The sequence below is a fragment of the Triturus cristatus genome, chromosome 2_2, assembly GCF_964204655.1.
Source record: "Triturus cristatus chromosome 2_2, aTriCri1.1, whole genome shotgun sequence".
Lineage (NCBI taxonomy): Eukaryota > Metazoa > Chordata > Amphibia > Caudata > Salamandridae > Triturus > Triturus cristatus.
The window spans coordinates 1,136,416,320-1,136,560,498 of record NC_140582.1 but is presented as its reverse complement, the minus strand read 5'-3'; the positions used below and the strand labels follow the sequence as shown (position 1 = coordinate 1,136,560,498).

Sequence of the window (144,179 nt, the reverse complement as noted above, 5' to 3'; positions counted from 1 at the left end):
GACTCATACACGTCTAGCAGGACTCTTGTGCGCAGCTTGCAACACAAATAACCATCAGTGGCCTTACAACCCTGGAAAACGGCACACACAGCCATCACCATATCATCAGCAAGGACAATTGGAGATCCTTCATATGGGGCAGAGGCAAAAAAACGCACAACATCAAGGATCTCATCATCATTGTGAGTGCACTGACATCAGCTCTCCATCCAAAAGGGATGTATGTCGTTACAACGCACACTTTTACAACACATGCACTTACAACGCATTTTTTACAACGCAACATCCACTACAACGCATTCCATTACATAGCATGACACTACAACGCATTTTTAAAAACTACCTTTACAACGCATTCCATTACATCGCATACTACCTTTACAACGCATACCATTACAACGCATAATATTAAATTGCAGTTAAGGTAAGTATTGGATAGTATAGGGGTAAAAATTACTATTCTAACTCCAGGGGGTGCAACAGTAGGGTAAGTGTTGGATAGTATAGGGGTAAAAATTACTATTCTAACTCCAGGGGGTGCAACAGTAGGGTAAGTGTTGGATAGTATAGGGGTAAAAATTGCTATTCTAACTCCAGGGGGTGCAACAGTAGGGTAAGTGTTGGATAGTATAGGGGTAAAAATTACTATTCTAACTCCAGGGGGTGCAACCGTAGGGAAAGTGTTGGATAGTATAGGGGTAAAAATTACTATTCTAACTCCAGGGGGTGCAACAGTAGGGTAAGTGTTGGATAGTATAGGGGTAAAAATTACTATTCTAACTCCAGGGGGTGCAACAGTAGGGTAAGTGTTGGATAGTATAGCGGTACAAATTACTATTCTAACTCCAGGGGGTGCAACAGTAGGGTAAGTGTTGGATAGTATAGGGGTAAAAATTACTATTCTAACTCCAGGGGGTGCAACAGTAGGGTAAGTGTTGGATAGTATAGGGGTAAAAATTGCTATTCTAACTCCAGGGGGTGCAACAGTAGGGTAAGTGTTGGATAGTATAGGGGTAAAAATTACTATTCTAACTCCAGGGGGTGCAACAGTAGGGTAAGTGTTGGATAGTACAGGGGTAAAAATTACTATTCTAACTCCAGGGGGTGCAACAGTAGGGAAAGTGTTGGATAGTATAGGGGTAAAAATTACTATTCTAACTCCAGGGGGTGCAACAGTAGGGTAAGTGTTGGATAGTGTAGTGTAATATTATGCGTTGTAATGGTATGCGTTGTAAAGGTAGTATGCGTTGTAATGGAATGCGTTGTAAAGGTAGTTTTTAAAAATGCGTTGTAGTGTCATGCTATGTAATGGAATGCGTTGTAGTGGATGTTGCGTTGTAAAAAATGCGTTGTAAGTGTAGTGCGTTGTAAAAGTTGCGTTGTAAACGTTGTTCCCCATCCAAAAGACATCCCACCCTTGCAAGGCAGAGCCAATCCCTTGCAACTTTCTACCACTGTAAGCTCATAGACATACACGCAAGCCTTGGCACACAGAGGCAGAACGCACTATTATACGTGGGACCAACCCCCCTCAGGTTTTGGACTTCCATCATCAGGAAATACAACACCCAGCACATGTGCAACATCCCCTGGGGATCTCCATCAGGCCCCTTCCCACACAACAACTCAACCACATCATTCCCCATCCTTGTAGCCACCGTCCAGCACGTCATGTATGTATCATTGGAGTTAGCCACATTCCATGGTAGATAGAGGCGTGCAGTGAACCAGGCCCTTCTTAGACAACGGACGGCAGGAACGCAGGCTCTCAAGGAACATCACCGTGCTTCCCTAGCCAGCACATGTCATCAGGAAGACAGTCAACGAGCAACTGACAAACTTCCTCCACGCAAAGAGCTCCAGGCAACCTGCACAAGACCATCTTCCACAGTAATCACCCCACTGCAACCGTCATCATTGCCACCAACACCGACAACTTTGCCCTGCTCAACAATGGTGAGGCCACACCCCTTGACCTCTCCACAGCATTATACACGATGTGCTCACACACTGTCAGTCAGCTCACACATCTCCAACACTGGTATGCAGAGGATGGACCAGGATGAAATCACCAAGTAGCTCACCAGCAAGGCCATGGGAGTGGGACTCAAGCCTTAAGCATGTAGTACAGTGGCGTCATCTGGCACATGGCCCAGGGCTCATCTCTCAGCGTGTCAATCTTCAATGTGTCCTCTCCACCATCACATGCGCACACAACCTCATCATCATCTCGTATGCCATTGACAGCCAGCTGCTCCTCACCCTCACCAAAGACACAGCCATTGCCAGTTCCAACCTTCAAGAAGGCATGAGGTCAGTTGATGAATGGCTGAACATCAGCCACCTGAGGCTGGACTTGGCCAGGGCTGAGGTAATCATCTGAGGATTGTCCCCTTACAGCTGGGTCAACTCCTTGTGTCCCACCCGCCAGGGCACTGCACCAGCACCCAGTGGCCATGCACGCAAGATGGTGTGCATCATGGACTCGTCGCTCACAATTGCCATGCAACTCACCAGCATCTGTACCTCATGCTGCAACACCCTCCGCATGATGCACATGATCACAGATAGATCCACTCCAAGGCAAGACAGACCATACCCCAGGTCCACGACACCAGCCGTGTCAACTACAGCCCCGCCCTCTACGGAGCAAAAACAGCCAAACTCCTGGAGAACTTGTCCACATCCAGGGTGCATCTGCACACCTCAGCTTCAACATCCCGCGCCCCAGCCACATCACCGTCCACCTGAGATAGCTGCAATGGATCACTGTCTGCTGCAGGATGACCTTCACACTCCTCACTCAGGAGGCAGTCCACAACCCCAGAACCTAAACCAACCTTGGACATCTGTCATCCAAGACCCCGTTGGGCCAACTCCGTGCATCCAACCTTGCCCTGGCCACCATTCTTCACATCCACCGAACTCCAGCATGCAGGAGATAGTTCTCCCACCTGGCCAAACATACCTGGGACTCCCTCCCCGGGAACCTCCACATGAGCCATGACCTCTATGCCTTAATGATACTCTTCCAAATAGGTCTGTCTGCACAGTATTGCAAGCACCCTCAGCAGCTTGAGGCCATCACGGGTGAGTATTGTGCTCCATGTCTGTATTGGATGATACATTGTGACCCATGTGTGTCCTGTACCGGACTCAGATCCCAGGGTATGGATGGCTGGAGTTAATTCAACACTCAGGCATAGTTTGACATTTCCCCACACGTATGTTGTGGACTCATGCAAAATGACTGCAACATCTAATTAAAGAAATTTAGTTTTATTCTTGGTGGGGGGGGGGTGTTTTGTGGGAAAAAATAGGTGCTATACAGTGTGCTAAGAATCCAATGAGGGAGGTGGAATCCTTGGCATTTGAAGTCATCAGAGTCCAGAACACACTGTTTGTCATCATTGGTCAGACTGTGACCAGCAAGTCCATGTGGCAGAGAATGTCAGTGAATGAGGTGATGCTGTTGCGCATGAAGGCCAGGTTCCAGGCCAGGTGACCTGGGAGATGTGGATGGTCCGCTGCCTCTCACGGTCTTTTCCGTGGACGACCCACCTTCCTCGCGGGACCCTCAGATGCAGGCCTTGACGATGCTTGGGACGCTCCGTCGGACGAATCCTCCTCCTCCTCCCTCCCTGTGGCTGGTGGTGGTCTTCGCCTGGTGGCACAGGGAGGGTTGCCCATGTTGTCGGCGATCCGACGGAGTCAACGGCTTATGTCCGTTTGCTCTGCCAGGAGCTCAGCCAGTCTTGCCTCCATCCGTCCTTGGTGTTCTTGTTGACTGGCGTGTTGCTCGGCCTGCTGGTTCTTAATCTCTGTGAGGGTCTCCATTACCTGGCTGATGGCCCTGGTGTCAAGCCGGTATGCGTCCATGATGTTGCGTATGTGTGACATACCGGTCCCTTCAGCTGGCTGGTCAGGTTCTCGCCTCCGCCTGCCTCCACTCCCACCACCCCTGCCCACACGAGCCTGGCCTGCCGTTGTGGGCACATCGGGTCCACGGGACCCCTGAGGGATGGCAGTTGCGGGGTTGTCTGCCTCCTCCTGGGTGCCCGGTGAACCTTGTCCCTCCAGGTCAGACTGGCTCAGTTGTTCAGTGCGGGCAGGGCTCCTGGGTGTCTCCTGGGATGTGGCAGGAATGGGGGTGGTGGTTGGCACAGATGTTCCTGAAGCAGGTGCTGCAGGGGCTTGGACACCAGAGGGTCCAGGTGGGTTGGGGTCATCCGCGGCGTGTTGAGAGGCGTCGCTGCCGGTGGGCTCATGTTCCTCCCGAGCCTGGGACTGTGATTCTTCACCCCCTTTGTTGGGGGGACATCCATCAGGTTGCCCTGTGTGTGAGAGAGAGACAATGTTAATGCTGTTTCATGCGACATCCATGTTTCATACATATTCAAGTTGGCACAGTTCCTCCAGGTAGTTGTATGTGCCTAGCATTCTCCTCAATGTTCACTTGTGGATGGGTATGTTGCGGGGGACAGATTGATATGTTCTCCTGAGTGTTTCACATGTAGATTTTTGGCTTGGATGCTTCTTTGGCTATGGATTGATCTTGTTGTGTCACATGTCCATTGTGAGAGTGGGTAAATCCATTGCCTGCCCCGGGGGTGTGTGCTTGTGTAAGGGGTGTGTGTGACAGGGCCTGCTGGTGGGTGTAGTGTGATTTGGCAGTGGGTCTCCCAGGTGATGTATCTGTTCCCCCATGGAGCATGCTGCCATGACAGTGAGTGTGAGTTCCTGTCCTAGATATCTGAGCTTGTTGTGTTGGTGTTTGAGTTTGCACTGGTCACAGGAGGGCCTTGTGCTGCCTACACCCAGGCCGAGTGTGATCTATCTTATGGGATGAGGGAAATTGTGTCTGATTTATGATTCAAACATGCGTTTTGTGCCACCCACCCTCCCAGCATACCAGACATCCATTCTTGGGTTGGTGCTTCATGTAGCATGGGACGTAACATGGCCTTGCTTTCTCAATGGGGCATACACATGTTATTGGCATTAGCGTAGTTTTTGACTGTGGTTCTGGCCGGTGATGGCTTGGGGGTAGTTGCGTGCATTTTGTGTAGTTGGGGTGTGGATGCCATTCCCCCCATGTTCCATGAGTTGTTTGTGTACTCACCAGGCTCTGGAAGTCCTTGAAGTCCGTGTACTCCCACCGGCGGAAGCAGATCGCACCACCTGGCTTGGCATTCATTCCTGGTCCTTCTGATGGGTGCAACAGCATTCACCCTCTCAACGATCCTCTGCCAAAGGCGTGATTTTTCGGCTATGCTGGTCTGTCTGACCAATGTTCCAAAGAGCTGTGGCTCGACTCTGATGACTTCATTGACAAGGATGTCCAGCTCCTCCCTTGTGAACTTTGGATTTTTGTCTGTGGGCATGGTGTGGGGTGAGGGTGTGGATGGTTGTGGGTGTGTGGGTGCGAATGTGAAGGTGTGTGTGGGAATGTGAAGAGGGGGTATGTGTGAAGGAGTTTGTGTGAAGGTGTATATGTTAAGGTGTATGGGTGCAGTTGTTGGGGTGTACTCTGTAGCTGCAGTGAGTCTGTTGCAAAGGTTCATGGTTTGTGTGTGTGGGCCCTTTTTATTGGTCCATTTGTGGGTGTGCCTGAGTTTGAAATTTTGGTGGGTGTGTTATAAGAGGTGGTTGTGAGTTTGGGCCTCTGTTTGCCTGTTTGGATGTGCCAGGTCAGTCATGTTGATGTTTTTTCTACTGTAGACGTGTTTTGTGGTGTTGTGCGAGTCGAATTGACCCTCCTTGCGCTGTTTTACAGTGTCCTGGTTCAGTATTAGTCGCTTTCGCGTATGTAAGGTGCGTACATACGCGATGTTGTTGTACCGTGCTCGCATACGCAATGTTGTTGTAAGGTCCGTACATACGTGATGCTGGGGGACGGGGCTGGGGTACGGTGCGTCCAAGTACGGGGCTGGGGAACGGTGCGTCCAAGTACGGGGCTGGGGTACGGTGCTGGGGTACGGTGTGTACAAGTATGGGGCTGGGGTACGGTGCGTACCAGTAAGGGGCTGGGGTACGGTGCGTCCAAGTACAGGGCTGGGGTACGGTGCTGGGGTACGGTGCGTACAAGTACGGGGCTGGGGTACGGTGCGTCCAAATACGGGGCTGGGGTATGGTGCGGACATGGGGGGGTACAGTGCTGACATACGGGGGATATGGTGCTGACATACGGGGGTACGTGCGGACATACGCGGGGGGAGGGGGGCTGTATGTCTCGTATCCCGGGCACAAGTTTTTCCCGGGATACGAGTGGTACAGAGTTCGCTACATACGGGACGTTTTACATACGCTTGTGTATTCAGAAGGCCGGTACGGATCGTACTTGTGTGCTCGGACTTCAGTTTTACGATCTGTACGTAAAACTGTCCGGGTACGTCTCGTAGACCTTTTCCCGATACGAATCGTATGTATTTTTCACGTACGAATCGTACTTCACCGGTGGGACGGGACTTGTACGATTCGTACGTAAAAATATACGGATACGAGTGGTACGGGAATTTTTTTTACCCGATTGGTATCGGCACCTCCGTGACTTTGCAATCAGATTTTGTAAATAGCCAAAAGTAATAAAGTTTCTCAAAATGTAAGAGTAAGTTACATGTGTAAGTCACCTTTGAGAATACTGCTCATTCACTCTTCCTAATCCTCCCCATTCTGGTCCCTAAATAATTCTTCATGAAACTTAAAGAAATTACTTTGTAACTTAGTTGGCAAGAAAACAAAGCTCTGTAACTAATAGGGTCTGCAGGTAAGCTCTCTCAGATCCTTTGACGTATTACAGTTTAGTGCAGTTATGCATCTTTTCAAATTGGTACCTCAGAGAGACGGATAAATCATGGCTGTATATGGATTGAGCATTTGTGGACAGAACCACATGGGACCTGGCGTCGAAACCCAAGCACGGGCATCCCCCATGAGCCTATATCAGAGATCCTACTAATAAAGCACCAACTGTCTAAAACACCCTAGTAAGACACTGAAACCTAACTAAGGGCTTGATTTATTGTCTTGGTGGATATGGTCCCGCTGTCACTTTTTCAACGGTTTCACAGCCCGCCTACTTTGCGGTTCTTGTGCTCAATTTAGATGTTGGTGGGTCCATGGACAAAAGACCGTCCTAGTGCCACCGACTCCGCCAGGATTTCTCTTCCGCATCGACAGTGCCATGGACAAAAGCGGCTGGCGTAGAGAGTCTGTTTCAGTCTTGAACCCATTTTCCATGTCCGTCCTTTGCTGCTGCAACGTTGTCGCCAGGATTAAAGGTAAGTTTTATGCATGTTGTAAAGTTTGTCGATGTGAATGGTGGTTCAGCTAGCACACATCTAAATCTGGCAAGTTGGACTCTGTTAGCTCGACTCTGTTAGCTCGACGGAGTACTTGTAACCGCCGCCACTGAGGGACGATGGGAGTCCCACCAAGATCTAAATTATTCTCTCTATACACTCTTCTCATTACAATTCTGCCTTTTCACCAGCACTTAAACCTGAGTCTTTTTATAAGTGGAACCGTAGGAGCTGCTGCACAGTATCAGATATGTTCCATAGTGCAAGATCTTAACTTTTGAAAGTGAGCTTTCCGCTCAGATGAATCAGAATATATAAAAATATAATTGAGGCTTTGACCTTCAGCCTTCACTCCTAGACTAGACAAAAGTGCCATATGATCCTGGAAGGAGTTGGAGGAGATCCAGTGGAAGTAATTGTTGTGGGCAGGGAGACTACAAGATAGCCTTTGAATGGTATTTGTGTCCACCGAAGAAAAGTAAATTTCATTCCACACAGGTGCTGTATGCCGGAAGGGTTATGGTCTATTGGGAAACTTCAAGCATATTTGGTGGGATTGTCCCAACACAAAATTGTTCTGGGCCGAGATACTGATAACCATGAGAAAGATTTTTGGGGGAGCCGATCTTCGAAGTGCATTTGTTCCACTGGGCTTCGACTCCCTACTTTTGAAACATCAAACTGGGTCAGATCGTTGCTTGATGAGGCATTGTCTGGGGTAGCATAAACCGTATTTTTTATCCTGGAGGAAGATGGCCCCCATATAGTTCACATTGGCACTTGAGACTGGAATATAATGGGGATGAAACTCTTATAAGAACACTGGCTACGCAATATTAAGTCTTTGAATTGACATTGAGCCCGCTCTGCCTAACCTGTCATAAGGTCTCCCAACTCTTTCATTCCGCCACCGACTACGAGTATTAAATCTTTTTACGTATTGGGGTTCGGATGGGGGGGTTGACCATTTCTGCTGAGCTTTGGTTGGCAAATTATTATGGAATGTCTACTGTAGAAGATAACCCTATCCACGCCTACGATGATTACCAGCTTCCATGGAGAGGATTTCTAGAAAGCTTTACGCGGTTTGTAGTACTTTTTCTTCAATATCAATTTTATTGAATTTTCTATCCATACATACATACAATCTGTCCTACCCAGACTTTGACAATCAGTCTGCAACCATCTACATTTTTTCCACAAGGATGCTGCGGGAATCCTCGAGTTATAAGTACCAGTATGTCTCCATGCAGTTTTTGGAGTTTGACCCTTCCGCCACCCCCTTGTACCCCTCTTCCCCTGCATCCCCCCCGACAAGTATTTATCAGTATGGATGTCCCACATTATTTTCAGGGGAGAAGCTTGGTCAGTAAGATTAGGGGGGTGTTGACTTCTCAACAATCATGGTGGCATGTACTGATAACATACATTATACGACAAGCAGGGCACAAGAGAGGGGCTTAATAGGCAGTGGAAAAGGATCGGAATGTGGATTGGTATGAGTACTATGTGAGATAAACACAATATTTTGTAAAATAATCAACATTTTTAGAGCTTTTAAAACGGAGATGAGAGAGAGGGTGTGTGTTTTATCAGTGTAGGCGAGCAAAAATACAAGGTGAAATCCGACACACACCTCATCATATCCGACTGAAAACACCTGTACACAACTATTCATCAGAAAATGCATTTATCAGGGAGGTGTAAAACCCCAAACCCCCCCACTGAAACTCCGCCCCTGATTATCTTCCCAAATTCGAATTCTCTAGTGAAGTTTAGAACCCGTTAATCCAACCTACACATAAGGGAGTCCAAAGACGTGAGTTTTCAGCTGTCTCAGGAGGTCACATTCCGTTGCACCTCCCCCACCTCGAGTATCTGTGCATGTCTAAGATGCATGTTTTTCCAAGCGTAGCTGCTGAATGAAGGCAGTGATGCAGCGCTGCACTCCCACAGCCTCGGTGGCAGACAAAACCACAGAGAGAGACAACGGACAAGGGCACTGAATGTCTCAAAAGCCCTCACAACCCTGATAAGGTCCTGTGAGCGCTCTCAAGACCAGTTTGAATTTCAAGAACACAGCGTACGAAGAAACGATGAATGCTATTTCAAGGAACAACATCGCAGAGAACAAACACCCTTCTAATTTACTGTCATTTGAAAGAGCTGCACTAACTCATGCACAATGCACATCCTTGAAAGTTCTCAGTCAATTGGAGTTTTTGCCCAGTAATGCGAAAAGCTTTTTACAATGCTAAGGAATTTCGGGGAAAAAATTGAAAGGTTATGCGTAGCCTTTAAATATATGCCTGAATGTTTTTGCAGTTTTTATTTATTCATTCACTTTTTTGTTTTATTTCTCCCTCTTCTTTAAAAATACTTTTCATTGCATATGAAGTTTAACTGTATTTGAATTATGGGTAGGTTCCAGATGGTCATTTGTTCTATAGAATACGGGATGTATGTCAGAAGGATACTGTACTTAAATTCCATGCCCTTGTATATCTATAGGTATAAAAAAACATTTTTTAATGCAATAGATATAATTAATTACATACATTGTTTAGCTTATTGAAAAATCAAATTAAATGAGGATTTAGATACTAATTCTTCAGACCCCCTAGATCTGATGGCAGACCAGCCGAATGCGTGAAGATGTTTGAGTACTTTACAATTTAATGTATGGAATGACTACCCCAATGCTGCAGATCAGGGTGCCATCAGAGAGGACACCTCAGGGATTATCCCTAAACCAAAAACAAGTCAGGCTCACGTGGGGCATTTCAGACCCATTTATCTTATAAACCAGGATTGCAAAATACATGCCAGAATTCTGGGTGACCGCCTCAGCAGAGCAACCCTTCACCCACTGATTCATGAAAGCAAGGACACGCGCCTTTCTAAAGCAAATTAAGTTTCTTTGGCCAGGAACACACAGCACACAGCCAGAGCAGATGCCCCGGAAAAAAAAATACAATTTCATATGGATCATGTGCAGCTCCACAAAATACCAATAAGTCATAAGAGGTATTATTACTAGAATATTACCGCCACTCATCGCAGCCCTCCCCGTTTAATACCCAGGCTCACGTGGGGCTTGCCTTGTTAATACACTGAATCATCAGGACACCACCCCATTAATACTCAGACTCATCAGAGCCCTGGGTAGATAATAGCCAGACTCACTCAGAGTGCTACCCCAGTTATGTTCAGACACAGTGTTCGGATAAGGTGCAAACTCACTCAGAGCTCAGCCCTTATTGTACCAAACCTCACCCACAGCAGTGCTTGGATCAGGTGCAAACTCACTCAGAGCTTAGCCCTTATTGTACAAAACCTCGCCCACAGCAGTGCTCGGCTCAGGTGCAAACTCACTCAGAGCTTAGCCCTTATTGTACAAAACCTCGCCCACAGCAGTGCTTGGATCAGGTGCAAACTCACTCAGAGCTTAGCCCTTATTGTACCAAACTTCGCCCACAGCAGTGCTAGGATCAGGTGCACACTCACTTAGTGCTTAACCCTTATTGTACCAAACCTAACCCACAGCAGTGCTCGGATCAGGTGCACACTCACTCAGAGCTTAGCCCTTATTGTACAAAGCCTCGCCCACAGCAGTGCTCGGATCAGGTGCACACTCACTCAGAGCTTAGCCCTTATTGTACAAAGCCTCGCCCACAGCAGTGCTTGGATCTGGTGCAAACTCACTCAGAGCTTAGCCCTTATTGTACAAAACCTCGCCCACAGCAGTGCTTGGATCAGGTGCAAACTCACTCAGAGCTTAGCCCTTATTGTACAAAACCTCGCCCACAGCAGTGCTCGGATCAGGTGCAAACTCACTCAGAGCTTAGCCCTTATTGTACCAAACCTCGCCCACAGCAGTGCTCGGATCAGGTGCAAACTCACTCAGTGCTTAACCCTTATTGTACCAAACCTAACCCACAGCAGTGCTCAGATCAGGTGCACACTCACTCAGAGCTTAGCCCTTATTGTACAAAGCCTCGCCCACAGCAGTGCTCGGATCAGGTGCACACTCACTCATTGCTTACCCCTTATTGTACCAAACCTCGCCCACAGCAGTGCTCGGATCAGGTGCACACTCACTCAGTGCTAAACCCTTATTGTACCAAACCTAGCCTACAGCAGTGCTCGGATCAGGTGCACACTCACTCAGAGCTTAGCCCTTATTGTACAAAACCTCGCCCACAGCAGTGCTTGGATCAGGTGCAAACTCACTCAGAGCTTAGCCCTTATTGTACCAAACTTCGCCCACAGCAGTGCTCGGATCAGGTGCACACTCACTTAGTGCTTAACCCTTATTGTACCAAACCTAACCCACAGCAGTGCTCGGATCAGGTGCACACTCACTCAGAGCTTAGCCCATATTGTACAAAGCCTCGCCCACAGCAGTGCTCAGATCAGGTGCACACTCACTCAGAGCTTAGCCCTTATTGTACAAAGCCTCGCTCACAGCAGTGCTCGGATCTGGTGCAAACTCACTCAGAGCTTAGCCCTTAGTGTACAAAACCTCGCCCACAGCAGTGCTTGGATCAGGTGCAAACTCACTCAGAGCTTAGCCCTTATTGTACAAAACCTCGCCCACAGCAGTGCTCGGATCAGGTGCAAACTCACTCAGAGCTTAGCCCTTATTGTACCAAACCTCGCCCACAGCAGTGCTCGGATCAGGTGCAAACTCACTCAGTGTTTAACCCTTATTGTACAAAGCCTCGCCCACAGCAGTGCTCGGATCTGGTGCAAACTCACTCAGAGCTTAGCCCTTATTGTACAAAACCTCGCCCACAGCAGTGCTCGGCTCAGGTGCAAACTCACTCAGAGCTTAATCCTTATTATACCAAACCTCGCCCACAGCAATGCTCCGATCAGGTGCACACTCACTCAGTGCTTACCCCTTATTGTACAAAACCTCGCCCACAGCAGTGCTTGGATCAGGTGCAAACTCACTCAGAGCTTAGCCCTTATTGTTCAAAACCTCACCCACAGCAGTGCTCGGATCAGGTGCAAACTCACTCAGAGCTTAGCCCTTATGGCTTATTGTACCAAAGCTCGCCCACAGCAGTGCTTGGATCAGGTGCTCACTCACTTAAAGTTTAGCCCTTATTGTACCAAACCTCGCCCACAGCAGTGCTAGGATCAGGTGCGCACTCACTCAGAGCTTAATCCTTATTATACCAAACCTCGCCCACAGCAGTGCCCGGATCAGGTGCACACTCACTCAGTGCTTACCCCTTATTGTACCAAACCTCGCCCACAGCAGTCCTCGGATCAGGTGCAAACTCACTCAGTGCTTAACCCTTATTGTACCAAACCTCGCCCACAGCAGTGCTCGGATCAGGTGCACACTCACTCAGTGCTTACCCCTTATTGTACCAAACCTCACCCACAGCTGTGCTAGGATCAGGTGCGCACTCACTCAGTGCTTACCCCTTATTGTACCAAACCTAACCCACAGCAGTGCTCGGATCAGGTGCACACTCACTCAGAGCTTAATCCTTATTATACCAAACCTCGCCCACAGCAGTGCTCCGATCAGGTGCACACTCACTCAGTGCTTACCCCTTATTGTACCAAACCTAACCCACAGCAGTGCTCGGATCAGGTGCACACTCACTCAGAGCTTAGCCCATATTGTACAAAGCCTCGCCCACAGCAGTGCTCAGATCAGGTGCACACTCACTCAGAGCTTAGCCCTTATTGTACAAAGCCTCGCCCACAGCAGTGCTCGGATCTGGTGCAAACTCACTCAGAGCTTAGCCCTTATTGTACAAAACCTCGCCCACAGCAGTGCTTGGATCAGGTGCAAACTCACTCAGAGCTTAGCCCTTATTGTACAAAACCTCGCCCACAGCAGTGCTCGGATCAGGTGCAAACTCACTCAGAGCTTAGCCCTTATTGTACCAAACCTCGCCCACAGCAGTGCTCGGATCAGGTGCAAACTCTCTCAGTGCTTAACCCTTATTGTACAAAGCCTCGCCCACAGCAGTGCTCGGATCTGGTGCAAACTCACTCAGAGCTTAGCCCTTATTGTACAAAACCTCGCCCACAGCAGTGCTCGGCTCAGGTGCAAACTCACTCAGAGCTTAATCCTTATTATACCAAACCTCGCCCACAGCAGTGCTCCGATCAGGTGCACACTCACTCAGTGCTTACCCCTTATTGTATAAAACCTCGCCCACAGCAGTGCTTGGATCAGGTGCAAACTCACTCAGAGCTTAGCCCTTATTGTTCAAAACCTCACCCACAGCAGTGCTCGGATCAGGTGCAAACTCACTCAGAACTTAGCCCTTATGGCTTATTGTACCAAAGCTCGCCCACAGCAGTGCTTGGATCAGGTGCAAACTCACTCAGAGCTTAGCCCTTATTGTTCAAAACCTCACCCACAGCAGTGCTCGGATCAGGTGCAAACTCACTCAGAACTTAGCCCTTATGGCTTATTGTACCAAAGCTCGCCCACAGCAGTGCTTGGATCAGGTGCTCACTCACTTAAAGTTTAGCCCTTATTGTACCAAACCTCGCCCAAAGCAGTGCTAGGATCAGGTGCGCACTCACTTAGAGCTTAATCCTTATTATACCAAACCTCGCCCACAGCAGTGCCCGGATCAGGTGCACACTCACTCAGTGCTTACCCCTTATTGTACCAAACCTCGCCCACAGCAGTCCTCGGATCAGGTGCAAACTCACTCAGTGCTTAACCCTTATTGTACCAAACCTCGCCCACAGCAGTGCTCGGATCAGGTGCACACTCACTCAGTGCTTACCCCTTATTGTACCAAACCTCACCCACAGCTGTGCTAGGATCAGGTGCGCACTCACTCAGAGCTTAATCCTTATTATACCAAGCCTCACCCACAGCAGTGCTTGGATCAGGTGCTCACTCACTCAGAGCTTAGCCCTTATTGCACTAAACCTCGCTCACCGCAGTGCTCGGATCAGGTGCACAAGCACTCAGAGCTTAACCCGTATGATACCAAACCTCGCCCACAGGAGTGCTCTGGATCAGATGCACACTCACTCATCGCTTACCGCTTATTGTACCAAAATCTCGCCCACAGCAGTGCTCGGATCAGGTGCAAACTCACTCATCACTTAGCCCTTATTGTACCAAACCTCGCCCACAGCAGGGCTCAGATCAGGTGCTCGCTCACTCAGAGCTTAGCCCTTATTGTACCAAACCTCACGCACAGTAGTGCTCGGATCAGGTGCGCACTCACTCAGAGCTTAATCCTTATTATACCAAGCCTCACCCACAGCAGTGCTTGGATCAGGTGCACACTCACTCAGAGCTTAGCCCTTATTGTACAAAGCCTCGCCCACAGCAGTGCTCGGATCAGGTGCACACTCACTCATTGCTTACCCCTTATTGTACCAAACCTCGCCCACAGCAGTGCTCGGATCAGGTGCACACTCACTCAGTGCTAAACCCTTATTGTACCAAACCTAGCCTACAGCAGTGCTCGGATCAGGTGCACACTCACTCAGAGCTTAGCCCTTATTGTACAAAACCTCGCCCATAGCAGTGCTCGGATCAGGTGCAAACTCACTCAGAGCTTAGCCCTTATTGTACCAAACTTCGCCCACAGCAGTGCTCGGATCAGGTGCACACTCACTTAGTGCTTAACCCTTATTGTACCAAACCTAGCCTACAGCAGTGCTCGGATCAGGTGCACACTCACTCAGAGCTTAGCCCTTATTGTACAAAACCTCGCCCACAGCAGTGCTCGGATCAGGTGCAAACTCACTCAGAGCTTAGCCCTTATTGTACAAAACCTCGCCCACAGCAGTGCTCGGATCAGGTGCAAACTCACTCAGAGCTTAGCCCTTATTGTACCAAACCTCGCCCACAGCAGTGCTCGGATCAGGTGCAAACTCACTCAGAGCTTAGCCCTTATTGTACCAAACCTCGCCCACAGCAGGGCTCAGATCAGGTGCTCACTCACTCAGAGCTTAGCCCTTATTGCACTAAACCTCGCTCACCGCAGTGCTCGGATCAGGTGCACAAGCACTCAGAGCTTAACCCGTATGAGACCAAACCTCGCCCACAGGAGTGCTCTGGATCAGATGCACACTCACTCATCGCTTACCGCTTATTGTACCAAAATCTCGCCCACAGCAGTGCTCGGATCAGGTGCAAACTCACTCATCGCTTAGCCCTTATTGTACCAAACCTCGCCCACAGCAGGGCTCAGATCAGGTGCTCGCTCACTCAGAGCTTAGCCCTTATTGTACCAAACCTCATGCACAGTAGTGCTCGGATCAGGTGCACACTCAAGCCTCGCACCTCAGCAGGGCTCGGATCAGTTGCTCGCTCACTCAGAGCTTAGCTCTTAATATACCAAACCTCATTTAATTCTCTGTCATTGTAATGCACAAGCTCATTTGGAGGGTTTACCCTGATAATTAAGAGTGGATGCAGTTTCTTGACTTTGTCGGGCTTTTGCCATGATGAAGTTCAGGCTGCCTGGCATTCCACAGGATGTCTGTGCACCAAGGGCAAGACATCCTACTGCAGGGAATTGTTCACTTCCGATGCTGTTCATCCCCATGAGGTAAGTGGTGTTGGGGGAGCGGGCGGGTGGTTCAGAGCACAACATGGCTGCAGTCAACCTGCTGCCCTTAGCGGCACTGAATGGTAGCAGGAGTGGTTTTGAGATACCACGGAGGACTGATAAAGATGGCCACCATCGTATCTACCTTTTTAGGTCTGCATTTGGAAAGGCCAAATTCACTGATAATGATATATCTAAACTCGCTCAGAGCTCTGCACCATATTCTCTCCGATGCTGTTCTTGCTAGTATAGAGGCTCACTGAGAACTCTGTTCTTAATGGAACTGCTGATGCTGGAGCTAACTTCTGACTTTTAAGAAATTTCAAAGGTATTTCAGGAATCGACGTGACAAATTGTGAAAGTCTATTAAATTCCACATATAAATTCAGATTAATACATGAGGGAAAGAAGTTTAATTGCATTTTGATTGATAGACCACTGTCTTTTTTGTTTCTCCACAAGGAAACATCCAAAAGGAGAAATCCCTTTCTTTACACTTCCTGCTTAGATATAATCTTGCCACGGGCAAGAGTAATTCTCACTATTTCCAGGATGAGAAATTACCTATGACTTTGTGATTATTTGCCAAGTTTTACAGGTAACTGCTCCTTGTAACACATTCAGCCTGTACCTGTGAGCAGACTTGCTCACATTCCATCATCGTGATTCACTGAATTATGAATGTGATTCTGTCCTGGTAAAGGGGCAATCATTTTGAAGATTGGGTCATTTGTTTATTAGAGCATTCTATTTTTACGTTCATATGTTTTTTCACTCTGTTTCACCCATGCTGATCTATGCATTAGGGTTTGTACATTTTTTTCTTCTTCCTTTACTCACCCATTTCCCACAGCCTATTTTCTAGGTTTGTGCCCAAAAATTAAATATAATCTGATACATAATCAGTCTGGAAATGGTGGCATAATGCTCAATGTTCTATCAGGCCCATCCATAACCACACAGGTAGATCGCGATTCAGTGCTGTTTATTGCACAGTGGCCAGCCTCACCGTTGGCAGTGCAAGAGGTCATTTAATCTCCTTTAGTGCACAGGGACTTTTTGTAAAAATAACAAACTGGTTAATTGTTACTATGCTTATAGAAACCAGGTTGCACCTTGGCGAAACAATTAGTGAATGCTAAAACGGAAGCCCGTAGGATTGAGCAGACCTTCGTCCCAGCATTTGCATACACAATGTGCCAGCAATGCGATCCCTGTCCCTCAAACGGATAAGGGTGACAATCCTACAAACAGTGGTACATTTTGATTTTCACATTGGAGAGTGCGTGCAGTGGTCCATAAGACATATGCAGCGTAAGCTGTCAAACACCGACAGCTCACACTCTGCGAACAGTTACCACCTGCCTGTGGCAAATTCTAACCATTCTATTCTTTTTGATCGCAAAAGCAGTTGCAGAGCATCTGTGCTAGTCACTGTGAATCACTAGGGCAACCACTGCCTTTGGTAATGGGCGTTGGGGCCACGCCCCTCACATTTTAGCCAATTTCAAGAATGTCTGTCAGGCTGAGCAAAGGTAAGCCTGACAGACACTTTTTAATTTCAAGTCAGGCAGCCAGGAGCTACACATGTGCTAAATGCGCAGGCTCCTGGCTGCCTGGCTGAACTTTACTGGGCTGAGGAAGTCACAGCTCCTGTGGGTGTGACATCTTCAGCCTGACAAAGCACCTTGAGGCCCTCCCGCTCGTGATGAGGAGGAGCATCATTGATTGCCTTGGACCTGGGTGTTTCAGTACTAAGCCTTGAAGTGCCCAGGGCTGAGTGTCAATCACTGACACCTCATCGCAGAGTGGGGTGGGGCCAGCAGTTTTACTCACCCCATCCCACTCTGTGACAAGAGAGGGACTGCTGCCTTCCCTTGTTGGCTGAGCTGAGGTCAGCCAATGAGGGAAGGCAGGAATCCCAACCCTACTGGGTCTTCTGAGGCAGAGATGCGCAGGATAAGTATGATTCTATTTTAAATGTTTGGGGCTTTCATGCACGCATGAATATATGAAAGTGAGTGTTGTGAATGGATGTGTGTGTGCATGTGTTAAGGCATGAGTGTGAGTGAGTGTTTATGTGTGCATTTGTGCCCCGACTGCCCTCCTCCCTGCTAATAGTAGAGGCCTCCATTGCACAAGGGGGGAATGGACCAGTCCCATAGCTGCCCTGTTCCCTTGTACTTTACAAGGGCTCATAATATGTATATTTTGATTTGTAATGGTAAGTGTAATCACAAAGCATTTTGTGATTGGTAAATTCAGACTTGGCATTCAGAAACTCAGTTGCACTGGCTTTGCAAATGTAAAGTCTTTGAACATGAAGCCTCCGCACTGCATTATACCTGATGCAGGTATAATGTAGTGAAGGGGTTTACAAAGGACGCACCTGCCTGGATGCGCCACTTGTAAATAGGGCGCAACATGGCGCATTTTTTATGCCACTGGTGCGTCACAACAAGTGACGCACCAGCAGCGCAAAAGTGTCACAAGGGCTCAGAAATAAGCCCCTGTAAGCGTAAGGAGACAGTTCTTTGCTGGTGCTCTGTGGCAGTAAAGCGGAAACATAAACAATGGAAAAGTCCTTGATTGCCCAGTAGCAAGCAAGGACTTCTAAAGGACACTGGCATAGACAAATTAAAAAGCAATGGGTGGAGTTTACCTCCAAAACCTTATACAACAGGTCGCTAAGAGTTCAGGCATCACCATCTAGGTTAATGTAAAAAGGAGAGTGAGAAATCCCTGCCTTGGCTGTTACCCAACCAAGAACTTGAGTTCTGGGCATACGGAGTAGTGGGGTACAGCTATTAGATGCAAGGTGTCTGGCTCCTCTTTTTTATTTGCAACAAGAAGCATTATGTAAGCATATGGTGTGTTGTAGCACATTTAATAATACTGTTCCAGCAGATACAATAGGTTAAAAAATATTTCTGTGCACTGTTTTCAAAACTACTCATTTTAGCCAGGTTTTATTAATGCAAAGGGTACCTACTAGTCAGCTTTGGATCTTAAAATCTGTCCTTTTCATTTCTCCTTAAAAAAAACTACTTTTAGTATTATTTTCCCCTTCACATTAATGTCCAACATAGACACATTACATTTTAATGATCAAGGATTGGTTGATGATCTACCACTGTACTGTGAGTAGGCCAGCGTAATTTGGGTCATTTCGGTAATATCACTCTTCCTACACGAAATATACCAAATGTATTCCATTAAACTACAGTGTTGAATTATGTGCTGTAATTCTCACCTGGGGCTTCAGCAGGTGTGAGATGCAAGATCTGAAGCAAGGTCTCAACTACCCACACCCACCCGTGCAAGCCCACCAGTGTCAAAGCCAACACAGTGGAAATGGGGGAAGAAGGGAAACAAAACAAGGAAAGAAAAAGGGAGACACATCACCAATGCACTTTAAGTATGTATATTCTCATTGAGTTGTCTTTATGTGGTTCCTGTAGTGAAGATAAGGTTATAAGTATCACCATGTGCATGTATCCTGGTGATAACACTTACAAACAATTAGTGTGATACTACCAGATATTTAACTACCTTTGTAAGGTCCCTCTTCCTCTTAGGTATATATGACAGGGATCAGAATCAGTTGTTTTATCTATGAGGAAGATTAAATCATTAGGTATTTTCTTAGAACAACGGGCAGTATAGTTAAGGATGTAAATGGTATAACTAACCTAAGAAACGATTAGCATGGAATCCAATTGAAGCCCAACTTATTCATATCCATTTTAAAATCAGAAAAAAACATATCCTCCCAAAACGGATATGGTTAAAGAAAAAAGAAAAATTTACACAAAAATGTGCAGGGCTAAGGTACAATGAAAGATCAGACCCTTAATTAACCAGGAGACTAATTTATATTTATGTTGTTTTTACAGCTATCAAGCAGTGTCAGCAAGGAAGCAGAATCTCTATGCAACGTGGAGACATACATCAGATAAGTACATTACATGCTATTCAAATCAGATCAAATGTTACCGCCTTAGGACCGTGTATTCTTTGTGAATTATTTTGCTGTTTTCTATTTTATATTTCAGTAGCCCTTGTGAAGGTCTCTGTAATGTCGCATGTGACTGGGCCCACGCTGTGAATGAATACGCTGCACACAGTGGTAACCTTAGTGGGTAGCTAGGAACTAACTCCCGCCCAGAGCCCTGGGCTTTTTATTAATTCACTCATGTGGTCTCAACACCGTCGAGCCCACTCACATAACCTTTATTCTAGGGGGTGTGTTTGAAGACAGACCTTCCCCCTATCGTAGCGAGAGGCGTGGGCTGCCCCATCGTCTCTCGCGATACCACATTCCTCCCCCACCAGGAAACAACAACGAAAAACCATAACACCATAAACATTCACTTCCAGTCCTGACCGTTAGCTATCGGTCGAGTTACAATAAAATGAAACAGTCTGTCAGGGGGTCCCCACCTGCCATGAGCCGGGGGAGGACTTTAATCCCTGTTCGTTTCCGCCCCGACTGCAGGACGGACATGGTCCCTTTAAGACAGACCGGACAGTCCTGGAGGAGGGAACCCCGCCTCTGACGTCTCCGGCCGTCCTCCAATCAGATGCCTCATTGCCGTTCAAAGGACGACGTCAGGGAGAACACAGCGCGACGCAGCCAGGAGAGGAGACGCCGTCCAGAGCAGATACGGAAGTACTTCTGAGCCAGGAATCGGAGGAAGTCAGAGCCTTGCCGCCACCGGAGGAGAGAGACGGTCCCGAGGATTCGGCGTCCCAGGAGAAGAAAAAGCCGGGAGGCCAACGAGACCACGCTCCGCCCCGCCACACTTCTGGAGAAGTGTGGCACCACAAGGTACGAGCCAGATTACGGGGACTCGTTTTCCCACCGGGAGGGAACAAGTAGGGGTGGGTGACGGTGGTTACGGGACAGTCGGGTGGGATTTTCAGCATAGGAGAAAGCTCACCTCCCCTACAGGGATACGCTGTTGCACGGTGAAGGTTCCCTGGTGACCCCGTCACTTCCCCGCCTCCTCCTTTTCACGATCAGTATTCCCAACATTGGATATAACCCCCAACTTCTCTTTCCTTTCTACCCGAGAGACACCTCTGGATCCCTGTCAACCTCAAGTCGGAAACGTCCCGGGCTGAGAAGGAGAACGACCAGACCAGACGACTAAGAGCTCCCCGAGAACTCCGGCTTCATCACAGACTGTTCCTTGGGCGAACGCTTGCTTTCTTTCTTTCTTTCTTTGAGCTGGAACTACGTTAATAAAAGTCCAGATCCTTTGAACCCACTGCAGATCCTGGTCTTTATGTTGTCTTGAAGTGCGACCCTCCATCACTTCTTACAAGTGGCGAGCCAGATAGGAGATAACAACGACCATCCTCTGACACAAGATGGAAAACCTCATTCAACAAATGAAGGAAGGCCAGGATAAACTGGAGTGGGCAATCGGACAAACCTCCACTCAAGCTGAAGCCGACCGCACAGCCTTTACCACTGCCATACAGACTCAGGCCGCTAGCCTCTTGAAGCTGGCAGAGGGTCAGAACCAACTCATGGCAGCGCTAGGACAAGGGAGAACAAGTGCCCCTCTCCCAGGAACGGTTGTCCCTCTACAGAAGTTCACTCAAGGGAAGGATCCTTTGGTTTTCTTTTTGAACTTCGAAAGGGCCGCTAGGGCCAGCGGTTGGCCCGGTGAGAGGTGGCCTTTCTATCTTGCCCCTCTATTAACAGGGGAGGCGCAAGCCGCGTATCAGATAGTTAACAAGGACGGTACTTCCGGTTCTGCTCTGGTAAAACAGTATATACTCGACCGCCTAGGGGTAGATGAAGAGACACATCGACTTAAGTTCCGTCAAGAACGCGGCTCCCCAGGAGACCTTCCAAAGACTCTGTTCTTTAAATTAAAGGCAGCCGCTGACCTGTGGCTCAAACCCCAGGAGGGTAATATGGAAGAGGTGATGAATAAAATTTACCTCGAACAGTTTGTGGAAGCATTACCTTATGGGACACAACGGTGGTTAAAACAGCATGCTGGCAACGTTTGAACATGCTGTTGAGATGGCTACATCTTATGCGAGGGCCCAGGGACGACCCCCTATAAGAGAACCCGAGAGAACCACTAAGACCAACCCGGGTAAACCGGAAAAGAAATATATGAAGCCTCCTTTAGAGCCTTACCGACCACGCCCCCTCAAACCGGACGTCCAACCCAACTCCGGTCCTCAATGCTATGACTGTGGGGAGTGGGGACATATATCAAGGTATTGCCGAAAAAGAAAAGAAAAGGAAGAAGAACCTATGGACGTGAGCTACGCCCCCTATTCTCTTCTATACGCCCAAGAAACAGGCCCCATCTTCTATGTGAGTTTGAATATATATGGGAAAGTGGTTCGCGCTTTACTTGATTCAGGATGCAGGCATTCGGTGGTTAGAAAAGAATTGGTCCCCCCCTCATGCCTTATAGCGGGGAAACAGGTTCACATAAAATGCGTACATGGGGATGTAAGGGAATATCCCATAGCTAAGATCGCCATCTGCACTGCCGCAGGCACCCGAACCGAAGTAGTCGTTGGGGTTTTACCTACTCTACCAGAACCCGTGATCATAGGTACCGACAATCCGGGCTTCGTCACTCTCATGTCTGATGCCTTGCAGGGCACTTCCCATACCAACCTTCTTGCTTCCGAACCATGGGCTAGGGATACCCATTTTAGGACTGCTCAACTAAACGACTCTTCGCTTACTAATGCTTGGCATATTGCTCGTTCAGGTCAGGACCCGATAACAGTCACCTATCCCACATTTATTGAAAAAAACGGGTTGTTATATAGGGTAGCCAAACCCGATGCAGTGCCCCAACTCCTGGTACCCGTTGCCTTTAGGGACCAAATACTTTTCTTTGCACATGCGCACTTACTGGCAGGACATTCAGGGGTAGAAAAAACCGGGCAGGCCATTTTGCAACACTTCTTTTGGCCAGGGATCTATGCACAAATACAACGGTACTGTCAAGAATGTCAGATCTGTCAACGAAGAAACCCCTATGTTCCACCTCCGGTACCTTTGAACCCATTACCGATCATAGGTAAACCTTTTGATAGGATAGGCATGGACCTTATAGGTCCCTTACCGAAATCAGCTAGGGGCCACCTGTATGCATTGGTCTTAGTAGACTATGCAACTCGATACCCTGAGGCCTTTCCCCTCCGGGCGGCTACATCGACAGCAATCGCCCAAAAACTCGTCGAGGTCTTCGCTAGGATGGGCTTTCCTCGCGAAATCATTACCGACCAAGGAACACCTTTTGTCTCACGCTTAATGACCCAGGTCTGTAAACAACTCCAAATCACCCACATAAAAACCTCTGTCTACCATCCCCAGACGGACGGGTTGGTCGAACGCTATAATGGGAGCTTAAAACTCACCCTGAAGAAACTCCTATCTGGGGATGGTAAAAACTGGGACCAACTGCTGCCATTGGCTCTGTTTGTACTTCGGAGCCAAAAACAAGCCAGCCTAGGCACCTCTCCTTTTGAATTATTGTTTGGTAGAACTCCAAGAACCCTCTTGGAAATTGCCAAAGAAAGATGGGAAAAGGAAGGAGTACACGAAGCAGAAACCTTGCTAGATTACACCCGACAACTCCAAACCAGGTTGCATAAACTAAGGACTATGGCACATGAGCACCTAGCCATAGCCCAGGTCAAGCAAAAAACGTTTTATGACCGGGGCAAGAAATGGAGGGAGTTGGATGTTGGGGAACGGGCCTTGGTGTTGCTGCCCTCGTCCACTCATAAACTGAGGAAAGAATGGAAGGGCCCTTTTAAGATTATTAGGAAGATAGGTAGAACTACATACATCCTACAAATTCAAGGTAACAAGACACAGATGTGCCATATCAATTTGTTAAAAAAATAACTGGGAACACCTCCTCAACCGGTCAATACTCTTACAGTAGCCGAGCATACCGTGTATGACACCCCTATTAACTCTGACCTAACAAGCGGACAGCGTGAGGAAGTACTATCAGTTCTTCTCAAGTATGCGGATGTCTTCTCAGATCAACCAGGGAAGACCAACATAGTAATACATTCCATCCCTACATCTCCCGGGACGGTGGTCAAACAAAAGCCCTACCGTATCCCCGAAGCTAGGAGACAGGCCTTCCAAGAAGAGGTTAATCAAATGTTGCGCTCTGGGGGGATAGTACCCTCCCACAGCAACTGGTGTTCTCCGGTTGTCCTCGTCCCCAAACCGGACGGCAGCATTCGATTTTGTATCGACTTCAGAGCCGTGAACAGGGTGTCTAAACAAGACGCATACCCCCTTCCTCGGGTAGACGAGTTACTAGAACGCCTTGGGGAGGCTCGTTATATCACCACTATCGACCTCACCAAGGGGTATTGGCAGATTCCCCTCAACCCTGCAGATCAAGAGAAAACCGCTTTTTCTACCCCCTCTGGCCATTATCAGTTTACAGTCCTTCCATTTGGGCTACACGGTGCTCCGGCAACATTTCAAAGAGCCATGGATAAGGTATTGTCTTCTCATACTCACTATTCTTCCGCTTACTTGGACGATATTGTCGTCTACAGTAAAACATGGGAGGAACATTTGATACATTTGGAAAAGATACTCTGTAGTTTAAGGACAACAGGCTTTCATATCAATGCGAAAAAAACTAGAATAGCCTACAGGAAGGTGAAGTATCTAGGATATGTCTTGGGAGATGGTAGGATAGAACCCCAGACCGAAAAAATGAAGGCTATCCTTGAAGTTTCCTATCCCAAGACCAAAAGAGATCTGCGAGCTTTCCTGGGCTTAGTGGGCTATTATAGGAGGTTCATTGCTCAGTTTGCCGACTTAGCTGGCCCTCTCACTGACCTCTTAAAGAAAACCCAGTCGTCCCCTAGACTACCTGCCCCTACTCCCAGGGAAACCCGTGCCTTTGAGTCTCTAAAGACCGTCCTCACTACTGCACCCGTGTTGATTTCCCCGGATTTCTCTAAACCCTTCATCCTCCAGACGGATGCCTCAGGAGTGGGTATAGGGGCAGTCCTGTCACAGGTGGATCCAGGGGGGTCGGAGAGGCCGATCCTCTTCATCAGTCGTAAATTGTTCCCCAGGGAGGCGGCTTACTCCACTATCGAGAAAGAGTGCTTGGCACTACGTTGGGGAGTGGACAAACTCAGATATTACCTGGAGGGCCGACCGTTTGTTTTGTATACGGACCATGCCCCACTGACGTGGCTACAAAGGAACCGGGGTCACAATGATCGCATTCTCCTATGGTTCTTGGCTCTCCAACCCTTTCAGATTGAGGTTCGGCATCGGAAAGGTCTGGAGCAGGGGAATGCGGATTTCTTGTCCCGCTTCCCCGTTTCCCCCGATCGGGGAAATCCCGGGGGAGGGATGTGTCAGGGGGTCCCCACCTGCCATGAGCCGGGGGAGGACTTTAATCCCTGTTCGTTTCCGCCCCGACTGCAGGACGGACATGGTCCCTTTAAGACAGACCGGACAGTCCTGGAGGAGGGAACCCCGCCTCTGACGTCTCCGGCCGTCCTCCAATCAGATGCCTCATTGCCGTTCAAAGGACGACGTCAGGGAGAACACAGCGCGACGCAGCCAGGAGAGGAGACGCCGTCCAGAGCAGATACGGAAGTACTTCTGAGCCAGGAATCGGAGGAAGTCAGAGCCTTGCCGCCACCGGAGGAGAGAGACGGTCCCGAGGATTCGGCGTCCCAGGAGAAGAAAAAGCCGGGAGGCCAACGAGACCACGCTCCGCCCGCCACACTTCTGGAGAAGTGTGGCACCACAAGGTACGAGCCAGATTACGGGGACTCGTATTCCCACCGGGAGGGAACAAGTAGGGGTGGGTGACGGTGGTTACGGGACAGTCGGGTGGGATTTTCAGCATAGGAGAAAGCTCACCTCCCCTACACGGATACGCTGTTGCACGGTGAAGGTTCCCTGGTGACCCCGTCACTTCCCCGCCTCCTCCTTTTCACGATCAGTATTCCCAACATTGGATATAACCCCCAACTTCTCTTTCCTTTCTACCCGAGAGACACCTCTGGATCCCTGTCAACCTCAAGTCGGAAACGTCCCGGGCTGAGAAGGAGAACGACCAGACCAGACGACTAAGAGCTCCCCGAGAACTCCGGCTTCGTCACAGACTGTTCCTTGGGCGAACGCTTGCTTTCTTTCTTTCTTTCTTTGAGCTGGAACTACGTTAATAAAAGTCCAGATCCTTTGAACCCACTGCAGATCCTGGTCTTTATGTTGTCTTGAAGTGCGACCCTCCATCACTTCTTACACAGTCTTACTTGGGAGTTGGCAGCAACTGCTCACCCTGGCTGCGATCCGACATTTGATCGCCGACTAGCCACTAGTCACATAGTCCTTATACTTCTGGGAGAGCTTGGGGCAGGGCCGGAGGTGATTCCGACTTTGACTGGTCAGCTGAACTGTGGACGGAACCTCCACTCTGCTCTCCTTCCGAATCCTGGACTGATGGCGGTGAAGGCTGCAGGTAGGGGGGTAACTGGTGGGGCTTGATTGTCCCTTTTCAGCCCTTCTGCTCCTCGGACTTACAGGTCTCCTTTGGGGCGTCTCTCCTCGATCCGGGGTGTCCGCTGGGGCGCACTCTTCGGCTGGAGGGACCTTTTTAAAGAATGACACATTGCGGGTAACAATCTCGGAACCCCTCCGAGCGGTCAACATGGTACCCTTGACGGAGATGAAAGTCCATGGATTCCGTTCGAACGGAGTCCGGAACTTTCCTCCGGGGTGTCGATCCTGCACAAGTACCTGGTCACCTGCGGCGATGGGGCTCTCTATGGCGCGTCTCCTCTGGGAGGCCGCTTCGTTAGTCTTTGCTTGCCTGAGGTTCGTTCCCATGTAGAGTGGTGGGGAATGGTGTCAGTGACTGTTCAGCCAAAACACAGGCGGCTCGGGGATATACCAGTGGTGCAGTGAGGGGTGAGTCGGTATTCACGGAGAAACTGATACACAGCTCGCTCTAGGTTGAGTCCTTCGGACAATGCGATCTGTATGGTTTTATTCAAAGTTCGCATCAGGCGCTCTACTTCGCCGTTGGCCTGGGGCCACCGAGGCGTGATTTTGCGGTGCTTTATCCGATGGGATGCCAGGTACTCGGCGACCTCCATGCTGGTCAACGGTGGTCCGTTGTCAGTCCGTAGTTCCCCAAACAGCCCGTGAGTGGCTATCACCTTTTCGAGTTTAGGGATGACTTCTGCTGCGGACGTGGAGGAAACAAACTCTACCTCAGGGTACCTAGAGAAGTCGTCAACTATTACCAGCATATGTCGTCTGCCTGGAAGGCTGCCGAAATCTGCACTGACTCTCTCCCATGGGCTGTTGGGGTTTGCTTCGGTGACCACCGGTGCTGGTCTGCTTGGAAGACTCGTGGTGAGACATGCATGGCAGTGTTGTATGAGTGACTCAATTTGGCGGTCTAGGCCTGGAAACCACACTTTGCCCCGAAGTCGGTTCTTGGACTTGACGATCCCTTGATGCGCTCCATGGGCAAGGAGTGTTGCTTGCTTGGTGAGGCTCGCCGGCAAGACTAACCGCGGGCCACGCAGGAGACACCCTTCAGCTGACACCGACAGCTCGTGGCGGACCTGGTGTAGCGACTTTAGCGTGGCTTGAGCTGTTGCCGTGCGCATGGGCGACGGGTTTTGGAGCAGCTGCCAGTCTCCGGAGCCGACTGCTTGTATCGCCATTTGGAGGCAGTCGTCATCCTGGGTGGCTGTTATGACTTCCTGCAGTGACATCGGGAGGGGTCGGGACCGCTCGACTACCATCTGCACATAGTCTTCTGTGTCAGCTGCCTCCTCGGCTTCAGGGGGGGTGACTGGCCGAGCATGCCGTGACAGGAAGTCGGCAGGGTTCCGCGTGCCGGGACGGTATTCTACCTTCAGCTGGAACTCTTGTAGTTGCAGTATCCACTTCTCAATCCGTGGAGGGGGCCGGGATGACGATCCTAGGAATAGCGGAATTAGCGGCTTGTGATCCGTTATGACCGTGAATGGGTGGCCGTATAGATAGATGTGGAAATGGCAGCACCCCCACAGGATAGCTATGTCCTCTCTTTCAATTTGTGAGTAGCGCTGTTCAGTAGGCGTTAGGGTTCTACTCGCATAGGCCACTGGCACCCAGTCCCCGCAGCTCTGGCGTTGCGCTAACACGGCTCCTAGCCCAGTGGGACTAGCGTCGACGACCAGTTGGGAGTCATGGCGCGGATCAAAGTATACGAGGGTTGTGTCGGCAGACAGCGCAGATTTGGTCTGCTGGAACGCTTGCTCCTGTGTTGGGCCCCAGGTCCAGTAGGCAGTGGTCTTGGTGAGCTCTCGCAATGGGCCCGTCAGATCGGACAAGTTCTTGATGAACCGGCCACAATACGTGACCATTCCCAGAAAGCTGCGGACTCCGGTCACTGGCGCTTCCTGAACGTCCTTGACTTTGACGGGATCCGGCCCGATACCTCTGTCTGAAAATCGGTAGCCAAAAAAACGTATGTCCCTGCGTAGAACTCGCATTTCTCTCTGTGGAGTGTTAGGCCGCGGTCTCTCAGGCGTGTGAACACTGCGTTGAGGCAGACGATGTGTTCTTCTAGGGAGGGGGCAATGACCAGGATGTCATCGCTCACATTGATTTCTGCCCCTGCCCCTGCAGGCCAGTTTTGATTATATTTTGGAACACTTCGGTCGCGCTGGAAATCCCAAAGTTAAGGCGTTTGTAGCGCCACAGGCCGGCGAGGGTGGAGAAAGTTGTGATCGGACGCGAGTATGGGTGGAGTGGGACTTGATGATACCCCGACCGAAGGTCCATCTTCGAAAACCACTTTGACCCTGCAAGCTCGCCTATGATGTCATCCACCGTGGGCGTCAAGTGGCGTTCTCGTTTGATGGTGAGGTTCGGGATCCGCATGTCAATGCATATGCGGACAGCGTCCGGCTGCTTTGGTTTCTTCGCGACCACGATGGGGGACACCCATGGGGTGGGGCCACTCACCCGTTCAATGATTCCTGCCGGTTCCAGCATGCGGAGTTCCGATTCTACTTTCGGTCGGAGGTGGAACGCAATCCTCCTGTGTCTGAGAGCCACCAGGGCTACTGACTTGTCTATGTGTAGACGGACTGCTGGGTCTTTGAGGCACCCGATCCCGTCGAAGAGGGGTGCAAACTCAGACATCAACTTGTCCAGATCATGCGCTTGCACCGCAAAAGCGAACTGGATGAGGCGCAGTTCTAGGGCTGTGCGACAGCCGAGGAGGAATCCTGACCCTTCTCTGGACACTTAGACTTTGGCTGGCTGACAGAATTCGTTGTGCGTACACCTGGACGTTTGTGTTGCGGAGCGCCAGCGGGTTGGGAAGCAGCCTGTAGGCACCGATGCCCATGAGGTTGATCGTGGCGCCGGTGTCGATGAGCGTCGTCACTGTCCTTGCACGTTCACAGTGCACATGGGTGCGGCTTGCGGAAACACCGAGAGGGCATGTAGCATGTGCACCATGTGCACCATGGCGGCCTCATCATCGTCCATGTCTCCGCTCGATGAATCACCAGGGGCAGGCTCCAGTGCGCGCACTGGCCAAGCTGGGCCTCGCGACCGCCTTGAGGGTCTTGAGCGACAGACTTTGGAAAAATGGTTGACTTTTCCACAGGCACTGCATGTCTTTCCTTGAGCTGGGCACGCGCCATCGTGAGGGAGCGGGCCTCCATACCATCCACAGAGACGGAGTTTCGGATTCTGTCCGGGTCCCTGAGCTGGTGGTTTTCTGGGTCTTTGTCGTGGGCCTCGCGGATTGGGTTGAATAGCACAGACTGGTTCCTCTTTGATAGCTGCCGGAGCTTTCAGCTCCATATGGGCCGCCCTGGTCTTGGACAGTTCTTTGGAGCGTCCTATGGTCAGTATGTCCTTCATTGGCATGTTGTGCTCTTCAAGGACGCAGTTTTGAGGAGGCGCACCCTTGGATGCACCTCATCGTCCTCATCAGGCAGGGTGCACGTGCTTGCTAGCTCCTTGAACGGTGCGTAGAATACGTCGACCGATTCTTCTGGGAGCTGTTTCACTTGGCGGAGAAGGAACCGTTCGTGGTCTGGGTTGGCATACGGCTCGAAGTGGCAGCGTTGGCATCTCGCAGCGTGGCGTAGGTCTTCGGGGGTCCGGCCTCGTGGACGGTCTTCGCAATTTTATGGATGTCTGCGCCTCCCAGGTGAAGGAGCATGGACCGCTATCGTCGCTCTTTGATTTCTGCAGCCTCAAAGAATGTCTCCAGCCGTTCTACCCATTCCTTCCAACGATCAGCTTGGGAAGGCGGTGGACCTGTGACAGCAAAAGGCTCCAGGGGTGGGATGGTGGTCATGGCGGCACCGCAGTGAGTGACTCCTGGGGCACAGAAAGGCTAAACTGTGGCGTCTGTGCGCCACCAGAGCGCCGACGGTAGGAGGAAGCTTGTACGAACGCCAGGCTGAGCGGCAGGAGGTGGCAGCTAGGGCCTCGATGGGGCATGCACCCCACAGGCGGCTGGGTCTGTCCCACAGCCGGGGCACGCAGGCGTAGGATGTGCAGCAGTTTCTATGCCAGAGCGGTGATGGGGTCCCAAGGTGAGGTGGCGTGGCACCATGTGGTACTGCTGGGCAGGAGTGCTTCGAGGGGTTGGCTCCCTTGAGGTGTTTGGCAAAACCACTCTTGTATTTAACGGTGGAGGTTGGTGGCCATAAATGCAGGGAGCTCAGCACCAGCGCTTGCAGCGCGTAACACACGCAGGGTCACTTGCGGGTGAAATCGGGCGAAAGTTCAAAGAGGGGCGCGTGTCAACCAGCGGTCAGAGGGGGCAGCAGAGAGCACGCGAGCACTCACCGCGTCCAAGGCGCCTCGCGGGGCACTGGCATACGTGCTCTCGCCTCTCCGTACGCACGTCGCTGCAGGCGGCCTCCGATGGTGCAGCGGGGCCGCTGCGAGGCTTCAGCAGCAGACAGGGCTCCAGGCGAAATTCGCGTGGAGCGCGCAACATCAGCGGGAGGGACTGCATGGCCACAGGTGCGTATGCAGTGGCAGCAGACAGGCGGCACGGCGGGTCAGAGGTACACCACCTCATCGCCAGTGTTATGTCGCGTGTGACTGGGCCCACGCTGTGAATGAATATGCTGCACACAGTGGTAACCTTAGTGGGTAGCTAGGAACTAACTCCTGCCCAGAACCCTGGGCTTTTTATTAATTCACTCACGTGGTCTCAACACCGTCGAGCCCACTCACATAACCTTTATTCTGGGGGGGGTGTTTGATGACAGACCTTCCCCCTATCGTAGCGAGAGGCGTGGGCTGCCCCATCGTCTCTCGCGATACTACAGCCCCCACGGCATCAGATGAGAAGCTGAGATGCAGAAAGTGGAGCCCAACGAGGGAACGCTGCAAAGACTGTCAGGAGCAGCATGAAGGTCCCTGCAGTGCCAGACGAGCAACAGAGAAGTAGGGAGTGGAGCCCGACGAGGGGACCACGATGAGCGCCCGATCAACCAGGAAGTTAGTCAGGTAAATGATTAGAGGGACAGGACGGAAGACCCACATGCGTCGACTAGAACGCAAAGTGCTTTTCCGCCCTGCTCAGCTTCCTTCCTGCCGTGCTCCGCCCCTCGCACACATGCGATCGGGAGCGGAGCAGGCCTGACATGTGCCATTTGCAGCAAAAGTTCACCGTAAGCATACAGGAATAAGGTGAACAACCAGAATGCGAGTGGCTGTTGCTCACACCACTTGTGTTTTTTGAGCATTTTGGTTTACAATGAAATGTGTCGAAAATTGACAAGAGGACGCTTTTTACACTGAAATATATTGCTAAGTAACAGATTTGCATTTCTAGAAATTTCACCTAATTACACATAAGAACAATTACACAAATTTCGCACATCTTTAATTGTGAACAGGTTCAATAATGAAATATAATGCATGTTGAAACAAGCATTAGCAAAGCCAATGGGTCTGATGTTGGCTGCCAACCTTTTAGTAATTCTTGATTTGCTTTGTCCTGGTTTTTACATTTTACAAACCTTTATTGCTCTGGAAACTGTTGAGCACTTGTCAAATCTAATAAAAAAAGACATTGGCTAAAGAAAATATTTTTGTCTCAAAATTGTACACATACACATAATATTCACAGTCACGGAAGGGAACTACTTTGTGTGTGGATGTGCCCCTTCTGAAAGGGCCACATGCCATTACTCATAGTGGAGTTAGTCAGTGGCTTAATTGGGCTGACACATTGCCCCTTGATGCATGCTGGAGTGGGTGGAAGAAAAATGTGAATGATACAATCACAAACTAATGGATAAAATCTGGTTGAAACCCGCAATAAGTAATTATGGTATACATGCTTTTAGTAAAATCAAAAGGTCATTGATAGCACAGACCTACAAAGGCCAATTAGTCTGACTGCCTCTTGCCTGTGGAATAGAAGGTAATAAAGAAAAAGGGAATGAAGAAGAGAAGAAAGAAAAGAAAGAAGTCAAAAAAGGAAGGAAGGGAGTCAAAAAAGATAGGAAGGCATGCAAAAAAGAAGGATGGAAGGCAAAAGAAAGAAGGCAAACAAAGAAAGAAGGAAAAAAGGAAAATGGGAAAAAGGAAGGGAGGTAAAATGGAAGAAAGGAGGAAGGAACGCAAAAAGCTATGAAACAAAGGAAACAAAAATGGAAAGAAGACAAAAAAGGAATAAAGGAAAGAAAGAAAGAAAAAAGACAACAAAAGAAGGAAAGAGAGGAAAGGAAAGTAGGAAAGAAAAAGAAAAGAAGGCAAGAAAGAAAAAAGGAAAGAAGGCAAAAAGAAAGCAAGAAAGAAAGGAGTAATTAAAGAAGTCAAGAAAAAGGAAAGAAGAAAGGAAATAAGATAAAAGGGAAAGAAGAAAGGCAAGAAAGAAGGAACGAATGAAAGAATGAAAGAAAAACAAACAAAAAACAAGACAGAAAGAACAAAAATAAAATAGAAATAAATAAAAAAGAGGGGAAGAAAGAGAGAAGAAGTAAGGAAAGAAAGAAAGAAGGCAAAAAGGAAAGGAGGCAAAAAAAGAAGAATAGAAAAATAGAAATAAGAAAAGAAAAAGGAGAGAAGGCAAAAAAACAAAGGAAAGAAAAAAGAAGATAACAAAAATGAAGAAGAGAAAGAAAGAACGAAAGAAAGAAAGAAAGAAAGAAAGAAAGAAAGAAAGAAAGAAAGAAAGAAAGAAAGAAAGAAAGAAAGAAAGAAAGAAAGAAGGAAAAGGGCAAGAAATTAAGAAAAAGGAAACAAAGAAAGCGGAAAAGCCAAAAGGAAAGAAGGCAAAAAGAAACAAAGAAGGAAAGACAGGAGGCAAAAATGAAGGAAAGAAAAAAATGAAGAAAAAGAAGGAAAGACTAAAGGAAAGAAAGGAAAGGCGAAAAGGGAAAGAGGATGGAATGAAAGAACGAAAGAACAAACCAAAGAAAGATGGAAAAAGTATAAAATATTGAATACTAAAACATAAATGACATCTCAGCTATCTTTTTTTTTTTTCATTTCAAAAGAATTTTATTATTTTAAAAGCGCAAATATGACACATAAGATATAAACCAAAGTGATACAATTGATATCAGACAATAAGATAATAAATACATTAATATAAAATTAATTGGTAGGAGAGCAATTCATTGTCATTCATTAATCTGCAGACATCAGATAAATAAATAGTTAAGGAGGGAAAACCCAAAATGATGTCTGGCAAAGATATATATCAAAAGTATCACCTGCAGATGGCAAATTAGGGAGAAGAGAAAAGAGAAGAAAGGAAGAAAGAAAAGACGGAAAGAATAGGAAAGAGAAAAGGAAAGAAAAGGAGAGACAGAGAGAAGGAAAGGAAGAAGAGAGGATTTCCAGAGGAATCACCCAACACACAAGACAACACTAACCAGACAAATCAAAGGGATATTGTTCCACCACCCCTTCAGAGGCCAACTTCATGTATGAATCTAGGGCTTCCCATACACCAGAGGAAATAGAAGGAGAAAGATGAGCATGATCCACTGACGTATGAGCACTTCGTAGAAAGGAAACCCAGGCCCACCAAGTATGGTAAGAGACAGACGAAAAGGATTTCCACTCCATGAGAATTATCTTGACTGCAATAGTTAACAAGAGGTCCAGCAACTGGAGCTCCATGGGATCTAAAGGCGGAGGGACTGGGGCCGCCAACGGACCTAAGAGAATTAATGGAAGAGACAGTTGGAATTTGATGTTAAAGATGAGCATAAGGTGTTTGTGAACTAAATCCCAAAAGGGTTGGAGAAGGGAACAATCAAGGAACATATGTTGAAAATCGCCTGGTAGAAGCCCACAACTCCAGCATAAATTGTCATCTTTGAGATTAAGTGAATACAGACGACTGGGAGTCCAATGAAGAAGATTAATAGAGAAATACTTAGACTGCGTTAGAGAGGGGGCAATTTTGTTACGAAGAGAAAATTTACCAATATCTTGCCAGGTATCAGAAGAGATATGGGCAGTAACAGTATGATCAAAATGATGTAACCATTTTTGCTGTGTGACAGTATGGGAAGGGAGTGTAGAGGACGATAAAAATTTATAAATCCGAGACGCAACATGACCAGTCCTGATCCAAAGCTGAAAGAGCGTAATCAGCGGGTAAGAAGGATGAAGGTGTACTTTAGCAAGTGCAACCTTAATCTTAAGAAAAGTATAAAAATCTAAATTAGATAAAGAAAAATGTTGAGCAAGGGATGAGAAAGGGGAAGGATCATTGTTGGAATCATAGAGATGTTTAACAAGTGAGACACCTTTCCCAGCCCAGTAAGACATCAACTCAGGGTCAATATTAATTTTGATTTTAGAATTGCGCCAAATAGACGACCATCTAGTTTTATGTATTGGAACTGCTACCCTCTTATCAACCTTACGAACCGCAACAATAGTGTCTAAAATAATAGAGCGAGAGAATGGAATAGAAAGGGTGTTTGTGGTCAAAAAAGATGCAGTCGGAAGAGGGGAGGCCAGTTCCTGTTCTATTGTCAACCAAGCTGGAGCATGAATAGATGGGGAAGAAAACCAAAGGGCACCCTGGGACGCCAGAAAAGCAGTTTGATATTTCCCCCAATCAGGAAAATTACAGCCCCCCATATCATAAGATTTCCGTAAAAATTTATAAGCAATCCTAGCCCTTCTCTCATTCCATAAAAATTTAGAAGTGAGCAGATCAAGTTCATGGAAGAAGGAATCAGAAAGCCTTACTGGAAGCATAGAGGAAACAAAATTAATAATAGGAGTGATCATCATTTTTAGAGTCTGCATACGGCCCCACCAAGAAATATGCTTCGGAGACCAATTGTCTAAAAGACGTCTCACCTTAAGAATAGTTTGGGATTCATTATAAGAAGCCGTAGCATATAGGGTGGAACAAAAATAGATACCCAGATACTTTAAGTGTTGGGATTGCCATTTAAAGCCCGCCGAGCCCATATGAGAGGAGAAGCAGTAAGCATTTAAAGGAAACATCTCTGTCTTATCTTTGTTCAGAGTGTATCCTGAAACTTTTGAAAAAAGAGCAATCGTGTCCGAAATAGCAGGGATGGCCAGAGCAATATCATCAGAAAAAATGAGAACATCATCTGCATATGCCGCAGTTTTTATCTGATGAGACCCAAAAGAGAACCCTTTAATATCTGGATGCGAGTCAATCATTCTGAGGAGAGGATCAATGGACAACAAAAATAGGAGAGGGGACAGAGGACAACCTTGTCTAGTGCCCTGACACAGGTTAAAAAAGGAAGACGTAGCACCGTTCACCCGTATATTAGCTCTAGGTCGGGAGTAAAGAGACATAACCATACGAATAAAGGAATCACCAAGATTATGTGCACATAGAACCGCTCGTAGAAAAGGCCAAGAGACCTTATCAAAGGCCTTTTCAGCATCAAGGGCCAATGCTGCCGCCGGAAGATTAGATCGTTTAGCGGCGCCAAGAATATGACAAAAAGTACGTATATTATCCCGTGCAAGACGTCCCTTTACGAAACCTGTTTGGGAGGGATGAACCAAGTGAGGAATAAAGGACTCTAATCGTTTAGCTAAAATTTTAGCAAAGATCTTGGCTTCCATGTTAAGGAGGGATATGGGACGAAAATTTTTGGGATCTGCGTGATCCTTCCCTTCTTTGGGGATAACTACAATAGTAGCATCCGCCGCAGAACCAGACACAGAGCCATCCTTAATAAACGCATCAAAAACGGCTTGGAGTTTCGGGACAATCACGGGAATAAAGGTTTTATAAAACGCAATAGGATATCCATCAGGACCAGGAGCTTTACCAGACCGAGTAGCTTTAATCGCGGAAATGATTTCATCAGCAGTAATCGGGCAATTTAATGATTGATTATCTTCCTCCGAAACAACTTTCAAAGGAACCGACTTCAAGAACTCCTGACATTGTTCAAAAGAAGCTTGAGCCGACGGGGTATATAAATTGTTATAAAAATCGCGGAACACCTCAAGGATTTCTGTAGTTTGAAATTTTTTCCTACCAAGCTGGTCAGTAATAGAAGGAATTTGGAAAGTGTTACAAGAAGATTCCTGGAACTTTAAAGTGGCAGCAAGAATCTTGCCCGCACGATTTTTTAACAGCAGTCTCTTAGATTTCTGAGCCTGCAGGCCAATATGAGCTCTCTTAGTGACTATAGTATTGTATGAATATTTTAGATTTTTAATAGATTGGAGGCAGGACTTGTTCTGAGAGTGGCGGAAAAGGGATTCCTGACGTTTGATCTCATCTGCTAAGTCCGTGAGTTCCTTTTTAATGGCTGCGTTTCTCTTTGACATACATTTAATGACCTGACCACGAAAAGTACATTTAAAAGAGTCCCAGAGAACAACAGGGGAGCTGACTGACCCAACATTCTCAATAAAAAAAGTCTCAATGTCATTGGAAAACTCTCGCACCAAGGACTCATCATGTAAAATTTCTGTGTTGAGTCTCCACGAGCGAGCTCGTGCCCTAGGGACAAAGGAGGTAAGAGTGAATGTGACTGCGGCGTGGTCAGAAACTAAAATAGGGTGAATAAGCAGAGAAGAAGAAAATTGAACCAGAGAAGAATGAACCAAAAGATAGTCAATGCGTGAAAAGGACGAATGAGGGGAAGAAAAAAAGGAAAAGTCACTACCAGTGGGATTATGAAGACGCCATACATCCTGAAGATGGGTAAGAGAGCACATATTAATCATTTGTATGTGTGCTTTAGGGGGACGAAAGTTAAAGGCAGAATTCCTATCCAAGATAGGATCCATTGGCAAATTAAAGTCACCACCTACAATAAGATTACCAGAGTGAGGAGTATCCTCGAGCTTTTTGGTAATCGCATTCCAAAAGGCCGGGTCATCCTTATTGGGGGCATAAATATTCATGACAAATAAGTCAGCATTACCATCGGACAACTTAGATAGTAACCAACGCCCCTCCGTATCCTGTTCAGAGGAAACGATAGATAAGCCAGAGTGTCTAGAAACTAAGGTAATTACTCCATTCCTTTTACCACAAGCATCTGAACAAGCAACATCAAAGACCCACTCTTTCTTCAGAAACAACGCCTCCTTGGCAGAGAGCTTTGTCTCCTGAAAAAGGACGAGATCCGAAGAAAGAGATTTACAGTAATCCAAAATCTTTGACCTTTTGACTGGATGATTTAACCCCTTAACATTAAGGGAAAGTATATTTAGTCCAGACATAGAACCATTATCAGGAAAAAAAGATATTCCATATGTGGCAAATGAAGCGCAACAGCCAGGAGGGCTAACCAGCAGACATCAACAGCCAGCACAACACAGGGTGAGACCAAAGAGGAAATCCGAAGAGAAGAAAGGAAAGAAGAGGAAAAAGAAAGCAGGAGAGTACAGAGAAAGAGAGCGAGAAGAGCCAATCCGGCAGGTCTGAAAAAGACCAAATTCATACAAGGGGGGACATGGAAGAAAGAGAGAGGGACCAACAGGAGAAATAACAACAACAGCATAAAAAGCCCCAGAGCAGTGCATAACCGGTTATACATTTAAAAGGAGAGCACTATCTAAAAGCTAAGAACCGGAGATAATTATCACATATTAGAAGACAAAGCGAAATGAGAAACTGTAAAGGCAGCACATTTGACCAAATTAATGTATATATAACAACTAAAATAAATCATAGAGAACGGAAGGAGCAGAAAAGAGAGAAAAAGAAAGCACGATCAGGCATTAAGAGCTGGTGGAAAGAGAACTAAGAGAGAGCAATAATATTAGGTAGAACCAGACCAAAGCGGACTCCAACAAAAGAAAAAGGACCATAATGAAGATAAAAGAAGAAATACACTCTAAAGCATACTGTATGATATAATATGGGAAAAATACGTGAAATATAATAAAAAACGGTAAATAGCATCTTATCAATATAGCAATCAGTGAATCCCTCTGGCAATTAAATAAGAGGCCTAATACTATATATAAATATGTAAAGTCTATATACAATACTCATAGATGACTTGGCATGAATAAATAAGGCCATATACACGCAAACTGGTAGAATAAAAATGCTTGGCTAAGTAAGTAAACATGTAGATAAGAGAGGCATAAATCTATCAAGAACAAAGCATCTCTAAAACAAACTAACCTACTCGAAAAAAAAACAGTTAATGACACAATGTAATCAAATCACGCAATGAGAAAGTCAATAAAGGAGGTATCTATATGAAACAATATGGGAAAAATAAGTGAAACATAATAAAAAACGGTAGGTAGCATCTTATCATATAACAGTCAGAGAAACCCTTATGGCAGCTAGATAAGAGACCTAATACTATATATAAATATGTAAAATCTATATACAAACTTAAAGATCACTGGCCATGAATAAATAAAGCCATATACACACAACTGGCAAGATAAATATGCATGCCTAAGAAAATGAACATGTAGGTAAGAGGGGCATATGACTGCCAAGTACAAAGCATCTATAAAAAACTAACCTACTCGAAAGAAAAACAAATAGTAACACAATGTAAACAAATCATTCAATGAAAAAAACAATAAAGTAGGTATAACTAACAACTATATGAACGAACTATATTGACTCTAAGTATAGCCATAAATAAACACTTAATAAACATATATGAATAAAACACCTGGACAAACCAAGCAACAACACGATGAGAAAGCAAAGGAACAAGCAATAACCTACTCCATAAAGTACGAAATAACAAAAAACAAACATGAAGCAAAAGGAACGACCACAACAAAATACGATAAACAAAATTTCACCACAAAAATCGACGCACATACCGAAGACACACCCCTGGAAGGAAAAGGACCGTGACCTAATACGTCGAAAGACAAACTGGGGAGGCAATGGATAACAGGACGCTACGCGGACAGAAGTGAAGTCACGCCAACAAGAGAAGATACCACAAAAAATTGAAAAGTTTATACACTAAAACTAACAACACTAAAGACCAAAACGCCATAACGATACTAAGGGAGCACCAAGAGACGACAAAAATACGTCAAGACCAATGGACATAAAGACCACTACGCAGATCTAAAAGCAGCTAGACCTAATAGATCTGACAGAGACTAAAGACAATGCATTATGTATAGCCGCCTCAGGTGCCAGAAGAACCAGGAGCATGTGAAGCCCCCGTTTGAAGATCCATCTGTAGCTCCATTTGATTATCCAGAAACGAGGCCAAATCCGCAGGTTCGTCAAAAATTCTGACACGACCCTTGAAAGTAATGCGGAATTTTGAGGGACCAGCAAAGGAGAAGGGGATATTCATTTCAGACAAACGCTTCCGGAGATTAAGAAAGCCTTTCCTCCTCATCACCGTGTCTCTGGCAAAGTCTTGAGAAATTGAAATACGATGGCCATTCCAAGAGACAGCTCTAACCTTCCGCATATGCGCCAAAATCTGCTCTGTATGTTGGTGACGCAGCGGCTTAAAGATTATCGCTCTTGGTTGCGTAGCAGACTTGGGGCGAAAGGAGGGGACACGGTGTGCCCGTTCCAGTTCAAACTCTTTGTGGAAAGAAATTTGCAGTGTTGACGGAATCCATTGATAAAGAAACTCAATCATGGAAGATGCATCTTTCTCAACATCTTCAGGAAGACCAAAAATACGCAGATTGGATCTACGATTACGATCCTCTTGTTCAGTGAGGTCTTTCCTCAATGCTGCCATAGAACGTTCTATCTGCGTGAGAGATCTAGAGTGCTTTTGCATGGTATCCTCTGCGCCACTAATCCGTGCTTCTGTACCTGAGACACGAAGGGAAAGGGCCTTGAAATCATTCCTGATGGCTAACACCTCCACTTGCAGTAAATCTGTATTAGTCTTAGTAGACTGCGCAATCTCATAAACCTCATTAAGGCGCGTCAGAATGGACTCAAGAGTCGAATTAGTGTCTTTAGGAGCAGACTCAGGTGTTGGGGATACTTGTTTGGACCTCTTAAGAGATGTTTTTGATTCCTTAACGTCTTTGGCATTCGGTGAAGGGGCCATATTTTCAGCCAAAGGGCAGACCACCTCAGCAGAAACAAAGTACACCTCCTCAGATAGAGTGAGAACAAGGAATGCCAGGGGTTGTAAAACCCTCAATGTGTGAGAGGAAAAATGGGCAGGAAGGAATCATGCACTTGCATCAGAAAGAGCCGGGCAGAAAATATCTCAGACGATCCCAGTCAGAAAAAACACCTCACGAAAAAAAGCATGTGCTACAGGCGCCAGTAGTCAAGCACCGACTACGAAAACCACCAGGATCAAGCCAAGAACAAAAAAGCCTCACATAAGGAAGTGGCAGTGCGTTTGACGACGAGAAAAAAACCAGAAACCACAAAAAGTTCACACAGTGGGTCTCTCAGCAATAGGCGATAGAAAAAAAGAACAAAATAAGCTCAAGAAAAGTGAAAAAACGTCACCAGCTCCTGAATGCCACCATTCCTGACAGGATAGACCAGTAGCGTCGTCTTGTAGAAGCAAGAGAAAAACTCCCTCACAGAAGAAACAAAATGGCGGCCGCTCGTGAAAGCCTGAAGCGTCACTTAAAAATGCCGATAAATGAACTCTGGCCGCTCTTCACCACCAGAGACCTCCCTCGTAGCGTGCACGGCAGTTTCCCATGAAAGATAACATCTTCTGCGCAGAGCGGGGCAATATTGAGCATCAGCAATGCCTCCGTCGGCCCTCTCTCTTTACGGAGCTCAAGCGCGATCCGCCATCTCGCAGCGGCGCGCAAGCCACGCCCCCATCTCAGCTATCTTTAAATAAAAGTTGTACAATTGTGCTGCAAAGTAAACATGATAAAGTTTGTTTTTCATCCTAGGCAATGTTTATTAAACCACCATTGATATTATCGGGTCCGGGCACACAATATAGTATGCTGTGCAATAGCAGTAGTCAGAAAAAGAAAGGTCATTCAAAAGGTGTTTACAACACCATTGGTAAGAGACAAGAACTGATAAAGCTTGAATGTGCTCTGTGCCCACTTCAAAGGGGTCCTGCTACCACATCAGGGAATATTTTAGTAAAATCAAAAGCGCTTGGCTAACACCAGACCTAAAAAGCACAGATCTAGAGAGCCACATAAATAAACTCATCAGCATTTTCTGGCATATCATGGTTCAGTGACTTTATTGTCCTTGTTCATTTGTTGAAAGGCTTTGAAATGGCCACAGAATGAACCTCTTAGAGCCCAGCACTACAGAACAAAATTGCTTTGTTGCCTAATTGGGACCATTTGATATTCTAAATGATATTATGAACATAAACCCCTCAATTCCTAATCATACCTACTTGTTCTTTTGACTTTCTTTCATTCCAAGCTGAAATGATACTTGTTTGAATAACCATCTTGCAATTTGATTAACATGAGCGAGCAGAGGCGCACTTCAGGCTCAAGACAATATTAACTCTGAAAACTGAATACATATATTACACTGTTCCCAGAGCTAATATATACACAGTCTTCTTTAAAGTCACAATTCTTCCCTCCTCGCCTGCCTTTTATGCTGTTAAGGGTTTTACTCACATGATATGCTGAAAAAACAGTTCGGATTGAACCTCTTGTTTAGTACAATGTGTTCCTGAAACCGATAACAAACTCTGAAACGTTTATGGTAAGTTCTTTCCAGGAGTGTTTTCTGCCAGTGACGCCATTAGAGGAGTGACCTGCGTCAATGTCATTGGTGGGATACTGATGGCGCTGCTCACATGGGAAAGAAGAAAATGCCTTGAGTAATATCAAATTCCAAGAAAACCCCTTTAAAACACCGTGTAATAAGCAGACTTTGAACCTGCAGGAGAAGGCATGTGTCACAGAGCTGGAGAACGTGTGTTCATCATTACATCTATTTTCATGTTTATTTTTGGGAAGGGTTTAAGAATGCCTCTGCTAGCTTGCATATGCCAAATCCTTTTGAAGATGCAGAATTAAAGGTCTGCAGTGTGCCAAGTGGAATTGCTGACTTTGTGAGTTCTTGAGCTACCGGTGTTATGTTTCAGGAAGGTTTAGGAAGGTACATTCTGATCATCACAACGTCATAACATATCAAATAATTAACATTATCATGCACACTACTTAAAATTTCACATACTGAACCTCACAGAGTACACATTGCAAACAACTCATTTTTTTTTTAATTAAGATAGTCAATTTAAACAAAATAGAGAAATGTTTAATGTGTAAAATAGGCACTGAAATCATCAAAATCGATTAAGGGAAACTGACGATATGGATTTTTAAAGTAAGGGAAATAGAACCTAGAAAAATTCAAGCTCTACAGAAAAATTTAATTCCAGGCCAACCATGATGGAGAGGAGGTCAGATACACCAGTGGGGTGCCCTGGTAAAATGTTTTACCTTCAGACTAGGGCCCGAATTTACTAAGGTTTGGTGCAATGCAACACAGCAAGAGAACTTGCTGCACTGCGTCAGATGGGTAGCAGGAATGTACCGCATTTACTAATATATGGTGCATTCCTGTTCTTTCTCTGTGCTGGCGCATCATGTGCTGCCTAGCACCAATGCAGGCACCATTGCGCCGTGTTATCAGGTTGGTTGCATTACAGGCAGGATTGTTTTTGGGCAGGAAAGGGCACTTTCCTGCACAAAACCAATTCCTCATCAGCAAACTGGACAAACCCAAACAGAATCAATGACAGGCAGAAGGAGGAGGCAAGCTGCATTCTATTTTTGGATGAATTCACCAACCCTTCTTGATGAGTGACTTCCTCCACACTCATATACAAAAATAGAAAAATCAAAGGGCAGGGTGAGTGGCAGTAATGTAGACATCATTATCAGTATCAAAACTGTTTACTCAGAATCAGTTATCCATGAAGCCATACATACCTATGCATAATCAGTAAATGGCAGAATATTAAAAAATAAACAAGTGAGAGGATTAAACAGTAGAATCCTCGACTACTAAGGAGAGGGTGTGAACTTCATGTAAAAAAGGGGGAAGGGAAAACAATGGTGGTTGAAAAAGAATATGTCACCCACTAAAATACTAGCACTGAGGTACATGGAGTTCAATAGATTCAACTTTAGCTACCATGATGAAGACATTCACCACACTAAGGCTCATTGACCCTACAATGAAAATCCCATAATAGTACTTGCAGTCATACAGCTGAATTGTACCACCATCTTTACCGGTGTTACATTTTCATTTCTAAAGAGCAGATACAACCATCTGCCCATGAGATAAAAAAAATTTAATGGAGTCACTCTGATGTCTCTGAATAGGACCTGACAAATAAGGTATCTCCACAGAATAACAAAGATCTTTAATACATTTGATAATATATTTGAGCCTCATATGTTGGGCTCCACCATCTCTAACATGGAGATCTCTACCACCATCTGTAAAGAGAAAGACAAACTCAGATTCAGAATTTCAGCAGGTGATATTTGCCCCTACATTCACTTCTCAGTTGTCCTAGTTCTCTATGTAACTTGCGACTGAGCTTGGAAGTGAAACGATGGAGTCATAACAGCTATTTTCCACTAGCTGTAGTGAACCTAACGACCCATACTTCTAGCCGCAAGTTAAGGCATTTCCATTGTACACATTTTCAGCTGCTAAAACTGCACAGCCTCCAGATGTTGCATTGGAATATTTCCTCCCATGGAGAGATGTAAGCAGGGCATTCTGCGATTTCTGGATAGGGTCCTTCCAGCTCCCTGACACTGAAATGTGGATTCCCAAATAGTCAAAGCTTTTTAAAACTTCTAATCCTATCCAAACTAATCCACCGTCCTAGTATACATTTGGGGCACTGATCACTGAGCTGACATTTCTTTAGCAAGATTTAAACCCTGCCACAAACTTCACCTGGCTCTTTACCATTCTGGCCCAACACCTCCTCATGCAAATAAAGGATGGCAACAGGAGTGCTGTCCAACAATAGTGAATCAATTTAAAGAGCTCTCAAATGATCATCTAGGCTTTTGATGAATATGTTTAGAGTGCAGGAGCCATTCAGCTTTTGTAATGGAAATGTAATCAGTCAGATATCCACACAGGTCAAATCTGACTCTAGCCATCCTTTCATTTTGCATCAATCTAATGATATCAGATGGCGTGCGGGTGGGGCTGAGTTTAGAATTACTTTGTTAAAATTTACTTCAACCATATGAAATGAACTTGATGTAGTCATAATGATGTGATGTACAGAACTAAGGGGCATATTATAAGCACCTATCGCCGAAGGAACTTCACAAAGAGTGATGTTCCTGTGGCGATAGGGGCTTCACCTTATTTACAAGACAGCGTTAAACCACTTAACGTGGCTTAACAGCCTTGTTAATAAGGCACCCTTTCACACTATACTTAGCGTCAAAGGAGTGGGCAATGGGTGTTGGGGTGGGCGTTCCACCGCAACACCCATTTATTTTGACGTTTCCCCATATTTCCAAAGTTGGCGTGAATATGGGGCAGCGGGGAAATTAAGACCAAAGAAAACCTGGTCTTACCATGGCAAAAACGAGGAGGAATACAGCTTTTCTCCTCGTTTTGCTGTTACTATGTGTGCTGTGTTGTGCAGCACACATAGAAACAGCAAAGCGCCATTGATTGTTTAGGTGCAGGGACACTTTCCCGCACATAAACAATTATTTAACAAAATTATGCCTTGCAACTTCCATGTGCGCTGCATTAGGCAGCAAACATAGAAGTTTCAAAATGTAATTTCTGATTGTTTATGTGCAGGAAGGACACCTTCCTGCACATAAACAATAATTCCCCTCAACCTAGGCACTCTTATACTATGGTGCAAGGGTGCCTGCTTTAGCGCTAGACAGCTAAATTTGCGCTGCACCGTATTCTTGTAAAATATGGTGAAGCCCTGCATTCCACAAGTGGCGGAGCGCGTCATTAAGCCAAGAAGGCTAACGCTGTGCTCCCCCACTTTGTTGTGCCCCTATGTTTTCCTAGTATAGGTTCAACTAGGCCTCAACTCCATCTTGTTTCTTGGAACATCAATATTATTCATTGTGTGAATGGCAGAGCAAGACGGATTTTAGACGAATGAAAGAATTAGCAGGTAGAGCAATCAGCATGTGTTGGAAAACGAGGCAGTATCTGTGAGGCCTGCACAAACAACCTGACTACATTTGTCCTTCACTGGAACCAAACACTCATTTGTAGCACCTGACTCTCAGAGGGTAGCGTTGCAGAGCAGTCTGAGGCTTACTCAAGGGAGGTGGTTTGGGCTAGTAATTGCCATTTGCAGGTGCGCAGAAATAACACTCAATAATTGATTGTCCAGTCTGTACTTTGCTTTATAAAAGTAAGAGTACATTTATTAAACACACACTACTCAATACTATGCACCAATTTAAAAATATACATAAGCTGTTGGAATTACTTTGTGACATTGCTAAACATCTCCACCCCTCCCGCAGGGGGGTGGGGTCTAGTACCACCACTCCCATGTTTGCACATCATTTTGCCCCCTAAGGCAGTTAGTTGAACATAACCTGGAGCGAGGGCCCTGCGCACTGGCACCATTCCAGTGGCAAACCACCCCATTATCTCAACAAGCATTAAAAATTTGTAACCCTGCCTTGGTGACACATACCCTGACTGAGCATTTCCTACTGACCACGAAGCATACACCTCTACATCTTAAGGGCTAGCAGTCTGGGTTCTTCACCTAAGAGCAGCAGCAAGACTACATGTTTAAGCATCACTATAGAATGACAGTACTCATCACATTTGTGTATCATTAGAATGCATTGCAATTACAGCCCCTAAAGGCAACACAGATAAAATCACAGGATTAAGCATATACAGCCAGACAACCTAGCAGGCATGTCTGTCAACATGTCTTCAACATAATCCCACTTTGCTTCTGACATCACCTTACACAGGTACTTCCCATTACATATGTGACTTCCAGTCCCTCTAAAAGACAAAACGTTAGTAAATGCATTTCTAGTGCAATTACACCTCTTCACCTTCAGGGGATGCCCTTTGCCAGACATCCCCAGCTCAGTTCTTCATCCCTTGGTGCACTTCTCAAGACACCCCCAGCTGTAGAACAAAAGTTCGAGCCCAGGAGGTGTTAAAATGCTGGCTGAGCCCTTGATGGGTTATTCTTTTCAAGTCCCCATTAGACTTAGGGAGGGACTTCCATTTTCGTGCTGGGGGAGACTGCGCTTCTCCAGCAGCTCTCCCTGCACCTTGGCACACACCTCGTGGTGACCCCATCCGCCTGGGGCCACCACACGCAGGAAAACAGTGGTTTTCCCTTGCAGGCCGATCCAAGCCTGCAAGGCATTATGTGGCGAGGCTCTCCTGCCTAGTGAATATTATAACAGCGGCTCTCCCGCTGAGTCGGGGAGAGCCGTGATGTGTGCCCCTGGCCGCAGAGTTCCCTCATTGAAGGGTCCGGTCCCACCCGGACCCCCAGGTGAGTGTTTAGGCTCAGGGAGCCCACCCCCGGCCGCACTTTCTGTTTTTCGGGGCCCAGTCCCACCTGGGCCCCTCGCACCTCTTCTTTCTTCCTTTTGGGGTCCCAGTCCCACCCGGCACCCCCGCATGCCTTCACTATTGAGGCCAGCCCGGGGAGCCCACCCCCGGCTGCCCCCGCCGGTTCCCCATCCGGCCAGCACCCTCACGTGCTGCCGCAGGAGCCGGCAACGCAGTTCTGGTCTCCCTGCTCCGACAGGCAGACGTGCAGGACTTCGCTGGCTCCTCCGGACCTCGGGGGAGTGCGTGGCACTCCCCCGGCCTCCTCCTTCTCTTCGGGGCCTGGGGATGGGGCCCCGGGCCCCTGGACCATCTTCACGGGGAGCGCGCCGGCGCTCCCCTACTTGCCTCTTCTGCGGGGGCCTGGGTGGGCTCCTGGCACCCCGTGAACACCACTTCCTCCTCTTTGGGGCCCGTGGATGGGGTCCCGGGCCCCTCGGGCACATTTTCACTGGGAGCGCGAGAGCGCTCCCTGACTTTCATCTTCGCGGGGGGCGTGACGGTGCTCCCCCGCCTCCTCCTCCACACACGGGGGCCCGGAGTTGGGATCCCGGGCCACTCCCCCTTGCACATCTTCACGGGGAGCACGACGTCGCACCCCGGCTTCATGTTCGTTGGGGGCAGGGTGGGCTCCTGGCACCCCGCGGGGTACATTCACGGGGTGCGCGACGGCGCACCCCAACTTCATTTCTTTGGGGTGCCGCCCCCGGGACCTGACCCACCCGGGGACATCTTCTGGACTGGCGGCGGAGCCCCACGCGCTTCGTCGTCAGTCAAGGCAGAGGTCAAAGGTCGCCTACCTTCTGGGGGGCATTTCTCAGCCCCCCGGGGTCCGATCTTGGCCTCTTCTTGTTCCTGGTGGCGCACCCCAGCCACTGGGAGCACTTTCCTTCGCCCTCCTGGTCACACGGAGGGGGGATTCAGCAGGGAGCTGTCTTCACTGGCTCCCTGCGCTAGCCTTTCGCCTGGCTCTCCTCCTGGGCCTCTCTTCTCCCTGCGCGGAGGCCCCTGCTTCTGCGCACTGGTCCTGGTCTCTTCTCCTGGTGCTGTTCAGGGTCCTGGGACAGTCAGGGGGTTCCTCCTTCCAACTGCCCATTGCGCCAGGCTTCGGCACCTTCTGCCTAAGACAAGAATCTCCCCTGCGCAGCCCGCACACGACTGCACAACCATGTACACATGTGTCTGCATGTAACTAGCCCAGTGCCCCTTACTGAAGCTGCTGCGCAGTGGCCTAATCAAGCTAGGGGGATACCAGTAAATTCCACATGCAGTCTCTTTCATCACGAGTTCACTGGGGGTGAGTCCCAGCTTATGAGGCTCTCCCCCAGTAAAAGCTCAACAAATAGGTGCTCATAAAGCGAAAAATCCGGGCGTCCCAGTGTGTCAGAACCACCTTGTAACACACGGAGCGCCCAGCTGATTACTACAGGGAAGAAATAGCCACTCTACATGGGTATCCTTCCCGTAGTCAGCGATAACTAGTTATAAGTGTTTCTGACCAGATCTCCCTTACTCACCAGTTATTCGCTTAGGCCACCTACTCCTCCCATCCATGAAATGTCCACCCATGGCAGGGATCCCAGACTACCCTACTCTAGGTTAGATACCTCTCGGTCACTCACGGTCTACATGGACTCAGCTTAACTCGGCCCACCTTTGCCCTCGGGCATGCAACACTATGCCTACCACTTCTCGGGACAAGGGTACAGTGCCTCAGCACCGATGCAGTCTTCTGGGATAGGTTTACATCCCATCCCCTGGGTCACTAGCTGGTCTCCCTTCCGGAGTTTGTTCCAACCACTACCCTCTCTCCGTTTGGTCCTTGCACCCCAAAGATGCAACTTCTCTGGACCCTCACCCTCAGCCTGCCTCTGGGGTCATTCTGCTGCCACCACCCTTTCGGGATGACTGTCTTCCCTGAAGAAAGCACAGCTACTCATGCTTTTCCCACACAGAAAAGCTCATTTGGCCACTGGCCTGGTTCCCAGAATAGGACCTCAGACTGGCCTCCCTACCACACTGGCAGTGCCAGGGAGGAACACTGAGGGTGCCTCGTGAGACATCCTACAGCTCATTTTCCCTGTCAGTAGCTCCACATGGAAACTAGACCCCTTCCTTGTTCTCCACTGTGAGCACAGGGCCTATGCACCCTTCCCTCCGAGAGGCGCGCTCTCCTCCCGGAGTACCCTTAGAGAGCCTGTGGGCCCTGAGTTAGCTACACCCAGGCCCACCTCTCATGGCTCTCCCCGGTCTCTTTGCAGCACCTTGGGAGACCGTCCAGGGACCCACATGATCCCTGGATGGCCTGCACTACCCCTTCTGAAGAGCAGGGTCACTTAACTTAAGATAGGCCCCACCTGCCTTCAGGATAGTACTACCACACTCAGCCAGGGACCCTAAAGATCTCGGCTAGGCCTGCACCACCCTCCTCTGAAGCACAGGGTTCCTTCAGTTAAGATTGGCCCCACCTGTCTTCAGGGTGGTACTACCTCCATCAGCCAGGGACCTGGCTAGGCCTGCATCACCCCTTTGAGAAACACAGGGTTCCTTCACTTAAGATGGGCCCCGCCTGTGTCCAGGGTGGTACTACCTTGCAGAAGTCTGCCTTCTGCCTTGAGCTGGGGAACACCCTCCTGCTTCCGGTCCTGGGAAACAAGTCCCCTAGGACCTACCTGACTGGTCAATGGCCAGGCATCACCCCAGCCACCACCTCAGGCTCAACACACAAGCTCCAGGGTGACATCCTAGCCCGAGAAGTACCCCACCTTTGTGGTCACCCACCACCATGTGCCACCCCGGGTTAACTACCCACTGGACCCTGACACCTCAGGGTCCGCCACTAACCCTTCACCTGGAATCTGGGGAGAACATTACCCCCACTCAGATCTCCACTGGGTCAGTTACCTAGCCCACCTAGTGTACCTAGGGGCTACCACTATACACCCTCACTCGGAAACTACCCTCTGTTGGGGCCACCCCCTACCAGGGGCCACCCCTGGGTTGCTCACCTCCCCCACCAGATGACCTTGGGGTCCTGCCGGACCCACAACTCTACCACACCCTCCTCCCACCGTGGGAAAAGTTTCTTGGGGTCCCTCACCATGGGAACACCTGGGGTGTTACTACCCGGGCGAAAGAAACCTCCTGCCCTGCCCTTCCAGTTGTTTTGGCCTGCGCCAACGGCAAGAAAACTTTCAGCGGGGAAGGGTATCTGAGGCCCCTTCTGTGGAAACCCTCCCTGCCCTTAAAAGGCATGGGAACTTCCCAGGACCCTCTACCTCTCTTGTCCCCCATAAAGGTCAATCCAACCCCTACATCCCCATCTTTTGAGGAGCCACCCTCCTAATGCAGGTGTAGTGTATGTAGTGTTAGGATTCAAAGGTGTATGTTAGACCTGGTACCATTGGCGTGAGTCTCCCTTCCATTTTTTCTGATTGCTTCCTCTGTTTTTGATATTTTTTGCTGGTTTAGTTGCTTTGGGCATTGTGCCACTGCTATTCAGTGCCACAGTGCAAGTGCTCCCTATGTTAAATTTATGTATTGATTAGTGACTCCATGATTGGGATATTTGATTTACTGGTCAGACCCTAGTAGAGTGCACCATGTGTGCCCAGGGCTTGTAAATCAAATGCTGCTGGTGGGCTTGCAGCACTGGTTGTGCCACCAACAGAAGCAGCTTGTAAAGTGTGTCTCAGGCCTGCCATTGCAGAGCCTGTGTGCAGTCTCTGACTGCCATGTCGACTTGGCAAGTGCACCCACTTGCCAGTCCCTAAACCTTCCCTTATCTTCATATCAGACACCCCTAAGGTAGGCCCAAGGGCAGGGTGCATTGTAAATATAAGGTAGGACATGCCCTGGTGTGTGTGGCATGTCCTAATTGTGAATTACAGCCATTTTCGTTTTTCACTATTGCAAGGCTACCTGTTTCCCATAGGCTAGAATGGGCAGTTTGATTATAACATCCTATACTCCTAACTGACCCAGGGAACGTGGTGGAAATTCGAGTTTAGTATGCCTGAACTCAGAATGATAAAATACATCTTTAGTGAAGTTGGTTTTAACTTTCTGTGTTTGAAAATACCACTTTTAGATAGTATGTATTTTCTTGCCTAACTGTCCAAGCCTGCCTCTGCTAGGTTGTGTATTGTGTGTCTGGTTTTGTGAGTGACAGGGGCTGTGGGATTCCAGGAGAAAGGGTGAGTCAGCACAGGGCTGAATAGAGAGATCTGCATGTAGGTGGGTGGGAGGAGTTGCACCTGGGACCTGCATAGGGCTATGCCTTCCCTCCACAATGCTGGCTCCACCTCCTGTGGTGCGTCTGATTTCCCTGGTCTACACTGTGAAAGGAAATAAGGAGTCTTGTCAACAAAGTGCTCCAGGACTGACCAGAACTGGTTTGGACTAGGCCCGGGCCTTTATGCCTTCAGAGAACAAAGAGAATAGTAGTATAAATATGGGGACCCAGACCCCAAGACTTTAGATCACTTCTGGAACAACAAGACAAACCTCTGCCAAGGAGAAGAACTGAGGAAGCTGTAGGAGTTGGACTGCCCCCCTGCCAGTGTGCTGTGGTGTTGGGTTGGCCTGCAGTGGTGTCTTTATTGCCAAGGAGAGGAGAAGGAACTTTTTAAAGAACTATCATCATCTTGCAAAATATTTCTCCAAGGGCTTGAACTTGTGTTTGCCTCCTGCTGAAGTCTCAGGGACAAAAGACTTCACCACCAGCTCCCCTCTGAATTTCCTTGCTGGGAATTCTGTCTGCAGAAGCCTGCGTGTCGCTGGGACCTGGAAGCGCGACTCAACGAGAAGAAGCGAGTCGCAGCTGTTGAGGTCGCATCGCCGGAGAAGCGTGTTGCTGCCGCAAAGGTCACCGCCGCATCACCAGAGAAGCGTGTCTTCGTCAAAGCTGTTACACGACGCATCACCGGAGAAGCGTGACACTGCCGCAGAGGTCGCCGTCGCATCACCGGAGAAGCATGTCGCAGGGCCTGCCGCGGCTCCCAAGTTACAGAATCGCCGCATGGTACCGGGCGTGCACGCATCGTCTACACGTCGCACCAAGGGCGCCATCTTATCACATCGCGCCGGATTGTCGCATTACATCAAGGCGCCATCTTGCCCCATCGCAACCGAGCTGCAGTACGAGAATCTACGCATCACCTCTCTCAGGTAAGGATCAAGACGCATCCCCTACTCTGCGCAAGAATTGAGACGCGACGCATCGTCTCCCCGAAGCAAGGAACCAATGCATCTCCAACGCTGCGAGCCTATTGTTTATTTAACGTTACGCATCCAGGTACTTTTGTGAGAACTGTGTCGCATTTACCATCAACTTGAACTAAGTTACTTCTACCATCTTTATGTCAATTTTGAGCACAGTATTGTGGATTTTTGTTGTTTGTGGTCTTGTGCTAAGCCTATATAAAGAAAACTTATTTTTTATAAAACCTGTGTGGTGTTCATCTGTAGCGTTTTCACTGTATTACTGTATGTGTTCACAAATGCTTAACACACTGCCTCTGAGATAAGCCTGTCTGCTCGTGCCAAGCTACCAAGGGGGTGAGCAGGGGTTATCCAGTAGTGTAATCCCCTTTCCCTGACTTAGAAGCAAGGGTTCCTATTTGGTCAAAGGTACCTACCTCTGCCAACTAGAGACCCTCAGTTATAACATTGGTGGTCAGCAGTGAGGTTTTGAACCTGCATGTGTGACTCATATACAGTAATTGGTGTACACTACTAGTGAGTGCAGAGCAAACGCGACCACATACTTTTTTTTGGTAGAATTTTTCTTTTCCTTGGACTGTTATTTTTTCCTGAGAACTGCCAATTCTTACTGCCATGAGTAGACCAGCATCTGTTGCATCTATGGATCTAGATTTTGAGGAAGAGAGGTTGGAAACCTACACTTTGAAACAGCTCAAGCATCTCTGCAAGAAATTGAAAGTTGCTACACCAGGCATTTCCAAAAAGTATGACTACCAGAAGGCGCTGAGGGCCTGGGTAGAAGCAAGAAATGCCCCTGAGTTGGTGGTGGAGCCAGCTGGGGATGCAGATGGGCAACTGAATAGACCGGTGTTTCCAACCAGGGGAGGGGTACCGTCCCCACCTGGCAGTAGTATCTCTTCCAAAGACCTTTTCCCCAGAGAGTTGGAAGACAGGGAGAGAAATAGGGCACACATGCTGGAGATGGCTAAGCTTAAGATGGAGTGTCAGAGGGAAATTGAGAATAACAAGTTGTCCTTGGAGAGAGAGAGAATGAGAGAATTGAGCATGAGAGGATGTTGAGGGAGTTAGATATCAAGGCAAAGGGCTTAGAGATCGCTCCCTCTGGTGGCAGCGCACCATCTGTGCCTTCAGAAAGCAGAGTGTATATTCCCAAGGATGTCATCAAAGATTTTCACAAGCATGAGGATATTGGGCAGTGGTTTGCAGCCTATGAGATAGCAATGTTGGCCCACCGGGTCCCTGAGAAGGATTGGGGAGCTGGGTTGTGGGGCCGCTTTGTGAGTGAGGGGAGGGATACTTTGTTAGACCTGCCCAGTGAGAATAAGATGTCTTATGCCCACATGAAGGAAGCCCTGATGACAAGGTATGGTTTGACCTCAGAACTCTAGAGACAGAGGTTTAGGAGTTGCAAGAAGCTGGAGGGAACCACTTGGGTAGAATATGTGTCTTTCTTTTGCAGAGCTATGGATGGTTGGGTGAAGGGTAGCAAAGTAGATACTTTTGAAGCGCTCCATGATTTGTTTGCATGGGAGCACTTGTCTGGTAACTGTTTTCCAGAGCTACGCCAGCACCTTATTAATAGCAAGTTAACTAACCCTAGGAAGCTTACTGAGGAGGCGGACCGCTGGTTCAGAACCAGGGTCCACAAGGGTCATGTGGGAGATTCTGCCAAAGGTGGGCAGGGTTCCCAGCAGAAGAGTTGGGGGGACCAGGGTAAACAGAGGGAGTTCCAGAAAGGGCCCCAAAGTAATTCCCAAGGGAAAAAGTCAGAACCCCCGACAGGTAAACCTGTTCCCAGGGGGCCAGCTACATGCTTTCAGTGTAAGCAAGTGGGACACCGTTGGTATGATCCCCAGTGTCCCCAAAAGGGTCAGTGTGTGCCACCCCGTGCACCCCCGTCAGATGGCGAGTGTAGCCCTGGGAGGGAAGGTGATGGGTGCCCAGGGTGGGTGGGGTCCCGCAGAAATGTCCCTTGTCTCATTAGGAGACTTTGAGATGGTCCCTAAGACTCAGCAGCCTGATAACACTAAAAAATACAGGCAGTTGGTGACCATCAATGGCCATAGAGTGGAGGCTCTGAGAGACACCGGAGCCAGTGTGACAGCTGTCAGGTGTCACTTGGTGTCTGAAGAGCAGGTAGTCCCCAATGGATTTTACCCAGTTGTTTCCACTGACAACACAGAGAGCCCCTGCAAGGTGGCTCATGTTCCCTTTGAGTGGGGGCGGGTGTCTCTGGTACTCTTCAAGTAGCTGTAAAGCCAGCCATGCCTGTGGATTGTCTGATGGGCAATGATTTGGAAAGCTCCCCTTGGGATAAGGTGGAGAAGAAGGCTCATTTGGAGATGTTGGGTCTGCCTGAGTGGACGTGTGTAACCACTCAGTCTATGGCAGCCGGTAAGGGTGTTGAAGAGGTCCTGGAGCCTGAAAGTATGGCCCAGGAACCTCCCTTAAAGAGAAGAGGTAGGGGGCGTGGGAAACCAGGCCCCAATGTTCCCACGGTCCAGGAGGAGGCAGACTTTGAGGGGGATGCCCTGGAACATACAGGGGAACAGATTGCTAAACTGGGGATCTGCCTGAGCTGACCCATTGGCAGCAAGAAGGACGACCCTCCAGGGAGGAATTTTGTGCAGAACAGAAGAAGTGCCCTTTTCTTGTGGGTTTGCAGCAACAGGCCACAAACCAGGCAGCAGGTGATCAGTCTGGATCACATTGGATCTACTGGGAGAACGACCTCCTGTATACAGAGCCTAAGGTTGCTGAGCCTGTGTCAGCCTGTGTGCTGGTGGTACCCCAGCACTTCAGAGCCTTCCTACTGGGGTTGGCTCATGATGTACTTTTAGCTGGACATCTGGGGCAGGACAAGACCTTTGAAAGGCTTGTTACCCACTTTTATTGGCCCCAGATGCGGAAGAGTTCAGACACTCATTGTAGGACTTGTCAAACTTGCCAGGCAAGTGGGATAAGTGGAAGGAAGGAAAAGGCTCCTCTCCAACCTTTCCCTGTAGCCTTTGAACTGGTGGGCATTGACATTGTGGGGCCACTGGACCCCAAGACAGCCATGGGAAACAGGCTTATCCTGGTCTTGGTGGACCATGCTACCCGGTACCCGGAAGCCATCCCGCTCAGGACAGTGACGGCCCCCTTGGTGAGACGTGCACTGATGGGGATTTTCTCCTGTGTGGGGTTCCCCAGAGAGGTGGTGTCAGACCGTGATACCAACTTCATATCTGATTATGTGAAGTCCCTGTGGCAGGAGTGCAGTGTGACCTACAAGTTCACCACTCCTTACCACCCCCAAGGTAATGGGCTGGTTGAGAGATTCAATCAGACCCTTAAAGGCATGATTATGGGTCTTGAGGAACCAATGAGGCGTAAGTGGGACGTCCTCTTGCCATGCCTTCTTTTTGCTTACCGCGAGGTGCCACAAAAGTCCCTAGGGTTCAGTCCCTTTGAACTGTTGTATGGACACCCGGTAAGAGGACCTTTGAGTCTGGTCAAGGATGGCTGGGAGCAAGCTCCCAGGAAACCTCCCCAGGATGTATACAGTTACATGCTGGCTTTCAGGAGCCAGACTTGGCGATTCAGACAGCTCGCTCAGGCGAATCTGGAAGCCAGCCAGGAGGAAATGAAGCGGTGGTACGATCAGAATGCCACTCTGATTGAGCTTCAACCTGGACAGAAAGTTTGGGTCATGGCCCCTGTAGAGCCTTGTGTGCTCCAAGACAGGTGGACCGGTCCATTTGAGGTGGTGGAGCGTGAGTGATGTCACCTACCTGGTGAACTTGCGGTCTCCAAGGAACCCTTTGCGGGTCCTACATGTTAACCGCCTGAAGCCCCACTTAAAAAGGTCTGAAGTGGGCATGCTCCTAGCGACAGATGATGGAATGGAGGAGGAGACCTAGCCTCTTCCTGACCTCCTGTCTGCAACAGAGCAAGATGGGTCAGTGGATGGTGTCAGCCTCTCTGCCACACTGACCCCTGATCAGCAGCAAGATTGTCGCCAACTGATGGGACAATTTTCTGATTTGTTTTACCTGGTTCCTGGTGTCACTGAGTGGTGCGTCCATGATGTGGACACTGGGGACAGTCCTGCTGTGAAGCACACGGCTTACAGAGTGACTGACAAGGTCAGAGCTTACATCAAGGAGGAGGTCTCCAAGATGTTTGCCTTGGGGGTGATTGAGTCCTCAAACAGTCCTTGGGCCAGCCCAGAGGTCTTGGTCCCAAAGGCTGCCGCGCCTGGTGCCACACCCGAACTCCGGTTCTGTGTGGACTACCGAGGACTCAATTCAGTCACCAGGACTAACGTGCACCCCATCCCCAGAGCTGATGAGCTCATTGATCGGTTAGGGGCTGCCTGGTACCTCAGCACATTTGATTTGACGTCTGGGTACTGGCAGATCGCCTTGACTGATGGGGCCAAAGCGAGGTCAGCATTCTCCACACCAGATGGTTACTACCAATTCAGGGTTATGCCCTTTGGGATGAAGAATGCCCCTGCCACCTTTCAGAGATTGGTCAACCAGGTGTTGGCTGCACTGGAGGATTTCAGTGCCGCCTACCTGGATGACATTGCAGTGTTCAGCGCCAGTTGGGAAGAACATCTGCGCCACCTCTGGGAAGTGTTGATGGCACTGCGAAAGGCAGGCCTCACGATCAAGGCAAGTAAGTGCCAGATCGTGCAGGGTTCTGTGGTGTACTTGGGGCACCAGGTAGGGAGCGGCCAGGTGGTGCCCCTGCAACCCAAATTGATACCATCCTGGCATGGGAACCCCCAAAGACTCAGGCACAGGTGGGGGGCATATCTCAGCCCCCAGGGGTCCGATCTTGGTGATCTTGGCCTCTTCTTGCTCCTGGTGGCGCACCCCAGCCACTGGGAGCACTTTCCTTCACCCTCCTGGTCACACAGAGGGGGGATTCAGCAGGGAGCTGTCTTCACTGGCTCCCTGCACCAGCATTTCGCCTCGCTCTGCTCCTGGGCCTCTCTTCTCCCTTCGCAGAGGCCCCTGCTTCTGCGCACTGGTCCTGGTCTCTACTCCTGGTGCTGTTCAGGATCCTGGGACAGTCAGGGTGTTCCTCCCTCCAACTGCCCATTGTGCCAGGCTCCAGCACCTTCTGCCTCAGCAGACCACACCCCAGAGAGAGCTTCTCTTCCAGTGCAAACACTTTTCAAGAATTGGGGAGGGGACTGGCAGGAAGTCTCTGTTTGCACTATCACACAGCGACACATCACTTCTCTGCCCCTGCTCCCTCCTCCCTGCCCAGGCCTGTGGATTGGTTCAAGATGGCATCGTCCAGGGTCTCCTGACATATGGTCTCTGAAAAAGCCCCTTCCCCACAGTGCTGCCTTCTCCCTTGTGCAGGGTGGTGCCTGGCACCCAGTGACAGCTGCTAATGGATGAACCTATAGCTCCACCAATCTTCTCTTCCTTGGAGAGGGAGGCCTTAGCTCTTGGAAGAAAGGTCATCAATTCAGCCTGCTGAGGTCAGTCCCCAGCCAGGCCCTGGTTATGGCTGACTCAGAGAAATATGACATTTCTGGATGACCCAAAAGCAGTACAAATATGACTTTGGACTCTGCAGAATACTTCTTCTCACACCCGTTACAGTGGACTTTAGTGTGTGTCTGGAATTGGTAGGCCTTAGGAAAGTCACACTAGCCCATAGGCTCCACTTCCCCATAAGGGAATAATGAAGTAAAAAAAACAGAAAAACACGCTGACTTTCCCTGGCATGTTTCTTCCCAGCGTATAAAGCCTAGTCCATGTCACCACTCAATTCTGCATAAGTCCTGCCACACCATTCTCTTTGTATCTGCTCCTGGGCTGCCCACACCAAGAATCTCCCCTGCGCAGCCCGCACACGTGTGCACACGCGTGTACACATGTGTCTGCATGTAACTAGCCCGGTGCCCCTTACTCCAGCTGCTGCGCAGCGGCTTAGTCAAGCTAGGGGGACACCAGTAAAATCCACATGCAGTCTCTTTCATCATGAGTTCACTGGGGGTGAGTCCCAACTTATGAGGCTCTCCCCCAGTAAAAGCTCAACAAATAGGTGCTCAAAAAGCGAAAAATCCGGGCGGCCCAGTATGTCAGAACCACCTTCTAACAGCATGGTATAACAATAGTTAGGCCAAGAGTCTGATTAAGAGCTTTGGTCACCTGGAATGTCAGTAACTCTCGAATCTTGTGGTAGTTGTACAGTTGAAAGCAAAAGAAGTGAGAAACTGGTGAAATACATACATTTTGGTATTGTCTCTGATGCAGACCAAATTATTTCTAGAGAAATGTTATCTCCTTTAAATCTATCCAAAATGTAGAGTGGTGCAAAGACAAAGGGGACCACCTTCTAGATATTGTTTGAAAGTAACCTTTGTAGAACCTCATCAACAGCTGTGGTTCCATGGCCAGATCATTTAGCTATTGTGTGTTTTTTGGCCACTTTATCCTACTCTGGACTATGTTCCTAGACCACCAAATATATAAAAATCCCAGAACTGGAGGAAGCTTTCTAATGAAGAGCTATCTTCACATATAAACAATGTCCATTGCTAATGTCTATTGACCCTGTTTACTCAAGAAGTAAAACAACCAGTTAATTGTATTATTGAATGAGCTAGCTCCTTCTTAGATGAGACAACAGAAAAAGTCTGGGACTCAGAACAGCAGGTACAACAATGATCTAGCCAATTTACGCCTCACTTTCTGCTAATTAGAACAGACACGGTGTAGTAATTATTCAGTAGACACTAAACAAATGTAGCAAATGTTTAATTATGCCTTCAAAATAGTAATTAATAACATGTATGATGCTCAAACAATTTTTAAAGCTGTATGTCTGCAGTAATTTCTACCTTTTATTGTAGCTCAGGACCTACTTTGTACATCTTGGTGTAATCCAGTTCAAAATTAAAACTATCAAAGCACATCTTGCCACCCGGACTGTCTTATTGTCATCTATGGCAGATAATTCTATACCACTTCCAGTAAGCAACCACTAATTATCTCAATTTTTATTGCAGAATAATGATGAATTTGTGTCACTAGTAAAATAGAGGAAGCCTACTAAATCATCAACTGATATTCTGCCTGCTAAAAGATATACTTTTAAGATATCATAGGAATACATCAGGTATTATTAATGCCCCATTAATGTCAGCTGTTATTCCCAATAAGTGGAAAAAAGCACATGTCATCCCTCTTTAAAAAAAACAAAAAAAATCTTGACACAGAGAATCTCAATAACTATAGCCTGATCTCTCAGTTGCCATCTTACCAAAGTTCTTGAACATACGATTTACGACTATTGATTAGGGTATGTGAAGTGCTATAATCATCTACACCTCATGCAGGTCGGCTAACCTGGCTCCAGTTCTGTGGGCATTGTAGCAGCTGTTGTAGATGATCTCCGGATATGTGCAGATTGTATTAACCCTGCGGTTATGATTATGTATACTGACCAAAGCTGCCTACTCATCCTCCTGGACCTATCGGCAGCCTTTGACACGGTTGACCACAATCTACTCATCAAGGCTCTCCAAGATAGAGTAAGTGCGGATGAGGTGGTCCTGAAATTGTTTTCCTCCTTCTTGCACAACCGCTCCCAAAGGGTAAAAATCAAAACCTTTCTGTCCGACCTACACCCCGTCAGCAGAGGTGTCCCCCAAGGCTCAGTGTTCTCCCCTCAACTGTTCAACATATACATGGAACCCCTCACCACCTTTCTCTAAAAAGCCAACATTCCCTTCCATCTATACGCAGATGACACCCAGATCTACTTGGAAACCTCCTCCATTAATGACATTCTAAGACTCAAAACACCCTTAGAGAAGTTCCACACTGGCTATCAACAAACCACCTTAAACTCAATCAAGACAAAACTGAATTCCTCCTCATCTTCAACAAATAAGAAAACCCTCAAATCGTAGAGTGGCTAGAAGCAATCGATGCCCTCGACGTTAATCTCACTCTGGCTAATTCGGTAGAACCGAAACTGAACATGAACAAAAACATTAAGATCTCCGCGAAGAGTGCCTTCTTAAATCTGAAGCTCCTCAACAAAATCAAACCCTTCATCCCACCCAAAGACCTCAAACAAGCCACCCAATCACTGGTGCTATCCAGACTCGACTATGGGAACGCAATCCTCACCGGTATAGCTCGATCCCACCTAGCCCCCCTCAAAACAACTCTCAATGCAGCTGCCAGAATGGTCACCGGAGTTAAGAAATATGACCACCTATCACCCGCACTCAGAGAACTAAAATAGCTTCCAGTCGAAATGCGGGCCAGCTTTTGGTCTGCCTGCCTCACAAACAAAGCCTTGCACACAGGAAAACCGGAATACCTGGCCTCCAAACTCAAGAAAACCAGCCAGACAATAAACCTCAGGAGCTCCAACACCATGCTACTCATCCCCATGAAAACACGCAAACAAAAAACTGCTGCACGATCCTTCGCAGGAAGCGCACCAAAAATCTGGAACTCCATCCCAGCCGATATCAGGACTATCACTTCCTTTATAACATTTAAAAGACTTCTAAAAGACCTCTACCTCAACAGTGCCTTCCCGAACCGAGAGCAGCTGCCGAAACGCACAAGCTTGCACTCCGCAGCCCCTTGACAATGTTCCACTACAACCTACCTCTTCCTACAAACTGTAGCCACTCGATAATGCTCCACCTCAACCTACCTCTTCCGGCACCTTACAGCCCCTTGATAATGCTCCACTTCTACCTACCTCTTCCACCCTCCCCGATCCCCCCCTCATTCCCTCCTCCCGGAATTAGGTTGAGCCCAAGACAATGTGCGCTCATCGAGGCTATCTCAGGACTTCCCCACCTCAATGACGCTCAGCACACTGGGTTCTCTGAACATTGATGTTGGACTATGCCTTTCTTATGTGATTTCAGCGTAATTCTGTTGTAAAGTGCTCCGATACCCTCGGGTCTGGCCAGCGCTATATAAAACTTCTTAATAAATAATAAATAAATCTATTGAATCTTTCTTGCGTCTTTTGATACTGTGAACCATTCGCTCCATCTGAACCAATTAGAATCTTTTGACAGCCCCTGGCTCTATACATATTTAGTTAACAGAAAGGTCTAGGTTTTGATTTCTTCTGTTGAGTGGTGGCCGACATAGCTCGTGGGTGGAGGGATAGGTGGGTTGCGCGGGGGTGGGGTTGATCGCGCAGGGGATGGGGGATGGCACAATAAAAAAATATAAAAAATTACAGTAAACTTACTTTGAGTTTCTGCTCTTGCTCTCCTCGTGGAACTCAAGGAACAGGAAGCAGGCCCCACTGACCAATCACAACGCTGCAATGCAGTGTTGTGATTGGTAAGCACCCAGGCTCCCCTGACCAATTTGAGCGTCCTAGTGCGACGTTCAACCAGGAAATGAGACCCTGAGCTTGGTGTTTACGCAGGCTGTAATGCAACCTGCATGGAGAATGGGGAAAGTGTGTATGACTGGTTTGGGCGGCCCGAGAGGTCTGACCAAACAGTCATCACGCACTTAGGAGTGGGCAAACCACTCCACCCTTGCTCTGCTCCAAGAGAAGAGCAGGCCCACCCACTCGCCCGCCCGCAAAGCAGCACAGAGTATAAAATTATAATAACTAAGGTTATTATAATTTTATGTTTCTTCTTCCTCGCTCTGCTTAAAAGCAGATAGGGTGATGCTCCTCCGCCATAGGGAAAGAGCCACCACTAATCCTGTTGCTGTTCAACCTGTATGTGGTTCCATTTGCATTCTTGATTAACCAGTGTGGCAGCTAAAATTAAATGGTATAAAAACATAAATCTTGCTCCCATTCAGAACTTCTACATTCTGAGAACTCCCATTATGACCACCCTGTTCAGGTGAGAAACCTGATCCGGTAACCTGTGTTAAGAATTTCGGAGTAAAGTTTGACTTTGGCCTTACACCATTCAATCAAATCAACACAGAGCTCATTTCTTGCCTTTTGCAATCCTGTACTCTTATGCATTATCTTCCACCTTATGTTGGCACAAAATACAGATTTTGAATGTTTTTCATTGCTGCAAGATTGGACTACTGCAATTCTATGTATCTTGATTTCCCCGCCAAAGCAATTTATAAATTTATATTGTATATTACTTGCTCTCATCATACCACATTGGCTGCCTGTAAAGCTGCTTGTTCTCTTTCAATACCTCTGCTTAGTGAAAAAGCCTCTTTTTGATCCACTGCCATTTTCACTTATCCAACGTTTTCAACCAACATGTTCAACTGTATCAACCAAAATGGCATCTATGTTCAGCTAACTCCTTCTTAGTCATTGTACACAAGTTCAAGCATGTCTCTATTGGCGGTAGGGCCTTTCCATAGCTGCCACCAAGCACTGAAATGCTGTTCCACCTGTATTGAAGGGGATCACCTCTCTTCTTAAGTTTAGGAAGGCTTTGAAAAGTTAGGCCCATATTTGTCAAGGTTTTTCGTTGCCCTTGCACCACGCAAGCGGACGCAAATCTTAAATGAGATTTATCTAGCCACACAAGGCCACCTTATGTGACCCTGCGTGGCTTGATAAATCTAAAATAATGCGAGGCAGCAAAAATCGCTGACTTGCATTACTCTACAGGAGGGAGGTGAGCCATGGGTTGAGTATGGGTGTTACCATGCATCCACCCATACATTCTGGCACATTTCCAGACTTACCAACATTAGAAAAACCACATTCACTGTTGTAGGTGGGCAGGTGGCCTGGTAACCTACAATTCTGGATTCTGGGTTCAGGAGACAGTTTACCTTAAAGACTACAGGTGTGTGTGTGGGTATTACGCAAAAAATTTACACATTGCCTCTTGAATAAGCATTACTGCACTGCCTAACAACAAAATGGGTGAGCAGGGGTTATCTTGGGTGTGTAACTCCCTTACCCTGAGTAGAGTGGTGGGTTCTGCCTGGCTTAGGTACATACCCTAGCCAACCAAACTCAATTTCCAACTTTGGTGGCAGTGGTGGGATAAGACTTGCGTTCGCGCAGTACCACAGTGACTCACTTCTGCACTACAAACTCTGCACTTAGACCATTATGCAACCACATACTGTTTTATTGTTTCCTTTTTCCTTTTTCTCTTTAGGAGTTTTTGCACACTGGCAACCATCATGTCTCAACCTAGGGGGAAGACGCCCTACAGAGCAGGCAGTAAGCGTTCTCCTAGAGGTCTGTTCCCAGAGGAGCTGAAGGACAGGCAGAGAGCAAGGAAGCTTGAGTTGGAGCTAGCAAAACACAAATTGGAGATGAAGAAAGAGAAATTGGAAATAAAGGAAAAGGAAATGATTCTTGCTCACAAACTAAGAACGAGAAAGTTGGAGCTGAAGTTCAAAGCCATGAGGGTGGAGCCCAGCTCGGGTGGTGGCAGCAAAAATGTGATGTCTAGTGCTGAGGGAGAAGCACATGCACCCAGAGACTTGGTGCCCAGCTTCAAAGAGGAGGTTGACATACACCAGGAGGTTAATGTTTATGAGGTAGCTCCAGTGGTGCGCAGGGTCATTGAGGTGGATTGGGGAGCTGGCAGAGGGGTTCACATTCACAGTGGTGGGAGGGACACTCTACCGACTCTAAATGAGAGATGCAGGGAGAGGGGTTCCCCCTTGGTAGAAGCCTTGGTATGTGAGTATGGAGACCGCTCAGAAGAGTGTGGGTTGGGTTTCAGGAGGGGGATGTGAGGTACTTTTGTAAGGCACTTAATGGTGAGGTGAAGAGTAGTTTGGTTAAAGACGTGAGGGGCTGTGTGACTCAATTGTTGGAGAGCATATGTTCAGTCCCTGTTTTCCACAGCTATGCCAACACCAAGTGGAGTGTGAATTCTCTGACCCCAGGGAGCTTGCACTGGAAGCGGACCTTTTAGTGTATTCCAGAGGGTCTGAAGAAGCTTTTGGGAGTGATCCTGAAGGAGGTGATTCCGGTTTTCCCCAAACAGGTAAGGTTTGTATTGACCCAGATAGATCTCAGTGTAGTGGGAGGGGTCCCATGTCATGTCTCTGAGTATAGGGAGTGGGAATGGGCTGAGTCCTGGTGTTGAAGATTGCATTAATCTCTTAGCATGAGCTGAAAGCCATTTTGTACTTGGCAGCCATTTTTAGTTAGCTATGTGCTGGCCATTTGCTGTTTCCCTCTCCCAGAGTCTTGCACATGCTCAGATGTGCTTAGCTAGTAGAGTGCACCTGTTCCTAGTATAGAACTGTCAGGCTGTTCTAACTGATGTCAGCAACTTATTACTCCTCCTACTTGTTGACTGTACAGTTTCTGTATGACCATCTATGTGTATAACTCTTCTCATGTGTACTTGTACCGCCTTTTTTCAGCCCCTGTGTGGGTATATAATGCCCCTGTTCTCTGTACTCCTTAGAAAATGTCTCATACAGTGACTTGAGAATACTGTGTGACGCATTTTTTCCCTCTTTACAGGTTAAATAAAAAGATGTCTTTTATATTACAGCTTCTGTGCCAATCTCTTCTTTGTTGGTTTAAAAGGACCAGGTGTATCAGTGAAGCCCCAGAGAAGGTTTTGATTTCTACACCGGGGTGGCCGAAACCCAGTCCCAGAGCCTAGGCAGCTGTCCCAAGCGTCCCACCAGCTCTGTCTGGCAGCACCACTCCAAGTGGGAGGGTGCATGAGTCCAGAGAAAGGGGCGAGAGGAGTGAAAGTCCCTAGTAGGAGGACCAGTAGGTATGGGGTTGCCAGGTCTGAGGTCAGAACACACCAGGACTGACCCCGGTGAGGCTACTTCTGGCCTGGTTGTTCTTCATGCACTGTCAGGTGGACAGGAGGCAGGAGACCTGCACCAAGCAGACTCTCACACAACTCATGAGGAGTGTGTTTCTCTTAAGGGGGGGCATGTGTACTCCCCCGGAAGTCCTGGCATGCCAGGCGCAGGTCCAGCCTAAGGGTACAGACCCTGGGTTGGAGGGCCAAGTTCAGGTGCCCCACTTGACCTGGAGGAAGGGGCGATTGCTAGCAGTGCCCCTACCAGTTTGTCTACTGGGAGTACCGCTCTGGGTGGGAGGCTGTGGAGCCATATGAGGGGGCAGGGGGAAGGAAGCCTCACCCCTGAACCCTGTCCTGCCTAAGGGTACGGACCACAGGCTGGTGTACCAGTTGCAGTATTGCACCCCTGAACTGATGGGAGAATTGTGCAGGACCTCTGCCACAGGTGCCCTGACAATTCTGGATTCAGGGTGTACCACTCCAGGTGGAAGGGTGCAGTGTCCCAGGGAGGAGAACAGGGTGTGGGAGAGCCCACCACAGACTCCTATCCAGCCTCAGGTTATAGACCCTGGGCTAGTGGGCCAGTGTCAGGATGCCGTCCCTGACCTGGCATGAGGGAGAGTGGACAAAGGGTGCCAGGCACCTGGGGCTACCACCCTCTACTCTCTGACACCACAGGGGTTATAGAGCCCTGAGAGGCATGAGGCCTGGCTCTCATCACTGACAGAGGCCACTGTGGTTTGCAGTCAATCAATCAATCAATCAATCAATCAGGGGCTTCTAAAGCACCCTACTCAACCGTGAGGGTCTCAAGGCGCTGGGGGGTGGGGGGTGGGTGCAGCTCTGGGTCAGCCTGAAAAGCCAGGTCATGAGGCTCTTCCTGAAGGAGTGCAGGGTAGGGGAGCGTCTGATGTTGACTGGGAGCTCGTTCCAGGCCTTGGCTGCGACGTAGGAGAAGGCTCTTACACCTGCTCTGGTTCTGTGGATGCACGGGGTCTCTGCTATGGCGAGGTCGGTGGAGCGGAGGTTCCTTTGGGCACATGGAAAGAGATTCTTTCATTGAGGTCAATCAATCAATCAATCAATCAATCAATCAATCAATCAATCAGGGGAATTGTAAGCACACTACTCACCCGTGGGGGTCTCAAGGCGCTGGGAGTGGGGGATAAGCAGCTCCATTCAGTCAAAGAGCCAGAACTTGAGGGTCTCCCTGAAGATGTTCAGGGAGGGGGTGCGTTTGATGTCGATCAGGAGCTCATTACAGGTATTGGCCGCGATGGAGGAGAAAGCTCTTCCGGCTGTTCTGGCTCTGCGAATCCACGGGATTTTGGCGAGGGCGAGTTCGTTGGATCAGAGGTTTCACTTGGGTACGTGGAAGGAGATTCTCTCGTTGAGGTATTGGGGTCTGGTGTTGTGAAGGCATTTGTAGGCATGGGTGAGTTTCTTAAAGGTGATTCTCTTTTCTATGGGGAGCCAGTGGAGGTTCCACAGGTGTTGCGTGATGCGCTCGTATTGAGGGATGCCGAGGACGAGTCATGCGGTGTTCTGTATGGTCTGGAGTTTGCGGAGCAGAGACTTGTTGATCCGAGCACAGAGGGTGTTTCCGTAGTCCAGTCTGCTGGTTATGAGTGCGTGGGTGACGGTCTTCCTTGATTCGGGGGTATCCATTTGAAGGTCTTTCGGAGAATGCGGGGGGTGTTGAAGCAGCTGGAGGCGACGGCATTGACCTGTTGGGTCATGGAGAGGGAGGAGTTGAGTATGATGCCGAGATTACGGGCGTGGTCTGTGGGGGTGGGAGGGTTGACGAGGGAGGTGGGCCACCAGGTGTTGTCCCATTAAGAGGGGGAGGGTCCGAGCACGAGGACCTCTGTCTTCTCCAAGTTAGGATGCAACGTCCTTCATTCCTTCCTGGAAGTTGATCCTGGTGGTGATGGGGTCATTGGTGAGCGAAAGGATGAGCTGGGTGTCGTCGGCATAGGAAACTATGCTGAGTTCGTGCTGTCTGACGATGGTGGCGAGGGTGGCCATGTAGATGTTGAAGAGCGTGGGGCTGAGAGACAATCCTTGGGGTTCTATGCAGTTGATTTCTGTCGGTTCGGAGAGAAAGGGTGGCAATCTGATTCTTTGGGTTCTGCTGGTGAGGAAGGAGCGGATCCAGTCGAGGGCGGTTCTCTGTATTCCAGCGTTGTGGATTCTGGCAGTGAGTGTGTGGTGGGAGACGGTGTTGGACGCTGCAGAGAGGTCCTGGTGGACCGAGTTGCCTCTGCCAAGGGGACAGGAGTCACACTACGGGGGTGGACTGGGCCACACCACTGTGTTGGCCATGTGGATACTGTCTGCCTGCTGGGGCACATCTGTGAGCAAAGTAAGTTTTGGTGTTGCATATATAGGGTCTGCAGGTGAGGAGAAGGTTTCCCAATGGCTTAGCTTGTGAGCCCTCAGAGTATGGACAGAGGGATACAACTGGGGTCAGGAAGGCGTAGCACTGGAATGCACCCCTGCTGTTGTTGGCCCAATGTCCATGTTCTATCAAACCACTCAGGGAAGTCCATCAAGGTATTGGTTGGTATCTCCTGGCATTAGGCTGGTGGCTGGGATGTGTCAGACCTGTCCTTTTTGCAGGTTTATCCCTAAATGTTTTGCCTCCTATTTTTCTGACCCTGTTTTTGTTGGCTATAGGACTCTGGGCACTTTACCACTGCTGATCAGTGCTAAAGTGCATTTGCTCACTGTGTAAATTGTGTTCGGTTTATCCATGATTGGCACATGTGATTTACTGATAAGTACCTAGTCATGTGCACTGTGTGTGCCTGGGCCTGTAAATAAAATGCTACTAGTGGGCCTACAGTGCTGCTTGTGCCACCCACACGAGTAGCCCTGCAAATGTGTCTCAAAACTGCCACTGCAGTGTCTGCACGCACATTTTTAAACTGCCATGTTGACCTGGCAAGTGCAACCACTTGCCAGGCCCTACCCTTCCCTTTTCTTAAGCGTAAGACATCCCTCAGGTAGGCCTAAGACACCCTTATGGGCAGGGTGCAGTGTATGTGAGAGGTAGGACTTGTGCTGTTGTGTGTTACATGTCCTGATAGTGAAATATTGTGCATTTTGTTTTTTCACAGTTGAAAGGTTGTATGTCTTATAGGTTAACATGGGAGCTGCCTTGAAACATTTTACAAGTGCAACTATCCATTGGGACAAGATAGAAAACTGGAATTTAGGGAACTTTATATCACTTCTGGAAACAAGAGTACCCTGCCAAGAAGAAGAGCTGAAGAGCTGTGTGAGGAGTGCTACCTTTTCTGTGGTGTGAGGGGTGGGTTGGACTGCAATTGCTGCTTCTGTCTGTGGGCAGAGGAAAAGGACTGACTCTTTTTACCCTGCTGGAAGTCTCCAAAAGTAACCTGCCTGGCAGGAGAGTTGGGAGATCTGTGTGAGGAGCGCTGCTCCTTATGTGTGTGGGGTCGGTTGGCCTGCAGTTGCTGCTTGTGTCTGGGGCAGGAGAAGGATTGGATTTCCTTCACCAAGAAAGCACATGTTGAGCGCTTCTTTTTGTCGCACAAGCGTGTGGAGAGTGCTTCCCCTTTCAAGTAAGAGCACTCTAGTGCATGGTGAGCACTGTGTTGTTTGCACCCAGCGCGTGGGGAGCACTGTTTCTGCTCTCTGCCTCTCTATGTGACCAGCGTGTTTGGTGAGTGCTGCCTTGTTTTTGGCCTACAGAAGAAGTGTGTGGTGAGCACTTTTTGTTTTCTGCGGTGTCAGCAGAGGCCAAAAGAATAATGCATGGTGGTTGCAGCAACCGAGTCGTGTCCGATCCAAAAGGAGACTGCAACGGGGTCCCCCGGCGTTGCCGGATAACCGACTCAAGTGTGGTCTGTGCTTGGGCAAAGTAGAAAAGAAAACCATGAAGGGTATCCTGAGTTGCTGGAGCAACCCGCCGTGCAGGGCTGAAGAGGGAGCCTAGCCTGCCCTGCCTGCCCCAGCTCTGAGGAAGATGGGCGGAGTCATCAAGAGCGGCCGCCATGAGGGACAGTAGCTGCATACTCTACAGCAGCACTGACTGAAGACCCCGGGATCGAGGTCTAGCAAGGGCGCAGCCGTTGCCATGCATGAGAGCGGAGCAGGAGGTCAGAGACGTACCTCGGCTCCTACACTACATTTATCTAGCTGCATACCCTACCGCAGCACTGACTGAAGACCCCGGGATCAAGGTCTAGCGAGGGCGCAGCCGTTGCCATGCATGCGAGCGGAGCAGGAGGCCAGAGACATCCCTCTGCTCCCATGCCGCACTTGTCATCGTGGCCTGAAGATGCGAGCGCAAAGTCTACTGCTCTTCCCACATTTTCCCTGCAATTGTTTTCCCCCGTATCCCGTGGCATGTCCCTAACGGGAGGGAAACACATTCCTTGGGAGGGAGGGGGGCAAGCCAGCACGAGACCAACTTTCTGTGTGTGTAAAAAGCCGCTTTATTGAAACAGGTGCATATCACAATTTCATCACATTGGCAACAGCCTTCCAAAACTAAAACCTCACTATACATGAATTTCCTGACTCCTTGTTCCCCCCCACCCCTACGATCTCCACATCAGATCCCCCACCCCACAAAATACAACATAACATTCCATAACAATATTATTACACAATCGTACACAATCTAGCATTTACAAATCCTAACCTCCCCTGACCCTAATCCCTACCTGCCTTTATGCTACTGTAACTAACCAACCTCTAATCTAAACTTATCCTACCTGGTTACCCTTTCCCTGCTCCTGCTCACAAACTACCAACATATAACAAAAAACTACAGCCAATCCCGGCCAACTGTCAACCACCCCGCCACCCAGAAAAAGGCGGAAGTGTAGGCGAAGACGCCGCCTCCCCCCTTTTTCTGCCCCCCCAACAAATCCCCACCCCCTTTTGAACGCCTATGAATGCCCAGCAATCTGGCCAACACTTCTCTCAATTCCAATAAGTACAAGTCCATACCAGTCGGGATAGATGGAGCCCGTCATCTTTGAAAAAATCAGGCGTGTCATACCTAATATCCTTATGCACAATCCTACAAATCCCCGACTGTCGACAAAATCTCACCATTTCCGTATTCAGCTTACGCCAGGCTTTGTCCACCGCACCCGGGTTAACTGCCCCTCTCCAAACCCTGCGAGGGACAAATTCTGTCCAGACAATTGTACAACCAGCCCACTGAGCCTTAATCAAAGCCAAGTCCTGCTTCATACATCTCATAAGTGCCAGGCCCGTTTCCCTTACCATGTTGTTCTCCCCTAAATGAAGTACCAAAACATCAGGGCACCTACCAGCCACCAAAATCCCGTTGAGAACCTGCAGCAACTCCTTCCAACGCATACCACCCCTGCCCCGCCAGCACACAGAAAACAATTCTTTATTAAACCCCAAACTTTCCCCAAAATAGCTGGAGCGGGCCTGGAATTGTGCCCGCTTCACAAAGGAATGGCCGACAATCCAAATGGACATCTCCCTGGCGAGGGGACCCATCACCGAACCTGCAACGAAAAACATAAATGAACAACAAGAAAACAGGAACAACCGCGCTATAACCCCCCAGGTACGCTGTGCACATAACGCTGATAGCAGTCCGAAGACCACCTACCCAACCTCATAATGTCCCCTCGCCCCCAGCCTCTATTGTTGGCTTCTGACGCCGCTCCAATCTGAAATGAATGCGTCCCAAAATCTTTGCCTTCAATCCCCAGCCTACGCAGTGCTTTTCGCAGTACAGCTAAAAGCTGTGAAGCTTTAACACCTCGTCCGTCCCCATGCCTGAAGACCAAACCCCCAAATCCCCTGCGAAAGACCTCAACCTCAAACCCCACCGATAAGGGCAAGCCTGCGAAGCCACCCCCTTTTGCAACAAAACCCATTTTCCCCTTCCCCTCTGATCCGTCTTTGATTTTCTCAGCCATATGTTGACCCTATCTGAACTAAAAGACACCTCCCTCCAAGACAGCCCCTGATCAGCTTTGGTTCCTAAAAACTCAGAGACCCGAAAGGCCCCGAAAAACATCCAGGACATCAGTGTGGAAAAAAGTACCACTTCCACTTCGTCAAAACAAGTCCCAGGCAACACCGCAATCGCCCTCTCCAAAAGTTCCCACGACAAAGGATTCCGCACCCGGGTTGCGCGGCCGCATTCACGCGCCCAACCTTCCAAAATACGAGTCCCAAGTTCCCCCGCGGAGGGGGCGTAGCCTCACAATAATTTCCCGATGAAGGCAATCCCCGCCAGCTTACCCGCTATCGTGACCCTCGTATGACCCTTCTCAACCAAATCCAAGATAAACTGAATCACATCTTCTTGTCTAGCCACCAAAGAGTCCCGCCGCTGGGCGCCGGAATGCAAAAATTCCTCCCATGCTGTCCGATACGCTGCTTTCGTGGAACGAGCCAGGGAACCTAAAACCAGTTGCAACATCCTGTGTTGCCTACGTACCTCAAATGCTGCGGCATTCTGGTCGGGGTCCTGTCCGCGTCCTTGGCGAGCCCACGTAATCTCCCCCACTGCGAACGAGACAAAGCATCCGCAATGTCATGCTTCAAGCATCCCAACACAAAAACCCTCAACAATTTCAGGACCTGTTCATCTCGGGCAGACTGGCGATTCACAATGTGCACCACCGCCATGTTGTCAATTCTGAAGGTTATTTTCTTGTGCGCCAAGAGTTCGCCCCATAATGTGATTGCCACCACCAGAGGGAAAAACTCCAAGAAGGCTATGCTCCTGCCCCCTCCAACCACTCCTGGGGCCAGTGCTCGGCACACCACCTCCCTTGCCAGTACAAATCAAAACCCGTGCTCCCCGCCGCGTCCGAAAAAATCTGTACATCCCACAACATGTCTGCCTCCCTCATCAAGGGTATGCCATTGAAATGTTGCAAGAAAAACTGCCACATCCTCAAGTCCTCCCGCACCCCCACTGACAGACGTACATGATGATGCGGAGGCCTGTGCCCCGCCAGTGCCCTGCACAGTCGCCTACAGAAAGTCCTCCCTACCCTGACCACCGGACAGGCGAAATTGAAGTGACCCAGCAGTACTTGAATGTCTTTCACCGTGACCTTCTGTTTTGCCAACATTGTTGCCAGCAACCCCAACATTTGCTGCTTTTTGTCTGCCGGAAGGCGTGCCTCCATGAACTGTGAGTTCAATTCAATCCCTAAGAAGGACAGGGCCGTGCTGGGTCCCATAGTCTTCTCCGGTGCAAACAGCATGCCCAGTTCCCTCATGATCGCATTGAAACTGTCCAGAACCCTCTGGCAGTCCGCGGAGCCTGAAGTGCCAACAAAAAATAAGTCATCCAGGTAGTGCTTAACTCCTTGGTGACCCGTCCGTTCCGTAAATAACCATTGTAGGAACGTGCTGAAACACTCAAAAAGTGCACATGACATAGAACAGCCCATCGGCAACGCTTTGTCCACATACCAGTGACCGCCAAACTGGATGCCCAAAAGATCCCAGTCATCTGGGTGAACTGGAAGCAGCTCAAAAGCTGACTTTATGTCACACTTTGCCATCATTGCTGTTGCGCCCGCGGTCACCACCAGTGACATGGCTATGTCAACAGATGAATAGGACACCGTGGCCTCCCGCTCGTCAATGAAATCATTCACCGAACCTCCTTCAGGCCACGACAAATGTTGAATGAGACAAAACTGTCCCTGCTTTTTTTAGGCACCACTCCAATGGGTGACACAATCAGATTTGGTAAAGGCCACTCCTGAAAGGGACCCGCCATGCAGCCCTCACGCACTTCCTTATCGAGCTTGTCTTGCACTACCTGAGAGTGCTCTTTTGCTGATTTCAAATTGTCCGCCCACCTTCTCGCCCTTGGTCCATCGTACCCCAGTCTGAAGCCCTTCAGAAAACCCAATCGCAAACGCTCGGCAGCCTCCACATCCGGATACCCCTGCAGGGCTGCTTTCATCATTTCAGTGAGTGTAGTGTAATGCACACTTACCTTGAGAAGTAATTTATTGTAATGTGATCCCGTCTGCGTCTCCCCTCCACTGCTGCACTCTGGTTTCGAGGCTGCTGAAGAGGTGGTAGAGGATCCTCATCTTTAGAATCACTGTCTGCCAAAGTGATTGGTAGTTAGCTCCTGGTTGCTCTGTTATGCATAAAGCAAAATGCTGCCACAATTTTGCAGGCATCTCAGGAGCATACTGTTGTGCACCTTCACTTTTGTAAAGACATTGAAATCATGATTTCAGCGTGCCAAATGTTTGTTCGATCACTGCTCTGGTGCGTCGATGAGCCATGTAACGTCTTTCATTTTGGTTTGTTGGGGCTAGGTATGGGTTCAGTATCCAAGACCCTAACTCATACAGACTGTCACCTGGAATAAAACATACATAAGTATGAGCATGTCAAACCTGAGATTTGATGGTCACATTAAAATGTGTTACTATGCAGCATCACATTACCTAATAAATAGCCATCCTCAAACTCCCCTGTTTCCAAGCGTTGATGTATTCCGGTGAGCCTGAAGATGCCTGAATCATGGGTGCTCCCTGGGTATTTGACCATTGTTGAAATGGGGTTCTCTAGTTGGCAGAGGTAGGTACCTTTGTCCAAGTAGGGATCCTTCTTCCTAGTCAGGCTAAGGGGGATACACTCCTAAAATAACCCCTGCTCACCCCCATGGTAGCTCGGCACGAGCAGACAGGCTTATCTTAGAGGCAGTGTGTAAAGCATTTGTGAACACATACAGCAATACATTGAAAACAATACAAATGGACACCACACCAGTTTAGAAAAATAACTAATTTTATCTAAACCAAAACAAGACCAAAGTGACAAAAATCCACAATACAGTACGAAAAATATGATTCTTAAAAGGTAGAAACAGTTCTATTCCATGAAAATGTGGAATACGACACTTTTACACAAAGTACCTTGGTTTTGTGTCGAAAAATGCAAACAAAAAGGGTCACAGGGAAGGTGATGTGTTGTTCTTTACACTCAGGGAAGGTGATGCGTCGGTTCCGTGCTCCAAGGGAGGTGATGCTTCGGTTCCATACTGCTGCGCATGGGAGGTGATGCATTGGTTCCTTACCGGAGAAGAGGTGATGCATCGATTTCTTACTGTGTAGAGAGGTGATGCTTTGGTTTCTTACTGCGTTCCCCAACGATGCGACAGACTTGACACTTCAATGCGATGTGTGACAATCCGGTACAATGCGGTGGTTCTTCTCCAACTGGGTCTGCACCAGAATCGGTGATCTTGGACGTTGAAGATCGGTCCACAGAATTTTGATCATAACACGTTTCATCTCTTTCTGGCTGGCTTCCATATTCGCCTGAGTGAGTTGCCAGAAGCGCTTAGTCTGGTTCCTGAAGGCCAGCATGTAGCTATATACATCCTAGGGGGATTTACTGGGAGCTTTCTCCCAGCCTTCTTTATCCAGACTTAGAGGTCCTCTTACAGGATGCCCATACAGGAGCTCAAAGGGACTGAAACCTAGGGACTTCTGGGGTACTTCCCTGTAAGCAAACAACAGGCATAGTAAGAGGACGTCCCACTTACACCTCATGGGTTCACCAAGACCCATAATCATGCCCTTCAGGGTCCGGTTGAATCTCTCAACCAGCCCATTACCTTGGGGGTGGTAAGGAGTGGTGAACTTGTTGGTAACACCACACTCTTGCCACAGGGAGTTCATATACTTGGATATGAAGTTGGTATCCCGGTCAGACACCATCTCTCTGGGGAACCCCACATGGGAGAAAATCCCCATCAATGCACAACCCACCACGGGGGCTGTCACAGTCCGGAGAGGGATGGCTTACGGGTACCAGGTGGCATGGTCCACCAAGATCAGGATTAACCTGTTGCCCATAGCTGTCTTGGGATCCAGAGGCCCAACAGTGTCAATACCCACCCTCTCAAAGGGAGTGCTGACTACAGGGAAAGTTTGGAGAGGAGCCTTACGCTTCCTCCCTCTCTTACTACTTGCCTGGCAAGACCTACGGTATGTGTAAGAGTTCTTACGCATTTGGGGTCAGAAAAAGTGGGTGACAAGCCTTTCAAAGGTCTTGTCTTGGACCAAATGCCCTATCAAAGGCACATCATGAGCCAGCCCCAGTAGGAAGGCTATGAAGCGTTGGGGTACCACCAGCACATGGGCTGACCGAGGCTCAGCAACCTTAGGATCACTATACAGGAGACCATTCTCCCAGTAAATCCAATGTCAACCAGACTGATCACCTGCTGCCTGGTTTGCAGCCTGCTGCCGCACAAAACCAACAAGAGAACGGTATTTCTGCAGCTGCTGGCAGAATTCCTCCCTGGAGGGGCCCCCCTTCCTGCTGCCAATGGGTCAGCTCAGGCAGGTCCCCAAGTTCGGCCACTTGCTCCCCTGTAGGCTCCAGGGCATCCCCCTCAAGGTTTACCTCCTCCTGGACCGTGGGAACTTCGGGCTGGTTTCCAGTGCTCCCTGCCTCTTCTCTTTCTGGCAGTCACCTGGGCCACTCTTTCAAGCTCCAGGTCCTCTTGATTGCCCTTACCAGCTGCCATAGACTGAGTGGTTACCCACGCACACTTAGGCAGACCCAACATCTCTAAATGAGACTTCCGCTCCACCTTCTCCCAAGGGGAACTCTCCAAATCATTGCCTAACAGACAGTCAACAGGCACGGCTGGCCTCACAGCTACTTTTAAGGTACCTGAGACCCTCCCCCCACTTACAGGGAACCTTTGCCACTTTGCAGAGGCACTCCAAGTTGTCAGCTGCAACTACTGGGTAGAATGTGTTGGGGACCATCTGCTCTTCACACTAGCCGACAACTGACAGCTTTCACACTGGCTCCAGTGCCTCTAAAAGCTTCCACGCTATGGCTATTGATGGTAACCCACTGCCTGTGTTTTTTAGTGTTATGAGGCAGATGAGCTCTTGGGAGCATCTCACTGTCTCGTAAAGAGTCCAGGGTCATTTCTGTAGGCCCCCACCCCTCTTGGACACCCAACTCCTCCCCTAAGGCTACACTAGCCATCTTCCGGAGCGGTGCACCAGTGGGTGGAGTGGTAATCTTTTTGGGACACGTAGGATTCCCCTGGAAGTGACCCAACTGACCGCAACCATAACATGCGTGGGGACCCTTCTTTGTCTGCATACCTGCAGGGACCCATGGATTCTTTACAGTGGGAGGCTAGGAACCTTTCCCTTGGTTCCCTTGGGAATTACTTTGGGGCCCTTTTTGGAACTCCTTCTGTTTACCCTTGTCCCCCCACTCTTCTGCTGCGGACCCTGCCCGCCCTTGGCGGAGTCTCCCACACAACATTTTTAGACACTGGTACTGACCCAGTGGTCCGCCTCCACAGCAAGATCCTTGCAATCAAGTGCGGGCATAGCTGTGGAAAACAATTATCTGACAAGTACTCCCATGCAACAAAATCATAGAGCCCCTGAAAATCATTTAACTGGCTGCCCTTCACCCATCCATCCAGCGTTCTGCAGAAATAGGACACATACTCCACCCAAGTCTTTGACTCCAGCTTCTTACAGGCCATGAACTTCTGCCTGTATAGCTCTAGTGTCAACCCTTACCTCCTTCTCAAGGCTTTCTTCATGGGGCATTCAAAATCCCGGTCCTCAGTGGGTAATGCTAGCAACGTATTCTTCCCTTCAGTGTCAAAGCTGCTCCACAACCCTGCTCCCCAGTATCTCTCAGGATTCTTCTGTAGGACCTCATCGCTACCTCATAAGCCCTAAACCACTGACCAATGTCTTCCTGCTTCACAAAATCCTTAATAACCTCCTTGGGGATGTATACCTTCCCTCCTCCAGGCACTGATGGTGCGCTGCCACCATGAGGGTTGGACTCTATACTTTTTGCTTTTAGATCCAGTTCCCTCAAACCTCTTACATGCTCTAAGAGCATCTTTTTTTCTTCCAGGGCTAATTTCTCCCTCTGAAATGCCAACTCCTTATTCTCTTTTCCCAGCCTGAGCTGCATGAGCTCCAATTCATACATCCTGGTTATCTACCTGTCCTCCAGCTCTTCTGTTGGAGACAGCTCATTCGAACAGACACTGCTGCCCCCCTGGGAAGGTAACCTCCCCCTAGGCAGACCCAATAGCCCATCCTGCTGTCCATCTAAATTCTCCACCTCCTCCATAGTCATGCTCACTGTCATCCCTTGACTCCAACCAGGCCCTCAGTGCCTTTTGGAATTCCTCCTTTCTGGAGAGGCCGCTTACAGATATTTTAAACTTTTTGCAGATAGCTTTCAATTGTGGCACAGTGTAGGTTTCAACCAATCCTCTTCAAACTCAATATCCACAGATGCAAATGATTCTGGTTTACTCATGGTGTTGATTGGCAGTTCTTGGTTGCAAGAAAAAAAAATAGTCCCAAAGAAAAGGTTCCACCAATTGTATGTGGTTGCATGACGGTCTGCACTCTACTAGTAGTATACACCAATCACTGTATGTCAGACACAAATGCAAGTCCAGATCCTCACCGCTGACCACCAATGTTAGAAATGGGGGTCTCTAGTTGGCAGAGGTAGGTACCCTTGTCCAAGTACGGACCCTTCTTCCTAGTCAGGGAAGGGGGATACACTCCTAAAATAACCCCTGCTCATCCCCTTGGTAGCTTGGCACGAGCAGACCGGCTTATCTCAGAGGCAGTGTGTAAAGCATTTGTGAACACATACAGTAATACAGTGAAAGCACTACAAATGGGCACCACAACAGTTTAGAAAAATAAGTAATCTTTATCTAAACCAAAACAAGACCAAAGCGACACAAATCCACAATTCAGGACTAAAAATATGATTCTTAAAAGGTAGAAACAGTCCTGTTCCCACAAAATGTGAGATGCAACACTTTTACACAAACTACCTTGGATGCGTTGAAAAATGCAAGCAAAAAGGGTCACAGGGAAGGTGATGCGTCGGTTCCTTACACTCAGGGAAGGTGATGCGTCGGTTCCTTACACTCAGGAAAGGTGATGCATCAGTTGCTTGCTCCGGGGGAGGTAATGCGTGGAGTCCTTACTGCTGCGCAGGGGAGGTGATGCGTCGGTTTCTTACTGCGTCCCCCAACGATACGACAGACTTGATGTTTCGATGCGATGGTTGACGACCCGGTACGATGCGTCGGTTCTTCTCCGACCGGGCCTGAGTCAGAATCGGTGCGGTGATCTCAGACATTGGAGAATGGTGCTTAGGATTCGTCGCAAGGCAGACATTCTTCGGTGGCGGCGATGCACCGGAAAATTCTTCTCTCACCGCTGCGATGTGTCCGAAACAGGTAATGCGTTGATTTTCATAGTTCTTGCAGTTTCAAGTTTTCAGTCCCAAAACAACCTCCAGAGGTCCAGAACACTGGCAAACACCTCTCAGCAGGTCAGAACTCCCAGCAAAGGAGTTCGAGGGGACTGGGAGTGAAGTCTTTGTGTCCCTGAGACTTCAGAACAGGAGGCAAGCTCTATTTGAAGCCCTTGGAGATCTCCCTGAAGCAGGGTACACAGCAAACAGCAAAGTCCTTCTCCTTTCCTTGGCAGAAAGTAGTCACAGCAGGCCAACTCCAGACAGCAAACAGCACAGGGGCAGTATTCCTCCTAAGTTTCTCCAGCTCTTCTCCTTGGCAAAGGTTCCTCTTGCTTCCCAGAAGTGATCTAGAAGTCTGGGCTCCTCTTTTTATACAGTAAATCTCTTTGTTTTCTGGTGCAGAAAACCTCTTTGCCCAGCCAAACCAGTTATTTCCTTTCTGGCAAGAGGTGGAGACAGCATTGTGCTTGGCAGACCAGGCCCATTCAGGTGTGAATGAAATCTCCCCCCCCCTACTCTGAATGCAGCCCAGGTCTATTCAGCCCAGCCCTGACTCACCCTGGAAAGGCAGAACACACCTAACCCCACCCCCCAAGTGACAGTCTAAACAAAAATGCACATCCCCAGCCCCGGTCACTCCAAAGCCAGACAGTCAATACACACCCTAGCAGAGGCACACTGGATGGTTAGGCAAGAAAATACCTACTTTCTAAAAGTGGTATTTTCAAACCCAGAATGTAAAAATCACTCTCACCAAAAAATGCAGCTTCACATTCTGAGTTCAGGCATATCAAACTTTATTTTCCTATCTTGTTCCCATGAGCAGTAATGCTCATAATATGTTATGAGCGAACTCCCCATTCTCATCTATGGAGACAGATAGCCCTAAGATACTGAAAAACGAAATTTGTAGTATTGCACCATCAGGACATGCCACACACATCAGGGCATGTCCTATCTTTCACATACATGGCACCCTGCCCACAGGGGAACCTTGGACCTACCTTAGGGGTGACTAACATGTAAGAAAAAGGAAGGTTAGGGCTTGACAATTGGGTGCACTTGCCAGGTCGACATGGCAGTACCAAACTTCGCACAGACATGAGAGTGATATATCTGAGTTACATTTACAGGCTGCTAATGTGGGTGGCACAATCAGTGCTGCAGGCCCGCTAGCAGCATTTGAATTACATGCCCTGGACACACACAGTGCACTGTACAAGGGACTGACTAGTAAATCGAATATGCCAATCATGGAATCACCAATCCATAACACAATTTACAGGGAGCACTTGCACTCTGGCACTGGACAGCAGTGGCAAAGTGCCCAAAGCATCTAGACCAGCAAAAACGAAGTCCAACACACAGCAAAATACCAGGAGGTGAAGGCAAAAATACAGGGGAAACTCACTATATCTGTAATTACATTATGTACATCTCATGCAACTTGGATATTGAGGAAATTTGTATTTTTCCTATTCCGAAACAGGCATTCTATATGGGCTGTAGGACAAATCGGAACGTGTTCCATCTACACATCCAAAGACATGGCGGAATTTGGCCACCCTATAAAAGTTCAATTTTGTGCTTTGGATTCCCTCTGCATTACTGGGTAAGTATCTTACCTGTAAATGTTTAGTAGCATGGCATCTAAGAACTTCTGCAAAAACATGACAACCACATTGTGACACCCAACCAGCAACAGCAATCACACACAGGTAGCTGCCTGAGGCCAAAAGTGCAGCAAGCAAAACACCTACAGATGAGTGGGGATGGAAATGATGGACAGAATACTGCTTTCAAGATGTGGTTTCAGCAATTCAATCAAATTGAATATCACTGCACTACTTATCCTGTATTTATCCAATATTTCCTCCTCTGTAATCCTCTCCTTTCTCCTCCTCCTCCTCAGTTTAGACGCCAATAGCCGCATTCTCCTCACATTGACATAGAGAGCTGCCACTGTTTGAACCCCTGGTGCATTCTGGGCCTACTATTATAGTTTGCACATAGTTACCATCTGAAACGATGTAGTGCAAAATTAAATGTGCAACACATGCGTTTTTGCGACTTGTCGCTAATTGCAACAGTCTTGAACATAAGGTTTGTGAGTCGCAAATACCAATTCTGTATTTGTGATTTGTAAATATCGATTGCAAAAAATACTGATTTGGAAATTGGTCACATCGCTATTTTTCGTTAGTGACTGGCGTTCTCATATGACAAAATGACACTTTTTCTGTCACTAAACAGTTTACGAACAATTTGCGAGTCACAAATCGTTTGTACATCTAGCCCTTAGTGTGATATAAGGGAGATCTGTATTGCAAAGAGACTGATGTGTTTAAAACCCTGAGAGGGTGTATGATTGCACTATAGATAGAACTCACCCCACTTGTTTAAAAATACATCAAAGCGGGCAAATAACAACAGCATGCCAATTACACAAAAAGTTAGAAATGTTCTTAGAAACTGCTATGGATGTGGCTCAAACACATGTAAATGAATCACAGTTCATCACTAATCAGTATATTTATTTATTTATGTCATTTGTAAAGCGCCTGAATCACCCCAACGGGGTATCTCCGCGCTGCAACGGCCTAGGGGGATCAGAATAGTGCAGTTTTTAACAGCTTTCTGAAGGATGTGTAGTTGGTGCAGTGTCGAAGGTGGATAGACAGCAGGGGTGGGCGTAGTGGGCGTAGTGGGGCTACGTGGAGCAGCGCGTAGTGTGCCCAAATCTACGCACACTTGCGCGCTCCGCGTAGCCCCACTACGCGCCGCCCGCCTCCCGCCCACCCTCCTTTTAAAATAATGTCATGTATGATAAAATAATTAAATATAAAGACTTACCTGCAGCGCGGCGTCTCCGGGGCTCCCTCTTCCTCGTTCACAACTTCTTGTCACAGATGCGCATGCGGGGATGCCTGCGCATGCGCATTTCTCGCAAGAAATGCGCATGCGCGGGTGTATGCGCAATGGTCTTTTGTGACAAGAAGTTGTGAACGAGGAAGAGGGAGCCCCGGAGACGCCGCGCTGCAGGTAAGTCTATATATTTAATTTTTTTATCATACATGACATTATTTTAAAAGGAGGGCGGGCGGGTGGCGAGCGGCAGGCAGCTCCGCTTCGCCCTGGCGTCTGCGTAGCGCTGCCTGCTACGCCTACTTCGAAAACTGCGAAGCAGGCAGCGCTACGTATACTACGTGGGCGAAGCGTAGTACTACGCCCGGGGTTAATAGACAGCTGATTCCAATATAGTGGGGCTAGATAAGAGAAGGATTTTCCCCCCAACCTAGCCTGTTTAATGCGAGGCATAAGAAGAAGGTCTTTGGATCCTGAGAAAAGGGTCCTTGAGGGGGTATATCGGACCAGTTTGTCAGCAATATACCTTGGTCCCAAGTTGTTAAGGGCTTTGTAGACCATGCAGCAGATTTTAAATCTGATCCTTTTGCGAATAGGGAGACAGTGGAGTTTGCGGAGAAGGGGAAGTGAAGCTGTTCTGGGGGGGTGTTGCTCACTAATCGTGCTGCCGTGTTCTGGACCACTTGCAGTCTGTTTAAAGAGGATTCCGTGGCTGAAATCAACAGTGCATTGCAGTAGTCCAGGCGACTAGTGACCAGTGATTGTATCTGAGTTTTTCGTGTGGACAGCGGGAGTAGGGGAAGACTTTGCGCAGTAGACTTAGTGTGTGGAAACAGGCTCTGGCGGTAGAAGTAGCATGATCCTCCAAGTTTAACTTCTGGTCAATTTGAACCCCTAGGTTCTTTACCACTTGTTTTGGGTACGCAGCTGGACCCAGATCCCCTGACTACCAATTAGGGGACCACTTTATTACTGCTTCTTTAAATAACATGATTTCTGTCTTCTCAGTGTTCAGCTGAAGGAAGTTGTTACTCATCCATTCCTGTATGTTTTTCATTCCCTCTGAGAACGTAGCCTGAATGCTGGTGTTATTTTTATCAAAAGAAAGAAGCAGTAGTGTGTCATCGGCATAGGAGATTGGTATGAACCCTGAGTTTCTTAGTAAGTTCGCAAGCGGGGTAACATAAACATTAAATAGGGTAGGGCACAGACACGAGCCCTGGGGGACTCCTTTGGTGACCTTGGTGGTATGTGATCTGAAAGGGTCTAGGTTGATGGTTTGGGTTCTCCCGGCCAGAAAATGAATCAGCCATTTTAGTGCATTTCCCATGATACCTATCTCTCTGAGTCTCCCCAATAAGATCTGATGGGAGATGGTGTTGAATGCTGCAGACAGGTCAAGCAGGATGAGAATCACTGCCTGACCATTGTCTGCCAGCTTTCGGATGTTGTCAGTGACTGTCACCAATGCCGACTCCGTACTGTATCTAGGCCGGAATCCTGACTGTGAGGGATCCAGGCAGTTGGAAGATTCTATGAAGCTGGACAGGTTTATTTATGTGCTTCTCTAGTAGTTTACTTAGCAGGGGGAGCAGAGAGATAGGGCGGTAGTTAGTGACAACATCTGGGGGGAGTTTGGAGTGTTTTCTAATGGGCAAGATCTGAGCTGCTTTCCATTCTTTAGGGAGCTTGCCTTCCTTTAAGGAGCTGTTTAGGATGGAGCCAATAGGGACAGCAAGCTGATTGCCAAGCGAGGCAGAGAACTTTGCTGGGATTAGGTCTAAAGGAGTGCCAGATTTAGTCTTTTTTAGTAAGGATGAAGTTTCCTCCAGGGAAAGCATAGGAAATTCCTCTAATTTCTGTGCGCTAGGCGTGACAGGGGGGTTGATTTTGTTGTTAGATTGGGCACTTTTAGTCACTGTGATCTTATTGTAGATATTATCTATTTTTGAGGTGAGGTATCCTGCAATATTGTTGCATAAGGTCTGAGATGGCTCCTCTTCCGTGTTGCATGCTTTGGGGTTGGTGAATGATTTAAGGACCTGAAATAGTACTTTGGGGGAGTTATCTGCCTGATCAATTAGGTGTGCAATGTGTAGTTTACGGGCTGCTTTCAAGTTGTTAAGGTATTTGGTTAGGGCAGATTTGAATCTTTCTTTATCGCAGGGACTGTGTGTGCGTCGCCAGTTTTGCTCACGTTTTTTGCACTGGCTTTTTTCAGTACGGAGGTTAGTGGTGTACCAAGGTGTTTGTGGGCGTTTAGAAACTACACAAGATGATTTTAGTGGTTTTAGCATGTCTAATGTGGATTTCATGCTTGCATGAAAGGCTGTAGGACGTGTGTCTACTTTGTCGGACTTTGTTGCTTCTGATGGTATGTAATTTAGGGGCGTGGTGTTCTTTGGGTCCCGAAATACAGAACTCTATTTTGGAGTGGTTGGATCATGTGAGAGGGCATGTTTTTCCACAGAGTATATGGGGCGAGTTGGAAATAATTAAATCTAACGTGTGTCCTGGTATGTGGGAGGGTTCTTTGTTGATTATGGTCAACTCAAGCGTGGATATCTCTGTCAGAAGGGCGCGGCGGCGAAATCACTAGGATTATCGCTATGTACGTTCAGATCTCCGAGGAGTAAGACATTTTTAGATGAGATGACATAAGGGGAGATTAAGTCCATGAGAATGTTGACAGAGTCGAAAAGTGGTCCTGGGGGCGATATACTAGGGCTCCTTTCTAGCTGAGTTGTGCGTGTAGATCAATTCTAAACACGAGAATTTCAATATTGTCCTTGCAAAGTTGGTCTAGGATTGTGACTTTGACGGGATCTTTATATATTATAGCTACCCCTGCCCTTACTGGTCTATCTAATTTTTGGATGTGATATCCATCGGGTAGAGCTAGAGTGATTGCCGGATTGGTAGATGGCTTGATCCAAGTTTCCGTCAGGATCCCGATGTGGGGAAGGGAGGAGGTGCTGGAGCGGGTAGCACAAAATTTTGTATACCCCCCCATTCTGCATGTTTATATTAATCTGAATAATCAACTAATAGTAATCTTATTAATTTGTTTGCAGCGAAAGACTTACCAACTAAATTAACAAAAGAATTACGCGTGGGAATTGCACTTTGCATGGCTAAACTAATTGTATATTGACATATGTACGCATACTAATAGTAGAAAAATAGAATATTGCATGATAAATGTTGCTTTGTGATGTAATTGTAAGTTGCGCATCATTGACTGAGTATAAACGCTTTGAATGTTGCTATTCTGCTAGATAATTACTTACACATAAGGGAATTAGTGAGGGTTTAACATTTTATTAGCCATTTCTATGTTTTAATTACGTTTTTTAGTTTGTTTTGCTTAAGTTGACCATTTCGGCCTAATTCAAGATGGCTGAACGAGACGTTTAACGTGACTGCTCCTGACACATGAGGTTCTGGGTGAAGTGCGCATGCGTCACCGCCAGCAGCAATGGCCTAGTCCTGACCCCAGGAGAAGATGTTCTTATCAAGGACACTCTGGGAGCTTCGCCAACGACAATACAAAGAACTGTCTTAAACCCGGAACCAGCAAGTGCGATGACTTAATTTTGCGGACTATGTGAGAACTTTACCGGACGACCCTAAGTCCACCAATGAGACCTTTCCAAAACCCCAATCTTGATACATTTTGACATTAATTTCATTATAAAAGTAGGTAGGGAAATGAACTAAAAAAACTTTTCTTCTTTGACAAACTCGATTTCCTGACGTTATGCTGACGGAGAGGACGGTGACACTGCTGGACAGCTGTTATCCTGAATCTTTGAGAGACTGAATTGCGGCCTGACTTTGATGAATTTTAAAGGTGTTTCCACGACTTGACTGACTTAGAGGACGACTATTAGCCAGATTAGGTAAATATGATGTTCTGCGGTTTTGATGATGATTTCTAACAATTTGCAACTTTATTAGATAAACGATATTTAATTAATTGATAAATGTGTTGTGTCGATTATTTTAAGAAGGAAACTAGGATAAAGAGTAGTGTATTGATAAATGAATGGTTTCGATAAACTACAAAACAATTAAATGATTCATCTCCTAATGAGGGGAATATCACAAGGTTGGTGTCAACGCATTTAGGGTTAGGTAAAGATATTCCTTTCATCCCAGCGTTTGGAAGCCTATTCCTCTAGGGAAGCAGATCATCGAAGTATGAGTGTTGGTGTTATGGACCCCACCAATGAATGTTTTTGAGTGAATTTGCTATTTAGGTATTTGGTCTGTGACAAAGGGGGAATTGAAGGTTCCACGCTGCAACAGTTTTTCTAGTAGCAGAGTTATGGTTTTTATTGTTTTGGTTTGGTGATTATTGCTTGTAAATTGCTTATTGAATATTGGTTATTGATATTGGGTTATGTACTAACACTCTATGTTGAGTCGCGTTGAGTTTTATGTTGTTTGAACGGCTTCTGGGATGTAGGAAGTCGGAAGTTTGTAACGGTTCCGTAGTAGAGCAGAGGTAAGCGCTGCTCTCGGGAAAGACGGAATTGTTGTTGCCCTGTAGGTACACAGGGAGCAACGTGTAACGATTGAAGTTGCACGACGCATTGTCTGGGTTCGATTCGGTGACATCGCAGTGTGTTGCCATTAGAGACATTTTCTGTGTGAGAGAAGTGTGTATGATAGCGAAGGTCACCTGTGAAATTTTGGTCTTAGGTACCAGGAGTTCAAATGGCATTCCGATAACGCTTATCACTGGAAAGGTAACAGGTGTTCTCTGAGCTTGCTAGAAGGACAAAGTAGAGGGAAGCGCTGCTTTGTTAACGTATGTCATAATTCTGTAGTAGGACAGACTGTTCGCTGTTCTCGGGAAAGACAGGATTCTGTGTGAATGTAGTACATTTTCTTGTGTGAAAGTGCGTGAATGTAAAGGCATTCGGGTTAATTGTGAAACTCTAGTTTAATTTCTCAGGAGCATTGGGTCTCCAACTATGTGTCTTAATTCTGGAGAAACGGTTAGCAAATGCTTGTTAGAAGGGTAAGGTAGAGGGATGTGCTACTTTATCAACAGAAGTAACGATTCCATAGTAGGGCAGAGGTAAGCGCTGCTCTCGGGAAAGACGGAATTCTCGTGAGAAAGGTCTATTACTATTCCTTGGTTCGTGAAGCGGACAATGGTGGTGTTTTTGTGTTGTTACTAACAGAATTGTAAATTTCGAAACAAAACTTACCGAGAGGATTTTGTGAAGGAGGGGTAGACAGGAGCAGGAGCTGCCGCAGCGGCTGCTGACGTCCGAACGACCGCTCTGGGATTGGACAGACGGTCAGAAACGTTAAACGCTCCGGATTGGTGCGTTAGTGTGCGCCGCGCTAGGAGTGGAGCAACACAGGGTGACATAGGCGCTCCGTATTGGTGCGTTAGTGTGAGTCGCGCTGGGATTAGAGAATTGTAAAAGTGACATAGACGCTCCGTATTGGTGCGTTAGTGTGAGTCGCGCTACGATTGGACAGAATAACGGTACAGTTGTAAGGAGAGACTAGTGATACACGAAAGAGAGGAAAATGTATTACGATCCACCAGAAAAGGAGAAAAAGTCTTGGTTTGGTAGAATTAAAAAGTGGTTTAAAAAGGACAAACCGATTGTAACTAGGGAAGGACAGATACTTCCTCCACCGAAAACCCCTGCATCCTTTATGGTTGCGAAATATGGATATCACACCTGTATTTGGTTAGATAATTCGGTCAAGTATACCGAAAAGGACGGAGTGTTGGCTTTTCCAGAACATGGTTCATTTAATTTGGCAGTTTTGAGAAATTTGAGAGAGAAAATGATGAATTTAGAACCAAGACCTAGACCGACACAATTTGAGGCATTGACAGAGTGGGAAGATGAGATGCATGACCGAGAAAGACAGAGAAATGGTAGAGGATATAGATACATGTTTGGCATATCATACGGACATGAGACGCATGATGATCGAATGAGAAGGTGGCGGAATGCGAGTATGACTGAGGGTTTGTTTCCCGTAAGAACTGCAGGAGAGAATGAAGGAAGAAAGTGTGTAGAAAAGAGGCATAATGTGAAATCAAGAGGGTATGGAGTGAATGAATCAGAGGGTGATGACATGTTCTATAAAAATCCACCCCCATATCGACCAGAACCAGAAATATTAACCCCAAGTGGCCCAATGAAAGAAACGGTACGAATCATAAAATCGGAACCAGAGTTCCAAGATTTGGGAAGAAACAATTCCATTAGAGAGGTAGAGAAGAAGTCCGGAGGTAAAATAAATGATGAAAATTCAGCAGAACTAGCAAAAACGACCCTAGAATTAACAGAGAAAATAAGAGAATTGACTAAAAATCTGGAAGCTGTAACTGTTCCAGGAACGATAGGTCCAGTAATGCCTATTTTTGATAAACAGAAAGATAGCGAACACTGTTTGATGGTCCCTTATAAAAGTAATAAAACCGGTTGAACAACTAATTAGACAAGTGTTCATGATTATGGAGGTACTATAGAGGTATTATAGAATAGCCATTTTGACGAGTAGAAAGAACCACTTGCCTGTAGGTGACAGGCTATTAATGTAACCGCTCTATCCAATGCATAATTCAGACTAACTGTTATTGAGACAAAAAGCCAAAACAAAACGTTCTTATTGCTAGGTATATGTTAAACCAAGCATTCTTACCAGAGCGTCTGGTTCCCTTTCCACTGTCTTAAGAAGGACCCCTGTCACCATCAGTGATGTTGGAACCCACTTGTATTTTTATAGTTGTCCCATCATAGTCCTTGTCGAAAGTTTCCCCCAATCAAGGGTTACCTTCCAAGCAATAGTTTGCCGAACAAGTCGTGATAAACCTTCGACAGGGGTCCTACAGGCAAGTGGTTCTTTCTACTCGTCAAAATGGCTATTCTATAATACCTCTATAGTACCTCCATAATCATGAACACTTGTCTAATTAGTAGCCTTCGGGCCACATATATGGCCATGTATATATTCTTGTAGACATTGAGTCCGAGACTTTCTTTTGATAGGACGTTTGTTCTTTGATACACAGGTATAGCAGTACCTGTATATTGAGATGTCTGCCTGACCGTGACAATTTGCGTGGGGAGTGCTCGAGGCATTAGAAAGAAAATTATTACATGAAACACTGACCGTTTAATGCCAAGACTGACCAAGGAGTGGTCATTTATTTCTGATTCTATATATTTGGAGAGAGACTCTACTTTCCAATGAGGTTAGTTCCACGCTATTACGCCATTAGCACACACTAATCTGCTATCATACTATAAAGTATCTTATACTCCAACAGGATCTTGATGGTTCTACTGGTGGTGGCTCTCTCTACTCTATTGCTAACATCTTCTTTACCAGCTGTATACTTATGGCCTTCTTTTTCGTTGTATTGATTGACACCAGCCCCTCATTTGTATCGGGTGTCAATATATAAGGAATCGATACCACATAAATATATGTAAATTTGTTTTTTAGCAAGAGGACCTTTTTAAAGCAAAATTGTGTTTTTAAACATCAACACTTTGTATAGCTATTGTTTTTATGTGTTTTGTAATATTGTATATTTGTATCCATTTGTTACAGCCTTGAAAAAGTCCGGATGGACGAAACACGTGTCGGCTGTTATGTGTTATAATGAAATTTGGACAATCCAAGAAAAAGAATAATAAACAAATGATAACTAACGAAACTCTTTGATTTGTTTGTGGACTTTAAAATTCTCTTTGACTTTGTTGCTATATGAAATTCTTGTAGGACTAATACCTATAATGTGCCTCAACTGATGTGTAATTGATCTAAATAGCTTGTTTGACATAATAGTACCAGCAGATCTATGGACAGAATGTAAAATCATGATGGATTGGCCGACACAGGAATATCCAAGGGATGCAAAAACAGGGGCTCCTGACTCCGAGGTAATGAAGAAATACGAACAGGTTATGGCATTTTTGAAAAACACAGTACCTCCTAAAGAGACAGACTGGGTAAAAATTGACAGAACACATCAGGAAAGCAAAGAGTCAGTACATGCCTATTATGAGAGGTTAATTTTGGCCTTTAAACAATTTAGTGGAGATGAAAATCTAAGTGAAAAGTATTTGAGTCATTTTGTATCCAGATTTGTATATGGTCTTCGTCCAGAAATTAGTGAGATGATAAAACAACATACCGTAGATTGGCAAAATAAGAAAATAGACGAAGTATTGAGACATGCTAAATATTTCAGTGATGAAATTGAAGCAAAACAGCGAAAATTGAAAGAAAAGGCTATGTGGGCACAAGTAAAGGTAGCAGAGAGACAGGAAGCTCAATTAGCAGAACAAGCAGGGTCAAGACAAAAATGTAATTCTGGGGAAGGTAAAGGAAATATCGAGGAAGCTAAAAAGAAATTTCCGTGTCATAATTGCGGTAGGATAGGGCATTGGAAATCCGAGTGTAAATTTCCTCCGAGTACTAACAATGAAAATGCATCATTGAATCCACAGGTGCAGAATGAGGTGAGTGGTCAACAGCAACGACAACAGCAGGTTGTAACACAGCAGAATCAGGTGCCAAAACCACCTTTTCCACAGAACAAAATTGCCAGAAGTATAGTAAAGAGAATGGATTCTACAACGAGGAACAGGTAAATAAGCCGCCACGCGCTAGCGCTGCTTCGCAGTATTGGCTGCAACGCGATGAAAGCGATTCAGAAGAGGGTTATTGACGGTGCCGAAGGGAGGAAGAAGAGTGCGTGCTTGGCGCAACTCTATAAGTAGACCAGACAGGCCCATTTGTAGATGGAAAAGTTAATAATGAAAATATTACTTTCCTAGTTGATGCTGGTGCTACTCGATCAACTGTTAGATCAGCTGATGTCAAGAATCTTCCTCTTTTGGATGAAACAATCCAAGTAGTTGCTGTATCCAACAGACAGATTAAAACTTACCTTACAGAACCAGTGAAAGTTAGCATAGGGAAATTCTCTGAAATGCACCGATTTGTCGTGTGCGACACCAGTCCTGTGAACTTGTTAGGTAGAGATTTATTGTGCAAGATGAACTGCACTATATTTTGTACTCCAGATGGAATAGCCTTTGAAACACCAGATGATGATGTGCTGTATAAAATGACAATGGCAAACAGGGAGAAAGCGGTTACAGGAACCTATGCTGTATTTAACCCTGACGATTTACCAAAAGAATTAAAACAATCTGTTAAAGCAGAAGTGTGGGATTTCACAGGAGAAGACGTAGGATTGATGAGAAATGTAGACCCAGTAAAAATAACAGTAAAAGAAGGAGTAATTTACCCAAATGTCCTACAATATAAATTGCCACCTGAAATAATTGAAGGAGTTACTCCTGTGATTGAGAAAATGATAAAACAAGGAATTTTGAGAGACATAATGAGTAGCCCATGTAATTCACCAATAATGGGATTAAAAAAGCCTAGTGGGAAGTTCAGGATAGTGCAAGATCTGAGAAAGATAATCAAAATTGTTGTACCATGTTGTCCCATTGTACTGAATCCATCTGTGATTTTATATCAGATCCCTCATGACGCAGAATGGTATACAGTAATAGATCTATGCCATGCTTTCTTTTCCATCAAATTTTTGCATTTCGTTTCGGTGAGCCTATTTTGACATGGTGCCGAACTCCACAGGGGTATACAGAAAGCCCCTCAATATTTAATCAGCTATTGAAGAAGTCTTTGGAAAGTCTAGAAATTCCTGAAAACTCTGTATTGGTTCAATACATCGATGACCTGCTTGTGGCATCGAAAACTCGTGAAGTTTGTGAGGTAGACACAGTAGCCTTGCTGAATCACTTGGCAGATGGAGAACTAAAAGTGTCACCATCGAAATTACAATGTTGTAAGAAGGAAGTACAATATCTAGGACATTACATTGAAAAAGGACTGAGAAGAATAACTATAGACAGAATCAGGATCATAAAGAGAATGAGTCCACCAATGACCCAAAGAAAAGTGAGAATGTTTCTGGGAATGGTTGGATATTGTCGTCAGTGGATTAACAATTTCCCATTGATTGCAAAACCTTTGGTACAATTGACAAGAAGTGATGTGAGAGATCCAATTGATTTGAACAAAGAGGAATTGACAGCATTCAAAAGATTGAGAGAAGGATTGTGTGAAGCACCTGCATTAGGAATGCCTGATTATGAGAAGGAGTTCGAGTTGTATTGCAGTGAGAGAAATGGATGTGCACTCTCTGTTCTAGTACAGAAGCATGGAAAACTGAGGAAACCAATTGCATATTTTTCATCCATGTTGGACCCAGTAGCTGTAGCCCTTCCTGGGTGTTTGAAAGCAGTAGCTGCTACATGCCGAAGTTTGGAACAGAGTGAGGGAATTGTGATGGGTTATCCTGTGAATGTGTTTGTACCTCATGATGTGGCGATTCTTTTAACAAGGGGTCGTACTCAGTATATGACACACAGTCGGCTGACTAAGTATGAAAAGGTCATATTGGGTGCAACGAATGTGAGTCTTGTGAGATGTGTGAATGTGAATCCTTCAACACTGTTGGCAGATGTAGAGAATGTGGAAGTAAGAGATGAAGCAGATTATGACTGTTTGGATGTACTTGATTTCTGTACAAAACCACGACCTGACATAAAAGATGAACCCTTACCAGAAAGTGATTTTGTTATGTTTGTTGATGGATCGTGTTTGAGGACAGATGATGGAGTGTTGAGTGCAGCATATGCGGTATGTACAGTTGAAGCAGTGATGGAAGCATCCTATTTGAAAGGGGTAAGATCAGCCCAAGTAGCTGAACTTGTTGCCTTGACAAGAGCATGCAAAATTGGGAAAAGTGTGAGAGTGACTGTGATAACTGATAGCTAGTATGGCTATGGGGTAGTCCATGACTTCGGCCAAATATGGCTGCAGAGAGGTTTCCTAACCTCGAGTGGAACTCCCATTAAGAATGCTGAAGTGGTTGGAAAGTTGCTTGAGGCGATACAGGTGCCTAGGCAATTGGCTGTTGTAAAATGGGCTGCTCATAGTCACAGTGGTGATTATATTGCCACTGGTAACAAATTCCCAAATGATATGGTGCAATACTGTGCACGAAATCAGAATTCAATCAATCGGGCAAAGGAAAACGAGTTGATTTCTTGTTTCCCAATGTTTACTAACACTGTGGGAACATGGGAAGAAGTAAGGCAATTGCAGGAAGAAGCAGGAGAGGAAAAAATAAAACAGTGGGTAAAAGCAGGATGTGCACCAAGAGAGAAAGATCATGTGTGGGTCTATCAAGATGGAAGACCAGTCATGCCTGATAGCATGATGTCTGCCATGGCACAGATGTATCACGGACAGGGACACATAGGGAGGGACGCCATGATTAGGTCCTTTAAACAGACTTGGTATAATGCAAAATTCAGACTTGTAGAAGAAAGCCTTTGTCAGAGATGTCTAATTTGTCAGCAATACAATCCAGGAAGAAAGACAGTAGTGAGTCTAGGAACAATAGGTCGAGAAGGAGGGCCTTTTACCAGAATGCAAGTAGATTTCATTGAAATGCCTCCATGTAACAGGTTGAGGTATGTCTTGGTTATGGTATGTCTATTTTCCAGGTGGGTAGAGGCGTTCCCAACAAGAAAGAATGATGGGATGACAGTGGCAAAATTATTTTTGAGGGAATTTATCCCTAGATTTGGGTTCCCAGTGACAATTGAATTAGACCGAGGAGCACATTTCAATAATGAGATCATAAAACTGATATGTGAAGCATTGAATGTACGACAAAAACTGCATTGTGCCTATCGACCAGAGGCTTCTGGTGTAGTAGAACAAAGTAATGGTACTATCAAAAACAGGATAGGGAAAATGTGTTTAGCCACAGGTATGAAATGGCCTGATGTCTTGCCTCTAGTACTCATGACTATTAGATCAATTCCAGACAGAACTAGAGGGTTGAGTCCACATGAAATCATCATGGGATGAGCCATGCGCCATGTTTTTATACCAGTCAACAAGCTGATGACTATAACTGAGGACATGGTGTTGGAATACTGTAAAAGCCTGGCTGACGCAGTTCATTCTGTGTTTCATCAGGTTGGAGCGGATGCCATCACCCTTGAAAAGAAGCCAGCCCATGATCTAAGCCCAGGGGACTTGGTAAGGATAAAAGTCCACAGAAGAAGAAACTGTTTGGTTCCCAGGTGGGGAAAACCAAGACAAGTCATCTTGACCACAACCACAGCTGTGAAGTGTGCTGGATTAAAGAACTGGATCCATGCAAGCCATACTTTGAGAATTCCAAATCCAGTCGACAGCACAGAAAAGGAGTATTTTGACGAATCAGAATCCAGTACTGAGTCGGATGACGGAGAGCCAAAAGACAAAGAAAACCCTGAAAGGGGGGAAACAAAGCAGAGTTTAACTTTTGTCCCCAAAAGTAATTCCCTGAGGAGAAGGTTACAGATTTCTGATACCAGTTCAGACTCAGAGACAGAACAAAGAGCACACTCTTCCAGGAAAGAACAAGGGAAGAACAAAGAAAAGGACAGTGGAGAGACGATAAAAGAGATTCATGAGAAAGAAGTACCAGATGAAAGATTGAGAGAAATTCCACCTGAAACAACACATTTAGATGAACAGGTGCCAGATACAGAGAGAGAGGGAAAGATTATTGCGGAAGAGGAGGTGTAGGGGACTCCAACATCCAGTTAGAAGCAGGGACAAGTAGTCAGCAGGAAGATTGCGTGCCGGAGATTCGAGGAGGGACAGAAGTGGGGAAAACAAAAGAAGTGGTGGAAAAAGAAACTGTTGAGAGTAAAAAGCAAGTTGAAACAGAGTCAGAGGAAAGCGAAGATGAAGTACCAGAAGGCCGAGTTCTGAGAAAGACAGCTTGGAGGACTGAAAAGAACGATAAAGGGAGTAAATTGAAAAGAGCGGCAAAAGACGATGTTTGGCCGAACAAAATAAAAAGATTGAGATATCGACTGACACGAGTAAATTCACCAAGGGCTGAACAGGTGAATGAAGTGACGAATCAAGAGAAATCTAAAGAAGAAGAAACAATTGTGGTTAAGGAAAGCAAAAGAACAAGGAAACCTAACCAGAAGTATAAATCACCGGAATGGACATATGTGGCCCTGCCTGAAGTAAAAGAAGAGGCGGATAGCCAAGAATGTTCAGGACATTCTGTATACCGAAAACGAAGGAAAAGTGAAAGATGATGAGATGCCAAAGTGAATGAGACAAGAAAACTACTGATGGAAAGACAATAAAATACTGAAAAAGACAAAAACTGGTAGAACCACATAGGTGCTTAGAGCCTTGGGTTAGAAAACTAGTTGTGAAGTGGAAGAGGCTAAGTCAAAAGACACGGTCCATTTTAGCTAAGATGGCAAACATAGACAGTAGCAAAGATAGATGTACATTCTTTAAGAGATGGTGTAAAATGTGTTGTTGTTGTACAGGATTAGTAATGCTTCTTTGGAGTATACTTGCTCTACTAATTTCATTTAAAGTTACTATAGATACATTAGAAGGACATAGTGATAACATAACTAATATAGGGAAGATTCAAAAGGTAGTTCCGGCTAGAATAGATAAAAATTATTTGCACAAAGACAGGTCTATAACAGATTTTTCTAATAATGTGTTTTCAAAATTGTTGTATGAATATGTAAAAACATTGGACGTAAGGGATTGCTACGTACGTATGCAGTTACCTGCATCTGTATCTGAAGGAGTGACTTATCATCACCTTCCAGTAACTTATGGAATAACATGTAGTGTAAAAGCTAGTTTATTTTATCAAACAGGTAAATTAGAGAATTATTTTTCAGATGTAGATACTATATTTTCACAAGTACCGTCAATTAACAAACTAAATAAGGTAAAACCTGCAAATGTATTAGGTGCATTTTTCTTAGAGACTACAGAACGAGTATATATTTAGAAATAGTTTGACTTGCAGTTTAAAGAAAGAGGAGAAGACATTTTTAGATATGGTTGAAGAAAGGAGATTGAAAATGCAAAGAAAGGCTTCGGAAGGAAAAGTGGAGAAAACAGTTTGGGATGTAGAAATGGAGAAACACTTGAAAGGGGAAACGAGTCCAACTATGGCTTTAGATTGGCCTCAGAAAGGGAAATTGTGTATAAGAAGGAATCAAACAGCATATGATAATTATTTTGTAGGGAATAGTGAGTGCCATGATACATACCGAATCATGGGAGGATGGGGATTTAAAGGTGGAAAAGATCCAGTCTTTCCAGGACTGTAATATATTTGTGGGAACAGGGCATATTATCGTTGGCCAGACCATTGGTATGGCACATGTTATGTTGGCCTGGTTTTTCCAAAGATTTTTCATATGGATAGAGGAGAAGATGGTGTACATAGTTTAGGTAGTTATTTAGCACGTAGTAAGAGAGAATCTTGGACAGAAATTGTGGGTGACATTTTTGGAGCACTGATACCCGCAGTGGGAATATCTCTGAATGCAAACAAAATTAGAAGACTTTCAACAGTAGTGGATCGCTTGTCAACAAGCACCGCTGGAGGATTCTTATAGGTAAATACTGAAATGGTTGCCATGCGTGCTATGGTAATGGAAAATTGACTTGCCCTTGATATTTTATTGGCAAAAGAGGGTGGAGTGAGTGGAATGCTGAAAGTTCAACATTGTTGTACTTACATTCCTGACGAAAGTAGAGATCTGAAAATCTATATTAAGAATATTACAGAATTGCATGACGAAATTGCACCACTAGAGGTTGAAGGTGTTTGGGAGAAGATTGGTAAGAAAATATCAGCTATTAAAGATTTTGAAGTTAAACTAGGTAGTACATTTTTAAGTAAGATATTATTTCCATTAACATGTGTGATTTTCTTAGTATTAATAATTAGACTAGGATGTATTTGTAGTAAAAAGAATAAAAACCAGAAAAGGTTAAAAAGAGAAAACTTAAGGAGAAGAGATAAGAAACAAGAAAGAGAATTAGAAGAAATAGAATTAGAAGAAATCAAGGAGAGTATGTTTAAAACAGCAAAACGAGAAGAAACAGGGGAAACTGAAATATGAATAAAAGAAGAAATCACTTTGAAATTCCGTGAAAGGGGATACAAAATTTTTGTTGGTGTGGTGATATAATCACCAAAGGGGGGATTTCTGGAGCGGGTAGTACAACATTTTGTATACCCCCCCCCCATTCTGCATGTTTATATTAATCTGAATAATCAACTAATAGTAATCTTATTAATTTGTTTGCAGTGAAAGACTTACCAACTAAATTAACAAAAGAATTACACGTGGGAATTGCACTTTGCATGGCTAAACTAATTGTATATTAACATATGTATGCATACTAATAGTAGAAAAATAGAATATTGCATGATAAATGTTGCTTTGTGATGTAATTGTAAGTTGCGCATCATTGAGTGAGTATAAACGCTTTGAATGTTGCTATTCTGCTAGATAATTACTTACATATAAGGGAATTAGTGAGGGTTTAACATATTATTAGCCATTTCTATGTTTTAATTACGTTTTTGTGTTTGTTTTGCTTAAGTTGACCATTTCGGCCTAATTCAAGATGGCTGAACGAGACGTTTAACGTGACTGCTCCTGACACATGAGGTTCTGGGTGAAGTGCGCATGCATCACCGCCAGCAGCAATGGCCTAGTCCTGACCCCAGGAGAAGATGTTCTTATCAAAGACACTCTGGGAGCTTCGCCAACGACAATGCAAAGAACTGTCTTAAACCCGGAACCAGCAAGTGCGATGACTTCATTTTGCGGACTATGTGAGAACTTTACCGGACGACCCTAAGTCCACCAATGAGAACTTTCCAAAACCCCAATCTTGATACATTTTGACATTAATTTCATTATAAAAGTAGGTAGGGAAATGAACTAAAAAAACTCTTCTTCTTTGACGAACTCGATTTCCTGACGTTATGCTGACCGAAAGGACGGTGACACTGCTGGACAGCTGTTATCCTGAATCTTTGAGAGACTGAATTGCGGCCTGATTTTGATGAATTTTAAAGGTTTTTCCACGACTTGACTGACTTAGAGGATGACTATTAGCCAGATTAGGCAAATATGATGTTCTGCGGTTTTGATGATGATTTCTAACAATTTGCAACTTTATTAGATTAACGATATTTGATTAATTGATAAATGTGTTGTGTCGATTATTTTAAGAAGGAAACTAGGATAAAGAGTAGTGTATAGATAAATGAATGGTTTTGCTAAACTACAAAACAACTAAATGACTCATCTCCTAATGAGGGGAATATCACAAGGCTGGAGTCAACGCATTTTTTAGGGTTAGGTAAAGATATTCCTTTCATGTCAGCGTTTGGAAGCCTATTCCTCTAGGGAAGCAGATCAATGAAGTATGAGTGTTGGTGTTATGGGCCCCACCAATGAATGTTTTTGAGTGAATTTGCTATTGAGGTATTTGGTCTGCGACAAAGGGGGAATTTGATGTTCCACGCTGCAACAGAGGAGAGCATGTCCCTTATGTTTATTGCGTGTTTGGGGAGGGATCTTACGTTAGCCAAAAAGCAGTCCCAAAAAGCAGTTTTATCGGTGTAAAGTGTAGGACCTAACTGTTTCTTATTGGACTGATGTAATTTTTTTAGTTTTAGTATTAGACTTGGTTGATGTGGCGTTGCTATTTGGTACTGTGGGTAGCATACTCTGATAACCACATGCTCCACATGCGAAAGGGCCTTCAACTTCTATTGGGCTATGACTTGGGTAGGTTTTTTTTCCACCGAGTACGCATTGTTTGTTTTTGATTTTTAATAAGTCATGGCTGGAATATATCAGGCGGGTTACAGGGCTCTTAACCTGATTTCTGTCGAAACCTTGCGACGTCCTTAGGCACGCCCACTGCGCTCGTCTGCTGCGCGTCGGTTCCACCATCTAGTTATATGCTATCAGGCAGCTGAACTGCTGGCCTGTGATTGATGTTGTGGTTCTGCACGTCACTCTGGGTGGTGTCGACTCCCTCCACTCAAACGGAACGATCCGCGGTGGAACGGGGAGACACCTCCTGCATGACTGGTAAGGGCAGGCAAATGGAGCAAGTGCAAGTTTTTTGTTTTTTTTAATTGGCTGGTTAAAACGATAAGTTGTGCAATTTAAAAACAGTAAGAGTAGCTTTTTCTCAGGCACGAGTGATTCCCACAATGGTGGATTACTAAGGCGAGCAAGTTTCAAAACACAATTCAATGATTCTAAGGAGCCCTTACCCAGGCGCTCCCGGTGCTGCAGAGCCGATCGTTCTATACCCGACATCAGCTTTGGTAGCCTCAAGCGAGCGCATATAAACTTGTATGATTAATTAACCATCAACGCACAGTATCACATACACAAGACAATGAAGGGAACTGTCGATATAATAGCACGTTGGATTTACAGGCATTTGTACAGTTCCACAATCAACAGTACACATCAAGAGACGAGGCAACCACACAGCAACTAAGTACTTAACTAGATGAAATAGCTCTGGGCTTGGTAGAGAAACCCATAAGGGAAGCTTTAAATAAACTCCTCTCATAAATGGAAATTATGACTACAATAAAGTCACTCTCCAGAGGAAGGCTCCAGAACTTGATGGACTCACTGCAGACTTTTATAAAGAATGTAGCAGAATACTAATCTCTTTTGATAAGCCAGGGGGTAACTCCCATACACAATAAGAGAAGCATTGATTATAACGTTATTGAAATCTGGGAAAGATGCTGGGAAGTGCTAATCAAATTGACCATTAACATTGATAAATGCAGATAACAACATATTAACTAAAATGTTAGCAGATACGTTGCTTCTGCTGATCGTGAAACTGGCAGACATAGATCCAGAGTGCTTAATCCAGGTAGGTAGCTACAACTGAATCTACGAACACTGGTGATACTGATAGTCCCACCCTCCTGGGTTGGCCATGCCTTTGAGTGGACAAAAAGGGTGCAGATAAACTTGGTGATATTGATCATAACAATACATAGGAGGCCCTGTATCGCCCGTGTTCTTTGCATTGGTGATGGAGCCATTAGTACGTTACCTGTAGGAAAAGGTCTTCCAAAGGGGTATTTATGTCAAGGGCTGCCAGTTCCTGATATGGCTGTATACTGCTACACGCCCATGAACCAAAGATGAATCTGCATCCACTGATACATGAGGTGATACACTGTTGGGGTACTTCTGGTTAAAAATAAACTGGCAGAAAATTGAAGTACTGCCACTGATAGAGATCCTTGGTGGATTGCCATGGGTGTTTCCACCATTGTGGACTACAGTCAGTGAAATATTGAGGTATGTGGATCACCATCAGCAAGGACACAATGATCAGAGAAAACTAAGGCAGGGCGATAGATCAAGGGGAGAGGTGGGTGAAACGGTGGATGAAACTCTATGCAGCTATACACTAGAATTGCACTAATTAAGATGGTGGTATTGCTACAATTCCTGCATATATTTTCAAACTTTCCTATCAATCTTGCAAAGCTATATTTCATTAGACTAAAATCTGTATAGCTATCCGTGATTTGGGTGGGTAGGCATACCAGAATAAATTGAACAGGAAGTCGATCCCCAGTTGTATTATCTGGCAGAGAAAAGTAGATTGAGAACTGCACTTTCTGACCTTCCTAGCAGGTAGCATCAGTGCATACTGTAAAAACCAGATGGGCGTGGCACAAGATGGCAAGGAGTGGACGGTCTATATTTGTCAATATTACTACTGACAGACAACCCTCTTTAACCACTGATGTCAGATGAAGGAGCTAAACATATAATCACAAAACTGAAATTAGAATTAATAGGAGTCTTATGACATTAGAAGACTACAAGAGTCGTGGAGGAGACAACCAGGCAGATTTGGGGGCATATTATCAAGCCAGGCGATAAAATTATCGCCGCTTTAGCGGCAATGGGCTTCATAATATGCTCTATGGAATTCCAATTGAAGCCCATGTTAGACGTCCTTCACATTTAACATGGACTTCAATTGGAATTCCATAGAGCATATTATCAAGCCCATTATCGCCGTTTTAGCTGCAGTTTTCTGCCGCTAAAGCGGGGATAATTGTATCGCCTGGCTTGTTAATATGCCCCATAATTTTCTACTACTCATTACAGCATGCATTGAACACAAGCATACCCCCATTTCTAGCACCCCCAACCAATATCAGGTACTCACAAAACTGATAGTCCAAGAGGACTGCAGAAAGCTGATCTCCTTTCTATCTAGTGTAGCTATCCATGCACGGAAGAGCAGCACTCACTAAGCCATAGCTGAATCAGAGGCAAAACTGAGTAGGCTAAAGAGTGCTGGAAATATTGCTTCAGGCAAACTTGAAAAAATGTAATAAATGGCCATCCCCAGTTGATTCACTTTAAGTTTGTGTACAGACTGTATTGCACACCCGTAGAAATAAGTAAACATGACTCACACATAGAAAGCCTGTGCCACTGATTTAGGTGGAAGAAGCAGGGTTTATGCACCAGGCGAAGACTGAGCAAGGAACCAACATTCTTTGAGGTTAAGCATAAAAACACTTTCAGACATGGTGGGAAAAGAGATCCTGATGGATCCACTAATTGATTTATAGGCATTTGTGAAGGAGCTCCACTGTCTCCCCATACACACATGAGTACAATGCAAACACTTCACCCAGACTTCCAAGGCACTACATAACATTCCAGTCCAGGGAAGGCATGGCTTGGCAGTTCGGGCTGGACTGTTCCCATGAGGCACAGGGTCAGACTGATTTGCATATGGCCATTTCTGAACTGGGATGGCAGAGTGGGCTAAAGAACGGTGATGGATCAAACCCAGATCTGTTGGCTGGGTGTGAGTGTTTGATTGGTTCTGATGCTCCGTCCATCACCACTCCCTTTTGTACCGCTTTGTTCACCATAAGTTGGCAGGGTATGCTCAGACGTGAGTCCCTTGCTCACTTTGCCACTGGATTCAAGCAAGCCTGGCTGAAGATGGCTGAAATGCCAGAAACCGGTCCTAGGAAGCTTGTTTCCGGTCCAGGGAAGGCATGACTTGGCAATTCAGGCTGGACTGTTACCATGAGGCACAGGGTCAGACTGATTTGCATCTGGCCATGTCTGAACTGGGGTGGCAGAGTGGGCTAAAGAACAGTGATGGATCAAACCTAGATCTGTTGACTGGGTGTGAGTGTTTGATTGGTTCTGATGCTCCGTCCATCACCACCCCCTTTTGTACCGCTTTGTTCGCCATAAGTTGGCAGGGTATGCTCAGACGTGAGTCCCTTGCTCACTTTGCCACGACGTGAGTTCCTTGCTCACTTTGCCACTGGATTCAAGCAAGCCTGGCTGAAGATGGCTGAAATGCCAGAAACCGGTCCTAGGAAGCTTGTTTCCGGTCCAGGGAAGGCATGGCTTGGCAGTTCGGGCTGGACTGTTCCCATGAGGCACAGGATCAGACTGATTTGCATATGGCAAAGTCTGAACTGGGGTGGCAGAGTGAGCTAAAGAACGGTGATGGATCAAACCCAGATCTGTTGACTGGGTGTGAGTGTTTGATTGGTTCTGATGCTCGGTCCATCACCACCCCCGTTTGTACCGCTTTGTTTGCCATAAGTTGGCAGGGTATGCTCAGACGTGAGTCCCTTGCTCACTTTGCCACTGGATTCAAGCAAGCCTGGCTGAAGACGGCTGAAATGCCAGAAACCGGTCCTAGGAAGCTTGTTTCCGGTCCGGGGAAGGCATGGCTAGGCAGTTTGGGCTGTACTGTTCCCATGAGGCACAGGGTCAGACTGATTTGCATATGGCCATGTCTGAACTGGGGTGGCAGAGTGGGCTAAAGAACGGTGATGGATCAAACCCAGATCTGTTGACTGGGTGTGAGTGTTTGATTGGTTCTGATGCTCCGTCCATCACCACCCCCTTTTGTACCGCTTTGTTCGCCATAAGTTGGCAGGGTATGCTCAGACGTGAGTCCCTTGCTCACTTTGCCACTGGATTCAAGCAAGCCTGGCAGAAGACGGCTGAAATGCTAGAAACCGGTCCTAGGAAGCTTGTTTCTGGTCCAGGGAAGGCATGTCTTGGCAGTTCGGGCTGGACTGTTCCCATGAGGCACAGGGTCAGACTGATTTGCATATGGCCATGTCTGAACTGGGGTGGCAGAGTGGGCTAAAGAACAGTGATGGATCAAACCCAGATCTGTTGACTGGGTGTGAGTGTTTGATTGGTTCTGACGCTCCGTCCATCACCACCCCCTTTTGTACCGCTTTGTTCGCCATAAGTTGACAGGGTATGCTCTGACATGAGTCCCTTGCTCACTTTGCCACTGGATTCAAGCAAGCCTGGCTGAAGACGGCTGAAATGCCAGAAACCGGTCCTAGGAAGCTTGTTTCCGGTCCAGAGAAGGCATGGCTTGGCAGTTCGGGCTGGACTGTTCCCATGAGGCACAGGGTCAGACTGATTTGCATATGGCCATGTCTGAACTGGGGTGGCAGAGTGGGCTAAAGAACGGTGATGGATCAAACCCAGATCTGTTGACTGGGTGTGAGTGTTTGATTGGTTCTGATGCTCCGTCCATCACCACCTCCTTTTGTACCGCTTTGTTCGCCATAAGTGGGCAGGGTATGCTCTGACGTGGGTCCCTTGCTCACTTTGCCACTGGATTCGAGCAAGCCTGGCTGAAGACGGCTGAAATGCCAGTAACCGGTCCTAGGAAGCTTGTTTCCGGTCCAGGGAAGGCATGGCTTGAAAGTTCGGGCTGGACTGTTCCCATGAGGCACAGGGTCAGACTGATTTGCATATGGCCATGTCTGAACTGGGGTAGCAGAGTGGGCTAAAGAACGGTGATGGATCAAACCCAGATCTGTTGATTGGGTGTGAGTGTTTGATTGGTTTTGATGCTCCGTCCATCACCACCCCCTTTTGTACCACTACATAACACTGACCCAGCATTACTCACCAATCGCACCTAATGGCGAAAACGTTACTGAGACCTCCACTAATTCGGACTACTACTTGTACACATCCCACGCATACGGAAAACTAGTTCAGGTGGTTGAGTCTTTTCCTACACTGCTCCTAAAGTGTGGAAGCAAACAACCTGCTGCTATACATAAGAGCCCCCTCCACACTTCTTGAATACCACAAGAAGCTGAATACCTGGCTTTTCGAGTAGTCCCTCTAGACACTAGAATTGGCTAGATTGACACCTGCTCTGTGGCAGGCTAACCTCCTGGGTGATAGTGCACGCTACAAATCTGTATAACATCACAAGTTAACAGCTGATGATAGGGGACATAGTACCACTACTGGCCAAGCAAAAGGTTACAAGACACTGATGGCCTGCACCCAAGCTGGAAGACTGGTTATGGGACCTGGAAATGTTCCAAAATTTAACAGACAAATATGCAAACATACAGTATGCTTGCCAAAAAATATGGATTTGTGAGGGCCCCTCAAGTTATATACCTTGGGACTAGCGGGTGAAGACAGCAATAATAATATACGTAAGCATGATATAGCATGATATAGATAACCTTCTTTGAGTAGGAAATATTCAGAAATTAGAAAATTTGAAGGTGTGTTAACAATAAACTGAATAGACTATGATCTAAATATTGAATAACTGTTATATCACCAGCTCAGTGGATAATATAGTCTAGCACTGCCGATCCCTGTATTACTTTAGCACTTACTGTATAGAAAGAATAGAACCTCTGCAAATGTATGAAGCGTAGGACTCTTCACTGACTAGTGGGGTAACGAAACTAGAGAGGGACCCCCTGCAAAGTACACGGAGGGTCCCCCACCCAGACTCACTCAGGAGCTCTTTGGCCAGGGTACTGTGCTGAGGGGGTCCCCTGGACCTTGCCCCCCCACCCGCACTGCGGGTGTCTTTGTCACGCCACTGCAACTGACCCTATTTCTATATGCTGATGAGAGTTGATAGCTCTTTGTACGTATTGAAAATGATAAATAAAAGTTTATAAACAAGAAAAAAGAACAGAGTTGAATACACTGTCAGGGATTGTAGCTGTGCCAGCAGGGGCAAGGTGAACATGCACTCTGCCTGGGCACGTCCGGGCCAAACCATGGGTTAAGCTAGCCTTTGACATAGTTGGTCTGGTAAACTGTAAGGTGCTAAGGATACGTTTGTTCTTGTATCAGTAGATTACCACCCTGTGAAGGTAGTGAATCAAATTACAACTAACATACTAATAGAATTTCGGAGATGCACCTTCCTGGAAGAAGGCACACCATAAACATTGGTAATGGATAACAAGGTTCAACTCACATTCAAATAAAGTAAGGGATTTCTTCAAGAGATAAATATCACACACATGAAAGCAGCATTGTACTGCCCCAGAGAAAACGGTATGGTAGAAAAAGTGAATAGGTTGGCAAAAGAGAGCTTGCAGTCAGCCCAGGTGAATTGGTTACCCAGAAAGTTAACTGTGCAAAATATGGAATGAGTGCGCTGCACCACACCACACTCTGTGGCAGGAGTATCCCCCGTTATCTCCCTAAAAGGGAAGACAACCAGGGACCAAGATGTCTCCCACATGCATGCATGATTGGGGAAGGGGTTAAGTAGAAAGAGAGCCTACAGCCATGAAGGTATGAGAACACCAGAAAAGGTACAAAGGGGAGAAAAAAACCAGCATCATGGAGTGAAGAACTTCAACTGGTGTGCTGATAATCTTGTGCATGTGTTGAGACATAAGAAGAAGGGATCCAAGGGGGCAGTGTTTTCGTATCACTTAAGGAGTGTAAAAACTGTCAGGAATGTTGTGTGTTAGACAATGGACAATGCTGGAGCATGGACCAAATATGTAGCGTTAAGGGTGTTCGTCTGCCAGCAGCTGACAACTCTGCCGAACAAGCAGATTTCTTGGTCAATGCACCTCGAGGCATGCCTAAAAGCGTCTATAGTGGTAGAGAGATTACAAAGTTTAAAAGACCTTCCGTATTTAGGAGTAATGTATAACTTCTTTCACGTACACCTTCTTGCAGAAGGAGATGTGTTAGAACTATGGGACCAATTCACAAAGGTGTTTATGTGTAATAAAGTTACGACTCTGGAGTCTCCACTCTTGGGGCGGGATCTCCACACTGCAGTTCTCAGTGCGGAGATTCCGCCCAGAGTGCAGAGAGTTTGCAGTTGCAACTTTACTACACATAAAAACTTTTGTGGATCGGGCCCTCGATGTTCAATTGGTATGTTGGTGTGGTTCCTTCCGTGTGTTATGATGAAGTCAGACTCAAATGATGGCGTAATTAGGTTTATTGAAGAAGGCGAAGAATAAGATTCTCTGCCTCAGTCTCTCGCGCCAGAGACAGTTCCTTCTGCCTCTCATTCGTAGAAGCTTCAGGTGGAGATCCTCTCAAGGTTTTATGAGGGATGATAATACCTCCGTAATACCATCTGCCCAGCATACCTCAACAATCACAATCCTTTTTCCCCAGGCAGAGTGTGTTTCTATCTTCACAAATAACGGGTATTCAACAAATATTTAAAATCACTCTCAACACCCCATGCTGCACACACATCACACCACACCCGAAGGAACTCCACTGACTCCACATACACAAACAAGCACATTTCAAACTCCTTACCCTCACTTTCAAGGCACTACACAACACTGGCCCAGCATACCTCAAAAATTGCATCTGCTTTCACAAACCTTCCAGACACCTCCGCTCGTCCGGGCTCCCACTTGCACAAATCCCACACATACGGAAACCCATATTGGGGCAGTCAAGCCTTCTCCTAAAGCATGGAACACCTTTTGGAACACATCAGAGCTTCCAATTCTGCAAGAAGCTGACGACCTGATTTTCAGAGTAATCCCACTAGGCCATGGGTTTGGTTAGACTCACACCTGCTCAGCGCCAGGACACCCCCCTGGGTGATAGTGCGCTCTACAAATCTACGTAACATAACATAATATAACAAGATGAGTGTTTTCGCCAAGACCTATTTGTCATGGTGCTTGGAATTGTTTTGATGCATTCAAAGCGGTATGCAGGCCTCGAAGGCAGAGCACTCGACAGTGAGTAAAGCTAACTACCTACAGCTTATGCCGGAGTTGTGGGTGCTCTGAGCTCATGAACTGGTTTGAAATAAAATAAGGTTAGGTGAGTGCTCTTTGTTATACAGAGTTCCACCCACATTAGATCCAATTCTTTATAAACAGCAATATGAATATAATTAAGTAGTGTTTCTTATAAGGAATGAGGCGCGCAGATAAGGAAGAAATATTATTTATATTGGCTAAAGACCCAGGTTTTTGTGCTGCCGTAACATCTGGTTTGCTTTTTGTAACTAAGTGTTAAGGTCGAAATGTATTTGATACCAAGGTCTAGATTTCGAAACTCGCCCCTGGGAGCAGATATCTGCGTCTCTTTGAAGCCTGGGGTCATATGGATCTTCTATACAATGTTAAAAATGTGTTCTGTTTTCCAAACTTTTTTAGTTGGAAGAATCAGGATAAGCAGCGACGGAACAACAGACACATTCTGGTCCCAAAGTGACTTGGGGGCATATTATCAAGAAACAGCGTTAAAATTATCGCCGCTTTAGCGGCAGAAAGCGGCGATAATGGGCTTGATAATATGCCGCAGAGAATTCCCATAGAAGCCCATGTTCTGGTGTGAACATGGGCTTCTATTGGAATTCTCTGCGGCATATTATCAAGCCCATTATCGCCGCTTTCTGCCGCTAAAGCGGCGATAATTTTAACGCCGTGCTTGATAATATGCCCCTAAATTCTTCTGTTTCAGACAAAATTAGCAAAAATGTTATTACTTTAATCTTTCTATGGTCGCGGAAGTGCCCCAAAGAGGACACTTGCTTTTGGGACAATGTTCCGGAAGAAAGACGTCGGCTGAATTTTAGAACAGACTACCATCAGCCTCCGGGCATCTCTCGTGAAAATGCTTCTCACGTGGCATGCACTAATGGCGGCCTTTGTTTCCTACTGCCCCTTGCTGCCAAGAGCAGTTTATTGAGTTTACACCAATTTATTTTAATTTATGAATATGGTTGCTGATGCTTGTGATATATGGATAAGGGGGGATGCCTCAGTCGGGATGGCCGACAGGTGGCGGTGTAGGGACTTCTGTGATTAGCGTGATCAGGGGCATTTTAAGGATTTTGGGAGCCCTGGCCAAATGCATTTTGGGGGCCCCTGTTCAGACCAGCTTTGATCCAGTTTCTACTCTTTCATGCCCTCTTTGGTCAGCTCACTGACAGTGCAAAGGAGCATTTGCCTAATTCTTCATGTGTTTACGTCTAAAATTAAGGGATAGTGATGTGTGTTTTCAATATTGTAACACAGGCACAGCAGCAGCTCACTAATATTACTGCAAATAATCTGTGTGACACCCTCCTATTTCTCATATGTAAAATCGTGCTGAGATCTAAAAGGAACTTTTTTTAATTGATGTTGCATGAAACATACTCCCCGACATTTGTCTGCAATACATTCTCACACATCACCCATGTTAAAATAAATGAGAAGAAATTGCTATTTACAGCAATCTGTTCAAAGACTCATGAGTCATCAGGGCAAAGACCCTGCAGAACAGAGATGGCTCTATCAGGGCCCCCCTGAAAGGCTGGGGCCCTGGGCCAGATCCCACTTTGCCCATGCCTTAAAATGTCTCTGAGCATGATTTACGGATATTTCATAGCGTTTCAAACACCAACTGTCTCTCAATGGCTGTGTTTGCCTCATGATTCAGTGCTTTAAATGGGCAGGTACTATCCGGTACTGAGTACCTGCACTTCTTTACTTTGAAAGGGACGGTACCTGCATTTCTCAGCATTGTTGCAATACATTTAATGGGAGCGTATCAGCACTTCTTGGCGCAAACAGGCACTCTATATAGAGAGTACCTGCACTTCAACATTTCCATTTAAAGCAGCGCCCATGGTGATTGTGCCTTTTTATTTTTTTAATTGGTAGAAGGGGGCTCCTGCATCCCCACTCCCCTTCCCTATCTGTTGATAGGCATTTCGCCACTTCCAACTGCAGCGCTATTTACTCAGGTGCTGCAGTGCAGTCGGAGAAATCGCCGTTGGCAGAGAGTATACTGATTAGCAAACTTTCATGCACCCTCCCAGCGATGGACAGCAGGCATCAGGAACAAGAGAATTGCAGAGGCCGGTGAGAGCAGCAAGCAGCATCACCACTGAGGGAGACGGGCACCACCAGAAAGGACTACTACCTGGGGTTGGAGAGGCGGTGTAAGGTTGGACACCGAATGGCGTCTTTTATTCCCAGCAAAGGGCTATTCAAAGGGAAAGGTGTGGAAGTTACAGAAAATAGGAAAGCATTAATCGCCCTGTTTACTCTCTGTTTCTGCTGCTGACATCATCACTCACAGGTTCAGGAGGACCAAAAGCAGGAGCAAGCCAGGAGTAGCACCTCCTGCATCTCACTACCCCTTATTGACGTTCTTGAGTAGACAAAGCAAAGGACAACAGTCAAGACTTATCCTTTAACTTCACTTTGCTTCAGAACAGGTTCCAGTGATAATCCCACTCACTTTGGGGCATATCAACAAGGGCTTTATCTCTGCTTTTTTGGCTTTAAAAGCCAAAAAAGCAGAGATAAAACTAGCACCCTATCAACAACAGGGTGCTAACATGCAAATTGGCATGTCACCCCCCTTTACTCTACGCTTCCCCTTGTATCTCTAATGAGATGCAAAGGGGGCGTTCCAGAGTAAAATAATAGGAGAAATGTCGCTAAGCGACATTTCTCCTATTATCAAGAATATTGCTAACCCTGTTAGAGACAAAAAAAGCAGCGCTAACCGCGGTTAACGCTGCTTTTTTACGTCTGGTATTTTTCTGACTTAGCCATGATATCCTATGGAAGGAGGATATCATGGCTAAGTTTGTCTGTCCCTATCAACAAGCTAACGTGAGATTATCGCTGGGTTTCCAGCGATAATCTCACGTTAGCCACTTAGCACCAGGATTTTTATCGCTATTGAGATAAGCGTTGCTAATAGCACGCTATCTCAGCGATAAAAATCGGCGCTAGCCGGCGATAATTATCCGAGCGCTAAGTGCGCTCAGCGATAATTATCGCCGGTTGTTGTTGATATGCCCCTTTACTCTTTCAATTTAAACGCATATGTCCTTGTCAGTGATTTTCTAAGTGAAAATTCAAGTCCCATAAAGATCTTCTCTCAATGAACCAGGAGCGGCGTTAATCTTCTATGGATTTTGGCGCTCCACACCTGGTCCTGGTCAACAAATCAGTTCATTAATCAAATGTGAAGAGCATTAGACTATGCACAACTTTAGATTTTAGTCTCAAATCATGAAGGTTTATTAAAGATAATAAATTACAGAAAGCAAAAATGAGGCTATCAGCAAATTATAATCAGAATGCATATGCTTCAAATTCATATGAAAATCAGATACATCAAATCGTATGTTGCAGAGGACGAACCAGCATCGAGTACCCACAAAGGAAAGGAAAAAAAAAGAAAAATCAGCCCTCTCTTGCTCTGAGAAAGCACACTTAAACCTCTTGCTCTACTCTGCCCTAAAACTGAACTGCACTGAACGACTCTAAAAGGAAAATACAAACCTTGACATTATACACACCTACACGCAGTTCTCATTAAAGCGGAATGATAAAATGACGTATTTATCAGCTTCTCAAGGTTTTCTCACGAACAAGCTTCTCTCTGCATCCTACAACTGTACCAAGGTAAGATACATAGACTAGTCTGCAAATTACATGTGTCTCTTGAATGAGCAAATCATTAAAACGTTCCACGATTTTCAATTCTGTGAATGCTGTCTTCCAGTTTCTTGCTATGAAGTCAATAAACAGTTTTGATAACATTTAATTACAAAGAAAGGAAAACATTTCATCACAGGGGAAAGAAAGGTAAAAGAACATTGCGTTCACTAATTAGATCTCTAACTTGCTTAGAAATAAAATGTTCAATGTTCATGTGTTCCAAAACAAAGACGGAAAGCAATGTTAGACATTTTTCAATCCAGGCCTACATTAGCTATAGTCAACCTAAAAGTGAATAAACATATTGTTTCTCTACAAATATAATTAGCATGTCAATGTGTTAGTGTCATTTTAATGCAAACATTTTTAATATTTGAAAAACTTTACCATATCTTTAGACCTAACTGTATCCTGACAACCACTTCTAGGGAAAATCTGCTCCCACGTGATCAGGATATGTCTCTTCTCCGGTGGGCATCACAGCACCTACATTTACATGACAACTATTCTAATCCTAACAAGTTTAATGGTGTTCTCCGTGACTTGAGCATTACAAATCTTGAGCCCACCTGAACTCAGCGAGTAGCCATTTCTCTTCTGCTATATGTTCAGGACAGAAATATGCTTTAGTAAACTCAGCAATCAGACATTGCTTAAAGGTGAAAGTTTGCCTGCCAGATTTAATTTGCCTAATAGAAACATGACCGAGCCCACAACATTCAACTTTCCTCTCTAATTTGGTTGCAGCAGGCTGGCTGTCACATCCTACATAAGGCAGCACAGTGGTTCTAAAGTAATTATTAAGCAAAACAATATAGGCAATAAATTCAAATCAAGGACAATATTCCAAAATTCAATAAGTCAGTGGGTACCAATATGTCAGGCTGTCATGAAAAGTAAGAATTTTATTTTTTTTGTCCAAAAATGTTTTTTAAAAGAAGGATATTAAGCGGCGCAATGGTGTGTGAGATTATGTGCTCAGTGCTTACACTAAGTCATTATCACGTGTACAAAACAACAGAGCTTCAATGTGGACACTTAATTTCAAATGCTAGTTCCTTTCATCAAAATCCAGAAGTATAATCCCATCAATGATATTAAGTGGTGGCTCAAGGAGCTACAAGTTGACTCCATGTCAGCCTTTAGATAATGATAAAGGGTCATTATCTAGACTAAGGGTAGAAAGAAGTCCCAAGAGGTAGAAGTCAGAAATATGACTTTTGGAGAAAACTGCAAGACTGGAAGGGTTCTGAAGAAATCAACCAGAATGTGAAGGAACCCAGAAGGAAGCAGTGATTGCCAGAGATCATGCCTGTGGAAAAACTGGAATTGTATTGCTTTAGGATGAATAAAAGTGCTGGTGGCAGCAGGGGAAAGGCCCAGTTACAATTTAGACATGCCAACCAAAGTCCAATTGGAAAAGGATAGGAGCCAGTATCCACGAGACTTGCTGCCTCAGGCTGTGTGAGGAAAGCAGAGGGCGTAAACCGGAAGTGGACGTCTGCCTGACTCATTATTAAGACTAACTCATTGAATTATGTAATATTGCTCTTAACATATTTGCATTTATTGTCTATGTACTATTGTTTTGCTTAATAACAACACAGAAACCACTGTGTTGCTTTATGAATTGCCTTACACAAGATGCCTGGCTATCCTTGCGCGTTCCTTTGTGCGTAGTACATGCATCCTGCAGGAGGACGGTTCTTATGGAGTGGAATGGACCTTGGCAGAATCTTTGGAGAGGAGCATGGAACAGTCAAGGGCAATGTATTGATATAAACAAATAAACCCACTGCTAATGGCATGGAAGAGGACCAGATAGCCACTGGTACTACTGGAACACTGCACGCTCCAAAATCGAAATGACATGCTAGTTAGTCACAATTCCATTAAAGTCCAATGATACAACAAGATACACTCTCCTCCCTTAATATATAACATAAAAACAAATGCTGAACACAACAAAATACAAAAGAGAAAAAGAATATATCTGCACAATTAAGATAATTTAATTCAGGATATCATGGTATATTGAACTTGAATATTAACAAAGTAAAATAATTTCTCCTTCTTGATTGATTTCACTTCTCTTTCAAATGCTGTATACATTTTTCACTTCACATCATCTTTACCATTAGCACCTCTATCATCAGCATCCCATCTGACTGTCCTCTCTAGAAGACACCCAGCACTTTTTGTCTCACAATTACCATTGGACAATTCAAACACAATCCTTCCACTCTCACTACATTCAAAAGTTTAGTAAATCGAGGTAACCTCTTTTTGACCATGTTTCCAACATCACTCTCTTCCAGCCACCAACCATAAATTTGTTTCTGGTGTCAACCTTGCCACTTGCTGATACCTTTGCAACTGTCTAGTCTGTTGCTCCATATCGTATCCTACCTACATCCAACTTTCTCATCAATTTATAAGACGTTACCCCCATTGCTGTGGTGGGATTCGTACAATAATCACAAATCAATTTCCTTCCTCACTGAAGTCCTCCAAATGCCATCCACCCAGGGGGCCCAGGATTAGAAGGTCCATGAGAGTCAGACTAGGGGTGACCGTTAACCAGGTTGACAACGACTACATAGACAGGGGTGACCGACACCCACCTAAGGAAGTAGGACGACCAGAGCCAGGGGACAATGACAAGGATAAGAAAGATTAGACCAGAAGGGCCACTAATAGGAGGACCAGAACAGAGGGGAACAGGGTCAGGGGGCCAAGACCAAAGAGAAACAGGCAAATCAGGATACCAGGAAGATCAGTAGGACTAGGATAGGGCAGAAGAACCAGGGGTACTACGAGAGCCAGACATACAAAGGCCAGTGAGACTTGCACCAAAACCGGGAGGACCAGGCAAAGAAGTACCAGAACTAAAAGGAGCAGGACTACATGAACCAGGGGTACCAAGAGCAGAAGAATTAGGAACTAACAAATCAGGGAGAAAAACGAATGGAGCAGGACAGCATCCCAGAGTTAGCATGAGAAAGATGAAAAGGGCTAGTGCCGGGAGCTGGTGATACAGCAGGACCTGGATCCAGAGAACCAGGTAATGGAGTACCTGGGAATTATGACCAGAGGACCTGGACTGAGAAGGCCAGAACCAAGAACAACTAAGGATGGAATCAACAGGAGGTCTTGAACCATTACAATTAGGAAAGGCTTGAATGTTTAGTGGTGGGCCAGGGCAAGTTATTGCAGAAGCATTAAGACAAGAAACAGGAGGACTAGGAGAACTAGTGATAGTAGTAACAATATCAGATTGAGGAGGACTATGACGTTTAGGCCAAGTGAATGATGGCTTATAGGACAGTGGGAGACTATACAGGAGACTGGAATAAGCATGGCAGGTATTTGAATACCAGTGGCTGAGGACCACTACCACAGCCACAGCGAGGAAGCTCAAGGGGACTGGACCTTGAAATGACCAGGATTTCGAGAACCCAAAGAAAAAGGACCTGGACCACAAGGGCCAGGACCAGTGCGCACATTACAAAAAGCATCAAGCCGACAAGGAACAGGGCCAGGGGGGGCAGGCAGATCCAAACCAGAAAGACAAGCACTGAAAAGAACCAAAAAACAAAAGGCTAGGTGGATCAAGGGGACCAGCAGGAGCAGCGATACAAGGAATCAGCTGAACAGGAGATGGTAGATCAGGAGAAGAGGCCCGGACAACCAGAGCCAAAAGTACAAGAGCTAAGGACCAGGGAAGGAGGAACACTAAGCCAAGGGGACAAAAAAGATCAGGACATAAAGGCACTGAAGGATCTAGTTAAAAACATATTTTCCCTTTGGATATCCCAGCACACTATTTACTCACAATCAGCAACTGTACCAAATTATACCAGATTATCAACTTTCATACAGGATCACAATTGATGCTCCACTCAGGATGTATAGGCACTTATACACATATTTAATAAATCTTGCCAATAATTTTTTTTTACTATAAAAATATATATCACCATATAAAACAATACATAAAAATGCTAAACATGTTTAAAAAAACATTAGATTAAAAAAAATACAAATTCATGATAAAACAAAATCCCTGGAAAGGAAAACTAAAAAAATACAATGTGATTTGCCTTGTGGTTGTTAATTTGAATCAATTTAGGCGGCAACCCGCAGGGGATATGTCTTCCCTGTCTTTGTATGACCGCTGACTTTCATCAAATTTAACAGAAATACTCAGCGTTGACGCGTTTCCGTGGAGCAATAATAATTAGGCCACCTTCATCAGAACTCAAATCTGTCTTGCATCATTTCGTTATTCACATAGCATACTGGTGTAGAGAAACAAAGGTAGGTGTACACATATAATGAAGAAGGCATTCTAGTATATAGATACCAGTTTCCACCCCCTTTCCACTCTCAATCCCTTCTACAATTTTGAATGTTGAGTGAGTAACATTGAGAATTATTCTATTTTATTTCTTCATAAAAGTCTCTTCCCAAACAAGAACAATTATTTCTTTTTTTCTTTGTTCTATTACAATTTATAAGTGCTTGCACATCCTTACTAGAAGCTTAACAAAAAAGGGCCAAACTCACTGTGGGGCAGATTTATGTGGGACTTGCGCCCCTTTTACGCCGCCGTTGCGTCACTTTTGTGACGCAGCGACAGCATAAACCCTGCGTCACGTTGCGCCCGATTTACATTGTGACGCATCTATGGAGATGCGTCACGGTGTAAAGCCCTGCGCCACGTGAAACCTGCGTCAGGTTTCATGTGGGCGTTGCGACACAGGGGGGGGCGTTCCGTCGCAGGAACGCCCCTGAAAAGTGACTCAGTGAAATCTATAAGATTTCACTGAGTCACTTTCCCAACGCTGATGCGTCAAAACCCTGCGCCTGCTTGAAGCAGGCGTAAGGCTTGACGCACCATGTTAGGGATAGGGTAGGTTGGAACAGTGCTGGAGTTGCGTCGCGCTTGCGACACAACTTCAGCACTGCGCCAACCTTACGCCGGCAGATACATCACGCATCTGCTTGTCCTTGCGCCACGATGCACCGCATTGTAAATGCGGCGCATCTGCGGTGGCGCAAGGTCAAACTTGCGTGACGCATCTTCCCTGGCGCATCCATGCTGATTTGCAGGGATGCGCCAGGGAACATAAATCTGCCCCTTAGTACTTATCCTTATCCGCATTCCATACCAAAAATTATTCCCATTCATTCCCACATACATGCTCATCTGGCCACTAGACTCACCGGTGCAGAGGCACTCGGGTAGATGTCGCTCCAATATCCTTTGGAAAAGGCAAAGCTAATAATTCGATTTGTGGCTATAAATAAAGAGAAACATCATTTAAATGTTCTCATTTTAGTACTGATTTGTCTTACAATTATTTCAACTAAGTATCTTTATTTCTTCCCTGTTCTCAAGGGATAGACAGTGCAGTCATTCAATTGATCAAGGTTGAGTAACACCCTGTATATGGGAACAACAATTTGTTTTAATGTTGGGAACAATAGGGAACCCTGTTTTTTTATGTTTATATCCTATATTTCTATGTGTAACTCACCTTTCAATGTTATATTTGTTGGAAGAGTGTTAAACACCTCGTGTAAGGTCAACACCTGAACACGTCTCGGTTATTATAAATGAAGATAAGAGATTTATTTAGGGAGAGTTGCATCTCTAATTTATCTATAATCTCTCCTATGTACATGGAAGGGTCACTACCTAGATCTCCTTTACTTGTTCAATTCTAACACGATTACACAATATTTCTGTAGGGAGACCCTCATTATTTATTCAATTTCAAACCAAGCAACACTTTAAGGGGACCTAAATCTACGGGAGACTCAGAGCATGCTTCTATAGACCCCACACTCCAGTCTCACCTTTGTATAGAAAAAGAGAGAGGTCAAAAGATCACTCTTTTTTACAGTCGCCCGCAGCACATCTCCGTCGCTGTAAATAAATATAATAAAATAATATAAACAAATATATATATATATAGGTGTATATTCACATTTCAATGTTCATAACTCCTTAAACATATACAATGTTTAACCTAAGTAAGCTGGTGTCCTTAATGTCCTAAATGGGTCAGTTGTCCTCGTGGAAATTAAGTGAGCTATTGCCCAGAGTCACATGGTGCTATCCTGAGCTGCCGCCAGAGCCGGGATCTGGGGGCAGCTCAGGATAGCACCATGTGACTCTGGTCAATAGCTCACTTAATTTCCACGATGGCCCCCAGCGCCTTGAGACCCATAAGAGTGAGTAGTTCGCGCTTTACAAATACGGATTTACATTTAGTTTTTTACAATAGAGGGCACAAATAAACACATGCAAGAGGAGACTTACTGGGTCTTATATGGAGACTTATATGAGCTTGCCTCGAGGACAATGGACCCATTTAGGACATTAAGGTCACCAGCTTACTTAGGTTAAACATTGTATATGTTTTGCATGGGTTCCATGATTCATTAAGGCTGCGGTGCGAGGCCCTGTTACGGAGATCCCGTTGACGGGCTTGTGATGCGAAGTCTGGTGTCGAGGGTGAAATTAGGCAATAAGTCAGTTCCGATGAGTGGTGAAGCTGCGAGTGCAGTTTCATTTTCGTCATCTAAGCTGCTGTGGACGAGAGATTTGAGGAGCTGCACCGGTAAAAGAGTTCCGCAGTGGTGGTTCCGAAGGCGATGCATTGGTCCCAAAAGGACTGTTGCGGTGGCGATGTGATTCTTTTGAGACAGGTCCAATTATTGCAGCAGCGGTGATATGTTGGTTCTGCTTAGGGATGCACCGCTCAGCCTAGGAGATGTGTCAACTCTGCTCGGGGATGGATCACTCAGCAGAAAAGAAGCATCTGTTCCGCTCTCAAGCACATAAGGCCCACTTCCAAGAGTACCGAACCGGGGTGGCGCCATTTGGCAGGGTAGACTCACAGATCGGAGTGTCCAAGTGCCGGAGTTGTAAGCCTGTTATGCTCCTGAGGCTTCAGATTAGGAGTCCAGCCAACTAACCCTTGGACTCACTGTGGGGTCAAGATATACAGGTCCAGTCCTTGTCACCCAGGCAAGAGGGCAGCAGATCAGCACAGCAAAGCAGGACTCCAGCAGAGTGCAGTCCAGCAGAGTAGTAGGCCTTCAGTAGCACAGCAGTCCTTCTTCCTGGCAGAGTATCCACAGGTCCAGAAGTGTACTGAAGTGGTGGTGTATGAGGTCCAGTACTTATACCCAGTGATGCCTTTAAAGTGGAGAGATTCAAAGACTTGCCTTTGAAGTCCTCCCTTCCTGCTCTGGCAGTTCTTTGTGTGTGGCCAGGACACATCCTATTCTGGTGTAAGTGAGTCTGTGCCCTGCGTCTCCCTCTCATCCTGCCAGAGATGGCCCAAAAAGACAACCTAAGCTCCCATTGTGAGTACCTGTCTAGGAGGAATATACAAAGCCCAAAAGCCAACCATATCTAGTCATGTGATCAGAGACAGGCTACATGCACCAAATGGCCAAAGCAAGAAAAGGACAACTTTCTAAAAGTGGAATTTTCAGAATTGCTTTTTAAAGACCGATTTCACCATCAGTTTGGATTTTAAATTTTGAGTCCAGGGATAGCAGACTTGAAGCGTTTATATGTTCCCAATTGGAAATTGCACTTATAAAAGGTAATAAGGTAATTCCAATGTTATCCAACGGGAGAGATAGACCTTGCGGTAGGGAAAACAAATTTGAGAGTTTTTCACTACCCAGACATGTAAAGCTTAAAAGTACCTGTCCTGCCTTTTAAATACTGTTTGAAATTGGGTTTCTGGTTGGCAGAGGTATGCACCCTCTCCAAGCAGGAACCGTAATCCTAGTCAGGGAAAGTCACGAGCTCACCCTAAATTAACTTGTGCTCACCCTATGGTAGCATGGCCCAGAGCAGTCAGGCTTAACTGCCTGAAAATGCTTAGGTTACAGCAGAACAATGCTTCTGGATATCGGTAAGTGTGTGAGCTGCCGATCCCTCTTTACTCCGAACCCAGATACTAAGGCCCTTATCTGCTTACAGTGTAACTGGGCTGCTTCCACCACTAAGGTGGAGACAATGTCAGAAAGGGTGTCTATATGTAGCCCGGGACTTCAAAGGGGCCCGTTGCACGGGGAGGATGCCCTGCATCTCAACACTCGCTCCCTAAAAAACATGATCTACATATTCACGATCTACTATTAGACGGTAGCCCTGATTTTTTGTTTTTAATGGAAACATGGCTTAGTGAAGGCTCGAATCCCACAATTGCAAGTGCCATTCCTCCCAGCTACTAGATCATTAGGAAGGACTGGACAGTGGGTACAGGTGGAGGTGTTGTGATCATTTTTTTAAACATTTTCTCCTGTATTATAGTACCTACAGAAGAGGTAGTGGTAGCCGAAAGACTTGGTTTCCATGTTGGGGTGTCTGCACATCAATCTATTGCGGGCATTCTAATTTATAGACCCCCTGGCCCGACCGGTACATTCCTCGAGTCTGTCATCAACTTGGTTTCTCCCCTTGTCGCCAAATCTAAACATTGCTTGGTGCTAGGAGATTTTAACATCCACATGGACAAGCCAGCTGAGCAGGAGTCCATCAAACTACGGCAATCCTTGGATATCTTTAAGATGATCCCATATGTCCATTTTAACACTCATGAGAAGGGACATATTTTGGATCAGATTTTCTTTAATGTAACAATAGAAACAGACGCACCCCTTCCCCCTGTGTGGTCTGATCACTTTCTTCTCGGTTTTAAAGTTAATAGAGAACCAAACTGTCCCAAAATCTATGGGAAGTCCCGCCTCAGCAGTTTTAGACCTTTTCACCACATCACGTCAAACACCCTGAGCGCTGCCCTCAATAATCATCCGATTCCTTTTAGCGGTAATCTAGAGAATGATGTAGTCTGTTTGGAGAATTGGCTGCAGCTTCTCACGTGAGAGCTTGCACCCCCCACTTCTTGCTCAGCAAAGTCTGCTCGAGCATCTGCTCCTTGGTTTACAGAAGCCCTCAGAAGGAGTAAGAGTGCCTGTAAACATTTGGAGAGGGCGTGGTGGAAGAATTTTAATCTTAATGACAAAATAATTTACAAACAGGCGCTGAAGGTTCATTATAATAAAATGTATGAGGAGAAGAAACTTTTTTTCTCCTCCAAAATTGAATTGGCAGGAAACAAAAGCAAAGAAATGTTTTAAATAGTAAGAGAGTTCTCATCGCCGAGTGCGGTTGTCAGGCCATTCACCCCCACTGATGCATGGAGGAGCCATATGGCCTCTTACTTCCATGACAAAATTAAAAATATTCAAGATGCTTTTCCGGATCAGTCCCTGGTCAAGGGAGGGTGTTTGGGGCCCCTGTCCCCTTCCACCAATGTGAAGGGTCCATCTCTCTTGCAGTTTCCTCCTATTCCCCTGGAAAAATCCTTAGAAATTTTGAGAGCCCTCAAATCAGGCTCACCCTCTGACCCTTGACCAGCCAAAGTATTGGCTTCCATAGCTGGGATTGTCAACCCAGCTGTAAATTGGATTCTCAATGCTTCACTGCAGAATGGGCTGGTACCTGACAGATGGAAGAATGGACAAATTCTCTCCCTATTAAAAAAGCCTTGGGGCGTGGCTTAGCGAGCCAGCATGGCGGACGTCTTCTGAGTAGGCTCCGTCCACCCCTTCATTAATCATTCCTTTATCCTGCTCCTCTGGCCACGATACCCTCCGCCTGCTGTGCCTGGAGGTGGTGGGCCCTGCCTGGGGCTTTGCTGGCTTGGACTTCATTGAGCCGGGGCCAGGTGTGTGGCCCCCGGGCTGCGAAGGCTGGCGCGTCCTTCGTGGCTCGTGAGTGGGCTTCCGCCCATCCGTTCTGGACCTCCGGTGATTCCCGGCCTTCGCAGGAGATCGTTCCCAATTGTCGGCAGCCAGATCGGGCTGCGGGGAGGACCTGGGCGACACGGGGCGAGTGGTCGCATCCCCCGCTGGGCCCAAGCTTGTGCTGAGGTGGACCGGTGGTAGTGGCCAGCACTCCACGGGTGGACTTGGGTCCCTGCCCTCCCCCCGTCTTCCCCAGGTCTGTGTGGGGGCTCGGCGGTGCTGTCGGACCGTGTGGGGGTGCAGGGTGGCGGCCGCGGCCTGCAGACTCTACAGGGTCTCTTGGATGGCCCAGGGGTGCATCCTGCCCGTCCCCGGGGGCCTTACCACGGCCCTGTGGGGGTACCATTGAGGACCCGGGCTCCGGGGCATACTGCGATATTGGGGCCCGTGCGGTGCCTTGTGTGACACACTGGCAGAACCCTCATCGCCCGCAGGGTCACTGTGGGACACTGAAATTCACCCGTTGGGCGGCGTGGAGGGGTGCCACTTGGCGCACAGGGATTAGGAGCACTCGGCGAGGGCACCTTGACGGCCGCATCGGCAGTGGGATCGAGCTGCACGGACCGCTGCCAGACAGTAGTGTCGCCCCTGTGCTACCTACGATAACTCACCGGGGTGCACAGTGATAGAGCCTGCCTGTTGGGCGGGGGATCACGAAGGTACACCTGGTCCACCATGACAAGAGACAAAATCGGTGGAGGGTCCTCCAAGCAAAGTACGCTGGACAAGTTTGCTGGTCCTGGGGGCTCTGCGGTGGCGGCTGGTGGGGCCCAGGGTAATGTTCCAGACAATGCCGCCCTCCTGGCGGCAATCAATCTAGGGACGCCCTTGATGCCAAGATAGGGGCGGTGGGCTCAGACGTTATGTTGCTGCGCCAGGACCTGCGAAATGCGGTGGCACGCATCGCTGAGACTGAGACGCGGATCTCTGGCGTGGAGGATGTGGTGACGACCCTGAAACAACGAGTGACATCTCTAGAGACTACTCAGCAGGGCTTGGCGTCTAGGGTGGAGGATGCGGAGGGCAGGGCGCGACACAGCAACCTCCGCTTTGTTGGCTTTTTGGAAGGGTGTGAGTCTGGAAACATGGAGAGGTTTATCACCCAGTGGCTGGAGGGATGGCTGCCCCCGACTCCCTATCTAAATGCTTTGTGGTGGAACGGGCACATAGAGCCCTGATGCAGAAGCCTCCCCCGGGGGCTCGGCCACGGCCAGTGATTGCGGAACTACTTAACTATCATGATCGGGATGTGATCCTGAAGCAAGCCAGGGCCCAAGAACCTTTGCAGTATAACAATGCTCGTATCCTGATATTCCTGGACTATACTAAACAGACCCAACAATAGCGGCAGTCATTCCTCGTGGCTAAGGCCCGCCTGCGGGAACTCAAACTTCCATATGCGTTGCTCTACCCGGCCCGGTTGAGGGTGGCCTATCGCTCCCGCATGTATTTTTTTGACTCTCCGGAGGAGGTTTTCCGTTGGACGGATGAGACGGTGCGGCTGCGCTCTCACTCCCCGCCCGGGAGAGAATCTGACTCCTCCTTGAGTGGTGTGGTCCGGAATGTGCCTTGTGGCCGGGGGAGGGGGTCTCGCCGCTCCAGGTCCAGGAGGCGGTCCAAATCTGGCAATGCTCCATCGCGAGTGGGATCTGCTTTGGATCAAGCGGCACCAGCTGACTGATTAATTTCTGTGCATGTGTATCTACAATTCTTAGAAATGTTCGTAGTGGTCAGAGGAGCCCGATGAGGGCCGGTATCTCTGTCGGTTATTCCAGACGGGGATGGGGGCTTAGGGACAATGGGCTGTAGTTTGGAGATCCATTGGCGGGTGAGGGGTGGTTCCCCCTGTTGGGGTCTGCCTGCTCTGTCCTTCACCGTTTCCGAGGTACAGTGTGGGGGGGGAGGGGTTGGTTGGGTTGTTCAGCGGATTTGTTGCTGTTCTTTCATCCCACTGTCCACTTGCAGGTCGGGTCGCGCTTTGTGGCATGTCTTGGGCCACCAGGGCTCTTCATGTTTCTGATGTTTTGGCATGGCTGCCACTGCGGGTAGATCGTTAGATTCCTTGGGGTCCCTGCGCATTTTGAGCTGGAATGTCAGAGGGGCGCTAGATAAGATTAAGCGTGGCGCTATCCTTAAGCAGGCTAAACGCGCCAGCGCTGATATCTTGATGCTACAAGAGACACACCTTATGAGGACTAAAGCACTCTGTTTTCAGCGCTTCGGATATAACCAAGTGTTTCATGCGGGCTTTGTGCGGGGTTCGAGGGGAGTGGTGGTCTTGATCCACGGACGAGTCGCTTATATCCACATTAGAACGTGGGGTGATGCGCAGGGCAGATATCTTTTCCTACAGGGTACGTTGAGGGGTGAGTCCATGATTTTTGGTAGCGTCTATGCCCCACCACCGCTGTCCTGGGGTTTTGTAGAGAAACTTGTGACCGCGTGGACAGATATCCCAGAGGGCCTGGCAGTGATTAGTGGGGACTGGAACGATGTGCTAGATATTGCTCTTGACAGGTGGAGACCCGACGGGGCCCCGATGGTTCGCAATCCCACCAAGCTTTATTCCCTCGTGCAGGGCCAGAATTGGGATGACCCATGGCGTCGGTTGCATGGTGGGACTCCGGGGTTCACCTATCTCTCGGCGGTCCACGACTCCTTCTCTCGTATTGATTATATCTTCGTGTCTCGGGGGGATGCTGGCAGGGTGGTGGAGGCTGACATTCTCCCTCGAGGGCTATTTGATCACTCGCCCATGGCCATTACACTGCGTGCTGGCCTTGCGTGAGGACCTTTCCGGTGGCGCCTCTCCACATGGAATCTCCAAAAGGCAGAGTATAGGGAACACATGGGGGACGTCATAGACCACTATTTGTCGCATAATGTGGGAACGGTGTCGGCATCTCTGTGGGAGGCGATGAAGCCCACACTTCATGGGGTGGACATCTCCTTCTGCGTGGTGGCCCGCAGGGCCCGCAGGGAATCTCTTATTCGGCTAGAGGCGAAGATCTTGAACCTAGAGGTGCGCAGTGGAGACGGGGGGGGGGCGGCTGGTCTGCCGCCAGTTGTCGCTAGTGCAACAGGATTATTCGTCCCTTTTGCTAGAAGAAGCCCGACAGGCGTGGCTGGCAACCCGCAGCAGGATATATCAGTGGGGGGACAAGTTGAGCAAACTCCTACATAGATTGTGTTAAGGGGCGACGGGCTCCCTGGTCCTCCCGGGTATAGTTGGTCCCGATGGAATACCGATCTCGGATCCGTCGCAGAAAGCTTTGCGGTCTATTATGCGGACCTCTATGCTCTCCGAGAATGTCTGTCGGCAGAGGTTATTGCCCGATTTTTGGACGATCTTCCGCCCAGAACTCTGACTGATGAGGTAAGCGCGGACCTGGACCGCCCATTCTCGGCAGATGAACTGAATTCTGCTCTCCAGGAGCTGCAGCCCGGTAAGGTGCCGGGTCCTAATGGCTTCCCGAATTAATTCTTTAAACGGTACTTCCGGCAGCTTGGTCCCCATTATTGCAGGGTCGTGGAAGAGGCAAGGGAGGTTGGTTGTTTGCCCAGAGATTGGCGGCATGCTGAGGTGGTGGTTTTCCACAAACCCGGCAGGCCCCCTGAACACCATGCATCTTACCGTCCCATCTCTCTTCTCAACGTCGAGGCTGAGGTTCTGTTACAGTCTGTTGTAACAACCATGCTCGAACCCATCTGGAAGAATCACCTTGTAATTATGTACAGAAATAGTAATGTTAGTTTGTTTTCCTTTGTACGTTTTGCCAATGCTTGTTGTTAAACTGTGCATCAGTCTTGAATGACAAAAACTCGATGGCAATAATGGTAAAGTCTTTTCATTGGTCTTGTGTGCTAAAACTCCTCACAGGTGCACATTTTGGTAGCAATGAAATCATGAGGCTTTTGTCTTTTGCTCCTGCTGCTGTAAACGTGGGGCACATGGAATAATTCTTATTTGCACAGTTTAGAGGCACACGTTACAGAACATGCTGTATTTCTGACAGTTGTGCTCACGTTCCCTTCAGACAGTTGAGCTCACGTTCCCTACTCACGTTCCCTGCAGGCAAACCAGCATTAAACCAAACACGTGGAACACTGGTTCCTCCGCATGCTAACCCCACCCTCCAGCTACTGTATTTAAAGCCTGAAACCCCTACAAAAGTGCTTACGCTCGTTTTTCTACCAACGCTTACCTGAAGGCAGAAAACTCTCCTCTGTGATCCTGCATCGGCTCCCGAGTCCTGCGAGGCATCCGGTCCGGTTCCAAAGTTCTTCCCTCGTTGCCACGGAGACGCCTCAAGCTTCCCTTCTGCAAATCTGGAGTCACATTAAAAAGATTCCTACGGAGAAAAGGAAACAAAAGAGAAAGCATTCAGCAATCAGTGAGTAACCGGCTGGCTACTACAAAATAACTGTAAGTTTCTCGGACATCGTTTCATTATTCTAGTTTAACTAATACTTGGCCAAGTGTTAGAGTTAGTGATTAAACAAGCACAGAACAATGCAAATATAAAAGACAATACTTATCTAAAGTGGATTTTCACTCTGGCGCAGCGCATTCTCCTAATCCAAGGTGCAAAAAATCAACCCTACAGAACAGAAAAAAGAGACATTTGGATTGATAACTTTTGGCATTTCTTAGACTATTACTTGTGAGTATTTACAAAGCAACTTTGAGCATCATTCAACAGCACCTTGGCATAATCAGGTTAACCATTCAACAATAATCAAGAGTTTTACTTTTATCTTTGCAGATGTATATTCCACATTGTGTTCAGGTGTAGATCAGAATATTGGGCCAACAAGGTACTAAATATATGTAGATATATGTATATCTAATTCTTGCAAATCTTATGTGCTATGTGCTAAAATCATGTTGTTCTTTATTTATTACTAGAACTGTGTTTTCATGAGAAGCCTGACAAGAGAGCACAGAGCACACTGAAAGTCGGAGTGTCTTTTTGTTTATTATTTTGTCCCAATTCCCCCTTCCCTTAGGAACTTAACTTGGTCCAACTGTGTTAAATATTCAGTTGAGTCCAGAGAAAGTTCTTGGGGGAAGTCGAGAGCTATCCACGTATCTCTCAAGTTGAACAGCCTGCCTTTCAGGTGAGTGAAGGTTAACAGAAGCGTAAGCCTTCACAACAACTTAAGTTCTCCTTGAGAGATATGGATTCTGATACAGAGATCATTGATGGACAAGCAATGGCACAAGCACTGGCTGACGATGTTTTGCGAAATCAATCTTTAGCAGAGACTTTACAAAAAATGCAAATTGAAATGGAAAACTTGAGACATGAAAATTCAGAATTAAGACAGGAAGTTCTTCGTTTTAAACCAAGAGATTCTGTATGGGGAAAACCTGTTTTGTCTCCACATTTAGATTCATCCATGTTTGGTAGTAAGTCTAAAGTCTCTAAATCAGTCACGAGTCCTGATTCTGCTTCCTCACCAGTACAAGTAACGGTGGCCGTTCCTAATGTTGTTCCTTTGGCTGCTCCGGAACGCTATTTTGGCGATTCTGGAAAATTTACCATATTTCTCAGTCAATGTCAATTACATTTTACTTGTAAACCACAGTTATTTCCCACAGATGCTACTAAGGTAGCCTTTGTACTTTCCTATTTGGGAGGCACGGCTGCAAACTGGGCTATACCGTTTATCGATCGAGATGATCCCATTTTACATAACTGGTCAATGTTTAAAAACACCATGACTAAATTATTTGCAAAACATACATATGTGCAAGCCAGTGACAATGAGTTACTAAACTTAAAACAAGGTAAACAAGATTTACTAACTTATGTAACTCAATTTAACAGACTTTTGGCCGAAACTCAGTGGCCAGAAGAAAAGCGCACGTCGCTCTTTTATAGAGGGTTGCGTGATGACTTAAAAGATGCCTTGGCACTTATTGTGGACCTTCCTGAAGAGTATTCAGACTTTGTGGAGATGGTGGTCAAATTAGATCATCGAATAGGTGAAAGAAAAGGAGATAAAACCCGATTTGAACCAAGATTTTCAGTATATAAAAATGAGAAGAAGGAAAGTGATTCCAAGGTATCTGAGTCAGAACCTATGCAGATTGGGACAATTAAAGGACCCCTGTCAGTTGAGGAAAAGGATAGACGGAGAAAACTAAACCTTTGTTTATATTGTGCAAAATCCGGACATTTTGCAAAAGAATGTCCAATAAAACCTAAAGGGACAAAGAAAGTTAATTCCTTAGTCACAAACATTACAGGAGGACAGGAAAACTAACAAACTCGGCAAGAAGGGGGGTCTCTTGTACGAGTAAAGAATCGTTGTTGACCTCCAATGTTTCCACTAATGTGGTACCAAAAATACCTCGACATTTCATGATCCATGTAGTTTTGATAATTAGTACCCATGTGCGGCATTCCGTCCCAGTCTTATTAGATTGTGGGGCCACAGGGAATTTCATGGATATTAAAATGGCAGAAAAATTACAGATTCCAACTGAGTGGAAAACGCAACCCGAATCTGTGTGCGCAGTAGACGGGTCGGCTTTGTCTTCTGGGATGATTACCAAGAAAACAACTCCCTTGATTATGGTGTGTCAAAATGGACATACGGAAAGAATAGGCTTTGATTTAATTGATACACCTGCTTTTGGGTTAATTCTAGGAGTACCATGGTTAACTCAGCATAATCCTAAAATTAATTGGGCTTTGAGAACAGTAACTTTGGATTCCACTTTCTGTCGTGAGACTTGTTATCAAGAAGCACTCACTGAATCTATGACTATGTTACATTGTGCGGCTGCGCAAACGCAGGTGGTTCATCTACCAGTTGAATACCAAGAGTTTAAAGATGTTTTTGACCCAATAAAGGCTGGCTCTTTGCCACCACACAGGTCGTATGATTGTCGAATTGACCTAATACCCGGAGCTACCTTGCCTAACTCTAGAGTATATGCCCTCACAGAAGAGGAAACAAAATATTTGAGGACTTATCTTGATGAGTTATTGGCATCAGGGTTTATAAGACACTCTACCTCTCCTGTATCCTCGCCACTATTTTTTATTCCTAAACCTGATGGAAGTCTCCGCGCTTGTATTGACTACCGCGGATTAAACAAGGCCACAATAAAGAATAAATATCCATTGCCCTTAATACCTGTTCTCTTGGACCAATTACGTCATTCCACAATATACACAAAATTAGATTTGAGAGGTGCATATCACCTGGTTAGAGTTAAGGAAAACGATGAATGGAAGACCGCATTTAAAACTAAATTTGGCTTATTTGAATATGCAGTGATGCCTTTCGGTCTATGTAATGCACCCGCAGCATTTCAATTTTTTATTAATGAGGTGTTGCATGAATTCCTTGATGTTTGTGTCATTGTGTATATTGATGATATACTTATCTATTCAAAGACAAGAGCAGAACATGTGCAGCAAGTTAAAGCAGTGTTGCAGAAATTGTTGACAAACCATCTTTTTGCTAAACTTGAAAAATGTATTTTCAACACAGATACAGTGGATTTTCTTGGGTATTGTCTGTCCCCAGCAGGTATAATGATGGATGTTAAAAAGGTAAATGCTATTAAGGAGTGGCCAGAACCTACGACAGTTAAGGAAGTACAAAAGGTTTTAGGTTTTGCCAATTTTTATAGGCGTTTTATTCCTTGTTTTGCAGAAACTGTAGTACCTCTGACCAAATTGTTACATAAGGGACAAAAGTTTGTATGGACAGAATGCACAGCTCAGGCGTTCAAAACCCTCAAAGAAAAGTTCACCTCTGCACCCTTATTAAAACACCCAGATCCAGATCTTCCATTTTTTGTAGAGGCAGATGCTTCACAGGTGGCGGTGGGAGCAGTATTATCTCAAAGGGACATCCAGGATGGTCAGCTACATCCTGTAGCTTTCTATTCTAAAAAACTGCTACCTGCTGAACAAAATTATACAGTGGCAGAGCGTGAACTGCTGGCAATCAAATTGGCTTTTACTGAATGGAGACACCACTTGATGGGCTCAAAATTCCCAGTCACTATATTTAGTGATCACAAAAATTTACAGTTTTTTAGTTCTGTAAGAGCTTTGACACCTCGACAGATGCGTTGGCTAAATTTTTTTAGTGCATTTGATTTTGTTATTACGTATCGACCAGGTGCACAGCAAATTCAGTCAGATGTCTTATCTAGATATGGGTACACAGCTGATTTAAAGAAAGAAGGAATTGGCCCTCCCATAATTCCTCCACAAAAAATTCTGGCTCCAATTATACAACAAGATTTTTTAAAACAAATCAGGGAGGAACATTTAAAAGTAACAGCCCAGGAGTGGTTAAAAAATCCTCACAATTCTATTCAAGATGGTTTAATGTACCATAATTCTTTGTTATATGTGCCAACTAAGAATTTACAAGAAAGAATTATATCTTGGCATCATGATTCTCTTTTAGCGGGGCATCCAGGATCACAAAAAACCTTGGAAAATTGCAAAAAACATTTTTGGTGGTCTTCCATGATTGAAGACATTAAAAGATATGTCAATTCCTGCCCCATCTGTGCAAGAAATAAATCTGTACACAAAGCACCCATGGGTTTATTACAGCCATTGCCAACTCCTCCGAGTCCCTGGCATACAATCAGTTTGGACTTCATTGTCAATCTTCCTAAGGCAAATATGTATACCACTATTTTGGTGGTAGTAGACTATTTGTCAAAAATGGCACATTTTATCCCTTTGATTAAACTCCCCACTGCAGCACAGTTGACAGATGTTTTTATTAAGGAAGTAGTGAGGTTACATGGATTACCAGCAAAAATCCTTTCGGACAGGGGGACTCAATTTACCTCAAAATTTTGGACCAATTTAGGAAAAAGTCTAAAAATGGATATAGCTCTTTCGACGGCCTTTCACCCAGAAACTGACGGCCAAACAGAAAGAGTTAATCAAACGTTATTGCAGACTCTACGCTGTTTAATGGCGGAATTCCCTACTGATTGGGATAAAATCTTACCTATTGCAGAATTCATTTATAATAACAATGTGCATTCTGCAACACAATGTACACCGTTTTATTTTTTACACGGGTATCATCCGCAAGCATTACCTATTTCTGTGACTCCCTCTTTAACACCAGGGGTCACAGAGCGACTCACCTCGTTACTGGACATACAAGCAAAAGCTATAAAACATTTAAATAAATACAAAGACTCTATGAAGAAGCAAGCGGATAAACATAGAATAGCTCCTCCGCTATATCAGGTAGGAGATAGTGTTTGGCTTTCTACTAAAAACTTGAAGTTGACAGGACCTAGAAAATTGATGCCAAGATATATAGGTCCATTTGTAATTGAAAAAATCATCAACCCAGTAACTGTTAAATTGGACTTACCCCAAGAATATCCTGTATACCCTGCTTTTCATGTATCCCTATTAAAACCCTACAATCCACAAACCAGATCAGAACCTCCACCCCCTCCTATTCAAGTTGACGGACATTTAGAATATGAAGTTCAGAAGATTTTAGATGCAAAAAGAATGCGAGGTAAATTGTATTATTTAATAGCCTGGAAAGGTTTTGATGCTACTGAGAACTCATGGGAACCAGCATCATATGTTCATGCTCCACGACTTTTGAGACAGTTTCACTTACGTTTCCCTCTCAAGCCACGTCCGGTGGGGCGCTCTTTGAGGGGAGCGACTGTTACAGTCTGTTGTAACAACCATGCTCGAACCCATCTGGAAGAATCACCTTGTAATTATGTACAGAAATAGTAATGTTAGTTTGTTGCCCTTTGTACGTTTTGCCAATGCTTGTTGTTAAACTGTGCATCAGTCTTGAATGACAAAAACTCGATGGCAATAATGGTAAAGTCTTTTCATTGGTCTTGTGTGCTAAAACTCCTCACAGGTGCACATTTTGGTAGCAATGAAATCATGAGGCTTTTGTCTTTTGCTCCTGCTGCTGTAAACGTGGGGCACATGGAATAATTCTTATTTGCACAGTTTAGAGGCACACGTTACAGAACATGCTGTATTTCTGACAGTTGTGCTCACGTTCCCTTCAGACAGTTGAGCTCACGTTCCCTACTCACGTTCCCTGCAGGCAAACCAGCATTAAACCAAACACGTGGAACACTGGTTCCTCCGCATGCTAACCCCACCCTCCAGCTACTGTATTTAAAGCCTGAAACCCCTACAAAAGTGCTTACGCTCGTTTTTCTACCAACGCTTACCTGAAGGCAGAAAACTCTCCTCTGTGATCCTGCATCGGCTCCCGAGTCCTGCGAGGCATCCGGTCCGGTTCCAAAGTTCTTCCCTCGTTGCCACGGAGACGCCTCAAGCTTCCCTTCTGCAAATCTGGAGTCACATTAAAAAGATTCCTACGGAGAAAAGGAAACAAAAGAGAAAGCATTCAGCAATCAGTGAGTAACCGGCTGGCTACTACAAAATAACTGTAAGTTTCTCGGACATCGTTTCATTATTCTAGTTTAACTAATACTTGGCCAAGTGTTAGAGTTAGTGATTAAACAAGCACAGAACAATGCAAATATAAAAGACAATACTTATCTAAAGTGGATTTTCACTCTGGCGCAGCGCATTCTCCTAATCCAAGGTGCAAAAAATCAACCCTACAGAACAGAAAAAAGAGACATTTGGATTGATAACTTTTGGCATTTCTTAGACTATTACTTGTGAGTATTTACAAAGCAACTTTGAGCATCATTCAACAGCACCTTGGCATAATCAGGTTAACCATTCAACAATAATCAAGAGTTTTACTTTTATCTTTGCAGATGTATATTCCACATTGTGTTCAGGTGTAGATCAGAATATTGGGCCAACAAGGTACTAAATATATGTAGATATATGTATATCTAATTCTTGCAAATCTTATGTGCTATGTGCTAAAATCATGTTGTTCTTTATTTATTACTAGAACTGTGTTTTCATGAGAAGCCTGACAAGAGAGCACAGAGCACACTGAAAGTCGGAGTGTCTTTTTGTTTATTATTTTGTCCCAATTCCCCCTTCCCTTAGGAACTTAACTTGGTCCAACTGTGTTAAATATTCAGTTGAGTCCAGAGAAAGTTCTTGGGGGAAGTCGAGAGCTATCCACGCATCTCTCAAGTTGAACAGCCTGCCTTTCAGGTGAGTGAAGGTTAACAGGTTCTGGCCAAGGCGCTTGCTTATCGCCTCCGTCCCCATGTCTCGTCTATTGTCCATCCGGATCAGGCGGGGTTTATGCCTTAGCGGGCGACCCGTCACAATATTCGTAGAGCTCATACAGCAATCGTGGCAGCCGAGAGCTTGGGGGTGCGAGCGGCCTTAATGCTTGCGGATATGGATCGAGCTTTTGATTCATTGAGCTGGGAATATCTATTCGCCCTCCCACGCAGATTGAATCTAGGACCCCGCTTTCTCTCCTATCTGACATTACTTTACACGGACATTACAGCGTCTGTACGAGTGGCGGGTTCTGTCTCGTCGGTCTTTCCCATTGGTCGAGGCACCAGGAAGGGGTGCCACCTGTCACCCTATCTGTTCGCCCTGGCAATGGAGCCCCTAGCTGCATGGGTGCATATTGATGCGCAGGTGTCAGGGCTTGAATGGGCCAACGGACTGTCGGATCGTATAGCTTTATATGCGGACGATGTACTATTCTTCCTTACTCAGCTGGATAGGACTGGCCCGCGGTTGCTGCGTATCATGCAGGTGTTTGGGGAGAATACGGGCCTTTATATGAATGAGCGTAAGTCTACCCTGTGGGTCCTGGGTGGAGGGGCTGACCCGGGTGCTTGGGCCTCCGCGGTGCAGGTGGCGCGTGGGGGGCTGAAATACTTCGGTGTGTTTCTTTCGGACGCGCGGTCGATCTCCTGGGAAAGAACTTGGTGCCGGTGTGGAACAGGGTGCGTGAAGATCTTAGAGTCTGGTCCCACATGCCCCTATCTGTATATGGCCGTTCGGCCATTTTCAAGATGGTCTCTCTTCCTCGCTTGCTGTACCAGCTGCAAAACCATCCATATCCTATCTCCCCGGGTTGGTTCCGCCAGGTCAATGCGGCCTTGGGCCAGTTTCTCTGGGGCGGGGGTGTTGTTAGGGTGGCTCTCCGTACTTGCTTTAAATCCACGTACTGTGGGGGACAGGCCTCACACCTGTTGGTTCTTAACGAATGGTGGTATGGCGACAGGTCGGATCCGGCGTATACCCTAGAGCGGCGTTTGATGGGAGATCACTCACTACATACGCTTCTCTATTCTGGGCCCTTGCGGCGTTCTTTGCCGAGTGTGACACTGTTGGTGTTTCAGGTTTGGAGACAGGCGTTGCAGAGGATGGGCTGGTGGAATCGCCTAACTTGTGAGACGCCGCTTTGGCATAATGGGCGTCTGCCGCAGTTGGCGGCCGTGCCCGACTTCCATTACTGGGATGTGATTGGGATCTCCACCCTGGGTGATGTCATGAGGGGACCTGTCCTGAAATCATTTCAGGACTTGCAGAAGGACTTTCAAATGCCGCGCACACAATTTTTTAAATATTTGCAGTTCTGGCATGCTCTCTTTCCTAGCTTGGTGGGTCTGGGGGAGCTGGCCGCCTTCAGTCCGGTAGTGGCAAAAGTTTTCATGGGGGACCTGCGGGACCATAAGATATCAAAAATGTACCAGTCCCTGGTAACGCACTGCTCCCCATCTCTGCAGCGTCTCCGCGGGGCATGGGAGGAGGATGTGGGCTCACTTGAGGAGGAAGACTGGACGGAGGCCCTGGCCTCCCCACGTACTCTTGTATGGGCCTTGAAGCCCCCATTTTTATAGCACAAGGCTGCCCGCGTAAACATTATAAAATCTGGAAGCGCTGGGCGGATTACAGGGGATTAGATTAAGAGCCCATTCCAGCGTAGGGATTGGGTGGGTTGTGGTCTTTTCCTCCGTTCTCTTGGGGGGGGCATGTAAAATACACGTGTTGGGTGGCATGGTGTCTATTGGGCATGTTTCATAGCGAGGGTAGAGCTGTATCTCCGATCATACCTGCTGATTTTGCTGGGCTGGTTGTGCGATGGGGTGTGGGGTGGGGGGTGTTATATTTTTTTTTGTTTAATTGGGTTGTATTTTATATGTATGTCCCTTCTTTATTCTTCTTTTGTTATTCCATTAGAGAAAACTGTCAAAGTCAGGATTTGGTTCATTGATGCTACGGAAGCCTCTGGGTTACAGAGCTCCGCTGAATGTGCATTTGACAAATAAAATTTGTTTACAAAAAAAAAAAAAAGTCTTTATCTGATCCTGCGATAGCCTCTAATTACAGGCCAATATCTCTGCTACCCTTTTTTTCCAAATTACTGGAGAAATATGTGAACCTCGTCACCACTGAATATGTGGAAGCCAACCAGGTGCTACACCAGAGCCAGTCTGGCTTCAGAGCAAACTTTAGCACTGAAACAGCGCTACTGGAAGTCTCTGAGGTCATTAAAGGGACTTTAGACAAGGGAGAAAAGACTGTGTTGATATTGTTGGACCTATCTGCAGCCCTTGATACCGTGCCCCATGATGGCTCCTGCAGAGACTCCAGGAGTGCGACCTTGGAGGCACGGTACTTAAGTGGTTTTCCCCCTTTCTGAAAAGCCGTCAGCAAACGATTTGGTCCCCGCCCTTTGCTGCTTCCATGAAGGTAGGGATTCCTCAGGGCTCGATTTTGAGCCCAACACTTTTTAATCTATATATGGTCCCCCTTGCACACTTGGCAGAGGCCTATGGAGCAACCATAGTATCATACGCGGATGATACGCAACTGCTCTTTACCAGTGACAAGGGCACTGATTTTAGAGGGGGTTTGATTAACACCTGCCAATCAGAGGGGTTCTCCTGGCTACAATTGAACGAACAAAGTGTAACTCAGAGAAATCGGAGATCATTTTCTTTGGAATTACCCCTTACAATGTGTGGCGCGAATGGTGGCCCTCAGACATGTCCCCTCTTACAACCTCAGTAAAGACAGTCAAGAACCTGGGGGTCAAGCTGGAGGATAATTTATCTATAAGGGCCCAGATCCAAGCAGTAGCTGGGTCCTGCTTCGGCTTGCTAAAAATGCTAAAACAGTTTCTGCCCCTACTTCCGGTTGCAAACAGGAAAACGGTGGTCCAGGCTCTGATAGTATTAAGGCTGGAATATGTGAACATCCTGTACTTGGGTGTACTGAAATATTTTTGACACGCCTTCAGGTGGTCCAGAACGCAGCGGCTAGGGCGATACTCATGCTAGGTCCTAGAACGCGAATGTCCGCCCATTTGAAATCCCCACATTGGCTACCGATTCGCAAGAGGATCCGGTTCAAAGCTTTGGTTCTGGCCTTTAAAGCTCTCCATAACACGTGTGCCTCCTATATCATGAAAAGAGTCCAGTACTATATTCCACACCGAACTTTGAAGTCTTCATCGCAGCAGCAGGCGCTCACCTCCAAGTTATACAAAAGGGGGTGGTGATGGACGGAGCATCAGAACCAATCAAACACTCACACCCAGTCAACAGATCTGGGTTTGATCCATCACCGTTCTTTAGCCCACTCCGCCACCCCAGTTAAGACATGGACATATGCAAATCAGTCTGACCCTGTGCCTCATGGGAACAGTCCAGCCCGAAATGACAAGCCATGCCTTCTCTGGACCGGAAACAAGCTTCCTAGGACCGGTTTCTGGCATCTCAGCCTTCTTCAGCCAGGCTTGCTTGAATCCAGTGGCAAAGTGAGCAAGGGACTCACGTCTGAGCATACCCTGCCAACTTATGGCAAACAAAGCGGTACAAAAGGGGGTGGTGATGGACGGAGCATCAGAACCAATCAAACACTCACACCCAGTCAACAGATCTGGGTTTGATCCATCACCGTTCTTTAGACCACTCCGCCACCCCAGTTCAGACATGGCCATATGCAAATCAGTCTGACCCTGTGCCTCATGGGAACAGTCCAGCCCGAAATGCCAAGCCATGCCTTCTCTGGACCGGAAACAAGCTTCCTAGGACCGGTTTCTGGCATCTCAGCCTTCTTCAGCCAGGCTTGCTTGAATCCAGTGGCAAAGTGAGCAAGGGACTCACGTCTGAGCATACCCTGCCAACTTATGGCAAACAAAGCGGTACAAAAGGGGGTGGTGATGGACGGAGCATCAGAACCAATCAAACACTCACACCCAGTCAAGAGATCTGGGTTTGATCCATCACCGTTCTTTAGCCCACTCCGCCACCCCAGTTCAGACATGGCCATGTGCAAATCAGTCTGACCCTGTGCCTCATGGGAACAGTCCAGCCCGAAATGCCAAGCCATGCCTTCTCTGGACCGGAAACAAGCTTCCTAGGACCGGTTTCTGGCATCTCAGCCTTCTTCAGCCAGGCTTGCTTGAATCCAGTGGCAAAGTGAACAAGGGACTCACGTCTGAGCATACCCTGCCAACTTATGGCAAACAAAGCGGTACAAAAGGGGGTGGTGATGGACGGAGCATCAGAACCAATCAAACACTCACACCCAGTCAACAGATCTGGGTTTGATCCATCACCGTTCTTTAGCCCACTCCGCCACCCCAGTTCAGACATGGCCATATGCAAATCAGTCTGACCCTGTGCCTCATGGGAACAGTCCAGCCCGAAATGCCAAGCCATGCCTTCTCTGGACCGGAAACAAGCTTCCTAGGACCGGTTTCTGGCATCTCAGCCTTCTTCAGCCAGGCTTGCTTGAATCCAGTGGCAAAGTAAGCAAGGGACTCACGTCTGAGCATACCCTGCCAACTTATGGCAAACAAAGCGGTACAAAAGGGGGTGGTGATGGACGGAGCATCAGAACCAATCAAACACTCACACCCAGTCAACAGATCTGGGTTTGATCCATCACCGTTCTTTAGCCCACTCCGCCACCCCAGTTCAGACATGGCCATATGCAAATCAGTCTGACCCTGTGCCTCATGGGAACAGTCCAGCCCGAAATGCCAAGCCATGCCTTCTCTGGACCGGAAACAAGCTTCCTAGGACCGGTTTCTGGCATCTCAGCCTTCTTCAGCCAGGCTTGCTTGAATCCAGTGGCAAAGTGAGCAAGGGACTCACGTCTGAGCATACCCTGCCAACTTATGGCAAACAAAGCGGTACAAAAGGGGGTGGTGATGGACGGAGCATCAGAACCAATCAAACACTCACACCCAGTCAACAGATCTGGGTTTGATCCATCACCGTTCTTTAGCCCACTCCGCCACCCCAGTTCAGACATGGCCATATGCAAATCAGTCTGACCCTGTGCCTCATGGGAACAGTCCAGCCCGAAATGCCAAGCCATGCCTTCTCTGGACCGGAAACAAGCAAAACGGTGATGGATCAAACCCAGATCTGTTGACTGGGTGTGAGTGTTTGATTGGTTCTGACGCTCCGTCCATCACCACCCCCTTTTGTACCACCTCCAAGTTATGCCGCGCCCGCATCGGTGGCTGCTCCTTCCAGGTGCAGGCCTCCCGTCTGTGGAACTGCCTGCCATTGGCACTTAGACAGGTGCAGGATCTACTTACCTTCAGTCAGCAACTGAAAACATAGGCTATGAGCCGAGTCTATAGTAGTTATACTTCCAGTGTCTGTCGTGAGGTCTTACAGCCCGGGACACTATAGTTGAGTAGCTGCGCGCTCTATAAGTACCAAGTTACAATTAAAATTACACCTTAAGGGGCAGTAAAGTTCATACTTATAAACGAGTTGTATCATTTGATCATGAGAGAGCACATGCTCAGTATCTGTTTTACAGAGTCAATCAAGATTTATAAAGTGTTGCAAATCACCAGTGAGGGTCTCAAGGTGCTGAAGTTGCTAGTTGCTTCGTGGAGAAAGCAGTGAAAAATGAGGCAATAGCAGGAGAAAGCACTCAGAAAAATAGGGGAAAGGAAGGAGAATGCAGTAAAAAAAAAAAAACTAGGCAAAAGCAGAAAAGCCCTCTGAAAAATGGGTGGTAAGGATGGCGTAAGCCTTAAAAAACACAGCAAAAGCGGGAGAAGGCACTCAGAAAAACGAGGTGAAAGGAATGAGTAAGCAGTCAAAACAATACAAAAGCAGGAAAGGACAGAAAAGAATGGGGGAAAAGGAAGGAGAAAGCAGTTCAAAAACGAGGCAAAGGTTTTGACAGTAAGCTGACGGTCCCCAGGAAGCTTGCTGAGGAGGCAGACCTCTGAGCTAGAACCATAGTATCTAAAAAGGCACCTTGGAGTGAGCCCAAGAAGGGTGAATCAGGTTTCCCCAACAGAGTGAGGGGGAGGTTAAAAATGACCCAGACCAGTCATAGAATAAAGGGGGATGAAAAGGGTTCCCACACCCCATCCGAGAAACAGGGGGGTGATTCTAGTGGGCGGTGGCCTAGGACGCCCCATTTCCAACCCCACTGCTTTTAGTGCTTCCAGATAGGACAGAAGCAGGTAGACTCTGTCTGTCTAAAGAAACTACCCACTGGTGGGACCTCTACAGGAGTTGCCAATATACCTTTAGGGGTAAGTGGTCCCCAGGGGCAGGTCATAATCTCCCTCATTTGGGAGAAAGACTCAGAGGGTGAGCTGGTGATCCTTGAGTGTGGGAGTCATCGCTTCCACCAGGTGGAAGTGAATGCGGTCACAGTCACTGCTAAGTATAAGGATAAAAGAGGCTTATAGAGCGCTTGAATACCAGACGGTGTCTTGGCGCTATGGTGTGTGTGGTCAGCAGGCACGCAAATCAGAGTTGGACCTGAAATAGGCTATGTTTAAGCATTTTTCTGAAAAGGGCGTAACTAGGTTGAAGTCGCATCTCCAAAGGCAGATGGTTCCATAATCTAGCTGCACAAATGGCGAAAGAGCGACCGCCCCATCTGGAAAGTGTGAATCTGGAAATGCAGACAAGGCCAAGGTTGGCCGACCGCAGAGCACGAGGCGGGATGTACGGTATGAACCTGTTGGTTCCGTCATTGGCGCCTCCACCAAAGCGAGCCCGATGAACCAGGCAGAGTGCTTTGAACTCAATTCTTTGTTGAACTGGGAGCCAGTGGAGAGAGTTTCTGCCCGCTGAGGTGGGACAGCCCCTGGGTAAGTTCAGAATTACACGAACCGTGGCATTCTGCAGGGATTGAAGTTTTCTGACCTGGAACTTGTCAATGCCCAGAAACAAGGCGTTGCAATAGTCCAGTCTGGACATGAATAAGGCAGCCATCACCGTTTTTTGTAGCGACGAGGGGATATATGGGAGAATTTTGCGCAGGGTCTTTAGCAGAAAGAAACAGGATGACGTTAGGCTATTAACCTGAGCTGCCATGTTCAGCTTTCCGTCAAAGATCACCCCCAAATTCCTCACCTTAGTGACCGGCAGGGGACATTGCCCAGCCGTCGATGGCCACCAAAGGGTGTTCCAAACCGAGGATCCTTTCCCAAACTCCATCACTTCCGTCTTTTCGGTATTGATTTTTAAAAAGCTCAAGTGCATCCATGTCATCACATCTGAGAGACAGGCGTGGAATTTGGCAGCTATCTGATCAGGGTGCTTGGTCGCTGATATCACAAGTTGCGAATCATCCACATAGGATACCAACGTAAAACCGTGTTTCCTGACCAGGCTAGCCAAAGGTCTCTGAGGGACACCACGACTAGCCACACCATGATGGTGGAGACACTATGTTTTACTTGAGCAGTACACCGGCCAGGTGTGTAGGGTGACACCAGCCCATGGGCAGAACTTTTTCCTCCCTGGTATCCCTGGAGTGGGGTGGGGTGGTGACGCAGAGGAAGGTCATAGTTAGTAAACAGATGCCCATTGAGTACATTATGAGGAATCAGTTGCCCCTGGTGTCAGGAGGATAGTACAGTTTTCTGGCGGTACCACTCCCAAACAGAGGGTCCGGAGCCCCGAAGGAGTGGCAGGGGTAGGAAAAACTCCTTCCTGACTCCTGTTCAGCCTAAGGGCACAGACCCTGGGTTAAAGGACCAGTCTCAGGATACCACCCCTGCCCTAGTGGGAGGTAGAGTGGAAAAAGGGCGCAGGACCCCTGGGGCTACTGCTCCCCCCTCCATTCTGAGAAACACCAGAGGTCAGAAGCACCAGGATGGCCTGGGTCCTGGTTGTGCACACTGACAGCTGTCAGTGGCCTCTGTGGATTTTTGTCCTTATGGACAGTGTTTTCGCCGGGTTGGGACTAGAAGTCAGACCCAAGAGGTGAGATTGGCCACATCACCATGGTCATGGCGGTCCTGTCTTCCTACTGTGATGCATCTGTGAGCCAGGTAAGGTTATGAGCTACCCAGATGGGGTACGTAGGTGAGGAGAAGGGGGGCTCCGTTTGTTGTTCCAGGTTGCCATATCCTGCCTTTCCTTGCTGGTCTCATCTCCTGCCGCCTGTGTCCCCTGCCGCCGCTGCCGTCCTTGCATCTCGGCGCGGCCGCAGTGAGGGGAGGACTACATTTCCCAGCATCATTTGCGGCAGGAAGCCGCACACGCCTCTTCCGCGCCCGGAGGCGCATTTAAACAGAGGAGAGCCCCGGTGGAGCGGGGGCTCCGTTTGTTGTTCCAGGTTGCCATACCCTGCCTTACCTTGCTGGTTTCATCTCCTGCCGCCTGTGTCCCCTGCCGCCGCTGCCGTCCTTGCATCTCGGCGCGGCCGCAGTGAGGGGAGGACTACATTTCCCAGCATCATTTTTGGCAGGAAGCCGCACACGCCTCTTCCGTGCCCGGAGGCGCATTTAAACAGAGGAGAGCCCCCGTGTCGCGGGATCGCGCGCGGGTGGCGCCGGGAGAAGCCCGGGCAAAGGGCGGGCCGTCTGTGGCCGTCAGGGGCCGACAGAGGACGGGACGGGCCACCCCCCCTTCATCGGCGATTCTGGTTGTACACCTTTGCCGTAAGACATTCTTATTGCCCCTGATACCGAAACTGGTATCAAGTTCGTGGTGCTTTGCTGCGATATACTGCCCCCCACATGTGTATGTGATATTTTGTGCCATATATTGTGCGACTAATGCCCATTTGTTGTTGTTATTGTCGTGGTTGCAGTTACTTCACACTATACACACATCACGTCAAATGATGGCAACTTCTTTGAGATCTGGTAGAAAAATCGCACAGGATAGTACAGGGGGCACAGTTTCTGGGACTCTAGAACATTTTATTTCCAGAGCAGTTCGTGTTCTCGAACACGAAATTATCCTCACCGAAAAAAGATTGTCCCTGGACCTATCGGCAAAGAGATCCTCTTTGGGTAAAATAATGTCTGTTGCTTACCCTGAGTGTTTGACAACTCATACTGATTTCGACCTGGCACTAGGTACAGAGACCGTGGGGTCGGATATAACTAACCATAGTACCCTGGTTTCTACCCCCGATAGTATATCCATTCTAGAGAACAGACCTCCCTTTGTGAAACCTAGTACCATTCCTCCAGTGCCTCATGCGACAACACCATCAGATGTCATCATGGCAAAGGGGAGTACGATCCAGTCTAAAGTCGGAAAAAGGAAACGTGTGGGTGGGATTAAAGAGGGCAGACGCGCTAAAGTGTCTAAACCCTACGTTTCTCCTAAATTAAAACCTTCCCTAGTTCATTGTAACACATCCCCAGTTACCCTCAGCCCTACATCTACCAAGACTATACCTTGCCAGCTCTGTGCTAACCCATCCACCAACGGTTTTTTGGAAACCCTCGAACAATTGTTAAAATCCCTGTTGTTACCAATACTAGAGAGAGTTAAGCAACTCAGCACAAATCTAGGGAAACTGAAAAACATTGTGCTTGCCGATACGGCCACCTTGGAAAAAACTTTAGGGCACTATCCCGGCCCTGGGATTACACCACTCCCTGATAATGCTACAAAAGAAAAGATTGTTTCGAATGGCACCAATCATTCTACATTGATTAGTAAACCCCCTAATTGTCCTATACCTTCTGCACCCAAAGAGCTTGCAAACACGTCTGCTTTGAATCCCGATAGGGAAGATGCCTCCACTCAAATCAGGGTCGGTAGGAATAGGTTGCCAATAACTGACTCTAATCATGACCTTAGTACAAGAGGGATTTCCCTTCCTCAGAGTGATGGTTCGCTCTCCAAATTTCCATGTCATCACCATATACGGTAATTTTGGCAGGTGTCCCTGGAATTCCACATGACAAGATAGAGTCCCATAGAGAGCTTAAGAATAAGGTCATACAATGGCTCAATGACAAAAGGCCTCTCCCTCCCAACCTGCGCGCAGAAATTCTGTTTGTACGAAGGGTGAGCTCGTTAGGCACTAAACCCAAAGATGTGGAGGGTGATTGTATTATTATTAATTTCAGGGACCCCAGAGTAGTGAGGCACATATGTTCCCACTCCAATACCCAGAATTCCAGAGGAATACTTACTTTTGACTTGTGGTATTTTTATTCTATCACCCCCAGTGGCATATATCATGCCCAGCTAGTTAGGTGGGATAGGGTTTATAGAGGCCAACAAGGTCCACCCAGACTGGATTTCAATCTCCCTTTGTATAATCGTTTCGGACCACTGAGTAGCATGGAAGGGGTGGATTGACTGGCTCACAACAATATAGGTTTTGCTTGTACAAATAAAAATGGGTATGGTAGAATAACCAGGAAGGGGAAAGTATCCAGTAGTTGTTCTATGGAGGGTTCCATAGGAACAGGTGGTGAGCGGCTAAACACCGCAATTTTCCCTTCCCTTGTGCCCCGTAGTGCATTACATTCTCCCCCGTTAGATCTTGATTTCTCTGAGAGCACTCAGGGTAGAAACTATCCCTGCCCCCTGCCCGTTGATCCAGTGGTAGCTCCTTACGTTAGAGAGGCTAGACCAGATAAAGTAAATCATAAGTGCTTGGAATGTAGTTTAGGCGAGCTAGAGTGTTTAGTTTCCAGCGAGACCGAAATTCATACTGCCCCTCAGGTTTTTTCCTCGGATCAAATACCAGTCGACAATGAACACCATTTTTTTTCCTTGGTCTCATGGAATATAGCTGGCCTAAAGAGTAAAACCTTACTAGATGAGTGGTCCGCATGGGAGAACAAATATGATGTCCTGGTTTTCCAGGAAACGTGGGCAGTGGACCCGGTTTACTCACTTGGCTTTATTAATTTTTATAAAGCAGCTTCCAGAGGGTCAAAGGGCCGTCCCTCGGGAGGTCTTAGTATCTGGATTAAGCAAACCCTCAAGTGCAGACCTTCTGAACTGGTTGTAGACAGCCCTGATCTTTTAATATTACTGCTGCACCTTCATGACAGTCCAGATATTATGATTATCAATGTCTATAATAGAGGTCAACCAGGTGGGCGTGGCACTAATACCTTTTTACAGCTAGATGGCTTTCTGGAAACTGTTAACCCTGGCATTAATGTAATAATTGCGGGGGATTTGAACAGTTGTTTTGAGCCTCTGAACACTGCCGGGGATTCACTTACGATGGAAGTGGATGTTCTTTGGAACATCCCTCTTCTCGATATTCCACCCGGACCGAATCTGCCATCCAGTGGATGAGCCTGTGTTTGGGGCGTGGCTTCAGGGCGGCAAACGGACGGACCGTCTCAGACAAAATGGGTAGAGACACAGCCGAATTGATTATGTTCTTATCAAAGTGGAGTTCTGGTCTACCCTAAGTGATATGGTGATTTTAGATCGCCCTGAGAGTGACCATAACCCCCTTGTTTTAAGTTTCCTGTTCTGTGCTGATCATCGAAGTAATGAGCAAACCGAGATAGCCACCGCAGACGCCCTCCTTACCAACAATCTACGGAGAGTGCGCTGGGATAGGGTAGCCATTGACACTGGTGCACTAGCTGAAATTAGCACACGAGTCACTGGTGCTTTGGAAGCTCTGCACTCCCTTCCATCACAAGAAGCTGTTATTATGGAGACCACCCAAATTCACGAAACTCTATTCTTGGGCCTAAAATCCTACTTCTCCAAACCCAGCAAATCCAAGAAACCAACCCAACCTAAGCGTAATCACTGGTACAACAAATTGTGGCGAGAGTCCTATGGCATATTGAAATCCGCAATAAAATCTAAAAATATGGCCAACATTAGAACAGCTAGGTGTAATTACCGTAAGGCCAAAACCATGGCCAAACAAGAATGGGACAATGACCACTGGCAAGACCTTCTAGTCCCCAGTAAACTTAAAAATTTGACAAAGTTCTGGCATATTGTGAAGTGGGGCAATTCCCCAAACTCGCTGGTACCTTCCAACCATGTTCTTCCTGAGATATAGGTGGAATATTTTGAGTCCCAGTTTTCTGGTACTAATTTGTATGCTGAGACAATTCCCCAATTTTCTCGGGATATGTCTACTAACCAAAACCTTTCGTTTGATAGTAGTGAAGTTGAGATGGCTTTAAGAAAGATATCCAGTGGAAAGGCCCCGGGGATTGATTGTGTCCCGCAGATCTCTTCAAGTTCGATCAGAGCAACTGGATTCCATATATCGCCTTCCTGGCTACCGCCATAGCAAAGGGGGCGGCCATTCCCGAATCATGGAGAGGTGCCGAGATATTGCCCGTCTACAAGAAGTGCGATCGCTCGAGCCCAGGGAACTATCGCCCGATTAGTCTAATTGACTCGATCCAAAAAATCATTGCTAGGATGATTCTGGCTAGAATTCAGCTATGGATTGAGCAAGAGGACATTTTATCACCCCTACCGGCCGGGTTTAGATCCCGTATTAGCACTATCGACCAGGTCCTCAGGTTCCAATTGATTGTTTGGAAAACGGTCTATCTAGGTGGAGGCACATTATACGCCGCCTTTGTCGACCTTAGATCAGCTTTTGATCTAGTTCCCAGGTCTAAACTTTGGGGAGTCCTAGACGGGCTAGGGATGCCTGCTGACCTTTTGAATATTGTGATTAGGATGCATGATGACAACTTTGCCCAAGTCCGATGGGGGAACCAAGGGCAGGTCACAGATACATTTAAAGTATTACGGGGTGTCAGGCAAGGGTGCGTCCTAGCACCAACTCTTTTTTTGCTATTTATAAATAGGGTTGTGCAGTACTTTTCATCTATCTCAACCGACGCCCCTTCCCTGGGTGGTAACAAGCTCCCGTTGCTCATGTTTGCTGATGACACCCTTTTACTGTCTCAGACACAGAGGGGGTTAAGTTTGACACTTTCTGCCTCGATCATTATCTGCAAGTAAATGTCTCTAAACAAAGTATATGGTTTTTAATAAAGGGAGACGTGTGGCAGGTCATGTTACGATGAATAATGAAAAGCTAGAACTTACAAATGTTATGACCTATTTGGGGATTGTCCTAGAAAGCAAATTGAGTTGGAAGCCCGAAATTGACATTCTATCCCTCAAGTTTGCCCAGCTTTCAGGATGTTTGGTGAAAGAACAGAGATTGTCACAGACCATAAGGATAGGACCAGCAATAAAGACTTATAACTCCAGGATCAGCTCGGCGATTCTCTATGGTGCGGAACTATGGGGTTTTGCAGACCTATCCTCTTTGGTCAAGGTGCAAAACAGATTCTTGAAGAACCTTACGGGTCTCCCCTGTTCCAGCCCCGTGAAACCTTTATTGTTGGACCTTATTTGCC

General features: G+C 46.7%; 1 long non-coding RNA gene across 1 annotated transcript; it reads right to left on the bottom strand.

Annotated features, from left to right (window-relative positions):
- Nucleotides 1-69,783: 69,783 nt before the first annotated feature.
- LOC146863244 (uncharacterized) lies at nucleotides 69,784-130,262 on the bottom strand. The gene is made up of 4 exons (XR_014978577.1): nucleotides 129,871-130,262; nucleotides 123,848-123,994; nucleotides 72,849-73,226; nucleotides 69,784-70,377 (listed from the first exon to the last, which is right to left on the bottom strand). It is a non-coding gene; the product is annotated as an uncharacterized LOC146863244 (long non-coding RNA).
- Nucleotides 130,263-144,179: the final 13,917 nt, after the last annotated feature.